The sequence below is a fragment of the Loxodonta africana genome, chromosome 14 (genome assembly GCF_030014295.1).
Source record: "Loxodonta africana isolate mLoxAfr1 chromosome 14, mLoxAfr1.hap2, whole genome shotgun sequence".
NCBI lineage: Eukaryota > Metazoa > Chordata > Mammalia > Proboscidea > Elephantidae > Loxodonta > Loxodonta africana.
The window spans coordinates 40,729,261-40,873,439 of NC_087355.1; the positions used below are offsets into that span (position 1 = coordinate 40,729,261).

The following is a 144,179-nucleotide window of genomic DNA, read 5'->3' on the forward strand; positions in this document are numbered from 1 at the left end:
GATTACAGCCGAGAAAGCCCTATAGAGCACGGTTCTACTCTGTCACACATGAGGCCCCGTGAGCTGGGAGTCAACTCTAGGGCAGCTAGCTAACAACAACAAAAGGGTTATGAGGTGTAGAGTCCATTTTAAGGTGATGACGGAATATAAGATTTTTTTTTTTCTGATTGGGAATGAAAAGAATTTTTAAACTTAGCTCCAAAGTAACATAAGGAAAGTTTCTAATTAAAGACATTAAAATACTGACCAGTTATGTAAGATCATTCATTTACGATTTCTTAAATTGTAGTCATTCTTTTGCATGTGTCCTAATAAGTGTAATGATAGTGAAAATAGGGATTTCATTCCAAATCCAATCATTTCTACTCTTCTCCAAGACCAAATGAATTCCTCTGTTTCATGTTACATTTTCAAATCTAATTTAGGTGCTAAATACTGGAGAGTCTACTCTTCCTTTCCATTTCTATCTGTATCAAACTGGCTCAGGGTCTCCTGTACTACTGCACCCAGACACCAGGATCTGTAGCTTGAACTACTTTTATTGCTACACTCAACTCTATAGCTCACTTGGCAATGAACCCTAACAAACCCCCCAACAATGAGTCAATCCTACAATCAGCCTTCTATAGTGAGCCTCCTGGATAAAATCTGCCTATCTTTGAAAATACGGAGCCGATGCAAATTCATAAACTCTAATGTCAGTTGAAATACAGAACATGATTCGTCAGCCCTTTTACTCGCTTTGATTTTTAAATCCATATCCTATTAGCCAAGGAGCTGTTTCACAACTTTGCCAAACTCCTCAAATCTATTCATTTCCTGCCCTCCTTCAAAGAACATGGCATCATATCTTACTGAGGAAGTTGATGCGAGAACTTTCTTACGAATTCTGATCCTATGCTGTGCCTACCTCCATTGTAAGATAAACTCTTTTTCATTTTAAATATATACTTACACTTCATTCTTATGGTCTTATCTCTGCTTTCAGGGTATGATGTGACCCTTCAATTCAAGACCAATCCCTCCTTTTGTGCTTAACATAAATCCATCTCCTTTATTTCCCCTAGGGTTTTACTTCATCAGTTAACCCTCTTTTCTATACATCTTCAACTTCTCTCTTTGGTTCCTTACCCTTAGCCTTAAGAACATTTTGAAGACTGTCCTGTCCTCCAAAAATTCCCTTAAACCTAACAACAACTTCTAACTAATGTTAAGCTAAAGCATAAATTTAAATGAGTTAGGTTTTAATTTTCTCAAGATTACATAATGAGTAACTAACAAAGGTAGCTAAGCTTCCTCTTATGTATGTTGTTAGCTAGCTTTGAGTTGGCCTCCAGCTCATGGCAACCCCTTGCACAATGGAAAGAAACGCTGCCTGGTCCTATGCCATCCCTAAGACTGGTTTCATATCTGACCATTGTGATCCATAGAGTTTTCACTGGCTGATTTTCAGAAGTAGATTGCCAGGCCTTTCTTTCTAGTCCATCTTAGGCTGGAAGCTCTGCTGAAACCTGTTTAGCATCATAGTAGCACACAAGCCTCCACTGACAGACAGATGGCCTCTTATATACTCGTGGAATTACATAAGAAATGTTGTTATCAGGTGCCCTTGAGTTGGTTCTGGCTAGTAGTAACCCTGTGTAAAACAGAATGAACCCTTGCCCAGTACTGCACCATCCTCACAATCTATGTGTTTGAGCCCATTTTTGCAGCTGCTGTGTCAGTCCATCTCATTGAGGGTTTTCCTCTTTTTCGCTGACCCTCTACCAAGCATACTTTCCTTCCCCAGGGACTGGTGCCTCCTGATAACATGACCAAAGTACATGAGATGAAGTCTCACCATCCTCCTTCTAAGGAGTATTCTGGCTATACTTCTTTTGAGACAGATTTACTCATTCTTCTGGCAGTCCATGATATATTCAATACTTTTTGCTAACACCATAATTCAAATGCATCAATTCTTCTTCCATCTTCCTTATTTACTGCCCAGCTTCTGCATGCATATGAGGTTATTAGAAATACCATGGCTTGGGTCAGGCACACTTTAGTCTTCAAAGTGACAGCTTTGCTTTTTAACACTTTAATACCTTGCAGTATTATTGTTTGGATTAAATGAGATACTTACATGATACATAAAACCAAACCAAACGCTTTGCTGTTGAGTCGATTCCAACTCATAGCAGCCCTATAGGACAAAGCAGAACTGCCTCATAGGTTTTCCAACGAGTGCCTGGTGGATTTGAACTGCCAACCTTTTGGTCAGCAGCCAAGCTCTTAACCACTGGGCCACCAGGGCTCTGCAGGATACATGGTAGATGTTAAACCAATACCAGTTTCCTTTCCTTCCTCTCTAGTTCCTTGAGGGCAGGGGCTTTGTCTAAGTCATTTTTGTGTCCCTACTGTCTGAATCACTTTTGTATCTCTGTGGTGCAATGAGTTGCTCTTCTATGGCCTTTCTAGCCTTGGTCTTGTAACTCCCATGAAATGATTGGCTGGGATTATCCAAATAAAATGTGGAAAACTCTTGCAGGATTATGCAAATGAAGTGACTATGGCCTACCAAGGGGATTGGTCAGTTATGCCATCCTGCTAGGCTTTAAAAGGCTAATCCCACAGAGGTTCACTGGGACCTCACTACCATCAAGAAAAAGAATCTGGAGCAGAGCGTGTCCTTCGGACCAAGGGTCCGGGGTCCCTGCACTGAGAACCTCCTAGACCCAGAAGAAAAAATGAATACCGAAGATGGTGAGAGACAGCAGCTACGAGCCTGCTCAGCCCAAGAAGCCAGAACTGTGTGCCTTTCGCAGGAAGCTTCCTGCTGGAGCTAAAAGAGTTGTAACACATGCCCGTGCAGGGCAAGAAGCACGAGTGTGCCCAGTGCAGGGGTTTCACACCTCTCCCCTTGAGCAGCAAGGGCCTGGATATCGTGTCAGCAAGAGAGCCCTGGGTAGCATGGCTGGAGCCTGGAGCAGAGGCTTAGAAGGGCCCAGTGGCAGAGGCTAGAGAGATCCTGTGCAGGGGTCTTCTAGCTGACAGAGAAGCCCAATGAGGCCCAGAGACAGAGCAGAAATCATGGGAGCTGTGGGGGCCCTCTCTGAGCAGTGTGGTAGCAGGTGGAGGCAGCTGTGATGTTACCATAACATCTGACCTGAACCCCGGCACCCCTGCCCAGTGACATAAGAACAAACATAGGCCATCTAAGATAAAACTACTGGTCTCTACTCATATGGAGCAAAAGAGAATGAAAGTAATCAAAGGCTCAAAGAAGAAACTAGTCCGTGGGACTAATAGCCCACATGAACTGGAGACTTAACTGGAGACCAGAAGAACTAGATGGTGCCCAGCTACCACTACCCACTGTTCTGACCATGGACTCCATAGAAGGTCCCAGACAGGATGGGAGAAAAATGTAGAACAAAACCCAAATTCCTGAAAAAGCCCAGACTTAATGTACCGATAGAAACTAGAGGAACCCCTGAGAAATTACCCTAAGATAACTTTTGAACTTAAATTTTAAGCAATTTCTGTAGGTCACCTTTCAGCCAAATAATAGATTGGCTTATAAAATAAACAATATCATCCATGAGTAATGTGTTCCCTTGAACAACTAACTATATGAGACCAGACTGTAAACCCTTACCCAAAAGCAAAGATGAGAAGGGAAGGAAGGGAAAGGAAGCTAAATCAACAGAAACAGAACAAACAGAATGGAAATAATGAGAATGCTGGCACATTAAAAAAATCATAAGCAATGGCACAGAACAATTTGTATAAAAATTGTTAAAGGGGAACCTAATGTGCTGTGTAAACTTTCACCTAAAACACAATAAAATATGATTAAAAATGAAAGAATGGACATGGGTAATTTGGGGCAGGGTAAATGGTTCACCTTTGGGAATATGTTGTTATTGTTTACTGTTCGCTTTCTGTAAATAATAATAAAGGTTTTCACTTTGCCAACACGGTATAAGTGTCTCGGATGTCCAGCTCCATCACAGATGAACACAGCACCCACGGAAGGGTTGATGCCAGTGGGTGTAAGTGCCTCAGTCTTAGCAATGTAATGGCTGCCTGAAAGTTTAAGGCACACAGCCTGTCTGCATGTGCAATGCAGATAGACAGCCATGTACAATCTCCAATATTTACCACAACGATAAACACATGGCAGTCATATAATAAGTGTTTGTTGAACTTAGCTACTCTTTGAACATCTTTGGCACCTCTTTGCAACCTTTGCTTGTATTGGAGTTGTGAAGGTGGTATGAGGTATGGGGGGATGAGAAGCATGGAGGGCTGCTGCATGCTTGTGGCTCTGAAGATTACCTGAGAGCCAAGAATGGTGAGTTCTCTTTTTGTGACCCTACCCTAATTCATTATTTTCCTGGAATAAATTATTGAACTTCTATGTATGTCGTAATTGTTTTATCTTTATATGGGTATAACACTATACATAAGGCCAATACGGGCATAATTAGTAGAATCTATTGAAGCGTTGGCATAGTGCTTAAGTGCTACGGCTGCTTACCAAGAGGTTGGCAGTTTGAATTCGCCAGGTACTCCTTGGAAACTCCATGGTGCAGTTCCACTCTGTCCCATAGGGTTGCTATGAGTCAGAATTGACTCAATGGCAGTGGGTTTGGGTTTGGGTATTGAAGCATCAGGTTTAACTTGAATCGAATTGTTTGGCCATAGTTTATTAAAAAAAAAAAAAATGGAACATAAAAGAATGTAAGACCCCCAAATTCCAAAGTGTAAGACTTGACTTTATGAAATTAGAACAAATTAGACTATGTAATGCGGGCATGAGTTAGTTAGCCTCCCTTCCAGGAGGCATTCAAGAAGCTAATTAATGTTTGCAAAGCACTTTGAAAATCTAAAGTTTAATAATCATCTAAGATGTGTAAATTAGATGAAGTATTCAAACACCAGAAGTATATAAGAGCTAATATTCTAAGGAAAGACATATCTGTCAGTTATGCTATCTTAACAGCATTTCACAATGACCTCCTTAGTACCACACCAGGCGGCCTATAATAACACTGCCAAATCTAGTTTATTTGTAAAAGCACAGATTTTTAGAACTACAAGTGATCTTAGAGATAATTTACACCAGCGTGCTAATTTTATGGATGAGGAAAATAAAGTTGATAAAAGGTTTTTTTTTTGCCCAGTAGCAGAAATCAACTTTGTAGCACAAAAGTATATAATCAGGCCTTCTCCTTCTCAATGTAGCTGTCTTTGGATCCATTCAGCCTCAGGGTGGACACAGTTCCTAGAGTACTACTCTTTAGCATAAATCATTTAGCATAAACCCTGTGACTTGCAGCCTGAGAAGTGAACTCCAGATCAAACACCAGACTGTCTCAGACTCAAACCTGAACCTTTAAGGATGTTGCTGACCATCTTTCTAGTAGTAAGCAGGACTCCCTGCTTTAGGTTTGGCCTTATTTCTCTTCTTCAGCAGAGAGATGGAAACCAGTCTGGAAGCTCCACTGAAACCTGTTCAGAGTCATAGCAGGACGCAAGCCTCCACTGACAGAGTGGTGGTTGTCTTTGCTAGGACTCTTAACTGGGTCTCCTGCATAGAGGGAAGAATTCTACCACTGAACTATTGCTGTCCTAGTAGGGAGTTGAATACTCAAGGGGACTATTCTTGAGAAAATGACATCAAAGGTGATCCCTGATGATAGGGGTAAGAGGCAGCCACATTAGGATGGTGGTGGTGGGGAGGAGGTGTGAGCATCCGTCATTGGTCATTGCAGTGTAGGTGTCTGCCAAATGCTGAGAGAAGAGGTGTTTGGTATTTTGTGGGTGGCAGAGTGACCTTGGTTTTGCCTATGCTTAGGTAAAATTATGAAGTAGCCTTGCTTTGTTTCATTTTATCATGGTCTCAGAGTAAACTGGTCTGGGGTTGGTATTCTATGAGACGGTTTATGTCTAATAAGAGACAAACAAAACAAACAAACAAAAAACCCCAAACTCTTTGCTGTTCAGTCAATTGTGACTCATATCTATCTATAGAACAGAGTAGAACTTCCCCATAGGATGTCCAAGGAGTGGCTGGTGGATTTGAAAGACTGACCTTTTGGTTAGCAGCCATAGCTCTTAGCCGCTGTGCCATCAGGGCTCCAATAGGAGAATAACATTGCCTAACTGTGAGTGCTAAGGAGCCCTGGTGGCCCAGGGGTTAGGTGCTTGGCTGCTGAAAGGTAGGCACCTCAAACCCACCAGCTGCTCTTCAGGAGGAAGATGTGGTGATCTGCTTCTGTAAAGATTACAGCCTTGGAAACTCTGTGGGGCAGTTCTCCTCTGTCCTATAGGGTTGCTATGAGTCAGAATCAACTGGATGGCAACGGATAACTGTGAGTGCCAGGCCAGGTCCTGAATGTCAGGGACTGCTATCCTTTGGAAGTGCCAGGCACATAGTAAACTCTTAATGTCACCTGCTATCAGCACTGAGTTTGGGGCTTCACATGCTTCCTCTTTTCAACTTCACAATAATCCTGAGGTAGGTATGATTATTCACATTCTATAAATGATGAAAGAAATGTGACCTGAGCTGATGAGCATGCCAATAGATGTATAATACTGAGATGGGCAATGCAATATGAAGGGCCTGCATTTGCCCAACCAAACCAACCAACCAACCAACCAACCAACCAACCAACCAACCAACCAACCAACCAACCAACCAACCAACCAACAGCTGTGTGTTGACTCCAGCTCATGGAGACTCCATGTACGTCAGAGTAGAGCTGTGCTCCATAGGGTTTTCACTGGCTGATTTTTCATCAGAAGATCCCCAGGCCTTTCTTCTGAGGTGCCTGTGCATGGACTCAAACCTCCAACCTTTCAGTTTGCAGCCCAGTCACTTAACCATTTGCACCACCCAACAGCATTGCTGTTAAGGTGTGTATTCATTCCTTTGAAAGAAAAAACCAAACCCATGGCTGTTGTGTCAATTACCACTCACAGCGACCCTATAGGACAGAGCAGAACTGCCCCATAGGCTTTCCAAGCCTATAATCTTTACACGAGGCCGACTTCCACGTCTGTCTTCTGCGGATTGGCTAGCGGAATCTTTTGGCTTTAACCACTGCGAAGCACAAAGGATGGCTGGAGCCACGATGCATCTGGGAGATAGGGGGCACTGTTTCCTGCGAAAAGACTCAGCCACCCGAAATCTGCAGCTTTTACTCAATTTCAGCTACTTTGCCTGAAGAAAAGTGAGGCTGTGTTTTAAACCTGTTGTGAGGGAAAAAGACCCCAGACTCAAATTTAATCAAAAGAGATTTTTATTAAGCCAGGACAGACAATCATTCGAATGAGGGAGACCGTCAACATGTACAGAGAAAGAGGCAGGCGGTCATGGGGTCATGATGTGTATTACGTACTACAGAGGACAAAGAAAATCATCCCAAGATCATGACTGGTAGGTGGGACTACAGAAGTAGAGAAGGGACCATGACTTGGATACTTACATAATTACGGGCTAAAAAGACTACAGGATTGGTTCTGGGGTTTTGATTACCTTGCTGCGTGGTGGCTGGGGTCGACTCATGATCATGGGATTCTGAGTCATAGTCACAAGGTGGTTATAAGACAATACCAGGATTCAAGCCTTTCATTTAAATCAGGTAACATGCGTCATGGACCATTTCCTTCTTTGTTTTACTTAGGTACACTTACTTATTAATCGGAAGAGAAATCTGTTGTGCCAATTTTTCTATCACATAACTAGGGCAAAGGGAAATTGGACCTATCCTAGCTTTCCTTACTATGGCCAAGCCCTAAAAGATTTAGGTCTCCAGTCTCCAAATCAAACCCAATACATTATTATTCTGATAATATGTAGTTCATCGCCACACTAGCCACGAATTTAACACATATTTAAGGAATGAATATAAATAACAGGGCAGTGTGTGTATTTCGCGCGTTCATGTAATCCATAAACCCCTTTATACGGTTCGTTCTGCTACACAAGGACACTGAAACCGCCTTACAAAAAACTCCGGAAAGACAGAGGGGAAAGAGAGCACGAGTAAGCACGGGCGAGGCTGCAGGAGGCAGTGTCCTCAGGCTCGAGCCCAGGGCTCGCGGAGCTCGGGCGTCGCCGCTCCAGGGCCTCCCGCATCGCCCTCCCTCCAGCCCAGACAGCGGCGCTATTTGTTAATGCAGACCCGCCCCCCGCTCCCGGCGAGTTTCCGGCCTAAGTTCAGAAGGCTCAACATGGCGCTGCTGAAGCGGGCTCGTTTTTCTTGGGGTGTCCCGCTGCCTTGCAGTCTCGATCCTCGGCGGGTAAGGCGGCACCGGAGGGGCCAAAGGCGAGGGTGCCGCCGGTGCTGGTCTCTGGATTGGCGGCCGAGGCGCGGGGCCAGGGACCTAGGCCAGGGGTCCCAGGACGTGACAAAAGATGGTTCTGGGCTCCGGGGTGGGAGGACCTGAGGTTCCGGGGAGCAAGGAGAGAGGACAGGGGGTCCTAGGGCTCGGGGGAGCAAGGAGCGGGAGCCCAGAGGTGGCTGAGTCACAGCCTGGGGTTAAACCAGGGGCCATGGAGTCGCAGGCTGGGGAGAGGAGGGGGAAAAGACACATTGCACTGTGAGAGGAAGCCCTGGGGTGTGTGTAGGAAGTGGAGAGGGCACTTGGTTTTCCACGTTTTCACGTTCCTGGAAGTTTCAAAGTTGTGTCTAAATAGGGTGAAGAGGTCTGAAGGCAGCAGACAGGCCTATAGAATGAATAACACCAGTGAGGAATGTATACTGCAGAACAATCAACTATAGGAGACCTAACGGCAGCATTTGCCCAAAAGCAAAGTTCAGGAGGAAGGTTTAAAAAAAGAAAAAAAACACTACAGCCATCCAAATCATTCCAACTAATAGCGACCCTATAGGACAGAGTAGAAATGCCCTATAGGGTTTCCAAGACTGTGAATCTTTCGGGAAACAGACTGCCACATCTTTCTCCAGAGGAGCAGCTCTTGGGTTCGAACTGCGTACCTCTTGGTTAGCAGCAGGAAGGTAGGGGGAGAAAAGCTGGGCGAATGGACACAGGGAACCGGAGAGGAAAGGGGCAGAGTGCTGGCACATTCAGGGCTTGCCACCAGTGTCACAGAACAGGCTGTATAGATTGTTGATTGGAAAGCCGATTTACTCTGTAAACTTTAACCTAAACCACAATAAAAAGTTCAAAAAAGAAAATAAATAGAGGTATGGTAGAATACGGCGCACACCGGGCGGCAGAGTGGGAGCGGGCTCCAACAGGAACATCGGCTTTATCTGCAGTCCTCATTTTTTTGTGAGTAAAATCGATTCATGAGTTTGTTGTGTAATTAAACACTACAACTAATACAGATAAATTCACATAAAAAGAAAAAAGCAGTCTCTAAATTCCCTTTCAAGAGGCAGTGTTGGGGGAGGTACACCTGAGCACTGGCTGCCACCTCTAGCTCCACTTCCGCGTAATTTTGTTGTTTGGTTTTGTTCTGTCAGCAGCTCTCCATTGGACCCATAATCGAAATTAAGTGTGCAAGTTAAGGCAGCTCAGGAGGAGGTCAAGAGAAAGAAGATGGAAAAGAAGTGACTGTATCTAAGACAGCATCCCCCCACCACTAAATTTAAAAGATCTTTTCTTCATAAATATAAATTAAACTAAAGCAAAATTTCTTTAGCCAGTTGAAAAATTAATCTGCCAACTGTAGAAAACTTTTCAGTTTCATAGAATGGGCAGCCATGAGTTTTTTTTGTTGTTGAAAAAGATGAGCAGTAGTTCCAAATGTGAAGTAAGGAACTGGTAAGTCTGAAGTTAAGAGGACTTGTGTGTGTGTGTGTGTGTGTGTGATTTGTTCATGGCTAGGGTTTTGTGGATATTATTTTCTTTCTCTAAAGATGAGGTGGTTATCATTGTAAAAGAAGACTGTATTTTCTGATCCCTTCTCAAAGAACTTTCTCATGTGAATCCTACAACAGCTCTGTGAGGTAGAAAAGTCTTCAGAGCTTTTTTTTTTTAACAAATCATTAGCATTATAGTAATAAGATCGCACAGGTCTTATTCCAGCTCTTCTGGCACCATTAGCCAATACATTTGAGAGGGAGAAAATGAACTCATTTAAAAATTAATTGTAATCTGACCATGTTGAAATGCCCCTGCTTAAGAAAAATGAAAGTTCAGAGGGTTGGGGTTTGGGGGGCAAGAGTCACCTGTTAGTATGGTTTGTCCCCTTCCTGGCACGTGGAGGCTGGGATTTGAATTCCTGGGAGAAGAAAAGTCTTCACATTTGTCAAGTGGGAGGTTGTTCCAGGGAACATCATGTTTTTGTGGACAAGTACAAGTTGTTACAATTAATATTTGTAATTTGAATATTTTTACTACCAAGAACAAAGAGAAATGTTATAAAACCTGTTTATGAAGTACTGTATTAAACTGTGTTGTTAGCTGGTAGACCTCAACAAATATTTGAGTACTGGCTCTGTGCCTGGCTCGGTGCTGTGTATGCCCTTGGGATGCAAAGGTTAAAAAAATACAAACTTTGCTCTCGTAGTAACCTGAGTCGCTTTCAGTTCTATTGAGAATATCCAGTCATTCTGTTTATCAGATGTCTTAGTCATTTAGTGCTGTTATAACAGAAATACTACAAGTGGATGGCTTAAACGAAGAGAAATTTATTTTCTTACAATTTAGTAGGCTAGAAGTCCAAATTCAGGGCATCAGCTCCAGAGGAAGGCTTTCTCTCTTTGTCAGCTCTGGAGGAATATCCTTGTTATCCACAGAGTGGCTGGTGGATTGGAACCACTGACCTTTTGGTTAGCAGCCCAGTGCTTAACTACTACGCCACCAGGGCTCTTTTAAACGGAGATGAAGACCATGTTAATTCTGTCTGGAGTGTTAGGGGAGGCATCAGAGCTCTTGGAGCTTAATGATGAATGTTGTGTTGTGGCAGGGATCAATTCGTGTAAAGACAGGGAGGTAGAAAACAATTTGTGCTTGGGGATCCCTGAGTACTTTTTTTTCCTGAGTGTAAGTTTCAAGGCAGGAAGCCAAGAGAGAGAAGGCTGGAGAGATTGGCAAGAACCAAGCCCTGAAGACTTGGTGTTCTCTGTGAAGCTAATGAATCCAGACTTTGTGTAGACACCAGGAGCCATCAAAGAATCTTAAGGAGAGAAGGTTTTCAGTGCTTAGAAGAGCAGTGTCACAGATGGGCTAGGGTGAGGAGAGACTGGAGGCAGAAGACTAGTTAAGGGATGACACCGAGTAGGCCCTTGGAAGTCAGGCAGTGGATGTAGAGGAAAGATACATGGGATTGAAGATGAGCTGGGCATATCAGGTGAAGAGAAGGAGGAGACAAGGGAGTTGCTGCAGGGGCCACAGGGCCTAGATGGATGGGTGGCCTCAGAGATCATGCACACAAATAAAGAAATTTCAAAACCAACTCCCTCCTGAAACTATGAAGCTAACTTTGTAATATTAAAAAACAGTCTGAAAAAAAAAAAAAAAAAACAGTCTGGACTTCAGCTTATTCCCCCCCCAAAAAAAAAAATTGTCCCCAAAGGTTATGATAAACAAACACATGAAACCAAAAAACCAAACCCGTTGCTGTCGAGTCGATTCTGACTCATAGCGACCTTATAGGACAGAATAGAACTGCCCCGTAGTGTTTCCAAGGAGCAGCTGGTGGATTTGAACTACCGACCTTTTGGTTAGCAGCCGTAGCTCTCAACCACTATGCCACTAGGGTTTCCAAACACATGAAAGAGGAGGGTAATTCCAAAGTTAACCAGGATTTTCTATAGACATCTATTGGTTTTAGTAGACATTCTGTTGATATTTGGCAATCTTTAGTTTTTAAAGAAAATTCCAGGTGGAAAATTATCAGCAACCTCAACAGTCCTATGTTCTCTTCCTAAGGTGATGACTCACTTTGAGATCAGAAACGCATGGGTCAATATAAGTAGGTTGAGAATAAAGGGACACCTGCATTTTGATCGCTTCCAGCCTGGGGACACCCCCGCGCTGCACTGAGTCATAAAAAGCAGTGGTAGAACCGTAGGCTTTAGTAATTGTTGAGATGATGAAATTACATTGCTATCCTTCACCTTTAGCCCCAATTTATCATCTCTGCCTCAAAATTGTATTTCCAACTGCAAATCACTGCCTGAATATTCCACAGACTTCCCAGGTGTGCCATTTCTAATATAGAACTCGTTTTCTTCCATCCTCCAACTTGAGCCTTCTCATGTCACCTCAGCCACCTTAGTTGCGGCATCACTTTGCCTGCAAACATTTAAACTAGAGAACTCTGTCATTGTCAGCTCCTCCTCCTCTCACTCATTACTTCCAGCTGGCTGGCTCTGAGCTCAGGGTAATCTACATGCTAAATGTCTGGAATGGGCTGTCTCTATTTCTGGCTGTCCTCTGTATCTTGCACCTAGCCTAATGCCTCCTGTGTGAGTGGTCTCCATCCTTCCTTCTAACTCACAGGTAAATCTTCATCTTTCCAAAACACAAAGGCAATGCAAAAATAAGAGCAATGTTGAGGTGAAGGTAAGAGAGGCAGAAGAAACTCTCTCAGGTAAATGGCTTTTATCTTTTCAGTAAAGCAGGTCCTTTTTATCTGCCTTTAGTGAAATAGGTCAAAGTGTGATGGAATTGGGCTTGAAGCAGGAATAATTGGACCAGGCAGTATTAGGGACGATGGTAATTTAGTACATCCTCATTTTCTGGGACTGTCTCACCTGCAAGTAATTTTATTTGCTAAATTTTTATCACTTTTGATGATAGCAACTTGGTCTAAGCCAGCATTATCTATCGCCTGACCTTCTACAAAAGCGTCCCAACTAGTCTCGCTGTTTCCAACCTTGCCCTCTACAGTATTCTCAACATAGCAGCCAGAACTGTCGTCTAAAACCTTAAGGCAGATTATGGCAACCCTCTGCTCAAAACCTTGCAGTTGTTTCCCACCCAGCTCAGAGTAAAAGCTTAAGTTCACACAGTGGCTGATTCAGTCCCTTTATCTTATTGACCTCATTCCCTGCCACTCCTTCCTCCTACCACTGCCACACTGGCCTCCTGACTTTTCTCAGACACACAGGCATGCTCCCTCCCCAAGGCCTGTGCTCTTACTCCTCCCTCTGCCTGGAACAACCCTTGACTCCTTCCCTTACTTCTTTTAGTCTTGGCTCAAGTGTTACCTTCCCAGTGAAGCCTTTGCTGATCATGCAATTAAAAAGAACAACTTTTTACCCTTCTGAGGGCAGTGGTTGCTCAGTGGCAGAATTCTCGCCTTCCATACAGGAGACCTGGATTCAATTCCTGGCCGATGCACCTCAAGCACAGCCATCGCCCGTGTGTCACTGGAGGTTTGCATACTGCTGTGATGCTAAACAGGTTTCAGTGGAGCTTTCAGACTAAGGCAGTCTAGGAAGAACAGCCTGGCTATCTACGTCTAAAAATGAGGACCTTGTGGATCACAACAGTTTGATCTTGTTGTTCATGGGGTCATCATGAGTCACGGGCTGGCTCAGTGGCAGCTAACAACAGTCTTTCTTCTATGCAGTGTTTTTCCCATAGCATATATCAACTTTTAATATACTATATATCCATTGCCGTCAAGTCAATTCCAACTCATAGTGACCCTGTAGGACATAGTAGAACTGCCCCATAGGGTTTCCAAGGCTTTCGTCTTTATGGAAGCAGACTGCCACATCTTTCTCCTTGGAATGGCTGGTGGGTTTGAACCTCTGACCTTTTGGTTAGCAGCAGAGCGCTTAACCACTATGCCAAGGCTCTTACTATACTGTATATTTCACTTATATCTACTCCGAAGGTAGAATACTGTATCTTTTTTGTTCACTGCTATATTCTGAGTATCTAAAAAAGTGCCTGGGACTACAGAAGCCCAATAAAAACTCCGGAAAAAATAAACTAATAAATGAACTCTATGCTTAATTATAATATTATGTTTATACCTAACACTGTTACATATGAACAAATCTCCAAGTCAAAATGAAACCTTTGCAAGAGCAGGGGTTCTGATTTTGGGTTCATAAAAGATGGTCATAATTAGTTTTGATTAATGTGACAGAGAATAAGAGATAGCTCCAAGGAGAGGCAAGCAGGAGTGAAGGCACCAGCTAGAATTTCAAATTGTATGCTCATTGATTTCTCTGATTGCCCCCTTTTCATTGTATAGTGTTGGTGAAGCATCTGTTTTGTCAGACAGATAAGACCGTTAATAAAATTGGAAAATACAGCACAGAGCAACTACTTTTTCAAGGACTCATGTTCAGCCCCATAAGATGTATCATTACTCAAAAATGTAATTTCTTTCTTGCTACTGGCAGCTGCATGATTTAGCCAGGCCACTGGAGCTTGGAGTCCAGCTAAGCACTGGCTTTTCTGTTTGCTCAAACTTACCTTCAAGTTGCTGTGGCAACGAGATCTGTGCTGTGCAGAAGATTAGAATATCAGCAGCCTCTGCAGTGCTCTGCTTTAAGTTAAGGGATGGGTGGAAGTGCTCAAGGGATCCACACAGGCACAGAGCATGGGCTTGACCCTGCTGTGACAGGCCATGCATGTAGATTGAGCTTAGATACTTCAATTCTTTTAAAATTGGCAGGATCGCTATTGGCGTCTGGGGTGGGGCAGTTCTTCACTGTGTAGAACTAACCTTTTCTGGACTGGATCATCCAGTTGAGCAATCTGCCTAGCTGCCCTGGGTATCTCCGGATGCCTCCAGTTGAGAACTGCTTATACCATGCTCTAGTGGCAGTGGTCTGGGTGTTGAAAATAATATATATGTGGACAGACACGTGCCTTCTAGCACCTGGACAAAACAAATTGGGAAGTAGTTCTTGATGGCTATGTGCAGGGGCATTGTGAAGTACTTTGGGAATGCAATGATGTGCAATTTTCCAAAGTTTTCCCTTTGAAAATCTCATTGTTTACTGAGCTGACATTTTATACCACAGTTATGCCCAATTGCAAATCCCTTCTCATGTGAATTTGAGTCAGAATTTGATCTAAAAAAAAAAAAAAGTAATTTTGACCTAAATCAACAGGCACTTAGAAATCTTAAAAAATAGATATGATAATATTTCATTATCTTTATAAACATAGCTTACACTTAAGTGTTGAATATAGAGTACTTATACTTCAAATTTCCTGGTATCTATGCTTCTAAAATAAGGCATAGATTTTTATCATGAAACTGATTCTGTGCTAGTTGTCTTTTTTTGTTATAACATTGTTTTCCTCTATACTCTTCCTTTATTATATATTTGCATATATGATTCGATTTTGTGTTAACTATTTTTATTTATTTATTTATTGTGCTTTAGGTGAAAGTTTACAAATCAAATCAGTCTCTCATACACACCCTGCCATGCATTCCCAGCTGCTCTCCCCTTAATGAGACAGCACATTCCTCCTCTCCACCCTGTATTCCCTGTGTCCATTCAGTCAGCTCTTGTCCCCCTCTTCCTTCTCATCTCACCACCAAACAGGAGTCGCCCACAGTCTCCTGTGTCTCCTTGAGCCACGCATTTCATTCCTCACCAGCATCATTGTCTATCTTAGAGTCCAGGCAGTCCCTGTCTGTAGAGTTGGTTTCGGGAATGGTTGCAATCTTGGGCAATCAGAGGGTCGGGGGACCATGATTGTCAGGGTCCTTCAGGTCTCAGTCAGACCATTAAGTCTGGTCTTTTTTACGAGAATTTAAGATCCACATCCCACTGTTCTCCTGCTCCATCAGGGATTCTCTGTTGTGTTCCCTGTCAAGGCAGTGATTATGTTAACTATTCTTAATGAAATAATAATTCATGGACATGTTGAATATTTAAGAAGTATGAAGGAATATGCAGTGACAACGTGCTAAGTCCCTCTTCTACCGCATCGCCTTCCCCAGAGTTTATTATTATTATTAACATTTCTTGTGGCTCCTTCAAGCAATTTTTGTGCATATGTCAACACTTGTATGAAGATATCGTCATTGGAAGAACAAATGGGAACATAATGTTATTTCTCTACCTTGGATGTTTCACTCAACACATAATGCCTCACGTTGTTGGCATTTAATGAATATTTGTTGAGTAACTGAATTAACAGTATAACTTGGGCAAAGTTTGTATTCAGTGTATAGGTTCTAGCTCATTCTTTTAATAGATAGACAGAACTTTGTTGTATGGATGTGCCCTAATCGACTGGGTATGTCTCATGGAAGATTATATAGACTATTTCTAGTCTTTTCTGTTACAAGCAATGCTGTAATGAATATATTTTGCTTTTCTGGGTATCTTGCATTTCCATATGAATTTTAGGATCAGCTTGTCAGTTTCTGCAAAAAAGGCAGCTGGGATTTTCATAGGGATCACATTAGATCTGTAGATAAATTTGGGGAGTATTGTCATTTTAACAGTATCCAATCCATGAACACAGGATGTCTTTCCATTTATTTAGGTCTTTAGTTTCTTTTTTTTTTTTAATTGTGCTTTAAGTGAAAGTTTACAATTCAAGTCAGTTTCTCATACAAAAACTTATACACGCATTGTTATGTGACCCTAGTTGCTCTCCCTGTAATGTGATAGCACACTCTCCCTCTCTGCTCTGTATTTCCTGTGTCCATTCAGCCAGCTCCTGTCCCCCTCTGCCTTCTTATCTCACCTCCAGACAGGTGCTGCCCTAGGTCTTTAATTTCTTTCAACAATGTTTAGTGATTTTCAGTATACAAGTCTAGGACTTCTTTCGTTGAATTTATTCCTAAGTATTTATTATTTGATTCTACTATAAATGGAATTTCCTTAATTTCATTTTTGTAATTAGTATCTTTGAACATAGCTTATAAGAGTGACTTTAATAAGCTATTTCCTATGTTATGTATGTCTTAGTCATCTAGTGCTGCTATAACAGAAATACCACAAGTGAATGGGTTTAACAAAGAGAAGTTTATTCTCTCACAGCCTATGAGGCTAGAAGTCCGAATTCAGGGTGCCAGCTCCAGGGGAAGGATTTCTGTCTCTGTTGTCTCTGGGGAAAGGTCCTTGTCATCAATCTTGCCCGGTCGAGGAGCTTCTCAGTGCAAGTACTCCGTGTCCAAAGGATGTGCTTTGCTCGCAGTGTTGCTTTCTTGATGGTATGAAGTCCCTATGTCTTTCTTCTTGCTTCTCTCTTTTATATCTCAAAAGAGATTGATTTAAGATATAGCCTAATCTTGTGGATTGAGTACTGCCTCATTAACATAACTGCTTATAATCCCACCTTATTAACATCGTAGAGATAGGATTTACAACATACATGAAGATCACGTCAGATGACAAAATGCTGCACAATCACAGAATACTGGGAATCATGGCACAGCCAAGTTGACACATGTTTTTGGGGGACATGATTCAATCCATGACAATGTATTAACAAAATTTTTATATTTACCTATCTGGTAATAGAAAAATCACACTCCCCATTGTTTCAATATGCTTTTATTTAATTATAAGTATGGTTATATATATTTTGTCAATCATATATTCCTTGTACCATGGACCATATGCTTAAGCCCTTTACCCATTTTTTTTTTTTTCTGGTGACAAATGACTCATTAATACTTATACCTCAGTAGGGTATTGGTCTCTTTTAGTTTTTTCCCCCTTTGGCTTATAAACTAGCTTGGAAGAGTCTACAATTTAGGGTTGTTAGAAATGACTAACTTTTTAAACAAGTGGCAAAGAGCTGGATTTTTATTGTGTGTCTCTGGAAGGCTCTATATGTCTGCATCCATGTCCTTTCCAGTAGAATTGGGACCTGGCCAACTAGTGTTGTATCTAATACAACAAGCATTTGTTGAATGTCTGATTGGTGCCAGAAACTCTATTATTGTGGTAATAAGATACTGTTCCTGCTTTTCTGGGTGCTCACAGTCTAGTGTGGGAGCCAAGGAGCATGGTGGATGGAGGGATTCATTCTGTTTTTATCTGTTAAAAAGTGTCAACAGAGCTGTGACTGTTTTGTTGGCTTTGAAGGTTGATTCTGCTAGGTTGAGAAAGAAGAGGGGTCAATTCAGGCTGAAGAGAAAGCATGGGCAAGGATCAGAAGGTCAAAGTGCATGTCAGTTTCGGGAATGTTGAGTTTGAGAGAGTAGTTAGAAGTGGTAGGAAGTGGGGCTAGGAAGGCAGTTTGAGGCCATATTATACAAAAGCTTGAATGCCTTGCTAAAGAGTTTCAATTTTTTTTTTTTTTAATTGTGCTTTAGGTGAAAGTTTATTGAGCAAATTAGTTTTTCATTAAACAGTTAATACATTGTTTTGTGACATTGGTTGCCAACTCCGTGATGTGTCAAAACTCTCCACTTCTCTGCCTTGGGTTCCCTTTTTGCATTTGTCCAGTTTTCCTGTCCCTTCCTGCCTTCTTGTCTTTGCTTTTGGGCTGGTGTGCCCAGTGGTCTTCTGTACATGAATTGAACTATGAAGCACACTCCTCACATAGGTTATTGTTGGCCTTACAGACCTAACTAATCTGTGACCAAAGGGTAAACCTTAAGAGTAACTTTGTACTGAGTTAAAAGGGTGTCAAAGGGCCATACTTTCAGGGTTTCTCCAGTCTCTGTCAGACCTGCAAACCTGGTCGTTTTTTTTTTCTTTTTGTATATTGGAATTCCATTGTACACTTTTCTCCTTCTCTGTCTGGGATCCCTGACAGAGCAGTCAGTGTGGTAACCGAGTACCATTTAGTTGTTCTGGTCTCAGTCTGGTGAGGTTATAGTAGTTGCCGTCTATTAGTCCTTTGGACTACTCTTCCCCTTGTATCTTTGGTGTTTTTCATTCTCCTTTGTTTCAGCCAAGACATGACCACTACGTATATCTTAGATGGCTGCTTGCAGGATTTTAAGACCCCAGACGCTACTCACCAGAGTCAGATGTAGAACATTTTCTTTGTCGACTGTGTTACGCCAATGGAGCTAAACGTTCCCCAAGACCATGGTCACCAGTCCTCAGCCTAGTAGCTTGGTCTCTCAGGGTGTTTGGATGTATCTGTGAAGCTTCTGTGACTTTGCTCTGGTCAAGTTGTGCTGACTTCCCCAGTATCGTGCACTGCCTTACCCTTCGTGAAAGTTACCACTTATCTACTATCTAGTTTGTATTTTTCCCTCCCCACCCCTCCCCTTCCTTTTAACCATCAAAGATTGTTTCTTTCTGTGTGAAAACATTTTCATGTGTTTTTATAATAGTGGTCTTATACAGAATTTGTCTTTTCGTGATTGACTTCTTTCGCTCAGCATAATGCCCTCCAGATTCATCCATTTTGTGAAATGTTTCACAGGTTTATCATTGTTCTTTATAGTTGCGGAGTATTCCATTGTGTGTATGTACCATAGCTTGTTTATCTATTCTTCTGTTGATAGACACTCATGTTGTTTTCATCTTTTTGCTATTGTGAATAATGCTGCAGTGAACATGGGTATGCATATGTCTACTCATGTGACTGCTTTTATGTCTACACATGTGACTGCTTTTATTTCTCTAGGATATATTCCTAGGACTGGGATTGCTGGATCATATGGTTTTTCTATTTCCAGCTTTTTAAGAAAGCCCCATATTATTTTTCAAAATGGCTGTATCATTTTGCATTCCCACTGGCAGTGCATAGTATTCCAATCTCCCTGCAACCTCTCCAACGTTTGTTATGTTCTGTTTTTTTGATCTGTGCCAGTATAATGTTGGGGTTAGATGGTATCTGTAGTTCTGATTTGCATTTCTCTAATAGCTAGTGATTGAGAGCATTTCCTCATGTGTCTGTTAGCCACCTTCTTTGATGAAGTGTGTTTTCATATCCTTTGCCCATTTTTAATAGGATTATTTGTCTTTTTATTGTAGAGGTGTTGTATTTTCCTATAGGTTTTAGAGGTTATACCTTTGTTAAACATGTCATAGCCAAAATTTTTTTTCTAGTCTGTATTTTCTCTTTTTATTCTTTTAGTGGAGTCTTTTGATGAGCATAAGTAGTTTAATTTTTAGAAGATTATCTTCTGGTATTTGTGTATTGTTAATTATGGTTTGTATCCTGTTTATGCTGTATATTAGAGCCTCTAGTGTTGACTCTATTTTTTCTTCCATGATCTTTATAGTTTTTGGTTTTATATTCAGGTGTTTGATCATTTTTGAATTAATTTTTGTGTGTGGTATGAGGTATGGGTCCTGTTTCATTTTTTTTTACAGATGGATATCCAGTTTTGCCAGCACCATTTGTGAAAAGACTGTCTTTTCCCCATTTAATGGACTTTGGGCTGAATTTCGACTTTCTGACTTTGGAAGGCATCAGTGGTTTTGAGGGATAGGATATATATATATTTTTTTATTTTATTGTGAATTAGGTAAGAGTTTACAGCACAAGTTAACTTCTCATACAAAAATTTGTACGCATATTGTTATGTGACCTGTTGCAATCCCTGTAATGTGACAGCACAATCCCCCTTTCCACCCCACATTTACCTTGTCCATTCATCCAACGTCTATCCCTTTCTGCCTTCTCATCCCACCTCAGAACAGGAGCTGCCCATTTAGTCTTATGTATCTACTTGAACTAAGAAGCACACTCTTCATGGGTATTATTTTATCTTTTATAGTCCAGTCTATGTCTGAAGAGTTGGTTTTGGGAATGTTGGTTTTGGGAATGGTTATAGTTACGGGTTAACAGAGAGCCTGGGGACCATGTCTTCTGGGCCTCGAGGGATAGGATTTTAATGTGGAGGCCTAATCAATAGTAATAATGACAGTGTAGTGATAGCTAAGCCAAGCGCTAGTTAGATATCAACTTAGCCTTACAACTTCCATGTGAGGCTCTATTATTATTTGATTTTTACAGATTTGAAACTGAATTTTCTTAAAGTGCTTAGCATGTTGTTGTTGTTCTTGTTGTTAGGTGCCGTTGAGTTGGCTGCGACTCAAAGCGACCACATGTACAATAGAACGAAACACTGCCCAGTCCTGAGCCATCCTTACAATTGTTGTTATGCTTGAGCTCATTGTTGCAGCCATTGTGTCACTCCACCTTGTTGAGGGTCTTCCTCGTTTCTGCTGACCCTGTACTCTGCCAAACATGATGTCCTTCTCCAGGGACTGATCTCTCCTGACAACATGTCCAAAGTATGTAAGACACAGTCTCGCCATCCTTGCTTCTAAGGAGCATTCTGGCTGTACTTCTTCTAAGACAGATTTGTTCATTCTTTTGGCAGTCCATGGTGTATTCAATATTCTTCACCAACACCACAATTCAAAGGCGTCAATTTTTCTTTGGTCTTCCTTATTCATTGTCCAGCTTTCACATGCATGCGATGCGATTGAAAATACCATGGCTCGGGTCAGGCGCACCTTAGTCTTCAAGGTGACATCTTTGCTTTTCAACACTTTAAAGAGGTCCTTTGCACCAGATTTGCCCAATACAATGTGTCTTTTGATTTCTTGACTGCTGCTTCCATGGCTGTTGATTGTGGATCCAAGTAAAATGAAATCCTTGACCACTTCAATCTTTTCTCCATTTATCATGATGTTGCTCATTGGTCCAGTTGTGAGGATTTTTGTTTGCTTTATGTTGAGGTGTAATCCATACTGAAGGCTGTGGTCTTTGATCTTCATTAGTAAGTGTTTCAAGTCCTCTTCACTTTCAGCAAGCAAGGTTGTGTCATCTGCATAACGCAGGTTGTTAATGAATCTTCCTCCAATCCTGATGCCCCATTCTTTTTCATATAATCCAGCTTCTCGGATTATTTGCTCAGCATACAGATTCAATAGGCATGGTGAAAGAATACAACCCTGACACACACCTTTCCTGACTTTAAAACAGTCAGTATCCCCTTGTTCTGTCCGAACAACTGCCTCTTGATCTATGTAAAGGTTCCTCGTGAGCACAGTTAAAGTGTTCTGGATTTCCCATTCTTCGCAGTGTTATCCATAGTTTATTATGATCCACACAGTTGAATGCCTTTGCATAGTCAATAAAACACAGGTAAACATCCTTCTGGTTTTCTCTGCTTTCAGCCAGGATCCAACTAACATCAGCAATGACATCCCTGATTCCATGTCCTCTTCTGAAACTGGCCTGAATTTTTGGCAGTTCCCTGTCGATATACTGCTACAGCCGTTTTTGAATGATCTTCAGCAAAATTTTGCTTGCACATGATATTAATGATACTGTTTTATAATTTCCACGTTCTGTTGGATCACCTTTCTTGGGAATGGGCATAAATATGGATCTCTTCCAGTCAGTTGGCCAGGAAGCTGTCTTCCACATTTCTTGGCATAGATGAGTGAGCACCTCCAGCGCTGCCTCTGTTTGTTGAAACATCTCAATTGATATTCCCTCAATTCCTGGAGCTTTGTTTTTCGCCAATGCCTTCAGAGCAGCTTGGACTCCTTCCTTCAGTACCATCGGTTCCTGATCATATGCCACCTCTTGAAATGGTTGAACATCGACTAATTCTTTTTGGTATAATGACTCTGTGTATTCCTTCCATCTTCTTTTAATGCTTCCTGCATCATTTAATATTTTCCCTGTAGAATCCTTCACTATTGCAACTCGAGGCTTCAATTTCTTCTTTAGTTCTTTTAGCCTGAGAAACGCCGAGAGCGTTCTTCCCTTTTGGTTTTCTATCTCCAGCTCTTTGCACGTGTCATTAGCTAGTGAAAACCTTATGAATAGCAGTGGAACATTGTCTGATATAGTGCTGGAAGATGAGCCTCCCAGGTTGGAAGGCACTCAAAAGATGACTGGGGAAGAGAGCTGCCTCCTCAAAGTAGAGTTGACCTTAATGACATGGATGGAGTAAAGCTTTTGGGACCTTCATTTGCTGATGTGGCATGACTCAAAAATGAGAAGAAACAGCTGCAAACATCCATTAATAATCGGAACCTGAAATGTACGAAGTATGAATCTAGGAAAATTGGAAATCATCAAAAATGAAATGGGACACATAAACATTGATATCCTAGGCATTAGTGAGCTGAAATGGACTGGTATTGGCCATTTTGAATTGGACAATCATATAATCAACTATACTGGGAATGACAACTCCAAGGGGAATAGTGTTGCATTCATCGTCAAAAAGAAAATTTCAAGATGTGTCCTGAAGTACAACGCTGTCAGTGACAGGATAATATCCATACGCCTACAAGGAAGACCAGTTAATACAACTCTTATTCAAATTTATGCACCAACCACTAGGGCCAAAGATGAAGAAATAGAAGATTTTTATCTGCTGTTGCAGTCTGAAATTGATCGAACATGCAATCAAGATGCATTGATAATTACTGGTGATTGGAATGCGAAAGTTGGAAACAAAGAAGGATTCCAACCAGTGCCGTTGAGTTGGAAAATATGGCCTTGGTGATTGAAACAATGCCGGAGATCGAATGATAGGATTTTGCAAGACCAACGACTTCTTCATTGCATATACCTTCTTTCACCAACGTAAACGGCGACTATATACATGGACCTCACTGGATAGAACACACAGAAATCAAATTGACTATATCTGTGGAAAGAGACTATGGAAAAGCTCAATATCATCAGTCAGAACAAGGCCAGGGCCCAACTGTGGAACAGACCATCAATTGCTCATAAGCAAGTTCAAGCTGAAACTGAAGAAAATCAGAGCAAGTCCACGAGAGCCCAAATATGACCTTGAGTATATCCCACTTGAATTAGAGACCATCTGAAGAATAGATTTGGTGCATTGATCACTAGTGGCCGAAGACCAGACGAGTTGTGGAATGGCATCAAGGGCATCATAAATGAAGAAAGCAAGAAGTCACTGAAAAGACAGGAAAGAAAGACAAGACCAAGATGGATGTCAGAGGAGACTATGAAACTTGCTCTCGAACGGTGAGCAGCTAAAGGAAAAGGAAGAATTGATGAAGTAAAAGAACTGAACAGATTTCAAAGGGCGTCTCGAGAAGACAAAGTATTATAATGACGTGTACTTAGCATATGAAGAAGTTATTTTTACAGAAAATTTTTTCCATGAAACTTCAGAAACTCATCTATTATGCAAAAAAAAAAAAAAAAGGCCTTTTTCTTTTTTTTTTTTTTTAAATTGGTTTCTTGTGTTTTGTTTATGTAGGGGTCACACATTCCAATGCCCTGTGAATGAAATGCCACCTGGTGAAAGCACTCATTTTGCCTGTGTGGGTGACAGCTGGGCAGAGCTCAGGCTTTGTCTTAGGGACAGTGAAGACTCTTCTCAGCATAGACCATGTCCCATGTAGGAATGCAGACTCTGTGTTGGTAGAGCTTCTGATTTTTATGTGAATTCTCCCAATTTCTAAATGTTGACTTAAGTTTTTTAAAATATTAGTCAGACCTAACATATTTGACCAAGATCATCAACCTACCTCTACTTAGATGTTTTCTCTAGACATTTTAGACTGGCTGAAATACTTAAATAATATAGGTATAAATCCCATCGATACACTGTCACTTTAGGGAAGGGACGAGTCACGTCTCTTTCAGAATTGCCATTTTGAGGATTAGAAGTATAATCACTTCTCATTAGTTTAGATGCTGTAATTCAAGAGTACATGAAAGAGGAAGATATTGTTTATATGATGTGGAAGAATGATAAGTATGAAGAGGGAAAAAGATACCTTTTTGGGGGGGAGGTATTTAGAGCTTCTGACACACAAAATGGGGCAGTTCTACTCTGTCCTATAGGGTCGCTATGAGTCGGAATCGACTTGACGGCACTGGGTTTTTGGGTAACACACAAAAAGGAATCTACATTGCCAAAATTGGAAGACTTTAAAATTTTAAGGATTTTAGGTCCCTAAAGATCTCCATTTTAGGTCCCTAAAGATCAAAAGATGCATTGCATTGGGCGAATCTGCTGCAAAGGACCTCTTTAAAGGGTCAAAGAGCAAAGATGTCACCCTGAAGCCTAAGGTGCGCCTGACCCAAGCCATTGTATTTTCAATCTCATCATATGCATGTGAAAGCTAGACAATGAATAAGGAAGACCAAAGAAGAAATGACGTCTTTGAATTGTGGTGTTGGCGAAGAATATTGAATATCCCATGGACTGCCAAAAGAATGAACAAATCTGTCTTAGAAGGACAGCAAGAATACTCCTTAGAGGCAAGGATGGCAAGGCTGCGTCTTACATACTTTGGACATGTTGTCAGGAGGGATCAATCCCTGGCAGAGTACAGGGTCAGCGGAAAAGAGGAAGACCCTCAACGAGGTGGGTTGGTACAGTGGCTGCAACAATGAGCTCAAGCATAACAACGATTGACAGGATGGCTCAGGACCGGGCAGTGTTTTGTTCTGTTATGCATAGGGTCGCTATGAGTCGGAACCCACTCAATGGTCCCTAACAACAATAACAGCAAAGATCTCCAGAGAAAACAATCCTAATATGAAAGGTATAATTTCCATTTTCAAAAAACAAGCCATTTTTAGAAAAACCACAAAGCAAGGTTTGAAAATCTTTAAAAGCCTGTATTGTGTCTGCTTTTTATGATTCAGAAAGAAATGGCCAAATTGCTATTTTAGTTTATTTAGGATGCTTGTTTGTAGAAATAGGGGATAGAATACAGTATAATCCTGTGAGATCTCTTCATCTCTAAAGGTCTAAATGTTGAAATGAACAACTTGGTTTTAGGCAAGCAGATGGCTTGAATTTAATATTCAATAGTGTGCACACTTTGAATAATCAGAGGGTGATATGAATTACAACGGCACATCAATTTCCTCACTTGTGGTCTGGTGGGGAAGGGAAGTTGTAAAATCAGTATTGATCAGATCAAATAAGGTAGAACATATGAGACTGTAATGTAATAAGCTGCTACATTATTGACGTTTATTAAGAATTGTTATTAGCAAGTGTGACATTTTATTTTGTTTCCTCTACACGCTAGGAGGTAGAGAAAATGTTTAACATTAAAAAAAAAAGTTTGTATAGAAATTTCTTGCTTAATTTTCCTATTTTTATAAAGCACCACATCAACTTCTCTATACAAATTAACACTAAATAGATAAAAATTCATGTTAGAGCTTTTGGCAATTTACTAGAATACAGTTTTTCCGTTATTATGAGGTAATGATGAACTTACCAGCCTACTTGCAAAAACCCCCTGCTTCATCATCTCCACGTTCTGGAGGCGTTGGCGGCCTTAAGTAAAACTGCCATTTATGTAGATAGAGATTATTGTACGTTGCTTCCGTTGTGCTTTGGTGAAAGGATTAAAAAAAACAAAACAAAATAAAACTTTGTCATCATGAAGCTAAAAGAAATGTAATGACCAGCATAGAACATTACCAGATTTGCAAATTCATCTCCACCAATATTTTTATATGTGCTCAACATTTTGTTTTTCAGTAACATTTGTTTTCCCGGTTATACAAGCAAATCTTAACTTATTGGACACATTTTGAAAATGCTGAAAAATAAACAAAAAGCAAAGAATTATCCTTAATCCTATCAACTAGAGATAATAAGTAAAGTAGTGGATGGACTCTGGGGTCAGACAGATCTTGAATTTGAGTCAAGTTTTTACTAATTATTTGGCTTTATGTAATGTTTTTGTGCCTCAGTTTTCTCATCTATAAAATGGGGATAATAATAGAATTTACCTTATAGGGTTGTTGTGAGGTAATGCATTGGAAGTGGTTAGTAGTACTTGGCACATGGTAAATATAGAATACACTACTTAATGTTGTTATTTTCTTTCAGCCTTTGTTCTAATCATACATTTTTAATAGTTATGATCATACCGTATATTTCTTGTCTCACTTAACACTACATCATAAGTGTTTCTTGTGCTATGTCCAGGTGATAAGTAGCCTTACCCTAAATCATTGACCACATTTCTAATTATTTCCTTAGGATAAATTTCTAGATATCCCTCTTCGAACGGATGCCAGCCCATTTAGCTTCCAGGCATAATCTGGCAGGAAGTGATAAATTCTAGATTTTTAATCTTGCGACCATGCCCTGATGAGGAATGTCACATACTTCACTGGTATCAGTTAAGTACTCAGCTACTAACTGAAAGGTTAGTGGTTTGAATCCATCCAGAGGTGCCTCGGAAGAAAAGCCTGGCAATCTACATCCAAAATAATCATAGCCATTGAAAACCCTATAGAGCACAGTTCTACTCTGAAACACATGGTGTCACCATGACTCAGAATAGACTCGATGGCAGCTGGTTTGGTTTGGTTTTTTAGGAGTTCAATGAATCCAGAGAGACAGTATGCAAGGTAGTTACGAGGGATGGTATTGTTCAGCCTATGTTTGAATCTTGGTTCTGCAACTTGGGCAATGTATTTAACCTTTCTGGGCCCCTTCTAAGGAGCCCTGGTGGCACAGTGGTTAAGTACTTGGCTGCTAACCAGAAGGCTGGCGATTCAAACCCACCAGCAGCTTCGCTGAAGAAAGATGCACAGTCTGCTTCCATAAACATTACAGCCTTGGAAACCCTATGAGCAGTTCTACTGTGTCCTATAGCATCGCTATGAGTCATAATCGACTTGATGGCGATGGGTTTTTTTCAGGGCCCCTTCTATACAATGGGGTAAAAATAGTACCTATTTCATGGGGTGGTTGCGAAGATTAGATATTTTGATGTTTAATCCTGGCACATGGTAAGCACTTAATGTTAGCTCTTACGGTTTTGTTTTTTATGTTCACGTTTAAAGTTTGTTTTCATAATTAAATATGAGAATTGCAGTGACTTTTCACAAGACGTATAGAAGTGTAAGCTGTAAAACATAATGTAAGATAGGGCAATACAAATAATTTTTAGTTCAGAATAGTTTGATTTTTTTCCTATTTTAAATGTGACAGAAACATTTAATTTGTTATAAATTTATTGGGCAGAAAACAACATGGAAGAGGTATTTGATTTAATAAATCCTTATAAACAACTTTTTATAATTTATTTATCTTCAGTGACTCAAAGGTGGAATGTTATTTTTATCCAGATTACTGGGAAAAGACAGAAATGCTTTATTTATCTTTTTTAAAGTTAACTTAAGGCAAAACACCTGCAAATAATAATGCTAACATTTATAGAGTGCTTACTGTGTGCTACACACTACTCAAGATATTTTTCTTATATTAGTTCGTTTAATCCTCACAACATCCAATGAAAAGGTTCTATTGTTCCCATTTTATAGATGAAGAAATGGAGATACAGAGAGGTTAAATAACTTGCTGAAGGGTATACAACTAGGGAGAAGATTCCATCCTATGTAGTCTGACCTGAAAGCCCATGCTTTTAACCGTTCCACTCTGTTACTTAACATTTAGTTAGAAAGAGAGTAATAACTGATTAAATATAATACCAGTATGTTTACAGTGAGTTTGTAGTAATCTAAAAATTTATTATATTATGGAGCTTTTTTTTTTAAATTGTGCTTTAAGTGAAAGTCTACAATTCAAGTCAGTTTCTCATACAAAAACTTGTACACACATTGTTATGTGACCCTAGTTGCTTTCGCTACCCTGTGACAGGATACTCTTCCTCTCTCCACCCTGTATTTCCTGTGTCCATTCAGCCAGCTCCTGTCCCCTTCTGCCTTCTAATCTCGCCTCCGGACAGGAGCTGCCTATTTAGTCTCATGTATCTACTTGAGCCAAGAAGCACACTCTTTACCAGTATCATTTTATGTCTACTTGAGCCAAGAAGCACACTCTTTACCAGTATCATTATAGTCCAGTCTAATCTTTGTCTAAAGAGTTAGCTTCAGGAGTGGTTTTAGTTCCGGGCTAACAGAGAGTCTGGGGGTCCCTCCAGTCTTAGTCAGACTATTAAGTCTGGTCTTTTTACTAGAATTTGAGTTCTGCACCTGACTTTTCTCACACTCCATCAGAGACCGTTGTGTTCCCTGTCAAGGTGGTCATTGGTGGTAGCTGGGCACCATCTATCTAGTTCTTCTGGTCTCAGGCTGATGGAGTCTCTGGTTTATGTAACCCTTTCTGTCTCTTGGGCTCATATTTTCTTTATGTCTTTGGTGTTCTTCATTTGCCTCTGCTCCAGGTGGGTTGGGACAAATTGATGCATCTTAGATGGCTGTATGGTAGCTTTTAAGACCCCAGATGCCACTCACCAAAGTGGGGTACAGAATATTTTCTTAATACACTTTGTTATACCAATTGACCTAGACATCTCCTGAACCTGTGGTCCCCAGACCCCCGCCCCTGCTACCCAGAGTAAGGTTTTAAAAACTTAATTCTTTTGTGGAAATACATATGTCCAACATTTCATTTTTTTTTTTTTTTCATTTAGTTTTTCAGTTATGGAACAAAAATACTATATCAAAACACTGAAGCTTCAAGGTCTGAATTCTTCCCACCCCTTCGAAAAGCGATGCTGCCACCTAACAGTTTTCAAGGAAAGGTGGCGTTCATCACTGGGGGAGGGACTGGCCTTGGTAAAGGAATGACAACTGTTCTGTCCAGCCTCGGTGCCCAGTGTGTCATCGCTAGCCGGTAAGTCTTCTCAGCAAGTTGCAAGCGAGTCCTTTGAAGAAACAGTTCTGCTGCCACAGTATTGAAAGCAGTTTGCCAAAGTGGTTTGATTTGCATCTTAATCTTATGTACAATATCCTTGTGGATGTTAGTTGCCTCGGAGTTGATTCCTACTCGTGGTGACCTTTTGTGTGCAGACTGGAACTACTACTCCGTAGGGTTTTTAAGGCCGTGACCTTTCAGAAGCAGATTGCCAGGCATGTCCTCTGAGGTGCCTCTGGGTAGCTTCACATCGCCAACCTTACAGATTAGTAATTGAGCACTTAACCGTTTGCGCTACCCAGGGACTTAAAATACCCTTGGATGACTTAAATAAATTTCTTTGGAAAAAGTCGGATATAATTTGAGATGATAGAAATGATGATGATTATGGAACTGATGATATGTGTATTTTCCAAATTCAGGGATAGAATATTTTTTCTGTGCATGAAGATGAAGTTCAAAAGTACTACACTCTGCTTTGTTTTCAGTGGGAGTGACTATGATTACTGTTTGAATAGATAATTAACCTTGAGGAGAATGGATATAATCCTTCCATTTTTCTATAAGATGAACAGATATTTCAGAGCATCTTTTTTTTTTTTTTTTTTTTTTTGTGATGAATGTAGAAAGACTAAGACATGTGGGAGGAGTTTCTTCTTATTTTGGCATATTCTGGTACTCTACGCTGATGTAAGGAGCCCTGGATGGTGGAATGGTTAAGTGCTTGGCTGCTAACTGAAATGTTAGTTGTTTGAGCCCACCCAGTGGCTGTACAGGAGAAAGACCTGGTTATCTGCTTCTGTAAAGATTGCAGCCAGGAAAATCCTATGAGACAGTTCCACTCTGTCACATGGGGTTGCTATAAATCGGAATCAACTAGGCAGTGCCCAGCAACAACAACAACATGCCATTGTAAGCCTGGAACTTTGGAGACTGGTAAAAAAAAATCCAATTTTGAATGGTGTAAAATTTTTAGGTAGGCCAAATAGGACAGTCACTATGTCACTCACAAAGGGCCACAAGAATTTTTTTCAGTTGTTTTTCTTTAATGCAAATTGGCTAGAACATTTTTTTTTAATGTTATAATGTTTTTAAGAATTTTAAAATACTGTTTTCAATGTACTACTACATAGTTTGTACTCATGGTTTATTTTTCATGTTTCTCTCAAGGACATGTGACTATGAATGCATACAGGTTGTCCAGACCCACAGATTTGGTCTAAAACTTACTAACATTATGCCATCATGTATTTTCCTTCAAAAGCTGGTTTGAGCCAAGGAACAATTACAAATGATTGCGATTAAGGAAATGATTTAACATCTATGGTAGATAATACTAAGGTAACTGATTTAAAATTGAGGAATTCAATAACAGCATCAGATATATAAAAATTATTTGACTTTAACCTTTGGAAATTGAATTCATTCCTATTAATTTGTCTGTAGATAAAACTTTTGTATGTCCTCAAGAACACTTCTCCGTATTTATGCTGTAGATTTTCAGTGTTCTCTTATTTTTGGAGTTAAAAAGAAAAAAAAATATGGAATCTAAAGTCATTTTCAAAACTCCTGCAAAGTACCGTGTGTCTCTTTCTAGGAATATTGATGTTCTGAAAGCTACCGCAGAAGAAATTTCTTCTCAAACTGGAAATAAGGTACATTAAAACAGATAATTTAAATTTAGGAGTTATAGGATGTTTAAATAATTTACTTGTGTTTTTGGTTTAGGAAATCTGACAAATGTAAGATTCCTTTTTCTCTTTGTTATTTTGCAGGTTCATGCAATTCAGTGTGATGTGAGGGATCCCGGTATGGTTCAGAACACGGTGTCAGAGCTGATCAAAGTCGCAGGACATCCTGATGTAAGTGTGATGGTGATGAGGCCAAAGTATGAGGCATATGATGTTGAGAACACCCACCAGGATGTACTAAGGAAATAAAATACTAATGTGAGAAAGTGCTGTGTTGAGAAGCCCCTATTTTCTGTCGCTAAGAAATTGTACTTTCAGATGCCAACTCTGCTTGAAGCAGGATACAGATTAGGTGGAATGTTATGCCACTTCCTGTCAGGAGTGCTTAAAAAATGCATTTGCAATCATATAGAACAAACTTGATTTCACTTTATTTAACAAGATTATGAAATAACAAGAACAGTTACTGAAGGACACAATATCCAGTGTAGATGATTCATACCCTTTGCTTTTCCAAATAACTTTTGATTATTTCAGTCAGTGGAGAACAACACAAACAAGGAAAACTACAGGAAACTCTGAACTTCTCCTTGTAAGATGTCAGATATGTGTGGGTATTTTGCTGTTGTTTGGTTCACATATTAGAAAGCGTTTCCTCTAATAGCCTCAAAGAGAACACTTTTCTATGTTGAAGATATTTTCAAACGGACCAATAATATGGAATCTGCTATAGAACTAAGCAGAATCTTTACCGATAATGAAGAAAGGGGTTACCAGCCACCCAGTTTTGTTGGAGCAAGTTAAGCCAAAATGACTGCTGGTGAACCAGTTGCCTTTGAGTCGATTCTGTCTCCTGGTGACCCCCTGTGTGTCAGAGTAGAACTGTCCAATGTTGATTTTTGGGAAGTAGATTGCTAGACCTTTCTTTTGAGACACCTCTTAGTGGATTCGAACCACCTGCCTTTCCGTGTGAACCATTTGCACTATCCAGGAAGTGCAAACCAAAATAACACCAGAAATTAAAAGGTATTGCTTGAGATTCCTTGAAATAAAGTGTAGTCATGTGGTTGTTGTTTGTTGGTGTTAGTTGCATTGAGTCGTTCCCGACTCAGGGTGACCTGGTGTGTGTAGGGTAGAACTGCTCCACAGAATTTTCCAGGCTGTGATCTTTCAGAAGGAGATCACCAGGCCTGTCTCATGGTGTTGTTTCTTAGTTGACTGTGAACTTCAGCTTTGTTGTATTATTTGGATTAATAAATTTCAGAAATAACAGCCCTTGAGAGAAAATGTTCTTCTTCATCCGGTAATTTCTGTAACTTGCCTTAGGTCGTGATAAACAATGCAGCAGCGAATTTTATTTCTCCCACCGAAAGGCTCTCTCCTAATGCTTGGAAGACCATAACTGACATCGTTCTAAATGGCACTGCCTTTGTGACGCTAGAAATTGGAAAGCAACTAATTAAAGCACAGAAGAGTAAGTTTATTTATCGGTCACACATGTATTAGGCCCCTACTGTGCATGCCTTGTGCTAAGTTCTAGAATATCTACAATAGTCAATGAGACAGCACCTGTACTTAGATAACTCTCAATCTAATGGAGAAAAAAGATACCTAAATAATTGCTGTACATTGTAATACAGTCTATGCAAAATATATGTTTCGAGTGCCATAGAAACCTGAAGAGAGGAATGACTAACTCTGGTTAGGGTTGGTGAGCAGGATGAAGAAGAAGATGCAATTTCAGCTGGATTGTCAAAGATCTGCATGCGGAGAAGGGAGAGGGGAAGGTAGTGTGAATGTCCATCAATGGGGGCCCGGTGGAAGGGAGAAGGGAAGAGTTTAGGGAATGATGAGAAATTTGATGTGATTAGAGATGAGGAGGGAGAGTGGTGGGAAATAATTTGCGGAAGGTGGGTTGGAGTCTAATCGGAGAAGTTCTCAATGCCAAGAGAAGGAATTTGATGTTAATGTTGAAGGAAATGGGGAGCTATGTTTTTTATGAATTTTCCCTAGAAGGCGTTTCATGAAGAATGTGATTTGATTGGAAAGATTACCGGGAACAGTATGGGGGATGGAGAAGATTAGAGAGACCCATTCAGGAAGGTTTAATTTTTCTTTTGGCACGTAGATAAGATGGTAAGAGGGATAAATTAGGAAATATTTAAAAGATAAGATCATCAGGATCTACTAATTAAATAAGAGAGTTCTTGTTGTTAGCTGCCATAAACCCCATACACAACAGGGTCTGACCATTGTGGTCCATAGGGTTTTCATTGATTCATTTTCAGAAGTATGCCAGGCCTTTCTTCCTAGCCTACATTTTTTTTTTTCTACATTAGTTTGGAAGCTCCGCTGAAACCCGTTCAGTATCGTAGCAACATGAAAGCCTCCACGGACAGATGGGTGGTGGCTGTGCATGAGATGCACTGGCCAGGAATCGAACCTGGGTCTCCTGCATGGATGGAGAGAATTCTACCACTGAACCACCAACGTTCTCAAGAGAGTTTTTAGCTGGGTGGTTTGGGTGGTGGTTATTACTGAGTTTGAGAACACTGCAGGGAGCACAGATTTAGAGGGAAGTTACTGGGAGAACACTTTAGTACTATGAACAAACTTCTTTATAAACGTTCATGCATATATAAATAGAGAATATATGTGTAATATTTGTATGTGTGTATATAGTGGTTATGTGCTACAGCTGCTAACCAAAGGGTCGGCAGTTTGAATCTACCAGGCACTCCTTGGAAACTCTATGGGGCAGTTCTACTCTGTCCTATAGGGTCGCTATGAGTCGGAATTGACTCGACAGCACTGGGTGGGTTATATACATACATGCCAAGAACCTTTGTATATTTATTCATTTAATAGACACTTACTGATGACTTTTATGTACTAGCCCTTTGCTGCCTGCCAGGGCACAGAGGTGGCCAGGACTCTGTCCTGGAATAAGTTAGGGTTGGGACTTGAGAGATGAGGGTATTTTCTCAGAGAGAGTGGAGAGTATTCTCAGCAAGGATAAGGAGAAACAGTTCTTGCGCTTCTCAAAGAATGTCCTTTGAGGTTGAGGGGAGGGAAGGAAGGCATGGAGCCACCCAGGTTTCTTCCTTTTGTCGCAAAGCCCCTGCCTCACTAGGTTCAATTTCTTCTTCTGTACAGCGTGGATAGTCCTCAAAGCAGCTTGAGAAAGAATGTGGGTGCAGGCAGAGGGGTGCTAGAGAGGCACTAGCTTTTTTTGCACTAAGAGCTTCTATCCTTTTTCCATGCAAATTGAAATCCCAGCTACAGCAAAGTGGGTGTTATTTAAATTTGGAATTTTTTTTTAAATTTAATTTTTTTCAGAAGGGGTGGATGATTGGAAAGAGAGACAGGAAAGAGTGTGGGTTGACTCCTCTTTCTTCCCCTGCTCTGTCTGGGGAAAACAAGGCCTTGATCTCTCCATCTCTCCTCCCTTTCTCTGCTTCAGTTTGACTCTCTCTCCCCATCTTTTAGCCATCTCTCTGTTTCTTTCTCTGTCTCTCTGTCAGCGCTTCCCTTTTGGTTCTTTATTTCTCTCTTCATCTGGGTTTCTTTCATCACTGTGGCTTTCTTTGCCTCCTTGCCTTATTTATTTCTTCCCCTGCCCACCTCTGTGACCCTTGATTTCTACATTTCCCTTCTTTTGTCATAATTGTCTTTCATTCTAACATAGGCTTTGATCTATTTTTATTCATCATACTGGATTAAAATTCTATGGGCTTCGTTAAAAATGTATTAGATAAGTCTTTAAAAGATGGAAGCCAGTTTTTATTCTTCCAAAATTCCTGTCAGTTATTGATGATGTAACCTGACAGAGTTTTAAGGACTTGGACCACTAGGGTAAGAGAGTACTGGTACCAGATCTATTCTGGTATTAGGTCAACAGTCAGGGAATTCAGGAGCTCATGATCTTTAAAGTACGTCAAAGTGTATAAGCCTGGAAGTCAGTTCAGAGGGCAACAATCCTGGTAATCTGTGGTCAGAAGTACGTTCCATTACCAAAAACAAACTGTTGCCATAGAGTTGATTCCGACTTATAGCAACCCTATAAGACAGAGTAGAACTGCCCCATAGAGTTTCCAAGGAGCACCTGGTGGATTTGAACTGCCGACCTTTTGGTTAGCAGCCATAGCACTTAACCACTACATCCACCAGGGTTTCCAGAAGTATGTTAGGTGGTCTAATATCTTAAAAGTCAATAAAAATAAGATATCTGGGAAGTCAGACTAGAGAAGGTAACAGCACCAGCAACCGAGAGATAGAAGCTCGCTTGTCAGGGGCAGGATTGGTGACAATGTGCCTTTAGGGAGTGGGCAGCAGACGTCGGAAGATCAAGAGAATTGTAGTAGCTTAGCAGAGGCAGAGAGACTAGAATTAGAGGAATGTTGTTAAAATATGTTTTTAACAGCATTAATGCAAAACTAATAATTATGAACAAATAAAAGATTTAGGGAATTTCTAAAGACTTTAGCCCAGTGTTGTCTTTTAGCTACAAAGGTCAATAAATAATGGTTGATCCTTATTGGAAAGGACATTGACAATATCATCGCTAAGTTCATTCTTCACTAGAAAATCACATATAAATGTAAAAATATAAAAATAATATGGAAAAGAGTACCTAATTTTATTAAGAGAGTGAGAGAATTTGCAATGAAGAAATATTAAAAGAGAGGTTAATTTAGGGTTTTATTAAGAATTTAGTCACAAAGGTGTGGATAGGGTAAATACGGATTTTTTCCATCAAATCCTGGATTGTTAGAAATACTAGTTACTTCCGGAAACTAATAAGAGGTAATTTTAGGATATATAATAATAAGTATTTTGTTGAAGTAGCATTGATAATATTTTGTACCTCTGTACAAAAAAAAATACCTGCTGCTGAGTCGATTCTGACTCATAGCAGCCCCACAGGACACAGTGGAGCTGTACCATAGTTTCCAAGTAGCAGCTGGTGGATTTGAACTGCCGTTTTGGCTAGTTTCCTGATCTCTTAACCACTGCGCCACTATGGCTCTGTACCCCTGCAGGACTCTGGTAGTGTAGTGGTTAAGAGATGGGCTGCTAACCAAAAGGTCAGCAGTTCAAATCCACCAGCCACACCAGTTCTAACCTGTCCTCTAGGTCACTATGAGTTGGAATTGACTCGATGGCAATGGGTTTGTACCCCGTTGGACTTGATATTTTACTGAGCACTTTTGCATACCAGTGTGGAATCACTATGAAACTCAAGAAACAGATACAAATAAGCTGAAATACAGACAGATTCAAGAAAAGATTAAATCAGTGAGTAATATAGCTCTAATACGTTATCCTTATTTGTTAAAATTGAACTAAAATTTGTATGCAGTGAAATGCCTAGATCTTATATGTACAAATTGGTAAGTTTTAATAAATGTATATGCTTACATAACTATTACCCTAATTAAGACACAGTTCATTTCCATAGCCTCCAAAAGTTCCCTCTTGCCACCTTCAAATCAGTTCTCACCATCTGTTTAAACGCTTAGCCCATTTTTTATTGGTTTATTTGACTTATTACTATTGATATATAGAAATTCCTTATATAATCTGGACTGATTACTTTGTCAGATATATGTATTAATATTTCCTTCCAGTATGTGACTTTTTCATTTTTTTAATAGTGTCTTTTGATGAGCAGAAGAAATTTAAGTTTAGATGACTCTGCCAAACTATTTTCCAGACAGGTTCAGCCATATTACTTTGGCAGCAATTTACAAGTTGCAGTTGTTCCAGACCTTTGCCAAAACTTGCCATTATCAATCTGTTTCAAATTTTAGTCATTTTTTGCATAGTGGTTTTTCATTTGTGGTTTTATTTTACATTTCCCTAAAGACTAATGATGTTGAGCATCTTTTCATGTGCTTATTCATTATTTGTACATATTCTTTGATGAGTGCCTATGCAAATCTTTTGTCCATTTTTAAACTGGATTGTTTGTATTCTTGGTATTAAATTGAAAGAGTTTTAAAAGAAATACATTCTGAATACAAGTCCCTTATCAATTATATGTTTTGAAAATATTTTCTGTCCATCTTTTTTTGTATTAGCAGTGTCTTCTGAAAAGAAAAGGTTTTTAATTTTGATGTGCCCAACTTAAGTAATTCTGCATGCGTTTTGAGTTCTGTGTGAGAAATCTTTGCCTAGCCCAAGGCCACAAATAATTTCTCTCATTTTTTTTTTTCTTTAAGTTTTATAATTTTAGTCCTACATTTAGGTCAGTGATCCATTTTGAGTTAATGTTTGTATATGATATGAGGTTTTGGGCTACTTTCCACTTCCTACTAATGCCTGACCTGAGCTTTTTTGCATGTGGCTATCCATTCATTCCCCACTAAATTACCTTGGTACTTTTGTCAAAAGTTGAACTAAGTAAAATAGTTCATACTGTTTTTGCTGCTAAGTTAAAATAAATGATCAGAAAACACAAGGTGTTTAACTATCCTGCTGTTCTCCAAGATTACATAGCATGTCAACTGTAAACATAAAAAATATATTTCAAAGTATTCTTATTTCCAGACCCATAGATACTGTATCTGGCCAGTTACTCTTCCCTCATTGTCCATAATCTCACTCTCTCAGCCTGTCCAGGCTCACGTCCTTCCAGAATAGTCCCTTGTTTGGTTGTTCCTGTACATATCTTCTAACTAGAATCATCCTTTCCCTATCCAAGCTGTACAGAATACTCATGCCCAGCTCTAGTCCCGTTCCCCTATGAAGCAGTCTGTGATGCACAGTTTAGCATTTCAGTCATGCTCCATGTTGTTATGATTTTAAGCTTGTAAGTCTCCTTTTCCTATCCATCAGGATTGGAAATGCTCTCACCTCTCAGAATACACTCTTTCCTCACCTCTGCACCACCATTCCCTAAGCCAACACTAAGCACAAAGACGGTGCTTTGTTTTCAGAAGGAAGCGTATTTTTAAGTCCCACAAAAAGAAGATGAGTTGAGGAAATCGTTAACGCTCCTTTCGATAATGCCTTTTAGCTTTACCGTTATGGGGAAAGATCGTGATGAGTCATTTGACATGATCAACTGGAATGGAAACACATGCACCGTCTTTCAGAACCAGGAAGAGTAGATGGGAAGAAGAATAAGGCTTTTCATATGTGTCAGTAGCATGAGTTCAAGTTGTATACTGTTTAGATTTTAAAGTCTGTAAGAACCATATCGGTACATTTCTTTGTATATGTCCAATGCTTCCTTTGAACAGTGGGTACATTTAAAGAATATCTAAAAACATATTTGTAGTAATCAGACTTTATTAGGGCACTTTAGAACCAAAAATCCCAAACCAGTTGCTGTCAGGTTGACTGTGACTCATGGTGACCCCATGCATGTCAGACCAGAACTGTGCTCCACAGAGTTTTTAATAGCTGATTTTCTGGAACTAGATCCCAGGCCTTTCTTCTGAGGCACCTCTGGGTGAACTCAAACTTCAAACCTTTCTTCAGTATCCTTTTAAAATCACTTAAAAATTTTTTTTTGCTATAGTGATCTTGCTAGTTTGATGAAACATTTTACTGCATCTATTACTTTTGTGTTTTGTTTAGATAAGGTAAAGGGAAGGTGATTTAGGAATTTTGAAAATAATTTTTTTTTTTTTTCTTTTTAACTGTGTAATTGGAAATTTCCTGGAGAAGGAGTTTTACATAGTTAAGAGTATATACTCCAAAGCCAAACTGGCCTGGTTCCAATCCTGGTTACACCACTTATTAGTCATGTAAACTTGGGCAAGTTGCCATCTGTGCCTCAGTCACTTCTGTAAAATGGGGATAATAATAATACCTCTATCCTAGGGTTGCTGCGATGATTAAATGAGGCAGTGTCTGTAAAGCGTTAAGAATAGTACCTAGTCCAGACGAGTGTTCAGTCAGTGTCAGCTGTTAAAGAAAATGTTAGGCTTCTCCAATATAAGTGTATTTTTACTGCTTCTTTTACAAGGAGACCGTCAAGTATCTGAAATTTAGACTATGACTCAAAATAGATTAAAAAAACTAGAGCCCTGATACCACTTATTGTAGTTAAACCTGCAAGTTTCAGGTTACATGAGGGATGCATTTATATTAAAGGTTTGAATGAGAAGTGTCTTTACTTAGTAGATAATACTCTTTTAAAAAGATAGTTACTCTGGTTTTTTTTTACATTAGTCTTCTTTATTTATTTTACTTTACAATTTTTTTTTATTGTACTTTAGATGAAGGTTTACTGAACAAACTAGCTTCTCATCACACAATTAGTACATGTACTGTTTTGTAACATTGGTTGCCAATCCCACAACATGTCCATACACTCCCTTTCTCGTCCTTGGGTTCCCTATTGCCAGCTTTCGTGTCCCCCCCTGCCTTCTAGTCCTTGCCCCTGTGCTGGTATGCCCCTTTAATCTTGTTTCCTATTATGGGCCTGTCTAATCTTTGGCTGAAGGGTGAACTTCAGGAGTGACTTCTTTGCTGAGATAAAAGGGTGTCTGGGGGTCATACTCTTGGGGTTTCTCCAGTCTCTGTCAGGCCAGTGATTCTGGCCTTTTTTTTTTTTTTGTGAGTTAGAATTTTGTTCTACATTTTTCTCCTGTTCTGTCCCGGACCTTCTATTATGATCCCTGTCAGAGCAGTCAGTGGTGTTAGCCAGGTACCATCCAGTTGTGCTGGACTCAGACTGGTGGAGGCCGTGGTAGTTATGGTCCATTAGTGACAGCAGCAGTTTTTTTAATTGAAAAAAGATTTTAAAGCTTCCTAGTCTTTTTTTGAAATTGGAACATAATCTTGTACATAGTTTATCTTTTTTAATAGACAGTGTTTCTTTGTTACTGTTTTTTAAATTTTGAAAGAATGAAGGATGGTTATCATAATATTTATTTCATTTATTGCTCCTTTTGTCCATGGTCTTGACCTTACGAAATGACATAGATTAATTTCTGTTGTCTGCACTGGGCTGTTAGAAACTTGCCATTTCCAATCCTCTTCTGTGGATAATTATTCTAGTTGAAATAATTGACCTTCCTTCAAAAAGAAGAATATATCTCTGACTAACCCTTTTTTTTTTTTTTTTTTTAACCCTGGGATTCTGGGAATTCTGTACTTTGAGTTTTTAGTACCACTGGGTTTTCATATTTTGAAGTTCAATTGCTAATTGTTTTGCTATGCAGCATGCATCCTATTGGAACAGTTCAATTTAAAATTTTTACCCCCCTTTCACAGGCACTAAAAGCAGCAATATATTATTCTAAGGAGTGGGCTACTCAAATCTGCTAGGCTGAGAAAATAAGACGTATAAGGAGAAAGAGAGGAGGGCAGTAGCTTCCATTTTTAGTATCTACGCTCTACAATAATGGCTTAACTCCTCCTCTCCTACATTACAAGAAACATTGCCGTTGAATCTTAATCAGAAGATAGTACACTTGGTATTGGGACATTTGCTTAGTGTAAGTAATTGCCACTTTTTAAAGTAGCTTTTGTAATTTTGCTGTAAGAATGATGCAGTTGACATCTGCTGCCAGTGTGCTGTAATGGATACACTGATGTTCCACATCTCTCTTCTTTTACAGAGTAAGATTTTGAAAGCTAAGTGATTTTCAGAAATTTGAAAGGCTGAGTTTGTTATAAAAAGGGAGTTACATGAATGACTAACATAACCATTCTTATTTCTCATATCCTCAAAATGGTACTCCTGCCCCCTTCTCCCGCCCCCGCCTGGTGCAAGATGTGCTGAGTTTTGTTTCTACTCTGGAAAATGCGGAGGGAAAGAGAAATTAAATATGCAAAGAGAAAAACTTATTTGAATATTCTCCAAATTATTTCCCTTTTAGTTCTTCACGTTTAAATTTCCTGAAGTATGCAGTATTTTGTAAAGTATATAAATATATTTTGATCCATTTGCAAATATCAGATGTAGAATACTGTCTTATCCAGTGTGGATAAATAAAAACTAGAAAGTGACTGATTTCTCAGGAGCCAAAGGTTACACTTTTACACTTTAATTCATTCAGTCAGTTTATTAAGAACCTACTATGTGCCAGGCATTGTAGATCATGGTATGTATAGTGTCACTTTTTAGTTTAGCTTTATAAACTCAATTGTTTTTGAAAGATATTTAAGAAAATAAGAAAACATGTTTTATATTTATCTATGTTTACTGTTTCTGACATCATTCCTTCTGAAAACCTGAGTTTTTATTTAGTATCATTTTTCTTTAGCCTGGAGAACTTCCTTCAACATGTCTTTTTTTTTTTAATTAATTGTGAAAAATATATATAGCAAAACATTTGCTAATGAAACATTTTTTTACACGTGCAGTTTGGCGACATTGATTACGTTCATCATGTCCTTTAACATTTCTTGTAATGCAGGTTTACTGGCAAGAAATTCTCTCAACTTTTGTCAGGAAAATATCACTCTCAGTTTTGAAGGCTCTGTTCACTGAGCGTGGAATTCAGGGTTGACAGGTTTTCTCTTTCAGCACTTTAATGATGTCATTCCATTGTCTTCTAGCTTGCAAATTGTTTCTGATGAGAACTTACTGAATTTTTTTATGTTTTGTTCCCCATGTATATTATTTTTCCTTCTGACTGCTATTAAGATTTTCTCTTTATCACTGGTTTTGAGCAATTCAACTATGATATGCCTTGGTGTGGTTTTCTTTGTGTTTATACTCCTTGAAATTTGTTTAACTCCATGGATCTTTAGGTTATTGTTTTAACCAAATTTAGAAAAATTTCAGCCTTTATTTCTCTAAGAAATTTTTCTGTCCTCTTCTTTCTGGGGCTCCAGTTATACATGTTTCAGAACACTTGATACTATTTTGCATTGCTGAGATTTCCATCTTTGTCTTCAGCTTTTTTTCTCTGTCTTTCGTTTTGGATAGTTTTTAATAAAAAACACAGCAATAAAGCTGTGTCTAAGTTCATGAATTTTTTTTCCTACAGATAAGCCCATTCATTTAATATTTTATTTTAGATATTATTTTTTCAGCTTGAGAAGTTTTATTTAGTTCTCATTTTATATTTTCCCTTTCTCTCCTTATTATATTCATGTGTTCCTTGAAATCTTTGAACATATTTATAATAGCATTTTTAAGGTTTTTGTCTGCAGATTCTGTCTTCTCTGTCATTTTGGGGACTCTATTAACTGATTTTTCTGGTTATGTTTCTGTTTCATGTGTGGCAATTTTTTTATTGCAAACCTTGAATGTTAGGTTGTTAAATGTCTTTAATTTTTTTTTTTCTTTGAAGTGTGTTGAGTTTTATTTTTTTCAAGCACTTAAGTTACTTGTGCATCAGCTTGATCATTTCAAGGCTCACTTTTAAGTTTTATTTGAGTAAATCTGGAGTAGCTTTTACTTTGGGGCTACTTTAGACCTCCTACTAATGCTTGGCCTTCCTGAACTCTACTGAAAGCACTGGGTGTTCAGCAAAGCTGCCTGAAACTCAGATTTCTTTCAGTTCTGTGTGAGCTCTGGTAGTTGTTCAGCTTACAGATACCCAGCAGTTTTCTTTGTCTGACTTCATGGAATTTGACCCTAACATGCACAGCCTGGTATTTGGTCAAAGACTCAAGTGGACTCTGTGCCAATTTATGGAGTTCACATACTTTCCTTCTTGGAGGACCCACAAATTGCAGTTTCCTCACCCTCCCCAAACTCTGATCTGTGTCTTCTCAACTCAGTGAGAAAACCAAGTGTTCCTTTGGTTCTCTTTTCTTGTGCCACAGTCTATATATAGCACCTCCAGGCAACAATCTGGAGTGATCTTAGGGCTTATTTCGTCATGAAATTCCTTCTCTTAGGGATCACTGTTCTTTGCTCTCTGTTGTATCGAAAAAACCCAAATATATTGTTGTCAAGTAGATTCTGACTCATAGCGACCCTATAGGACAGAGTGGAACTGCTCCGTAGGGTTCCCAAGGAGTGGCTGGCGGATTTGAACTGCTGACCTTTTGGTTAGCAGCCAAACTCTTAACCACTATGCCACCAGGGCTCCCTCTGTTGTACAGCATCTGGAAATAGTTGTGTCTTGTTCTTTACAGCAGGAACGCAAGCACATCATGGCTGGAGATAGAAGTTCCTATTTATTTAGTTTTGATTCTAATCTATTCTTATTTAAATGAATGGTTAGTTAATGAAAATCCTGCCCAGCTAATTTATACAAGGTGTTATAGTATCATAGGAGCCCTGGTGGTGCAGTAGTTAAGCACTCACCTGCTAACCGAAAGATCAGCAGTTCGACCCCATCAGCCACTTTGTGGGAAAATATGTGACAGTCTACTTCCATAAAGATTACAGTCTTGGAAACCCTGTGGGGCAGTTCTGCTCTGTCCTGTAGAGTCACTAGGAGTCAAAATTGACTCTGTGGTAACAGGTTATAGTGTCATACCCCTGAGATTTGGGCTATGCTATTGACTCACCTAGTATAGACTTCCAACCTGTGGGTTGGGTCATTGTGAATGACAGCAAGATTAGTAGCAAGATATAGCAGTTTTATTAGATTAAAATTTCCTCTTAATTTAGGACTAGTCAAGTTTTCAAAAATGCGTGTTTTTGTTATACCTTCGTGAATCAGATCCCATTCTCGTGAGCCATTTTTTCCTGATGAGTATTGATACAGCTGTATTATAAATCAACTCTATCCTTTTAAAATTTCAGGAGCAGCATTTCTTGCTATTACAACCATCTATGCTGAGACCGGAACAGGTTTTGTAGTACCAAGTGCTTCTGCCAAAGCGGGTATAGAAGCCATGTGCAAGTGAGTAGCCCTCCATCAGTCCTGCTGCTGATGATGCAAAATTGGCTGTGATAGCTGATGGAACCAAGGTCCTGCTTTCTTGTCTCTGCCGAGAGAAAAGTGAAATAAAGACTAATGCAGGTGCACCAGGAAATATTCTGTCTCCTCGATGAGTTCTATTTGTCTATAGCAGCACTGTCCACAACTTTCTGAAGTGATAGAAATGTCCTATAAATCTGTGCTCTCCAAGAGCCACATGCAGCCATTGGACCCTTGAAACGTGACCACTGTGACTGAGACACTGAGTTTTAAATTTTATTTAATTTTAAATTCGGGTAGTCATATGTAGTTTTTTTTTTTTTTGAAGGTCAGATGATAATACAATGCAGAAGTATAGCTTTTTCTATTTTTTTCTCTACCTTGTATCGTTATTTGTGCTACCTCTGACCTCTTGTAAACAGCGTGTTATGCTTTTTTTTGTACGCATTGTACGAGATTAATAGGACTAACACAGATCAGTGACCACTTGCCAGGTCTAGTGGCCTTTTCTTAGCAGTGCATGATTGCCTTTTGAATCTCTTGCCCACTGGCCTTTTCCATTGTCTTTGCCATGATACAGATTTTCATCATTGCTTGCCTGGCTTATTGTGATAAAACTGTGTTCCTCTGCTATCAGTCTCTCCCTTCTTTATTTTTATTCACATTCCCACCAGAATTATCCTTCTAAAAGTATATATCTGATTATGATACTCTCTAGCTAAAAACCTTGGATTATTTTCCGTTATTCTCTGGAATCAAAGCCAAAACATCAATATGATGTTCTAAACAGGCCTGTTGCTGCCTTTCTTTTTAGTCATTTGTTTACATTAATCCATTTAATAGATAAACATTTGTTAAGTGTATTATATGTGCCTAGCACTGTACTAGGTACCAGGGATATAAGAGTGAAGTAAATAGAGCAGTCCTCAGCCTCACCAGGGCTCAAGGTCGTATACCTTTCTGTCCATTAATCCTGTGCCTTAATTCCCATCGAACTACTCCGTATGTCCTTAACATGCCACATAATTTCATCTCTCTATTCCTGGTTGGTGCCCTGGTGGCACAGTGGTTAAAAGCTACAGTGAGCTGTGGCTGCTACCAAAAGGCCGGTAGTTCGAATCCATCAGCCGCTCCTGTAGGATCACTATGAGTTGGAATCGACTCGACAGCAGTGGGTTATTCCTGGGTTATGCTAGTGTTAGAATTTGCTTGTGATATTTTGCCCACCCTCAAGGCTCTCATCATATCACGTCTTCTTGGATGTTTTTTCTCATTTCATGAGACATAATTAATCATTCCTTACTCTGTGCACCCTTAAAGATTTGCTTAATTCAATCCAGTGAGAATGCAAGCACACTAATAAATGAATGTCATCCAATGTTGAAGATTCTAAATTGAACACAGCGTACCATTATAGCAGGGACACAGAGAAGGGCATGATAGAATTCTGTGGAACATATCATTAAAGCAAGCTCATGCACCTGACTTCTCCGTTAGAATGTCTCATTTATCTTTGTGTCCCCATTGCTCAGTGGGATCTGGTACAGAGCTGGTGCTCAATGTGTGTTGAATTGCAGTATTGTTAAATAAAAGATTTTGTCTAGTACTTTTAACATTTAAATGAATAACACACATTTGCTTGAGATAGAAAGAAGTGTTATATTGAAAAGTTGAATCTTAGTCTGAATAGAGATAATTACTTGTTTTGAAGGTGAGATATAAATTGGAGATAAGGGATTAGAACTTGATTATTTGGCCCCATTTGTACAATATCAATCTTTGTTTGGTGGGATGCTTGACTCTTGTTAGAGTTTTAAGTTTCATGTCCCTTAAGGACTATGATCCTGCACAGCTCTTTGTACCTCTGCATTGCACGTTGCACATAGTAGGTGCTCGATAAACGTATGTCTGCCTCTCCAGCCTGAACTCCCATCAGCTCTCTTCTCCTACTTTATGGTGCACAGTCACACTGAATAAGCTCTTGTAGATTCCCAAATACTGCCTGTTGTTTGTGCCTTTGTCCTTTATTCTTTACTCATACTGGCCCGTATGCCTAGGCTGTTCTCCTGTCTCTATCCCACCCTGTGTAACCCCCCATCCCCCTCTAGCAAACTTCTAATCCTTCTTTAAATGTCAGCTCAAATATCACCTCCTCAAGAAAGCCTTCTCTTATTCCTAGTAGACTTAGCTGCTTCTTCCTTCAAGCAGCTGTGGCACACATCTCACAATTCCCGGTATAGTAACTAGTTTATTAAACAACCAAGTTGACCTCTTTTGAGAGCAGGGACTGACTTTATTTGAGAGTGATCAACACTTACAGAGTGTTGGCATGTATTAAGTACATAAAAAACATGACTGAAAAGAGCAGCAATAATGGCTAACACATATTGAGTATATTGTGGTAGCATTTAAACATGCAGACTGTATGAGATGCATTCTTTATTGTATTATAGTTCTTCAGATTACAAAATGGTTTAAGAAGAGCTAGTAGACCATGCTAGCATTGCAACAAATTCATCCGGTGTACCTCCAGGCAGTTTTTCTTAGTAGGGGGCTCAGTTTTTTCACAGGATAATGTGAACTTCACTTATCTCAGTGATTTGGTTAAGACAAGAGGTTAATACTTCCCTGGCAATTCACAGTAGAAGCACTGTAAGTATATGCTTGGGGTAAGTATGGTGATGAATTCTGTCAAAAACATCACTCAGAGAAGCAATTTTTTATGAAGGCGTTGCCTTAAAGAGTTGCAGCCTACCCATTTCTCTAAAATGCATGCCAGAATTATGTCAGGTTCACAGATAGTACCTGGACTCCAAAAGACCTCTTTAAAGTTCTGAAAAGGAAAACCGTCACTTTGATGACTAAGATGCACCTGACACAAGCCAGTTTTCAGTTGCCTCACATGCATATGAAAGCTGGACAATGAAGAAAGAAGACAGAAGAAAAATTGTTGCATTTGAATTTTGATGTTGGCAAAGAATATTGAATATATCGTCTGGGTTGCCAGAAGAACAAACAAGTCAGTCTTAGAAGAAATACAACTAGAATGCTTCTTAGAAACCAGGATAGCGACATTTCATCTTGCTTACTTTGGACACGTTATCAGGAAAGACTAGTCGGTAGAGAACGACATCATGTTTGGTAAAGTAGAGGTTCAGTGAAAAAAAGGAAAACCCTCAATGAGATGAATTGACACAATAGCCTCAACAGTGGGCTGAAACATATAAAAGATCATGGTGATGGTGCAAGACCAGGCACTGTTTTGCTGTTTTGTTCTGCTATAACATAAGGTCTCCATCATTTGGAGCTGAGTTGATGACAACTAACAACAACATCATTCTTACCCCCTACTTACCCTTTAGAATTGCTTTTACCGAATTGGCCATGTTAATGGATATCTTACAGTTGTATAAAATGTGTCCCATTTATCTATTGTAAGAATACAGTATCTTAACCACATTACTGTATTATACGATTTCTCTCTTAAAAGTCTTCTAGAAAGAAATATTTTTCTGACTTTTGTATCAGAAACAGTTGTGCTTTTCCTGAGTAATTAGTTTACTTATTTTTTTATGGACATTGTGAATTGTGTAACTGATTAGTCTTCCCTTTTTTGCATAAGATCGTGGGAAGGATACAAATTTGTGATCCACCTGTTGTAATTATATGGAGCTTCACAGTACATTTAGTATTAGGTTTATTAGTGGCTTTGTTATATTTCCTTAGCCTCGTTTCTTTTTCTCTCTCTTACTTTCAAATTTGCATTATATGCTTTCTTTTAAGCTACTTCAAGTCATTTTTTGGAACTAGATGAAGAATATGTAGATATATATATACATGCCAATATAAATTCCTAAGATAAGTTTAGATAATAAAAGTTAAAAATACCAATCAAGGACTCAGACATTCCAATGATCTTGAAGATGGCCCAGGACTTGGCAACATTTTGTTCTGTTATACATAAGGGTGCCCTGAGCCGGAGCCAACGCAATGGAAACTAGCAACAAAAACACCATCAGGCATTTAAGACAGGTTGATTCAAGGCTCCATGTTTATATTTTGCATCCGTGTGTTTAACAAGATTTTATTAGATTCCTCTTTCCTTTCAAGCTCAGCTCAACAATTGCATTAAAGTCTAGTTTAACATGGATGTGGTTAATATTTTAAATCTCTGCAATCTGTCTCTTTAGTTAAAGCGCTTCTGATGTTGCAGACCTTTAATCCAACGAGCAAGGCTATAAGTAAAGTTATATCGGATTTTACAAATGCAGGACTGAAAACATGGGCGGAGGGGCATGAATCTCTCACCTTTTATGTTAATTAATAAATACTCTAAAAATGTATGATATTGGGTTTTGTGGTCCTAAAATGTAAATGGCAGGTCGTATAGCATAGTGGTTAAGGGGACAAATGCTGAATCTAGACCCCTTGAGTTTAACTCTGTATCCACATGACCCTGAACAAATGATTTAACCTCTGTGCACCTCCCTGTCTTTATATGTAACAGGGAATAATAATAGTACCTACATGTTGGAGTTGTAGTCTCTGGCATGTAGTAAGTACACAGTGACTGTAAGTATTTTTAACGTATGGTATAATATTTTTGAATCTGTTTTCTTTACCTTTTAGATCTCTTGCGTCTGAATGGGGTATATATGGAATGCGATTCAACGTAATTCAACCGGGGACTATAAAAACCAAAGTAAGTTTTACCTAGCTTATTATCACATTGTGAATGATTAAAAAACCAAACCAAACCCACTGCCATCGAGTCGATTCTGACTCATAGTGACTGTATAGGACAGAGTAGAACTGCCCCATAGAGTCTCCAAGGAGCACCTGGAGGATTCAAACTGCTGACCTCTTGGTTAGCAGCCCTAGCACTTTAACCACCACGCCACCAGGGTTTCTGTGAAGATTAAAGAATGCGATATTAATAGATGTATTCTGATTGTTTTATGAGGGACTTTTCTGGAATATCTGGGTTTGGAGCCCTGGTGGTGGGGAAGAGGGTTTTATCATTATTTCATATAAGAAACAAAGTTGTAGGCAGGACTGTGGCAGCCATGCAACTTCTTTTTTTTTTTTTTTATTAAACTTTCGATAAAGGTTTACAGAACAAACTAGTTTCTCATCAAACAGTTAGTACACACATTGTTCCATGACACTGGTTAACAACCCCACAGCATGTCAACACTCTCCCTTCTCAACCCTGGGTTCCCTATTACCCGCGCAACTTCCTACTAAGGTCAATTTCAGCATCTTAATTTTCTGGGATCCTTAATGCCATCAGTGTTGACATTTTGTCCAATTTGCTTCAATGATCTGTTATTGTCTTGTATTTCTTAATTTTGATCGTACTTTAAAGACTTTGACTGGCAGTCTTTTTTTTAAATCATGGAAATGTAATTCTATTTTTAGCTTAAGAGATATTCTGGAAATTTATACAGGTTTGGTCTTGTTATAGGTGGGTTTTCTTTAGCTCACGTCTGTGCCTTTTCACTTTCAAACACGCAATTATGCATGTCATCTAACTCCCACATCTCGCGATTAAAAACCCTTCTGATGGTGGCATGTGTTTCCCTCTAATAGGTAATCTTTATGGATACTCATTGCAACTCATAATTATCACCAACACTCTTGGAGGTATTGCTCAGCATGTCCACAGGTTCTCTGTTCTCTCACATTGCCCCCAAACAACTTTATTCTCATGCTTCTTTTGTTTTCATGTAAAGCAAGAATTTATAATCCAAACTGGGATCAGCTTTGAAGGCCCAGGTCAAGTTAGATAACTAAGGAACATTTGGGTTTTGGGTATTAAATATTACCTGGCATATTATATATTAACAGGGAAATGGCTGTATTAGTTTATTTAGCAGTTTAGAGGGGTGGAAAATGGAAAGAAAAATTACTCGAATGAGTGAAATTTGCTTGAATATCTTATTTGTCTGATACGTCAATAGTATAACCAATTAGAGTCTAATAAAATTAGTGAAAAATAACTGACAAACATGTATTCATGATTTAGGGTGGCACTGTGCTAAAACTATCTGAAAAGAAGTCCATAGTCATAGACGCTTCTTTCTAGGACCTTAATATCTCGGAGGGAGTCCCTGGGTGGTTCTAATGGTAAACGCACTCAGCTGCTAACCATGGGTTTGGGGGTTTGAGTCTACCCAGAGGTGGTGACTCAGAAGAAAGTCCTGCTGATTTACTTCTAAAAAATCAGCTACTGAAAACCCTGTGGAGCACAGTTCTACTCTGACTCACATGGGGTTTTCATGAGTTGAAATCAACTTGATGGCAGTTGGTTTTCTGGTGACATCTAGGAAGGATCACTTAACTAGTGTGCTCAAAGATACTGAGAAAGATAGAAAAACATTTGAGACAAAGTGCTTGTCATCAAGGAGCTTATGGCCTAGTAGTAGAGATATGACTTGTACACAAATAACTAATAAGTGGTTTTAGTGAAATTAAAAACAAAAAACAGAAGCACAGAGGCTCTCTAGCAACTACTGATACAATCAAGATTGGGGGCGGTTGTTACCCTTTGTCTCTGTTGCTTTATACTTGTTCAGGGAGAATGGGAAGTCTCATGAGGGGCCTCCTGAGTGCTTGCTCTATCTCAATTCTGTGTTCCTGAGAAAAATTGTCACCTAGACTTCAAGGCACTACTATAGAAAAGGCCAATCACTTTTATTAATCAGTATACATCCATTCTTCATCTGGGTTTGTTCCTTCACATCATGAAGATGAAAATTGTGTGGTAAATTTTAGGTATGGTTTTTCTGTCTCTAGGAGTTACTTGAATTTGATATTTTACATGTTTTCTTCCTTTCCCATTATTTTTGGAGAAAGGAGAAGGAAAAGAACCCTCTCCTAAATTTTCCTTTTTAGTCATTTTTTTTGGTTTACTAAATGAATTAACAACAGCACCACTACCTCCACCACCTTGAACATGTATGTATTTCAGAGTACTTTCACATGACTTTTTTTGTTTGATGACTACAACAATTTTGTGAGCTCAGACAGATATCTTCATTTTATGGATGAAGAAACTAAGATAAAAATGTAACATTTTTTCCAGCTTTTTTTTTTTTAAGTCAAAGTTAGGTAAAATGACTTCTTTTGGGCTAAAGCAAATGGAAGAATTTGGGAAAATTCTGTTACTTACAAGGCCTAAAGTATGAACAGACTACCATGGTATTATTTCAGTTTTCGTAAATTCATTTCTTAAGTAAGAGAGGGGTTGCATTAAAAAAATACAAACTTACTCTTTTTTCTCATTTTCTTAATTTCTAAGGGTGCCTTTAGCCGTCTTGACCCAACTGGAGCCTTCGAGAAAAAAGTGATTGACAACATTCCCTGTGGTCGGCTAGGAACTCCGGAGGAAATGGCAAACCTTGCTGCTTTCCTTTGTAGTGATTATGCTTCTTGGATAAATGGAGCAGTAAGCATTGTTGTTTTTCTTGACTTTTTGAGGGGCGCAGGCTGGGGGCCAGGGACATATTGTTGAACTAGTCCTGACAATGCTGAATGAAAGTATAATTTAAAATATTTATTTAACTGTAAATAATATAAAAATATTATATATATTGTTTAGCCTGTGAAATTAATTCATTGACAAATTAATTTTATTGCGTGCAGATTGCCACGGTAGACATGCCTTTAAGTTGGTCTTAAAGATTGGGTAGAATGAGAGTGTGTGGAGATGGTGGAAAGAATTCTAAACAAAAGTAAATCAATTTAGGTTTAATCATCAGTTTTGTCTTTTAAATTTGGGCTTTGATTGAAAGTGCAAGGAGATATCCCATCGTTAGGATGGGAGAATGGCAAATGGTTTATTTCAGAGTCTTTAATATATATATGTATATTTTCAGGTTATTAGATTCGATGGTGGAGAGGCAGCGCTTATTTCTGGGCAACAGAACCATCTGAGGGCGGTAACACCATTTTGTGTATATAACATAATGTTGGCAGCCAGGATACTAAGCTTTAAAAACATGTGAGAACCACATTAAATAGACTTTTTTTGTGTGTGTGTGTTAGGTCACCAAGGAGCAGTGGGACACAATAGAAGGACTGATCAGGAAGACAAAAGGATCGTAGGACCACCCTGGTGTTCATTCTCGGTTTGAAAAGAAGTCGGTGAATAGAAACGATCCAAACGGTCTCTAATCTTTTAAGTTTTTTCAAGTCTAATAAATTGTCAATTAACAAACATATATTGAGTGTGCATTATGTGCCAGGCCCAGTCGTAGACATTGTGTATTCAGAGATAAAGATGGGATATTGTCCCTTTAAGGAATTTGAAAAAGAGAGAGGATGGATGAGGGTTTTGATAGAGGTAAAAATGTTTGGAAGCATAGATAAGGGAAGAGATATTTGGGAAAATCAGGAGAAATTTCATGGAAGAAGTAGCATTTGAGTTACGTATTAAACCATGCTTATGGTTGTGGGACCAAAAAGAAATAAATCAGTGAATCTCCACTAAATTTATGGACTCTCCCTTTCCAGTTTATTTCTTTTTCATTGAGCTTGTGAGTGATCTTTGGCTAGCTCAATATTAATATCAATATTAATTCAAACATAAAATATTTACCAGTACCTATTTTGTAGCTAGGTATTTTATTTGGTACTGAGGATAAAAAATAATAATCTCTTGGCTTTGCCCTCTTAAAACTCATTATCTAGCAGGATAGACAGACCTATAGATAATTATTTATGATACAGTGCGATAAATATTACCTTAGTGGTGTTGAGTGTAGAAGAGGAAGTAATTCATTCTGTCTCTAGAGTTAGGGAAAGTGATTCCTGGGCGATAGCATTTCATCTCCGCATTAAAAACATAGAGAAGAGGAATATAGCTTATAAGATATTTTTATGTATAATTTAATTCCATTTCATATTTGCTCTTACTAATTCATCGTGCTGAGAATCAAATCATAAGAAAACCAAACTCTCAAGTGTACATAACTTTAATTTTGAGCCTATATTAAAAAAAAAAAACAAAAAGCCTGATTTGCTTTTGTCAAAATCACTCATCACATGCTCACTGGACTATCTCTATTATCCAAATTATCAAGAGAGGTGACTGGCTTCCATCTTACCTCCTCTGAGCTGACCTTCAAGGGAATACAGTTTTCTTATTTGAATTTATGTACTATAAGCCCCATAGGGAAACCCTTATTTATGTTGACAGGTAATTGTGTATATAAATAACATTTATTACATTTAATTGTACACATAAATGGGTAAAGTTAAATTTTTGGAATAAGTAACCTTGTCATTTCCAATTATACTGGCTTTCATTGGACATTTTATGTTATATCCACATTATCTTAGTGCAGGTACCCAGTCTCCGTTTTACCTGTTAACACCAGCCCTCACTTCCTCTCACTCAGCTATGCCTTTTTTTTTTTAGTTATTAATATCTCATGGCATAAAGAAAAAATGCCTGTAGTTGTATGACCCTGGACAAGTGCCATCCTTTCAGGGTTATAGTATCTGGCTCGCCTGATTTTTATGAGGATTAGGTAGGCCCTGGGTGGCACAAACAGTTAACACACTGGGCTGCTAACTGAAAGATCGGAGGTTTGCTTCCACCCAGAGGTACCTTGAAAGAAAGGCCTGAAAAATCAACCACTGAAAACTCTATGGAGCACAGTTCTACTCCGACACACATGAGGTCACCGTGAGTTGGAGTCATCGGCAGCTATCAATAACAAAATAAGCAAGATGAAACAAGGAAACACTTCATAAAATGGAAAACATACAAATGAAAGATGGAGCCCTCCTGTCTTTTTTCTACTCCTTCATTTTTAGGACATGGCTATCGAGGAAAAACGTGAGAATACAAAAGAACAGGAAAAAAACAATGAACTAACCCCCCAAAGACCACTTCTGTTAACAGTTCGATATATTTCAACTTTCGATTTTGTTATTTTTAGTGAGTTGTATGCATAATTTGCATAACAAGTACTACTGCCGTGAAGCTCTGAAGCTCACTTCCCACAGCAACTGTTTTCAACTATTTTTCTTCTGGTATTAATGCTTCTGTTTTTAAAAACAACATACTTATTTTGCTGTTTCTTTGATTATATTCAATTTGAGAAGCTTTGTTGACTTCCTTCCATGAATGATAAAGGTTTAGCTCTTCTGTTCCATTTGTATTCTCACTCTCCACCTCCCACCAAACCTACGTGGACAATATACACTCTTTTTTTTTTTTTTTAAGTCTACCAGTATATTTCTATTTTTAGTTAAATTAATACACAATATTTACATTTTGATAACTTCATAAATATTATTTTTTCCTGATGTTTTCTCAACCTCTCCACTCCCAGTTTTTTAATCATAAAAAAAACAGTCGAGATTATATTAGAAATCAGATCCTGTTTTTTATAAATATGATTTTTAGTATTCCATTATTTATATGCATCCTAACTTATTTAAATCTTTATTCTAGGCATTAAAAAAAAAAAAAAAGGCATTAGACTGTTTTTATTTCTCAGTGTTATAAATAAAACTGATGAACAATGTTCAGAAAACATTTTTAGTATTTGTTATCTTTTCCTCATGATAAATTTATGGACGTTGTATTGTTAATCAAAGGCAATGAGGCTTGGTATACATTTCCAAATTGTTGTTCAAAAGAATTGTATGGGTTTAAACTCCCGTGAGCAGTGTGTGGCAGTGCCAATTTCAACAAGTACCTGCTAACACAGGGTGTTCTCATTTAAAAACTATTTATCAACTGTATAAGTAACAAATGATGACTTTTCCAACAATGTTTATTTGATTATTAGTTAGATTGAATTTGCAATTTTCCTGCTTGTCTTTTTACATACTGGTGTCTTAATGGGATATTAAAAAAAAAAAAAAAGGATTGGTAAGTTTAAATATAATTTTTTTTCCTGTTAATCATTGTTTAGAGTTTGTTTCCTTACTGTATGTTTTTATGAATGATGTATGAGGAAGCAAAGCATGCAATCATGGCAAAAAGGATCAAAAAAGAGAAATTATGGGGATAACAACGGATAGAAAAATCATCCGGAGTCTGAGAGATAAACAAGCATTATTGACAGATAATCGCTATACTTTATGACAAACCACCTTTGGGCTGTAACCACATTAATGTTTTACCTTAAGAATTATTATGCTGTTACTCTACTTGTTGTTATTAGGTGCTGTTGAGTTGGTTCCTAATCGTAGCCACCCTGTGTACAACAGAATGAAACACCGCCGGCCCCGTGCCAGCCTCACAATCATTGTTATGTTTGAGCCCATTATTGCAGCCACTGTGTCAGTCCATCTCTGTTTAGTACCTCCTTTAAGTCCTGCATTTCTTGCACTAATGGAAGAGTTAATACTCAGTTAAATTAAGGTAAGGGTTATTGGTAACAGTGTCACAATTAATATGTAAAAATGCAACACCTCCAGGAAATGTCTTAGGTGTGGAGCAGCAGCTGTTTCCTTATTCTTGTGGCAAACGAAAGCAGCAAGAATTTAAATGACTTTAAGTAGCAGAATTTTAGAGCCGGGAAAGCCTTAAGCCAGTAGAACTCTTTTCCAGCAGGCTTTCAATGGCTGATTTTTAGAAGTAAATCACCAGGCCTTCTGCAGTACCTTTGGGTGGACTTGAACGTCCAAACTTTCAGTTACCAGCCAAGCATGTTAACCATTTATACCACCCAGGAAATCTGGAAAAGCCTTAGAAGACACTAATTCTCAACCCCTTTATTTTATAGATGAGGAAATGGAGGGCCAAGGAAGATAAGATGACTTGCCCAAGGTCACACAGCTAGTCAAGCTTAGAACTAGAGTTTACGTGTCTCTGGATTGGATGGATTTCTTGGGATCATAACTTAAACAGAGACAATAGCAGGACCTTTATGAGGTACAGTTATATTTCAAAGGCCTTCAAGGGGAAAAAAAAAAAGTCCATTAATTTTTAAGCTTTAATTAAGTATGACATTAAAAGTGCACACATAATAATCACTAAATGAACTCACCCATGTAACCATCACCCAGGCCAAGAAACAGAATAGCACCAGGAATCTAGAAGCTCCCCCTATACTCCCCATCACAACTCCTTCCCTCCTTCCTAAAACTAACCACTGTCTTCACCTCTGACCCCATAGTTTTTGCTGCTTTCGAAATTTATGTAAATAGTCACACAACGTGTATCCTACTTCTGGCTCCCCCCCCCCCCCCGGGTAACAACTGTTTATGCATTCTCATTTCTATATTTTATTTGACTGTGTGAATATAATTCTGCTATTGGTGGACATTTAGGTTGTTTCTAGTGACTATGACAGATACAATGCTGATGTGAACATTTTTGTTCTTTTGTTGAAGATATATACACATTTCTCTGTTAGGCTGATAATATTAAGAAGTGAAATTGCTAGGCTATAAGGTGTGCATGTATTTAAATTTATTAGATATTGCCAAATGGCTTTCCCAAGCGTTTACAATTTAACCTCCCACCAAGCAGTATGTGTTTCCTTTGTGCCACTTCTTCACTAGTACCCAGCACTCTTTGCTGTGTGCCATCATCGGGCATTCTAAATGTCTTTAATTTTAGCTTTTCTGATGAGCGTATGGTAGTTATCTCTTTTGTTTTTATTTACATTTCTCCTTATTACTAATAAATTAGTTACATTTTATATTTGTCAGACTTTTAGAAATCCTTCATTTGTGAAATACCTCTTCAACTTTCTTACATTTTTTTTTACTGGGTTATAGTTTTTAAATGGATTTTAGCAGTAATATTTATGTATTTTGGATGCATGCCTTATCCGTTGCAAGCTAGGCTGGATTTTTCAATTTCTTATGAACAGAAGTTCTTCATTTTAAGAACCAAGTTTTAAAATACTTTTTTCCATTTATCATTGATTGTTAAGAGATCTTTCCGTACATGAGGGTCGTGAAGATATGCTCCTGCATTACTGTCTACATACATTCGTATTTAGATCAGTAGAGCCCAGGAATGAACTGTGTGGTATGGTGTGAGGTGGGTGTTGTACTAGTCACCTTACATTTGCCCCTTTCAGACTAATTTTCTACTCTTTTCCCTGTGTCCTGCCCTGGGAGGCAGACCCAGCACTTATATGTAAATGTGTCTGATTTAGCTGAGTTATAGGCCTGGCACTAGATTCATGACCATTATTACTGTCAGCCCTGTAGGAAGCCTCTTGAGAAACACTCCCATCACACTTCCTTTTTTGTTTTCCTTTCTTCTTCCATGCTGTCATTGTATGAGTGCCAAACCTGATGTAGAGTTTGTGCATATATTGTAGTGAACAGCTATTTTTCTACAGACAAAAGGTAGGAAAATTCTGTAGGTTCCTCCTATTCCTTTGGAGGTCTTCCTTGAAGAAATATTTGGACAAAAAATTCCAATATCTAGACTTTTGTAAAATTCCTTTGTAAATCTTAATGTCAGAGGCACCCCTTAATCCAATGAGGAATTCAGTAATTCACTGAGTCAGGTTTGCATTTATTTAGGTTTCTTAGACTATAATTTGAGCATCTTACCTGTCCACCTGGATTAATCACAGAATACATGTCAGCTGACATTTTGTAGAAAAAACGAGAATACAAGAGATGAAGGTTATTTTCCTCTTTATTTATTCTTAGTTAAATTCAGCCTAAGGTCAGTGCTTCCATTTACACACTAGAGGCAAAGCCTATCTACCACTAACTTACATTATTTGGTTCATTTTACTTTTTGGCAGGTCTCCTTTCCTGTTCATTCTTGGGGGAAAGAGATAACTCAAAAAAATTTCTTTGAATTGAGAAAATCAATGTTGAATTTATAGAATGGGAGCATTCAAGCTGATTCCAGAATCATCATCAACTCTTTGGCAGTAACTTTGTAGATTTCACTCGGACACATCTCTCATGGCTCCCTACTTCAGAATCTGAGAGCACCACCATTACATGTCAGCTATAACCAGTATAGAATATTCTACCTACAAATACATGAAATTGTGACTTAGTGTGGGTCAGAAGAATGTTTTAGCCTTCCTTGCTAGATAAGATAAATGATTACATTAGCATTTCTCTTCAGATAAAATTTTCAACTCATTTGAAACTATTTGCAGAGAGAAATAGATTATTTTGAATGCTGATCTCAATATGAAATATAGAATCCACAAAAGTACTGATGATATAACATTCAACAATCAGGATGCTATGAATTGTACATTAAAATTCAATTATGTAGTAAAAAATAGAATTGTTATAGCTAGAAAAAAATATTTTCAGAGGCAGCAGATACCCTGGGTGGAAATGAATAGTACTACATAGAAAGAAAATCCAGGAAGTTTGCAAATTAGACACCAGGAAACTCGGTATTTTAAATTTAATCAGAGAATACACAGAATATGATGTAAAAACTGCAGTTTGCTAGAATAATTTTAATCAGCAACACGTGAAAACAGTTTAGAAAATGGATTAAGGTCATCACTTCTGACAGTTAGCTTATTGGAAATACAGATGTAGAATCAGACAGATTTAAGTATCAAGCCTGATGCTGCCCTTCCTGACCACCACATCAACTTGAACCAATAGCTTGGTATAAATTCAAGCAGGAGACATGTTGTTGATTAATAAACTAAATCTTTTCTAGTGAAACTATTAACTTCATAGAGCCACAATGAACTATTTATTGATATTTCAGTGAATATTTTAGATGTAAAAGCACATTCCTCCTAATAATTGGAAACCGCTTAAGGATATTTTGTGGGACAGTCCTCAAATTGTCTGAAATAAGAATGCTTGGCCTGCTATGTATAATTCTCCTATTCAATGATAAGTGTGCATTTACACATCAAAGCCTAGAATTTTAGGAATTAATCCTGGTGAGTTTTTTTTAGGAAAGTCTTGTCCAGCTATATTTCTGAAAGCAAGAATATGTTAGATAATTATGTTTTAATTGGGTATATTGACTGGCTTAAGCACAGGCATTCTCCTTATCAGTCGTATAGTTACAAAAACTGTACATTACAAACAGTATAGAAACAAGCTGAAAAGAATGTGCCACACATCCTGGATAATTATCTATATGCAGTTAAATTTACAGATATAAAAGAAAATACAGCCTACTCCCTTATAATGCACAGTTATTTTTTAGATACAATGTACCGCTAGTAAGTGGTGGTGGTCACCCGACTAGTTGTCACCAGCACAGAGGATAAGAGCAAGGTCTGTTCGGTACAGCTTCCCTCCATCCGACAAAGCCATTATGCTCTTCTTGTATGTTGGGATATTATTAATATCTAGTTCCTGTATAGAGATAGACAGCATTGTAATCCAGTTAAATATGGAATTCAGTTCATCACTGTCAAGCTATAAAATGTGGGATGAAAACTGCTTATCACATCAATCCATTAAGAAAAGCTGGATTAAATTCTTATACAAATGTAGAATAATCATAAGATTCTTTTTTAATCTATTCGTGACAGTGACACTAGTTTAGGCTGTAGCAAATTGCTTTAAGAATTGAGATCTACTTTTGCTCCTCCGCTAATATGTCAGTAGATTTCCAGAATGGACGTTGCAGTTAACTCTGGACGGATCTGTAGAATTTGCTGAAGCACTGTCACAGTAACCGCCCCCCCCCCCCAAAAAAACCCAAACCTGTTGCCGTCAAGTCGATTCCGACTCATAGTGGCCCTGTAAGACAGTAGAACCACCCTATAGGGATTCCAAGCATCTGGTGGGTTTGAACTGCCAAACTTTTGGTCAGCAGCCATAGCTCTTAACCACTACACCACCAGGGTTTACACAGTAACCAAGTTACCTGTTTATTCTTCTCACACAGATCCTTCAGTAAAGCGTCTAATTCATTTTCATCTATGTATCCATTTCCATCCTGGGGGCAGAGAAATAAACCATACAATCAACACCATCCATAGTTATGGAACATGATGTAAAACGGAAATAATTGAAATCCTCAGAAAGCTTCCCCACTGAATATTTAGCAGATATTTTAACCTCTCGGGCCTTCAAAATAGTTGTTGTTGTTTGCTGTCCAGTTAATCCTGACTCATAGCAACCCCTTGTGTGCTCCATAGGCTTTTCAAGGATTTTCAAGGCTGTGACCTTTTGGAAGCAGATCGCCAGGCCTGGCTTCCGAGGTGCCTCTGGGTGGGTTCAAACCATCAAGTTTTGAACTAGTTGAGCGCTTAGCTGTTTCCACCACCCACGGACTTTAAATTTTTTACTGCTCTGAAATTCCAAAATAGATATGAGTTGTCTCTCCTTCAACACTTGTATTTGTAAGGTACATTTAACTTTTCAGCGTACTTCCACATTTAATACTTTACTCTGTGTTCACAGTATTGCCTCCTGTTGAGGTAAGTAATCATAAATATGTTCATATGACAGTGAGATTATCTGTGAGGTTCAGAGAGCAGATACATTGTGCTGGGGGATTTGAATCAAGTTTGTCTGATTTGGACTATACCATGAAACATTTCTTATGGAAAAGAATGAACTGGTAATATAATTTTAATATCCCGTGTTTCTTTTAACCTTGTGAATATTTCCTTAGTGAACATTTTCCAAATTTTTCTAAAGATTCAAATTGTAGATAAGAACAAAATTTTACCTGATCATATAACTCAAAAGCCTTATTGAATTCTTTCCCACACATTTTGATTCCCTAAAACACAGAAAAGGTTAAAATGCTATTATTATATTTAGTGTGCTTCCCTTAGTAAATCTACCATGTTCTAAGTTTTTAAGAAAAATAGCATTTATGGCAAAGAAACAGTTAAATACCTGAAACTTAAGAAGAAAATTCTCCTGCACTGGTAGTAACCTTTTGAGAGAAAAACATTATAGTTATACATTAGTCTTTTCACAAGGTCAGCTTATTGTAATGACGTTTGCATAGATCCTAAACTCACCTGGCCATCTCAGTTAATTCCAGCTTCCCATCATTATTTGAATCAAATAATTTCAGCTGAAAGACAGAAATTATTATTCTAGCCATTGCAGAATGATTACCAAGTACTTTTATAGATAGCAAACGTCTAGAAACTAGCATTTTTTTGGTTAACTTCCAATCTATAATTTGTGTCAATTGTCAAAGTCTATCACAATCATATAGAATAGTCAAAAATAACAGTGGCCTTAGCTAGGCTTCTAGAAGATCATCATTTATTATTTTTGTAACTCTATATGTGTGTCCAGAGTAAGAGTATATGGTACCCCCAGAAGCTCTCGAAACAATGGTTTGAAAAGAAATATTTGATGTCTTTCCCCTCCTTCAGAACATACGAGAGTACAAACAGAAGCAATAGGCACCTGACATGGATAAATCTTTACTGACTAGAACTTTTCAGCAGTTTTGAATTGCTTTCTTTTCCATTGCGTACTAGATTTTTTTTTTTACCTTCCTTTACACTTACATATACTTCGTGCACCAAGACACACTCAGACACAACGCACTGATACTCACATTTGAGAAGCAGTCACATTTTTAGAAAGTAGTAACTATTGCTATGTTATATATATATAAGTACTACATATAAAATAAATATGAATATTAAATATGTGAAAACATAGCATGTTTTTGTTTTTAGTGAAAGGACTGCGATCAGGGTCATGCTGGAAATAGGTTCACTGAGGCTTCTTTAGCAATAAAAGGATGCATATTCTGTGGTTTGAGATATCTGAAGAATTTTTTTGAAGGAGGCAGATATCTTCAGGGTCCTGTACTGACACAACATTTTATAATCCGTTGAACATAAATTCTAATATTGTCACACTATTTTCCAACATACTGTATAACTAGATCACAGAGTTTAGAGCCCATAGGGAAATATTTCCCCAAATATATATTTAAATTTTAATTAGTTCTTGATTAATTTTCTTCATGGATTTGAACTGGTTTATGACATTTAATCAGATATGCCAGGCCAATCCAACAGGGGGAAAACTCCCATCTGAGTGGTTTTTAAAAGCCTGCTTCAAATTTCTACCAGAAAAGGAGTCTTTACCTTAAATAGACGTCCCTTAAAATTGGAACAAAACAGAAAATTGATAAATGCAGGTTACTGTCCTTTACCTAAAAGTTACTCAGGGTTTAGATCTACCCATTGCAATCCATAGCAAGAAAGTCTCTCACCTTGTATGCTAACGCTATGAACAATAGCAATGTAATGAGGAATTAAAAGTGGCATTTCCTCACAATGAAAAGCTTTTTTATTGTTTTGAGACTAAATATTATTTCCACTTAATAATGAATATCATTGTATACTGAATAATGCAATAGTAAAGTTCTAGTGATTTTTTTGTTTTTCCTAAATAAAAGTAGGCTAAGAGGCCTCACTTACATCAAGTATAATCGAACTCTTTTATAAAATTGTTTCTCAAGGTAACTAAAAAGTCTAACTCCTTCATCAGTCTAATATACCACAGCGGCTTTTATGATACCTGGCTATGTTTTATTGGGTTATTTATTTAAATTCATAGGGTAAGAATTCATTGTACCTTCACAGTAGATATGTAGAAATATGCATTTATACATATTTGTATAAATATATGTATCCATTTGGATTATTTAAAACTTTGCCTTAATTTAAAAAAATAGACAAAACGATGCGAAAGTATTGTCCCATAAAATCGATCACTTTTGGCAAGGACTTTTTCTGGTACTCCTAATCCTGTAATCAATCAAAATGAGCAAACTTCACCTAACTGATGTGAATTAATTTCATGGATACTGAATTATTTCATCTAGAACCTCATTAATTTATTTGCTTATTCTCCACACATTAACTGCCTATATGTAAACTAGTTTTCTTGATTCTATTATCAATATCTACAACTGGTCTTGGTTATACTACTTACCATGTAAACAGGCTGGGTATATTTAGATTTCCTCACTGATAGCACTAACTCAATGAATAAAGTAGCTAGAAAGTCTCTTTTAACTCTGACAAAATCTGTGATTTCCTAAGCCATGATGAATACAGATTCAGAATCTCTATAATAAATGATTTTTAAAGATATAATTACACTGGCTTTTTAAGAAAAACAAGGTATCTTTTGATAGATAAAATTTACATAGCTCCAGGAGAAATACACGCTCTTTTGTCGAGCCTTAGAGCTCGTTCCTGCAGCACTCGGTGTCACATTTGGCTGGGATAAGCATCCTTAAGTATTTCATTTTTCAAATGAACTGGTACCTATGTATATGTGATGCCCACACCAGGGGTTATTACATCCTGTGTAGCCACAGGAGTTAACAAGAACAGAGTAGTATTTCATAATCTTTTGGCTAGTCTTTTTCAAGATCAGTCTTACCATGAGGTCTGTATACTCGGCTAATTTTGTATCATCAACAGTCTTGTTTGCTTTTTCTAGCAAGTCCTTTAGAAAGTTCTGTTAAGACAAAGAGCACTCAGATAAGTTTTGTCAATAATGTACAGTCTGCTTCCATTTCAGCATGCCTTGAAATGGAACATCGCAGGAACACAAAGAGAGACTCTTTTTTGAGGTAGAAGGGGTGAGGAGAGGATCTTAAAAGTGGGACTAAGCCATGCAGTCCTCTTGACATTCCAGCCATCAAACTGCCTTAGGCAGGTACAGATATTTACCTTTTATTGAGACCCGATCTGTCAATATCTGTCCTATATTTTATGGTTTCAATTAAAGGAGTATCTGGATTGCACATTGTTTAGGAATCTGAATAAAACCCTTTTGAATCAGTCAGCCCAATGGATGCACTTCTATGTAAAGAAATCTTGATGGGTGACTCTGCTACATGAAATATGAAGGCCATCCCTTTATATACCTTCATAATGTGTGTAAAAAAATATCGGTAAACCAGATGGAGAGCTACCTCTAATTTCAAATGTATTTTCTGCCCTCACAAGATGTATTTGCACATTGGTTGATAGCCAGTATAAAGCTCATTTCACAAGAGGGCTAGTTAGTTAGTTTTTAGGCTCAACCAGTCTGAAGCACCTTAGTGAGAATGCTTCAGGAGACTTTAAATGAAAACAGGGTGGCCAAGGATGATGCTATCTAATTCTTGAAGGAAATGTGAATCATATTAAAATAGAGATTAATGTGGGAAGAATGAAAAAAGATGATTATTAGTTTGACAGCTGGAGTGAAGGAGTGAGTTTAATTTTTTTTTATCAGAGAAATAAATTGAAAGCTTTAAAAAGGTTTGCCGTATAAAGGACAGTGCAAGTACTTAAGTTTATAATAGTCTTTGGTTTTCTCTAGTGATGCTCGTTTGAAACTCTGTTATTGTTTAGAAAATGAAGTTATGCAGTTATGGAAAACTGAGTAGATACCATACCCAGATACTATTGAAGAATTGGCTTCCTTTGGCTTTGCCTCAAATGTACCAGTTCTGTTGAGTTGAGCTGACTTCACTCTTTTCAATGAAGGAAACCTTTTTCTTAGTTTGATAAGTTTATTTTCACTTCAAACATTCCACTTCAAATCCAAAGTGAAGCATGGAAATTTCAAAGGAATCTTCTGGGAGTGAATTTTATTTTTGAGCCTTATGAGGCTGTTGTCAGAGATTAATTGGGTTAAAAAGCCTCATCGGAGACTAAAATGGTGGTCACAAAAATAGCCTGGGAGAAACCTCAGGACTCTGAGATTCAAAGTCGTGTCTGAGAGCAAGAGATGTTTTACTCTATTATACATCTTAAAATTAACTTTCTTGAAAGATCCATTAAAAAAGAATGCCAACTTATCTTTAAAATTCTCTAGGGAGGAGGACTTCTATTCAGAATCTCTTTCTGAGGATAAAATTTAGAACAAAGAAGGAGACCTTTAGAATATTTTGAGGTCAGTATTGGAAATGAGCTTAGGTTTTTATTATGAACTTGAAAAGACTAAAAAAACAAAAATTGGGTCCAATGGAATAAAAACACAATAGTTTCACTGTCACTCTTTCAGGTTGCGGAGGTGCAAGTTTGTGAAAGACATTATTTTGAGTAATTTCACATTTAGAATGCTTATATTTTAAAAAGGCTGCCGTTGAGTGTATTTTAGCAATTTTTAATGGTATAAATGTCCCAATTCCTTCTCTAAAATTCTGTAGGACTCCAACCATGTTGAACCATGTCTAGGAAACTATGTTTGATATTTATATTTCCCCACATAACAGCAAAAGAGGTGCTCTTGATGAATGAAGCTCGAATGCATTGGTGTTTAGGGGAAAAAAACACAACGTTATTAGCATATCAGGTGACCTAGGTCCAAATCTAGGTTCTTTTCCTAGGCAGCCATGGAATCTTGAAAAATTATCTATCTCGTTGAACTTCTGTTTCTCTGTATAATGGAACTGCTTGGCAAGTTTTTTTTGTGAAGATTCAATGTTAAAATGGCATTTCAAGCACTGAGTAATATGGCTGTCACACAGACAGTGCCCAATAAATATTCACTCTGTATTCTGAAGATAGAGAAAATAGGGCCTGAAGAGGTGAGAGAACCATGAGTTCATATTTCTGAAAAACTAGTAAATTACTGAGCTCACTAATAATTTATGGTGCCACATGTTTTACAAAACCTTTCACGTACAACATCTTACCTAAACTTCCCAGTAAACCTGAAAGGAAGGTATTGTTACTTCCGTTTTAAAGGAAAAAAATTAGGCTAGCTGATACAGGGATTTGCCCAGAGGTAAAACTTGATTTCAGGTCCTTTTACCTTTTCCTTCATCTCCTACTCCTCCCTCAGCACGTCCTCGGTAATCTGTGAGATATGAGTTGGAAATTCATTTCCTAAGTGGCAGTTTCTCAGAAGTTTGAGTATATTAGGATTTTGTCATTATCCCTGCTGTTGCACAGAATGTCTAGGGGCTTTGAAGGCAGACAAGCCTGGGTTTAAAAAATCACAGCCCTGTGTCTTACTTCTGTGTGGCCTTCGGTATATCACTTAACTTTTTTCAACCTTTTTTCCTCATTGAGGTAATACTAATTCCATAGAACTAATATGTAGATTAAAAAGATAATTTGTGTAAAGTACGTGGCTTAAATGGATATTCTTTCACTTTTTTCTTTGTCTTTCTTTTGAAAGGAAAATACTTATGTGTTTACCTCATAGACTATAATTTCAAATTTCAATGAAAAGGGATAACTCATTGGACTGAATATATAATTGTATCTACCAACATCTATCTAGAGCGTTGGTGGTGAAGCTGTTAAGAGCTCGGGCTGCTAACGAAAAGGTCACAGTTCAAATCCACCAGCCACTCCTTGGAAACCCTATGGGACAGTTCTATTCTGTCCTATAGGTCACTATGAGTCGGAATCGACTCGATGGTACACAGCTGTACAGTAACAACACACCTATCTGTCTGTCTGTCCATCTGCCTTTCTATCCATCTTAGAGAACAATTTATGTACATCATGGAAAATGCTAATTTACTGCATTGCTGAACAGAACTTCGAGAAGTACTCGAAGTCTCTTTTTTGATCTGGTACTTCATTAATGATGTGCAAGAGTGGGTGAAATTATGCCATTGCTCAACATTAGTTTCTTTTGTGGGAGGTTTTGAAAAAAGATATGAAGCCTTTAACAGTTCATATTTATATGTGAAAGGAGAAAAAAAAAAACAGCACAAGTTTTTATTTGCTTACCTTAAGCTCCTCGGTTTCTATGAAGCCACTGTGATCAGTATCATATTTTCTCCATGTCTGTAAGCAATTTTTGATAAGGAAAACCAACGTATTAAAAAAAAAAAGCCAACAATTTTCGTGTTTTAAGCAGCTTTCTGAGGGCCTCACTCAGTGACAGAGCTTTCTCATACCTTCATGAATTCCTCACAGGACTTGAGCTGCTGGCATCGAAAGAGCAGCAGGAAGTTTTCCTCAGTGGGTAATACATGAGCCAACTGGAAAAGATTTAAAAGGAGAAAGGTTGTTGACAGCAAATCTCTGGTTTCGCCTGCTGCTGAGTTTTTCTTTAACATGTTCTCTAGGAGCAGTTTCATTGCCTAGAGAATTAGGAGAGGAAGAATTTTAGTGTTGACTTTCTTTTTCTAGTAATTTGTTACTAGAAAGTGACATCATGTTTTTGAATGCCTGAGTGCTCAGCTCCCCCGTCAGTGAGATGGCTGTGGCACGTGTGCGCAGAGAGGGCCAGTCTGACACTTCTGGTCTGCTTACACACAGCAGATTTATCCATTTGCTTGACCCCTTCATCTGTTTGTTGTCTCTGATCAGGTCTCCCTGCAAGACAGCATACTTTGGAGCCATGAATTCCATGTGAGGTGGTAAGAAACTGTGAGAAACAGGAACGTAGGGGAAAGGAAGAAAGAAAACGAAGTGCATTCCCAGGTCTTAGGAGATGCAACAGAAGATAAACCAAACACAATTGTAAGATAGTAGAAAGAAAGGCAGAGAAGACAATTTACGATGAACAGTGGGAAATTTAACAGTAATAGGGAAAACCAGTTCTCGAAGAGTTCGCTTCCCCTAAAAGGACGTCCACAGTTTGAATCCAGGGCTTGGGTTTATTTTTTGATCTCTATTTCCCTGGCTCTCTGACATTTCCTCTTAGATCTCATTTTACACTTTTTTCTTTTTTTTTTTTGAGAAAAAATGTCTCTGGATCCCATTTTAAGACTAATATAATCTATCTATTGCAGTGTGGGGAGGTAGGGAGCTGGATTGATGGCCCCACCTCAGACGTGGGCTCTATTTCTGGCTCAGCTGCTAATTAGCTGTGATCCCCAGCAACTCCCTCAGCCATTTCTGGACTCCAGTACCCTACCCTCATCACTAAAATAAGGAGTTGAAATATTCAGACACCAATGTTTCTGAAATGCATTGGGTTCAAAACTCCTTTGAGAATCTGCTGAAATCAATCCATCTTCACCATTAAGGAATGTATGTACACACTGTATTGCATCTGATTTCCAGATACTGATGAATTCTCTGAGGCTCAGGCATGAACCCTTATCCCTGGGTTTTAGGTCAAGAACCTATGATTTTGATCAACCCTAAACCCAGTACAGGTCTAAAAGTTCTACCAAATTGTGGGAAAGAATCTTTCTCTTAATTTTTTGGAGGAAGTAGGGTAGGAATTTCATTCTTTGGTGTCCATTAAACACATTTAAGACTTAAGATAAAATGTATCATTCTCCCTTACCTGCAAGCAATCTCGTCTTCCTTATGCCTTTATAATATGTTCTTTAACTTATCTTGCTTTTAGATCTTTGAAACAATGTCTCAAATCAGAACCATTCAGTTTATAGGTGGTCCATGTGGGGGTGAGACTAGGCAAAGGGCCTAACATCTTATTAGGGTGTTTAGTATGATCCACTCAGAAAGCATTTTCTTATTTATCTTGAAATAAATATCACTAGTGTGGGTAGACGGTAATATACCCAAGAGGAGAAAATAGGGATTTAGAGTTTGCTAGTAATATTTTTTGTGTAATCAGCCTTTGATCTTTAAATAATTTACATCACTGCATCGTGTGTGTGTATGTGTTATCTGTGTTTCTTATCAAACTCAGGGTACACTTCTGTGACCTTTGAATTATTGAATCATAAAATTCTATAGCTCAGAAATAATTAAATTCAATGTAGTTCAGAGCCCAAGTTTTATAGGTGTGCAGGCTGAGATCTGAAGAGTTTGAGTGATTTGACTTCGCTAGTGGCTGACTTCAGTGATTACTATTTGCTGATTCTTAGTGAATTAAATCACCAACATGCTTATTGAAGAGAGTAATTGAATAGATTGTTTACTTCTTCACTCTTGGCCTGCCGATAATACATTTATTGGTAACTTTTACATGCTACAGCAAGATAGTATGGATATGATAGACTACATTTCCATGCATTGCAAGCAAGAGTTCCATCTTATAAAGACTCCTTTTCTCCTCACACTGTCAATGGGCTGTTTGTGGAAAGAAGCTATAAAAGATTTTCATTATTAAAATAATCAGATAGGTTTCTACTTGTTGCTAAGGAGAGGAAGGAAAGATGGAGGGAGGATGGTGGTGGGTGTGTTGGGCCTGGAGGGGTCTCTGGTAGAGGCAGAAGCAACCATCCTCCTGAAACTTTTTTGTAGACCCCCACTCTGACTATAGTAATACTTTCCGGAAATAGTTCAGGGGAATGTTTCTTTGAGGATTTCAAAGGAGGAAAAGAGGGAAGAATGAGTGACTCAAGAAGGGCGAGGATGTTAAAAAGAAAGAAAAAAAGGGGGTGGGGAGCAAAGAGGGAAGAAAAAGAAAGCACATATCTCAAAGAGGGAAAAAATATATACAGTATGTCAGAGGAAGACATTTCACAGAGTAGATTGAACTGGATGGTAAGGGTACATGTTGGATGGTTCTGCGTAACAGAGTGCTGGCCATGTTCTATCAGGATTGTATAGTAGCATAAGCATTTGTTTAAGGAACGGGAAATAACCAATACCAATGCTTCCTTTATTTATTCATATGTAACTTGCCAGATACCACCTTAAGTTTTTGGAAGGGCTCTCCCCATAGACCATCCATTGCAGGAGGGCAGAGAACGTTCCTTGTCTGCATCCTCTGAATGTCCGGTGTGCTGCCCAGCATAGTACGTGCCTGACTTGAATACTTGCAGATTGGTTAATAATTTTCCTTCATTAAAAATACCTACTAAGCCTGGTTTTTAATGAGTAATTTTTTACTTTCTACATTGTTTGAACTTTTGTAATCGATGTGTGGCTTGTGCAAAAAAAGGTCATTTTTCTTTAAAAAATCCTACTTATTCAAATTCACTGTTAATGAAAACATAAAAAAAAAAATCAATAAAAGAACGAGCTAGTAAGAAATGGCCAAATGTAATGTTAGGTGAATTTTAATTATCTTTGTCTCACAAATTAAAGTTCATGTCACTCACAAGAAGTTCAGAGGTCCATGAAATGGACAAATATAGGGATGGTACAATTGCTCTTCATGTCTAGTATAAATGTATGTTTCTTTGCCCATAATATTAGGGTGCCACCTGGCATTACTCTTAACAAAAAATACAGATTATATCTGCATGCAACATATTTAATCTGCTTTGATTTCATTAAACTGTTAATGTTAAACTGAGCACAGAACCATTTATTTTAAAGATATTAGAAATCAGTCTTAAACATGCAAAAGATTATTAAAAAACAAACTAAGCATTAAGAAAAGCAATGAACTCATACGGATAGAATGCAGCTATAGCGAATGTAAAGAAATCATCTATTTTAAGGTCACATTGTGGTGATCCCGTGTTGTCTGTAGATCCATCCGTCGATGCCTAAGGATTAACATTCAAATTTCAGAGCTGAACATAATAACCCTCCAGCTACAAAGCCTAATACTACGTAAACAAAGTGCCAAAGACCTTTCACAGAAAGTGTTAAGTAGAGCTGCTTTATTCTCAGATTTGCTAAGTAGCTGCTGTTCATAGAAGTATCGAGCACAGGCTGTTCCAAGATTATTGATAATTTCTTAATCCTTGGGCTGCCTTCCTGCTCTTTTATAAACCCCCAAAACTTTTTGATAGATTGGAGAAAAGAGAGAATATCAAGGGAATGAGTGGAAGGCAGATAGGTGTGGTCACAAGGAGATTTCTTCTCAGTTTCACGTTTGAGAACTGGTTGCTTGTCACTGGGAGTGGGAAAGCAAAACTTTCTACTTGGCTGTCTCCCCTACTAATCTTTTATGCAACTTGAGAAATGGGTCTGTATCTTATTTACTGTTTCTTTGCCCAGCACCTGTAAATATTTTACTGAACCAATGAATGAAGACAATTGTCCAATTTATCCAATGTTCAACATAGGCTGCAAAGAAGTAGAAGTAAATTTCCTTAGGAGATACAGTAAAACCTGCAAAAGCCAGAATCTGTGTAAGGCAGAAACCTATCAGAGAAGGAAAACTCAAATATTTTCCACTAAAACGAGTGACAGAAAAGTGGTAAGACTGCATCCTGTCAAAGGTGGAAAACTTACAAGACTCAGAAAAACAAGACAGTCCCGTTGAGTTCCCGCCCTCACAGGTTTCACTAGAATTAAAAAAAGCTATTACTGAGCTGTGGATAGAAGTTGGGGTGGACACTGTGATGTGCCACCCAGAGCTCCCTTCTGGTGCTGGGCATGTTGCTGTCAAACAACCCTCAGCCGTCAGCCCCCTTTGGGGATTGTATGGGCTGAGGAGAGCTGTGTGCCCAAGGAGGCTGCGTCCATGACTGATCCACAGGGGGATATAAAAGCCCAACTCTCTTGCTCAAAACTTGGGGCATCTCTGAAGGGTCATCTCAGCTTCAGGGCTCACTGTAGGGTCAGCTGAGGCTTCTGTTGAGACTGTACCATAGCTCAACTTCTCCCTCTGTCCAGTCCTGCCCTCTTCCTTTACCTTCCACAGGTATTGATCCCAAGAGCACCTCCTGATAAACCTCCTGGTGCTAACTGTTAACTTAGAATTTGCTTCCCAGGAAACTCAATGGGTGACAAGTGGCTTAACATCTTTCTTCTATTACTAGTCATAACATGGAACCCTTGACTTATGTTTTGGAATAGGTTGAAATCCCTTACTATGGCTCACTTGGCTGAGATTCAGAACCTACTAAATATAAGACAGTGTGCTGAATACTGAGGATTCACAGTCACTGCTAGTTAAGAACCTCACTGGGAGGCAGACGAGTAAGCAGATGGTTTCAAAGATAGAATGATTAGGCTAAGTCCTAGGTGCAAGGAGAGTATACATGAAGGTCAACTTTACTAGAGACATGGATGACTGGAATAGCCATCTATGTCTCTAGTAAAAGAGTGGACGTGAGCCATAATTCCTATGATGGTACACATAAACCTCCTTCAACATATTTTAGCAAAGTATTCACTTTTTTAAAATAAAAAATCAGAATTTTTCCCATCCTATTTTTAGGAAAATGTGAGTTCAGGGAATTTGTTGTTGTTGTGTGCTGTGAATTCAATTCTGACTGACAGTGACCCTATCTAACAGAGTAGAACTGCCCCATAGGGTTTCCTGGGCTGTAATCTATATGAGAGCTGATAACCAGGTCTTTCCTCCCACAGAGCCACTAGTAGGTTCGAATCATTGACCTTCCAGTTATATAGAAGGCAAATAATCTTCTCCTATAAATTTAAGACTAATTGAATTTAATAACTTGAATTTGACAAATTATATAAGAAGTGGGAAAAGTCTTGCCATTCAGAAGAATGGTATAAATTTTCCAATGTGTTATTTTTATTTTTAATAATAATAGCAAGTACATTTATTGAGTTTTTACAGTGTGCCTGGGGTTCACCTATTTGCTTGTCAGTGTTATCTCATTTGATCTTGATACTCATAACAACCTTGTGAAGGTAATGTATTGTCATTCCTGTTCACAGCCGATAAAACAGGCTCAGAGGTAAATGGCCTCTTATCACAGAGCTTGTAGTGTGAGCCAGATTTGAAGTCAAATATCCTGCCTTTCATGTTTTTGGGACTCTCATCCCTTACCTCCATCACCCTTCAATAAAATCTTCCATTGAAAAAGTTTCCCTAATAAATCTTTACAAAATCTCTCTCCAGGGCAAAGTCTTCAATCAGATATCATTGTCAGACATCTTCCCAAATTCTGAGGTGGAAAAGTAGTCCGCAGGGAAAAATGACACATACCATGGCTAAACTCATATTCTCAAACATACTGTGGAAGAAGGAGGGAAAGGCTTGTGAAATGCCTGCTTCCCTGGGAGGGTTGTTACAGTTTTAGGATTAAAATAGATTTTAGATCTATTTTTTTCAGTGGATGCACTGACCTGGACAAATCCAAACAATGATACTGGGTGAGGGGGTGGTAGGTTCCCACACATAGCCTAAAGGATCAGGTGGAGGCTTACAGATTCGACATCCAGCTGAGGGAAATATCTATACTAATGTGAGCATCAGGGAAGAAAATTCTCTTACCTGTTATATCATTCAGTTTTCATCTTTAATTATTTTAATCGGCCTTCTCTGATGTGGAGCATAAGTCTGAATACATTTAGAAGCTTTTTGACTGTCATGGTATTTGTTAAATTATCTCAAAATTTCAGTGCTCCTATTTTGAGTCCATATTAACGATCTCTTTATTACAGAATTGGATTTGTGTGAATTTTTAAGTCCCTTTAAAGACATGAAATTATAAAGTTCCTAAGAAAGCACATCTGTATATTACCCTTCCCTTTGCATATTTCTCGGTGGCCAGTGTTGGAACATGTCAGTCACCTTCATTAACCACCATATTTTCCAATCTTTCAAACAATGTATTTCAATCACAGCCAGATTGTTTTGGGCTGTTCCATCAGGAAAGCAGACTGCATGACCATCACTGGGTCGACTTTCACTGGGTTTGGTTGAGCCCATGAGCACTTGTCCTAAGTGGGCCTAGCATATAAACCAATCCAATCTCTCTTTTCCCTTCGAAACCAAAGTTATGGTGTGGTTGACATGAGGAGGTAGATCATTACAAATTTTGGAAAACAGAGTTTTCTGTCACTTCACAGCTGCTTGGGGGCTGTGTGCTTGTGTCTAATGTTATATATAGGGTTTCTCAGAAGTGAGCATATATCAGTTTGGAAAAGCAAAGATAAACTTACTTTATCCCAACCAGTGACACTCAACGTCAAGTGTAAGTTCAGGCATTTTCTCTTCTCCATTTCTTCGTTTTCTACACCTGTTCTGTAACATTCTTCTTCTTTTTTTTTTCCTCCACTACTTTTCAGAAATCTTTGCTAGCTCTCTTCACTCCTATTTAACTGCCTTAGTTCTACTCTGTCCTATAGGGTCGCTATGAGTTGGAATCAACTAGATGTCAACTTTTTTTGGGGTGGGGGGGCGGTGTTTAGACTGAACCAACTTGCATCTGAACTACTGCAGCGATCTCCTCCTTATTCTTCAGCTCTCCAGTTCTCTCCTCTCCAGCTGATCCCCATGTTTATCCCTCTATGGGCTGATAACAGACGTTAATGAAAAGAGCTCTGTAATCAGACTCAGATCTCGGTTTATATATAGATTTTGCCACTCCCTGTTAGTGGACCTGCGACAAATCGTTCGACCATTCTGGCTTTCGGTTTCTTCGTCTTTAAAGTGAGGTCTTCTGGCTAATTCTTCTTAAGTGTTCTGTCTAGCAGAAACTTCCAGTTCCTGGAACACTAAAACCCTCCCATCGATTCTCATGTGCCTCACACCTCTCCCTCCAAACTCTTTCTATTTCAGCAGATCTGAAAAGTCCTGCCCAAATTGTCTCAAGTGTTTTTGGCCAAATAACTTCTATGGGCTTTGTGCATCCTTATTCAAGCAGACTAAACTAAACCCTTGGCATAAGTAGTCAAACAACTGAAGCTTGAAAATCTTTTCTTTTAATGTGGAACATGCACATCTTATTTCTTATTTACAAAAATAAAGGCAGAGTAGTTTAGAAGAACATGACTGGCTTCCGACTGTCCCAACATTTCTTTATTTATTTTCTCTGACCTTAGGCAAATCGAGGCCTCAGTTTCCTCATCTATAAAATAGATGCTCATTTAGTATTTACATTTATTTTATTGTTCTGAGGATCAAATGAGATAATGTATTTGGAAAACTTTTTAAATTATGTAACACGGTACAAAAGTAAATTATTTTCTTATTGTGATAAAGTCCCTCGATTCTTCAATTCGACTTTCATTAATTTCTTCATCCTCTCCTCTTACCTGTCGTTCTCTAGCTTTCTTCACATAGAAAACCTTTCTTTCCTATGACAGATTTTCTTTTCAAACTTCTCGGGAAGTTTCTTTCATCAGGCCTTCAAGAGAAGGCATTTGTTAAGCAAATTCTGGCCTCTCATTCAAATTAGACCTCAAATCATTTTATAAATAAACGTTCATGAAATATTGTACTATATCAAATGTAGTAAAACCTGGATTCAAACAGGCCTATCAATCTTGTCCTTTAAGAAGGTAAAATCCATGTGAATCAGATCTCTGCTTTTTATATTGTCGCACAACCTACGATTGTTGGAGAAATGAAGTAGGATTAAGTAACCAAGTTCACTGGAATCTTTCAAGTTGAAATACATTAAATGTAGGATGACAGCCATCTTCCTCTATTAGAATTATAAAGTATGCAAAACTCTGAAATAGCCACATCTATAATTTCACTGAGTTTAGATTTTCCAACTCGTTTTGAATAGTTAGACTTACCTTATATCATTTATGGTCATTTTAAAGTTATTTTCTTTAATGATTTCATAGCTTGATTAGTTAGCATCTATGTTAATCTGTAAGTCCCATTGCTATTAATTTATCCATTTATATAGTAATGAACTAGCATAGGCAAAGGGGAAAGTGTATACTCCAGGGAAGAAATTTAATTACAAGGATAATAATAGTACGTCTTTCCGTAGCTCTATTTGTAGTAAAAAAAAAAAAAAGTAGCTGCTTAAAAATAAGTGTAGTTCACAGTGGCATCACAGGTGTCCTATAAGACTGATTATTTGAAAATCAGGTTAGTTCTCTGAATTAAAGGTAAATTGTGATGAGATGTTATTGACAGCAAGAATACTTCACAATCTAATACACTGAGAACACTCTATTAAGAACATAATTATGCCTGTGATTTGGCATATTTTAAAATATGACCCTATTAATTTTTCTGCACAAAGCTTTCCCCTCATTTTCTCTCGTAAGTGATAGAGATAAAGTAGTTGAAGTACCAGAGTTTGAAAAAGGAGAAGTAAGGGAATCAAGAGTTTGTTCCCAAATCTGAGAATGCAGTAGGAGAAAGGAGGCATAATCAGTGTTGCTTCCATGAATCACAAACAAAAGGAAGTTGTTCTCCCTACGAAAAGTCAATGTCAAAAGATAAGATCTGACACCCACCGTTTTTACTTTGCATGACTCAGAAGAAATCTGTGCCTATAACAGATCATAAAACATTCCCTCACTTTAGTGAAGTTCTTGTGTTTTCAGTAAGGCCAACTGCCAATCTAAAATAGAATTTTTGAAACCAGAGCTCGGTTTTTGCCATGACGTTGTCATAGGAATTGTATATATTTTGTACATATTTTAGTTTCTATTTAACAGAAAGCTGTGTTATTAACTGATAAGAAATACCAATTAACCATGTGCTTGGTTGGGTGTTTTACTTAAATAAGGCTGGGTAATGCAATGGGATGAACGCTAATCCAGAAATTGAGAACTTGGGCTTCTAACTGCACCCGTGACAGCAAACAGCTGCATCACCAGAAGCAAACCATTTCACTTCTCTGGATCTCAGTTTTTTAACGCACTAAATTTAGACTATGGACTAGGCAAACTCTTAGGTCCCTTTTATTTCTAAACATTTTTTATTTTATATTTCTGAACAGAAGGTAACATGCTATTTAGAGAAAACAAGCCTCTCTGAATGGTCCTTGTCCTATCATGTTTGAGCTGGTACAACTACCGAATGAAGCTCGCTTATCAAAATTATATTTCAGAAAAATGTGTAAGTTTCTTACCTCTACAATTCCTATTTTTCCGTCATCTCTTTGCCCATATTGATCCACAAAAGTCTTCATTTCAGGTGATAACTCCTAAAATGATATAAAAATAGGTAAGAAGCTTATAAAACAAAACAAGAAATACCCAATTATGCTTTTGAAGGTATTAATAAGTTATGGAAAAAAAATCTGGAATTGGAACCATTCAGAATTATACACACCGAAGAACTATTCTCATGAAAATTAAGGACATAACTGCTACACAGTAGTTATGATTTCAAAGAGTTGTGGTTATCATTTTTAAATCAATCACTATTATTTAAACTTCTATTATTAGTTTTGAAAATGTGCTGTCTTTTGAAAATGTAGTCAGAATTATTCTATTCATAACCTTTAGTAAATTTAAATATAATGATCACTGTTAATATACTTTAAACATTGCTTTCTTCAATAAAGATTCTTTTATATTGCTGCGCTATCTTTTCCAATGATGTTTTCCTGATACTACTGTAATATTTCATCCATGGAAGGTAATACTATGTGTTTTCAGTTTGGACCGGTGAAAAGTACACATGTTGAAGAGTGACTCTGTAAGCAAAGAATGTATTTAGCATTGAAGAGGCATTAATTGATTAAGCTAAAAAAATTAAATATCAGAAAGATATGTCAGATAACAACTTGACCCATTTGCATTTTCATCAGAGTCAGACGGTATCAATGACCTTCTTTTAGTCCACTGATCATACATGCTTAAGATCTTTGTTACCAAGAGTAATTTAGTGAGCAGTTTTCAAGTTTTGCATTGTTGCCTTTTTTCTGAGATGATGTTCTCCCTCTCATGTATTTTAGTAAAATAAGACGTGTTTAGGAGTGACAAAGTTAATACTTTCTTCTCATTTGGCTTGTTTTTTCATCTCTTCCATTGCTTATATAATCCCTTCACATACTGACAGATCAGAGAGCTACGAATTGTCAACTAGTGATCTGAACATAGAACTAATATTCAGGAAGTTAAATTTTTACCCTTGGGTCTCCATGTTGCATTATCTGAAACCTATTATTTAAAATAGGTCAGCCCTTACTAATGTCCTACTCTACGTCCTTGGGAAAGTAAATTAAGGTCTCAGTTTTCATCATTAGTAAGAAGATGATATTATCTACTACATAGACTTACTCTAGGGATAGATAGGTTGATATAATTTAAGGGCTATGTTGAGCCTAAATATCATTACTACTGGTACTATAAAATCCTTTTTGTTGCAATGTAAATGTCTTTAGGAGAATTAAGGTAACAAATAGTAACAAAGCTTTTTAATTATAATGTATATTTAAAAAAAACTCATCTACTATTGATAAATTGTAATTTGCATTTATTAAATTGCATTACAGGAAAATTCTAAGAAAACAAGTTCCCTCCCCAGTGGCACTGTCCATTCCTATTTTTTTTACACATACCTCAAAGTAACAGAAAACCAAGCATTTATTCTTAAATCTGGAGGATTGTGTAATACCACTAGTATAACCAATAGACTTGACATTTAGTTTGTGAAATTCTGTGTGAAAATTATGTGCAAATCTATGTCTCCAACAAAACCATGTAAAAGATGTAATAATAAATGAAGCTTTATCAAAAATAAATGCAAATTTAAAGACTAAGTGTCACGCTTAGTGTAAATGGTAGTTTTTGAAAATCTATTGGGTTGTTGAGTTTCATTAATGTTATATTCACTTATATTTGAGTGAAAAATATGAAATTTCACATTATTAATATGAGGAGCCAAATAAATTTTCCATTGATACAGTGAAATTTCTTATCATATAGCAGGAAATGTTAAGAACTCTGTTTTATAGATTCAACCTTTGGGTTAAAAAAAAAATAGAAGGAATACATAAAAGTAGGTTTAATGCAATGGTTTTGGTAGTATAGTGAAAGACGTCTGCTGGATGAATCTCTCAATCCAGATATTGATTTAGATTTTAACTATTCCACGCCTGTATACATAATCCAGAGAAATAATCAGAAATTAAAGTTTTAACCAACTTGATGTAACTCTTTACCTGTGTACAAGTTTGGTATTATTGGGTTATAATCTAAAAATTGGAGTTTCAAATATTCCAAAATTGAGCCTAGACAACAGAAAACAGTAATTAAGCTCTAAACTCTTTAAAACTCCAATCTACAGACATTATTTACAAAAAGGTATAAATGTTAAAATGAGAGAAGAAAAAAATCTGCAAAATTCTGTTTTAAGTATTTAAATTCCTAAGATGGAAAAAATCTCAATATTAAAATTACTTCTAGAAGAATTAAAGTATAATCATTTAGCAGCTGGAAGCATGTTCCCAGGTTTTAATTCTAAATTTTATGGGAAATGAGACTTTTTCAACAAAATTCTTTAAACATATTTTTAAATGAAGAAGAGAATTGCTTTGTTTTATTGCCCAAAGAGACAATGAATTACAATGATAGTATTGCATGAGTTTATTTACATGGTACTATTTTTATGTGTAGTGGGAGAAGGATGTTGAGAGAGTAAGAAATAGAATATAAACACTTTCTATTTTACTTGATCCTACTGGAGTAGATTTTTAGGTTTACAGTGTATAATATTAAATCTGAATAAAGCAATCCCTAGAGAACTGTTTGGTTTTATATCAATTCGGTCAATGATTTTAGCAACTGATAGTTTAGTAATGTGTTATAATACATTTAGAGCCCTCTGGGATCCCTTCGAAAATGTTGTACAGAGATGCATATTATACAATTTTCAACTTAGATACAACAAAAAGGTAATTCTATTAGCAAATTATATATATATAACTCAATGCTAAAATTGATGCCGTATTAAAGAATCTCATGCACACACATTTTCCTTTTAAGAGATATATATTCACTCCTCTTCTGTAATGTAAAATCTCTAACCAGAGTCAGAAAGCTGAAAGCCATTAGCACTTAACCAGCCCAAACCCGACTTTGCCTTCTGAAAGACAGCCTTACATAAAAAAAAAAAAAAAACAACCCAGTAATCAGTAGAATTCTTAACCTATTTTCCTCTACACAACTTTTTCACCTATGTTTAAAGTTGATCATATTTTACTTGTATGCTGACAACATCTTTCCTTAACAGGTAAATTTATTCCCAAAGGAAGCCATTCATAATTAATAAGAATAATCATTTGCTTAACTAACTAATGATATAAATCACAAATATAGCTTATATTGCTTCCCATCAGAATATCATTTTGCTTTTAAAAAATATATGAAATTTAAAAAATTTTACTTCTTATATCTCTAACTTCTGGGTTTCTCTCCTTCCACAGAATTGAAAACCTTTTCTTGCTAAATTCTTGTTCATTATTATGTTGCAAGTTGTCTAACTAATCTTCAGTGAGAAGGGCTAAGACAGGACATTTGCTCATTTCATCGACATCACAGAAATAATAATTGTCAAGACAACAGAGCTCCATAACGCGCAGATTTGTTTCCTGACCACCAAGGGGCAGAAATGTATTTCTACCCCCTCACTTCTCACACAAAAGAGAAGTTAAAAATTATCTAATAAACTCAGTGGCAGAAGTGATGACCTGCTAAAGGATCTCACACACCCACACTTTCCTTTTAAGAGCTATTTAAGAAAGTACAAGTATAGAACACAGATTTTAAAAGCTCTGGTTTCAGAGTGTAAGGTATTTCCCTTTAGGAAATCTCTCTCCCCCTCTTTCCCTCCCTCTCTTTCCCCGTACCAATTTAGAAGGACGCTCTTTCTCCCCTATCTCAGTCGATAAAAGTTTACATTCCCCGACAGCCACTTGGCTCGCTGGCTTTTTATGAAAACGGAAGAATGCTTATTATTTTATGATCGGAGGTCTTTTTCCTCTTTCCCAAACTTGAACCTACCAATCCAGCCTTCTTCCGCGCCTGCTGCAGCTCCTGGATCAAGTTCTGCAGTTCCTTTCCTTCCAGGTAACCACTTCCTGCAAAGACAAAGAGGCACCCAGGTGTCATACATCTCATTCCGAGTTTCTTCCCTGTTCGCTTTCCAGGACAACTGTTTTCCTGGCGATTCGAGGGGCTCTGTCTTGCCCAGACATTCGTGAAAGTCGGTATTAACCTGCAAAGGTACAGATGCGGCAACGCTCCCCTGTCAAGGTGTAGAACTATAGATCCACTGAGGGCAAAGGAAGACGTTGGGGTTCTGAACGCAGCCAGGGAAACTCTGGGGGGCAGGTGCCCCCATTCCTGGCTTTTGTGCTCCATCTGTCCCCATTTACCTTTACCATTTCTAGAAACAAAAGTTAAAGGTTTTGGGATTACACAGAGGCGATACAAACTTTTAGTTTGATGGTTTGGCGGATAGCCGGGAGATAAAATTGGGAGGAGGGGGTAAGAAACGAAGAGGAAAAAAAAAAAAAAAGGGAGAGGGATCGGATAAAGGGATCAAGAAAGGGGAAAGGGTAGGAAACGGATCTTGAAACAGTTAAAAAGATAAGATAATCACCGTCAGCGTCGAAATGAAGCCAGATCTCGAAAAACTGTGAGGCAGAGATCAGGGGTGATTGCAGGTGGGATTCTGCCATTGTACAGCGGGGTGTGTGTCTGCGTGTGCGAGTGAGTCCGCGCGAGTGTGGAGTGAGCGAGAACCTGAGTGTGTGTGTGAGGCTGGGCTGCCAAGGAAGACTTGGGCGCGAGAGCCGCTGGGCGCTGTCCTTGGTGCTGCTCAGCTCAGGCGTTCCTCCGGAGTTGTCTCTCCACACTCGGCACCCAGTTCTCCGTATTTATCCCGACGGCCCCCAGCCGGGCCACGCCTCCTCCTGCCTCCCATTCCTCACTCCCCGCCTCTTGCTCGCACCAGCCTTCCTCCCCTCCCTTCTGGTTTTCTCCTTTCCTCCCGGGAAAGCTAGCCAGAATAGGAGTTTTGTAGTGCAGGAAGCAGCAGGTGGTGCGAGACCCTTTTCCCAAAGAGTGAATGCTGAAAACAGGGGCTCTTTTCCCCTCAGATACTCCTAGTAAAGAAAGAATCTTATTCCTAAATATTATCGTAAAATAACGTATCTGGAAAGATTCTGCATGTCAGATGGAAGAGGAAAGTTAATGATGGGAAGAACCATATATGTGATGATTGTGTGTGTGTGTGTGTGTGTGTGTGTGTGTGTTTAGAAAGAGAGAGAGAGTTCTCCAGGACTCTGGTATTTGAACAAAGTCAGGTGAAAGCTTGGCAAAGATTCTATTAATTTGGTTAATCTTAGTAATGGGTTTATTGATATTGATAACCATCTTTTTTGTGCTTGTGAATGTCATTATGTTGGTGTTCCTTAAGTGGTTTATATGAACTAGTCTTTACAACATAAGAAGGCAAGATTATTAAAATGGGATGATAGAATTAAATTATAAAACCTTAAAATGTTAAAGAAGGAGGCAGTCTTGAAGACTAATTTCTAAACCTCCTTTGAATTCAGAAAGAGTGAACAAACTAAAGCAAAGAGAAACCAAGGATGTGGTCCAAGTTCACACCTAGGTGAGTTAGTGACCCAGCCATTGCCCCATTCAGTGGTCTCGACACACACACCTCATAACTTCTCCTTCTTTCTATGGCAAGTAATCTCTTTTTGGAAATTTTTCAGAAACTGGATGTCACCTACAGAGTTAGAAAAACTATCTCCCATGGGTCGGAATTGACCCAACGGCAGTGGGTTTGGTTTTGGTTTTAAGCAAATATATACGTTGTGTATTTTTATATAATACACGATATATCTTAGATTATTATTTGCATACATACTATTAAAGTATTTGGTTTTGAATCTTTTGAAACCTTGAGGTCTACTAATATTCGAGGCCCAAATATTACAATGGTACAAAAGCAAAATGTAAGAATAAGAGAAAATCCAAATACAGCCAATATAGATTTAAAGTGAATTCATCAACATCTTTTTTTTTTTTTTTTAACATGTGTAATTGAGTTTGAGAGCTCTTAAATGCATGTTTCTGAGACTATGGATCTACACAGCAGTGGAATTATGGATGTCTCTGTGGGTATTCTTTCCAGGGATCCATCATTTCAAAGTTGGACTATTTCAATCATTTTCTCAATGGTGTCCCCACTTCCATAGTACTTTGTAGTATATAAAGTACTTCACTTCACTTATCTCATCTGATTCTCATATATTATCTCTGAGGTTGGTACACAGAGCATTACTATTATTTTTATTTTATGCAAGAGGTAAACTAGGAGTTGAGATGTTGAAGAGCTTCGTAGTCCTTGATTAAATAGGCATTCATTATATGTCCATTCATCCAATAGTTATTAGCACCTGATATGTCAAGCACATCAGAAATAAAAGAAATTGTGCCTGCCTTCTTGAAACTTAAACTTATGAGGACACAGTCACCTGAATACATATGACAGTATATACGATTATTGAAATAATGGAAGTATGCACAAGATATTATGTGTGCATAAACCTATTAATTTTTTTGCATTTGTGGGAGTCGAAGCTTGAGTTAGCTAAATTACCTTTCCATAAAGAAAACTTTCTTTTAATAGTGGGTGGACATTTTTGGTTATAAGGAGAAAGAACCATGGTTTATGTTGTGCAAACCCAGTACAACTCTTGGAAAATTAATTCTTAAAAAATGATTCTGTTCACTACTGTATTAGTAGTAGCATCTTTCTATAAAAAACATAGCGTGTGAACTTGGAGGCGAATGGTACGAGATGAACTCTGAAGAGAGAGAGAGAGAGATCAATGACTACGGAAATTATCGTATTTGAAGAAGCACTTTGACCCTTTCTATTCTGTAAACTTTGAGTAGTCTAAGACAAGAGAAAAATTTCATAATATACTGAATGGGAAATGAAGGAACATGGGCTGAACAAACCAATGAAAAAGAACATTTCTATTCTTTTTAATAATGACAAGTACTTTCCTTCTTCAGAAAAATGGACAAATTCCTAAATAGTTTCATTACAAGTTTTTTTAATTTCAGAAATTCATTGAAATTCCAAAAACATTACATGACAATTTTAAAAAGTTTTAAAAAATGTATTAAAAAAAAAACAATCTTCATTTCACTTCCCTAAAGCAATGGTAATGTCAGAATTTCTGTGTAGAAATGTTTAGGGATGCTGACCTTATTGGATGGGTGGTACGGGGTTGGCGGGGAGGCTAGCGGGCTATCTTGGAGCTGTGTGGAAATAGTAATCACACTTTTTTTTTAACCTCTTTTTATGTTTCTGTGTAACGGCTTTTGAGGGAACGAATGTAGATTATGGAGAGCTAAAGCCCCCTATCAAGTCACGTCTTTGTGCTGCCACCACCGTAAAGTTATCAGTGTTAAAAACTCCGTATTTATACAGATACACAAATACACATGTATGGTCTTTTCGTTGTTAGCTGGTTTAAAAAAAGGGATTATATTCTGTACATTGTTCTGTAGTTTTTTTATTGTTAATTCAAGGCTATGTCTCCAATATTAACATCAACATCTAATTCATACTTTTTTACAGTTGAATGATACTATATTTTACCCATTAAACATAATTATAGACATTTTATTTCTAGTTTGTTTACTGTTACAATTTGTAATAAATACTGCCATACAGTTAGATAAAAAAAAAATTAGATACATGTGTTTTTTAAATCACAAGACCGTGTTCCCAAAGTAGTATTGCTAGCTAAAAAAAAAGCATATTTTAAATTTTAATACATATTTCCTGATTATTTTATCAATTTTGTAGCACTTTATACCCAAATGAACTAATGTTCAATGAACTAATACCCAAATGCCTAAGACTGCCTTATCTTCCAGTAGCGTTTTTAACTTCCTGTCATTCTAATGGATTAAAAAATGAGTTATCATTTTTCCTTTCATTTGCATTCACTATCAACTTTTGAAAAAATTTTACTCTTTGGTTTTTGAAGATAGAAATTTTTATTCCTTAGTTTTTTTAATAATGGAAACATAATTTCATAAAAATAGAAACATAATTTCATAAAAAAATTTTTTTAATTTCATAAAAATGTTTTTCTTTAAAATTTTTATTTGTCCATTGTCCCCGATTGCCACCTTAAAGCAATATCTCTTCTCAGATTTATATTTTGGAGATATCTCGATTAATTTCTATTTTATAGTTCCAGCAAAGAAGTAGGTGTTCCAGATCTGTTGATTTTGACGTGACTTGAGAAATACTTTTCCCTCCTGCCCCCAAGTCCTTTAGTTCATTAACTAAGGTAGAAAAGATATTATTTCTCAAGTGCATGGAAATTTTTTCATTTCTAGGATTTTGGGAGAATTGCAATTGCTTTTAACAAAGGGAAAGATTTTTCCATAAGATTGGCGTTTCTAAAAACAGTATTGCAAACAAAGCATTTTTATGACTTGCTTTATAAGCCTCATTACCCAACGTTAAGGTGAGTGGGTTTGTGATCCAACATTGTCATAAAAGTAGAAGTAATTGATGTGCAAAAAAAAAAAAAAAAAAATCTCTGGAGTAATTAAACTGCCTTTTCCATTTCATGTTACTGAATTACCACATCTCCATTCAGATTCAGGCTACTGCAGTTCCAATTCACTATGCAAATTGAAGACTCAGAACTTTGCAGGTTTAATGAATCCTTACTTAACTTTCATTAAGAAAACTCTCAGAAATCTTTTGCTGTGGGTCCAACTGCCTGCATGATATAATGAATCAGTCTCTTTGCATTCTAATCCCTCATAAAGGAATCCTGAAAAAAACAAAATCAAACCCTTTGCTGTTGAGAAGATTCTGACTCATGGAGATCCCATATGTTACAGGGTAGAACTGTTCCATGGGATTTTCTTGGCTGAGATCTTTTTTTTTTTTTTTTAAATTGTACTTTAGATGAAGGTTTACAAAACAAACTAGTTTCTCATCAAACAGTTAGTACACACGTTGTTCTATGGCATTGGTTAACACCCCCATGACATGTCAACACTCTCCTTTCTCAACCCTGGATTCCCTATTACCAGCTTTCCTGTTTCCTCCTGCCTTCTAGTCCCTGCCCCAGGGCTGCTGTACCCCTTTAGTCTTGTTTTGTTCCATGGGCCTGTTCAATCTTTGGCTGAAGGGTGAACCACAGGAGCGACTTAATTACTGAGCTGAAAGGGTGTCTGGGGGCCATACTCTCAGGATTTCTCTAGTCTCTGTCAGGGCAGCAAGTGTGGTCTTTCTTTTTGAGTTAGACTTTCGTTCTACATTTTTCTCCAGCTCTGTCCAGGACCGTCTATTGTGATCTCTGTCAGAGCAGTCAGTGATGGTAGCTGGGTACCATCTCATTTTTCTGGACTCAGTCTGGTGGAGGCTGTGGTGGATGTGATCTGTTCCTCCTTTGGACTAGTCTTTCCCTTTTATGTTTAGTTTTCTTCATTATTCCTTGCTCCCGAAGGTGTGAGACCAATGGGATATTCTAGATGGCCACTCACAGGCTTTTAAGACCCCCAGACACTATACACCAACATGGAATGTAGAACATATTCTTTATAAACTATTTTATGCCAATTGAGCTAGATGTTCCCTGAGACAACGGTTGTGAGGAGGGGTGTCCAGGGGATTCATGCACGGAGGTGGTTGGTGTTATGGCCAATGTGATCCCTCCCAACTCTTCAGTTCTGTAACTCTGTTGCTCTGATGTTTTTGTGATCAGTAGTATGAAGTCGCAAAATATATTTCTAGCAAGGGAGTACAGATTGTGATTTTCTTGGTGACTGAATGACCTATTTAGGATAATTCTGAAGTCCTTGGCCTCATTAACCTCATTATCCATCCTCCTGGATTACACAAACAAGAAAATACTGTTAATATTTTCATTTACGTTAACCATATTTCACTCTTTCAAAGACATAGAGTCTTTTGATTGATGAAGAAAGGAATGTAAAAATGAGACAAATTTTGTCAAGTTTTTTTTTTAAAGAGTAGATATCTAAAGTCCACAGACTTCTGCAATCAATACAAATTTTTATCAGTTCTAAACTCTATATTTTCTCACATTTTAATGTCTCTGAAACTATGATGGATTGTTACAATTAAACCTGTTGCCGTCGAGTCAATTCCAACTCATAGCGACCATATAGGACTGAGTAGAACTGCCCCATAGGGTTCTGAAGGAGCACCTGGTGGATTTGAACTGCCGAATTTTTGGTTAGCAGCCATAGCTCTTAACCACCACACCATCGGAGTTTCCAGATTTTTGCAGTTAATGTCCTACAATTGACAAATTGTCCGTTTTTGTTATATAAAATAACCCTGCATCTTAAATCAGTGATATTTTAAATTTGATACAATTTAATTCCCTCAAAAAATCTTCAGTGGGTACCCAATTACATGAAGAATAGAAAACTAAAATTCCTTAGCCTAAAATCCAAGGACCTACACAGTGTATTTTCAGACTTATTTCTAATATAATTCCCATAACATTCAACTCTCAGTCATGAAAAAAAAACCCTGCATATTTTAAGTATGTCTTTACTCATGTTATTGTCTTTTTCAACGAAGTTGCCTTTCCCCATTCATCTGCATGTCCTTGTTGGAGTGCTACCTACCCATCAGCAGCCTCATACAGGTATAGATCTTGCCAGGTTGTCTTCTTTTAGTGACTCACAAAGAGACAGTACTTCTCTGTAGAGCAACTTTGTGTAGCTCACAGTTTTCTATCTTCTCTGCCTGGTCTCTCGGCTGGACAAAGCAATTATTTATAAAGTGATTTTAAAGGGTCAGATAAAAGGAACTATATTCAGAAACTGTATTTGACTAATAGCATGCAGGAAATTCATCACATCTTGATTTTAATCTGAATTAATACCTGACTAGAAGAAATCCATTATCTGTTAATATCTATGAATTTATAATTATACTTCTTTTTCCGGTTGACTTTTATAACATTTAAAAAAGTATGAAAGAGACTTTTATGTCTGGTACAAAGCTCTCATCAATACATCTAATGAGTTAAAAATCAAGGCTTTTAAAAAATGTAGTAGGAAATTGAAAATGGATTACTAGTTAATCAATAAAATGAATATGTACAGTTCAAGAATTCCAAAGTCTTAACAAATTCTGGTGTCTGACTTCTTCTAGACTCACCTTGGCCTTTTGTATTCTATGGCCGTGTGTACTGAGTGCTTTGTCTCCAGGGCATTTGCACCAGTGCATGCATTTTTTTTTTTTTTTTTTTTTTATGCCTATTCTGCCTTTGCTACTTCAGGCTGGGCTAACTCCTGATCACCATTTGGGACTACAATTCAACATCATTTTTTCCAAGAAGGCATTTTCTGATTTTTTTTGTGTGTGTGTGTGTGTGTGTGTGTGGGGTTATATAACCCTGTTACATATCCATAGAACACGTTAGGTAATTCCCCTAGCATAACACCATCACTCTTGCTTTTTATCTCTCTTCCCAACTAGACTTTAAATTCTATGAGGAATGAGACAACGTCTACCTTTTCCTTCGTTGTTTCTTAAGTGCCAGGCACGAAGTGCATGATCAATAAATAATTTTTAAAAATGAGTTTAAAATACAGGGAAAAATGTAGTTAGAGCCAAGGATTTTAAAAGGAGAGCTGAACCTTGAATAGGCTGCCTATTGCTTATATTCTACCTATCTGAGAACTAAATTCAAATAGGTAGGGAGGATAGATGAGCATAAGGGTACGCAGGGAGAGAGGATAATGTCAAAAAAAAAAAAAAAGCGTAATTTATTCAAAGCAAAGGTAAAAATTTATTATAGCAAATAGTTGTATGGCAGTATGGCTGAAAATGCTTGGGGATATTAAATCCACAGAACTCATAACCAAATTTGAACTCACAATATTGCAACCCTCACTCTATCTACCCAATGTATTCCATTTCTGTATCTCACATTTTGGTAAATGGCTGCTCAGTTTCTCAAGCCATCGACATAGAAGTCTTTCTGGACAATTCAACCACATTCAACCGGTTTACTAAAAAGTAATTCTAAAGTCTTCTCCTTTAACCCTATGGTCTCTGTTTAGCACAGCCCCTTCGCTTCATTCAGTTCCTGTACTATTGCAGTAGCCTCTTAGCTGGTGGTTCCCTGTCTCCACTGACTTAGGAAATAAAGATTGACATTATAGTCTATGCATATAAGGAATGTGACGCAGCTGGAGCAACAAGGACACATCAACTGGGGCCCAAGCTATAAAAACAAAAGCTAAGACAATCTTGGAAAACATCTTTTGGGAAACTTTTCACATGAACAAGATACTTAGATGGCGCATGTATGACCCACCTGTTTTCCACTCATTTTTTCCCCTTAACCACAGAAAACCCTTAGCATTTAGTAAATAGTAAGATTTGTTAGACCGATGACCCTCCTGACTGTCTTTACTGAAACTTGTATCAATGATTATTAAGAAAAACAACTTAAAATGTAGAATCACTGTGATTTAGCAGTTTTTAGCCAATCTGTGAAAAGGTGAAGGTTTTCATGATTTTCCTATTTGTAAATGTCTGTATATAGTGATGATTCTGTAACTTTCCTCAGACTCGGGTAGATATAGCTCTGGCAGCACGCTCGTCCTTTTCCCACTTTTGTCTCTTGGAATATATGCTGAAAAAAATCTTTCTTCTTTACTATAACTTTGTGGTGATTTTACCCTAGAACACCACTCTGGATCCCTTCTCTAATGCTGCTTCTTCTTTTTTTGAGGTATAATTGCCATACAACAAAATGCACATATTTAAAGTGTACAATTTGATAAGTTTGACAAATGACTCTTGTGAGACCACTACCACAGTCAATATAGTGAAAATATCAACCACCCCAAGATTTTCCTCAGATTTCTCCTTACCCCCCCCATTCCTCCCCACACCCTCTTCCCTATTTTCAGGCAACTAGTGATCTGTTTGCTATCCTATAAATTAATTTGCATTTTCTAGGGCCTTATGTTACCTGATTAGGGTCCCTGCCCTGGAGCAGTCGAGCCAATGAAACATACTCCAAGTCAGAAAGAGTGAGAAAGTTTATTAAGGAGATGCATACATCACCGGGGACCCAGCAGCAACACAGGCTGTCTCTGTGGAGTCCCAAAGAGCAATTTTACATTAGAGCTTATATAGAATCTTACAAGGGTTACAGGTGTCTTCGCGGTCCCCTGCCAGACATTTCTTTATTAGGCTAAAGACATACATAGCTGATACTTGGGCTCCAACTTTCCTGTGGGGGTTGTATGCCACAGGTAGGCCACCAGAACAAAAGATTATTTGCATCAGTTTAAAACAAAGAACAAAGTCATTAACATTTGGTCAAAACAGAGTCATTAACAGAGGTATGTGAGGAGGCAGGCAGAGGAAGAACAATTTATAGGTTTATCATGGCCTTAGTTTTTTTTTTTTTTTTTTAGTTATGTTAAGCTCTCAGTTGCCCATTTTGAAAAAGGAGAAAACATGCTGGGTGGTATTGGGGTCACGCTTATATAAATGAGATCATACACTATGCACTCTTTTTGTCTGAGTTCTTTCATTAAATATAATTATTTTGAGATTTACTCACATTATATATATCAATAGTTCATTTCTTTTTATTGCTAATATTCCATTACATGGATATACCACAATTTATCTATTCGCCTGGTATGAGACCCTCACAGTTTGTCCCAAATTTCTAAATAGCCAGGAGATGATTAGAAATAGGGGACTAATTGCTAATAGCTATTTCTCTATGGATATCACATCCTTCCAATAAGAATCTGCACACATTACAACATCCTAATTAGAGCATTAGCGGAGCCCTGGTGGGACAGTGGTTAAGAGCTTGCTGTTAACCAAAAGGTTGTCAGTTCAACTCCACCAGCCCCTCCTTGGAGACCTCTGGGGCAAGTTCTACTCTGTCCTATAGGGCTGCTATGAGTTGGAATCACTCAAAGGTAATGTGTTTTTGTTTTTTTCTTGGGGGGGGGGCGGTGGGGAGTTAGAGCATTAGCAACATAGAAAGTAGCTTTTATTACTTACAAGAAGCAGAAAGCACATCAGAACTAAGTGGATCCATTTTTTGAGCATCCCCCCAACTAGAGAAGGCTGTCTGGGTGGAAGTGACGACTCTTCCCCGTGCTCCCCACTCTGTGTGGTATGTGAGGAACTTCAAAAAGGGAGCCTACCTTCTGCTGGTCCACTCTGAGCCAGGTAGGCATAGCTTGGTGGGCTGGGAAACTTTGTGACACTTGCTGCCTACTAGCCCCATCGCCGGGGGACCCCGCGGTCCCCTTCCCAGCCCAGCCATTTTTATACCCCAAAGTCCTCGTGACACACTATACAAACATCAGGCTTCAGAGGATGGGGTACGTTGATGTCTCCTCGCTTCCCGAGGCCTATTGCCAAGGTGATGAATTGGGTGGCTCTCAACTTATTTGCGTGTATTAAAGCATTGCCTGGCTATTTAGAAAAAAAAAGGGCGCCTTAATTGCTCAGAAACCACGGACAAAAGTCCAAACTTAGTTCTTTGTCCCGCACCTGGAGATGTTCATTTGATCAGCTTGTAGATTTTGGCCATTAGAAATAGAGCTTCTGTGGACATCCAGGCACAAGTCTTTGTTTAGGCATACGCTTTCATTTTTCTTGGGAAAACATCTAAGAGCGGAATGGCTGAATCATATGGGAGGTGCATGTTTAACTTCTTAAGAAACTGCCGAACTGTTTTCCGAAATGGTTGTACCACTTTACATTCCCACCAGAACTGTATGAGATTTTCATTTCCTTTACATTCTCTCCAAAACTTGGTATAGTCAGTCTTTTTAATCTTAGGTATTATGTATGTAGTGGTTTCTCATTATGGTTTTGTTTCCCTAATGATGTTGAGCATCTTTACACGTGCTTATTTGCCATCTGTATGTTTTCTTTGGTGAAGTGTCTGTTCAAATCTTTGCTAAATTGGGGTGTTTGTCCTCTTTTTACTGAGTTTTGGTTTTTTTTTTAAAACATACATTCTGGATAAATCCTTTATTAAATATATGGTTTGTAAATATAGTGAAACCTGTGAGAGCCAGAACTTGATGAAACGTCCTTGTTTTTCTGAGTCTCCCAAGTTTTCCACCTTTGACCGGGTGCAATCTTGGCACTTTTCTATCCTTCTCTGACACGTTTCCTCTTTACGCGGTTCTGGCTTTCACAGGTTTTACTGTGTTTTCTCTCAGTCTGTGGCTTGACTTTTTATTCTCTTAATACTACCTTCTGAAGTTTTAAATTTTGATGAAGTCAACTTTATCAATTTTTTATTTTATGAATCATGCTTTTGGTATTGTATCTAAGAAATCAGTGTCTAACACAGTTATAAAAAAATTTTTCACTTATGCTATCTTGTGGAAGTTCTGTACTTTTAGGTTTTATGTTTAGATCTATGATCCATTTTGAGTTAATTTTTGTATGCAGTATAAGGTATATGTTAGTCATTTTTTTGCATATGGATATCCAATTATTGAAAAGACTATACAGACTATACTTTCTTCACAGTTTTTATAGTTCTTCTTCTTTTTTTTTTTTTTTTTTTAACATTTTAAAACTATTGCTCCACTATCTTCTTTCTTACTTTGTTTTTGGTGAGAAAGCTGCTTTATCTTTGTTTCTCTGCACATAAAGTCTCTCTCTCTTTTTTTCTGGCTGCTTTAAAAATTTCTCATTGTGGCTTCTGAGCAGTTTGATTATGTTGTACCTTGGTGTGGTTTGATTTCTGTTTCTTATGCTTAGATTTTGTCTATAGTCTTAGATGTGTAGGTTTGTTTTTATCATAAGATTTGGAAAATTTTTGCTCATTTTTAAAAAAAAAATTATTTTTTTGTCTTTTTGGGAACTCCAGTTACATGCTTAAATCTGTCAACATCAGTTGACTGATGCTCTTTTCAGTTTTTTAAAAACTTTTTTTTTCTCTGTATATTTCCTTTTGGATAATTTCTGCAAGTTCACTAATCTTTTCTTCTGCAGTGACTAATCTGATATTAACCTCATCCACTGCACTTTTGAAATATTGTAGTTTTCATCTCTATGTCAATTTGGGTCATTTTTTTATCTTCAATGTCTCTTATGTTTTTGAGCTTGTGGAATACAGTTACAATACTGTTTAATGTTCTTGTATCCTAATTCTTACATTTGTGTTAGTTCTTGATCAGTTTGAATGATTAATTTACCTCCTCAGTGTGGGTGGTATTTCCATGGCTCTTTGAATGCTTCCTGATAATTCATTTATTGGATTCCAGACATTGTATATTTTACCTTGTTGAATGCTCAATATTTTTTATTCCTATATATATGCTTGAGCATTGTTGTGGGACACAGTTAATATAGTTGAAAAAATTTGAACCTTCCAGATCTTGCTTTAAAATTTATTAGGTGAGTCCGGAGCACTGTTTAATCTTGGGTTAATTATTCCGCATAAATAAGATGAAACCATCCTGTGTATACAACAATGCCCCATGAATTATGAGGTTTTCCAGTCTGCCTTGTGGGAACAAGTACCATTCCCAGCCATGCATGAGTACTTCTTTCTTTCATCCTTTCTAGTGGTTTCTTCCCAACCATGGTCTTGGTTAGTTTTCTTATGCACATGTACTGGTCAGTACTTAGCCGGAGATTCTAGCGGATCCTCTGTAGGTCTCCAGAGTTCTCTCTGTAGCTTTCTCCAGTCTGGTAGGTTGTTTACCCTGTGAACTCGAGCTACCTTGGCTTCCTCAGACTCTTGGCATATTTTTTTTTTTACACAGTTTACCGTACCCCACTTAGTTTCCTCCTCCCTACATCATGGACTGGAAATCTTCTTAAGGCAGTAAGCCGGGGCAATCGTTGAATTCACCTCATTTGTTTCCTGTCTCTCAGGGATCCCTGTTGTTTTGTTGTGTGATGTATAATGTCTTGAAAACCATTGTTTCATGTGTTTTGTGCAGTTTTTCTTTTTTTTAACAAGTGTGTGTGTATTTATGTGTGTGTGAGGGGATAAATCTGGTTTTTGTTACTCCGTCTTGGCCAGAAGTAGAAATTCTCTAATTCTTTAAAATGCTGCTAGATTGCTCTTTCTAAAGGACAAATATGACTGTGTCATTTCTGTTCTGTGATTTCCTGTTGTATAACTTATGAATCCTGTGTAATTTCACTTTGCCCTCATTATACGTTCTCTGAATGTTCCCTTTTTATTTCCTAATTTTTCAACTGCACTGAATTGCTTGCTTTTCTCCAAGTACTCTATGCTTTGTGTATTTCTGTATGCCATTTCCTTTCCACCTATCTTCCAGGATTAAGAATTAGCATCTCTTAAGCTTTTCTTGACCTTTTCTTTTGTTGCTCAGAATTGAATATTTCTTTACTCGTATTTCGCCTGACCTTGTAATTAGTTTTATTATAAAATTTATTACACTGTTATAATTATTGGATTGTACATCTCTCTTGTTCATTAGTCTGTGAAGACAGGCAGAAGGTCTTCCTTATTTTTTATCTCCTTGTTGTCAAACACCACGCCTGGGATATAATGGATATTCAATAAATTGTTGAATAAATTAATAGAAAGTTGGAATACGGAGAGTGACATACCACATCATGTATGGAAGAATAAGCCTTTTATTGCAGTGGTTCTCAACCATAGCTACACATTGGAATTATAAGAATGTTTGAAGAAATTCTGATGACTAGGTAACAAGAATATTAAATTAGAGTATCAGAGACTGGGTCCCAGGAATGAGTATATTTTAAAGCTACCTAGGTGGTTCATATGCACGTCCAAAATTGAGAAAACCTACTTATTTAGGATATTTTTTCTTATGGATTTATTGAAGTATAACTTACATACCATGAAATTTACTATTGTAAATGTGTTGTTAGTTGCTGTTGAGTCGATTCTGACATTTTTCCAAGATTTATAGCTGCTTTTTGGGGGGAGAGAATTTATTGATTTCCTTATTCCTTCATACCAGAAGTCAACTCCCTCCATTAGAATTTTGAAAAAGAGGGAAACTTGAGCTTTCCCTTTGTTCTGGTCATTTGTTCAGTAGCTCTCACCAATATTTTGGAGTATCAACAACCTGCCATTGAGTAATCTCCAAATAGTTCACTTACTATTCAAGGGAAGCTTTTAAGCAGTCTTCTTAGTGGCTTCCTCCAATTACATGGATACACTTTAGCTCCTCCTGTATAAGAATTTGATGCTGTCATTGAATGCTGCTCTGTTTTATGAACATGATTTTGGACTACATGCTTATGGATATTTTGCCCTGGCTTCTTTTTTCCTGAAGAACCCTATGTGGAAGAAGAGCTTATATGTTGACAATAGGAGAGCTAATCTCTTACTGTCACTTGTTATATTGACAGAAAATCCACCTGTGTTCATTGTCCCTTATTTTTCAACTGTGATGACAAAGTCAGTAATGTAGGCATGAAGCAGGCCAATTAAAAACTTTCTGTACATGAGAAAGCAAAGAAATCAGAATTAGGATCCAAAAACTTCTAAAAATATCTTTATAGTTTTAATTTTCATTTGTCCAACATTTTATAATGGGAAAGGAGAAAGAGTAAATTCTGAATGCATTTATTTCTGGTTTGTTTAGTGGCTAAGAAGAAGTGGGTTGGAGTTGAATGTGTGGAAAGAGAGGGGAAAACACCTGTGAGTAGAATTCATGACACTGTGAAAAGTAAACAGATTTTTTTGAATGAGGAGTTTCAAAAAGATCAACATCTTTTAATGTTATTCTATCATTTCATCAAATTATAACAGATATCATTGATTAGGCACCACAGGGTAATAGAAAAAGAGTAGGTTTTGCATTTGGGAAGATCTGTTTAAAATCCTGATTCTACCGCTTGTTATTTTGTCACCTTGATTAAAAGTAGTTATAAAATCTGTAAAATGGTGATAATCGTATACACCTCATGGTGTTGCTAGGATTATAAAAGGAACAATACATAAAGTGCCCGATTAATGATTAATAAATGCAATCATTATTAGCATCTATTGAACATATTAAACTGCTCGATTTAGACTCAAGATTCTTATCTTAAAATGTATTTAAACCTGAACCATTATAATCTACTGGAGAAACCATTTCCATACCCGTTATGGTAGCAAAATTCCATGGGCATTTTATTGGGCATGATTATTGGGTGATTATTATTACTTTCCATGCATAGGTCATTAATCATTAACTAGAAGTACTGTGTTGAATGACCTTCTGACTTCTACATTGCACAGAATACCAGCATGAAGTGAGAGAAGTGACTTGTGAAGGTGAGAGCTATTGATCATGATGAGAGTCCTTTACTTTGATATACTTTGTGATTATTAAGGCTATATGCAGTCTCAGTGACTCTTTGGATATCACCTTCCAATCAGCCATGATACATATCAAGAAATTTCCTGGAAAAAATACTTTCATGGAAGATGAAAAAAGGAATATTTTAAGGCCCCACAACAATGAGGGTAAAAGGTGATAATCACTAACAAGCAAACAAAAACAAAACAAAAGCAAACAAAGAGACTCTATATTATACAAAATAAGTTTTATCCAAACACCTTTGTGACCATGTCTTGTGGAAATAAAACATGAAGAATGTTCTTAGGCCATCAGGGAAAATTCGAAAGTTGGAACTTTCTCTGTTTTCTTTTTTAGAATTAATGAAGCTTTGGTATACTCAAAGCTGGAATCAGACTGAGAGGTTTTGCATTATACTTTTATTCCTCTAAAAAAATTCAATTATATAAAAAAAAAAATTTTTTTTTCCTTAAAGCATCGTGTGTGTGTGTGTGTGTGTGTGTGTGTGTGTGTTTAGGGAGAACATTGATGAGCACTAAACAAATGCAAAGCAATTAGAATGTGCTTAGAGGTACTGCACCCAGCACTGTGGTGTTTGGTGCCATGAAAATGCGGATTAACAAAAGCATCAGTAATCACAATGTTAATGATAATGATCACTGTTTAAAAATTATTTGAAGATAAGGAGGCAGAGCCTTATCTGGAAAAGTGCACTATATATACATACATACATATATACATAAGCATATGTAAATAACTATCTTTCACTTTATGAAATAAACTAGTGCCAAGAAGTTGACTTTAGCATGATTTTTTCATAAAACATATCCTATTTTACAACCCGTACCATTTATAAAATTCAAATGTTTTTTGGTAGAAGATAATGAAACTGAGAAGCAAACACTGATCTGGAATTTGTTAATAAAGTTTTTATTCAACAACTATTTTTGAACAATTATATGCATCCTCTGGTGCAGTGGTTAGGTGCTTGGCTGCTAACTGAAAGGTCAGCAGTTTGAATCCACCGGCCATTCTATGGGAGAAAGATTTGGCAGTCTGCTTTCATAAAGATTACAGCCTTGGAAACCCTATGGGGCAACTCTACTCTGTCCTATAGTGTTGCTGTCTGTTGGAATTGACTCGATGGGAACAGGCTTTTTTTGGTTTCCACTGTATAGCAGCTGGGGATACAATATTAAATCAGACACTATTTCCAAGAGGTTATCCTTTACTTAGAGACCCAGAAAAATAAACAAGGAATTTCAACACAATGTGGTATGTGTTATGAGACTGTGCAGAGAGTTAATAGGAGAATGCAGAGGGTACCAAACCTGGTGAGCTGGGGCAGGAAAGGATTCCTGGAGGAGACGGTATCTAAGCCAAGGACTGAAGAACAAGGAAGAGTTATCTAGGCAAAAAATGGAGCTGGAGATTGATGTAGGAGTGCTAGTGATAACAGTTGGCATTGGGGGCTTAGTATAAAGGGCATTCTGCCTAGAATAAGATGGTAGTGGTTGTAAAGGGTGTTCTAGGCAGAAGAAACAGCATGTACAGAAGCAAAGAGGTATGTGGTGCTTGTGAAGCTGCGTGATTTAAGTATTGCCGAAGTGTCTAATGTGGGCAAATGGAGAGATGTTGGTGGTGAGAGATGAAGCTGGAGAGGTAGGCAGGGACTAGAATATGACTGACACTCTAGCCTACGGGTAAAAGAATAACTGTTTGGTGGTGTACCGGTAAACTGCTATCTGAATAAAAAGCTCTATTTCATAGTGTTTGCCCATTTCTGTGGTGTAAATACTTCCACCATGGCTGATTTCAGTCTACCAACAGTTTAACAGCTGGCTTACAGATTTTCTGAATATTTAACAGTTGGGCCAGTTCAAGCCAGCCCCAGCACAACAATACTAGAGACTAGATCATGATTGGTGATCTACTGTTGGGATGAAGCCTGTAGAGAAGGAGACAGTTGACTGGTTATTATATTGGTCGGTAGCTTCAATAATGTTTCTTTCATAGGTGGTAAGGAACTCCATCACCCTAACCACAATGAATACTCATATACTTTCAAAATCATCTGCTCATTTTAATATGTTGCAAAACAAAACTTTCAGTCCTGTGGGGGTACAGGATTTAGAATATTAGAATTGAAAAAGACTTTGGAAATTGTCTAGCTCAACCCTTTTGGAATTTAGGAAATTAAAGCTCAGATTACAGAACTAACAGTTGTAGAGCCAGGTGTATAGCCTATTTGTCTTTTCTAGCCTTTCTCAGCTCAGCCATTAGCCATTCTCAGCATTCCCCAAACACTACAATTTTTCTTATTCTTCTTGAACTCTTTATTCCAAACTACCAGTTAATAAAGGAGTCCTGGTGGTGCAATGGTTAAAGCTCTCAGCTGTTAAGCAAAATGCTGTCAGTTTGAACCCACCCAGTGTCTCCATGGGAGAAAGACTTGGCAGTCTGCTCCCATAAAGATTTCAGCTTAGAAAACCTTGTGGGGCAGTTATACTCATATGGGGTCACTATGAGTTGAAACAAAAAATAAAAATCCTCACAACTGGACCAATAAGCTACATAATGATAAACGGAGAAAAGTCTGAAGTTGTCAAGGATTTCATTTTACTTGGATCCACAATCAATACCTATGGAAACAGCAGTCAAGAAATCAAAGACACATTTCATTGGGCAAATCTGCTGCAAAGACCTCTTTAAAGTGCCGAAAAGCAAAGATGTCACCTTGAAGACTAAGGCGTGCCTGACTCAAGCCATGGTATTTTCAGTCACATCATACGCAAGCCAAAGTGGGGCAATGAATAAGGAAGACTGAAGAAGAATTGATGCCTTCGAGTTGTGGTCTTGGCAAAGAATATCGAATATACCATTGGAAACCCTGGTGGTATACTGGTTAAGGGCCATGGCTGTTAAGCAAAAAGGTCAGCAGTTTGAAGCCAGGTGCTCCTTGGAAACTGTATGGCGCAGTTCTACTCTGTCATATAGGGTCTCTATGAGTCAAAATCGACTCGATGGCAACAGCTTTGGTTTTGTTTTTATGGGCTGCCAAAAGAACGATCAAATCTGCCTTGGGAAAAATACAACCAGAATGTTCCTTAGAAGCAAGAATGGTGAAACTGCATCTTACATACTTTGGACATGTTGTCAGGAGAGATCAGTCCCTGGAGAAGGACATCCTGCTTGGTAAAGTACAGGGTCAGCGGAAAAGAGGAAGACCCTCAATGAGAAGGATTGGCATAGTGGCTGCAACAATGGGCTCAAGCATAATGATGATTGTGAACATGGCACAGGACCAGGCAGTGTTTCTTTCTGGGTACATAGGGTTGCTCTGAATTGGAACTGACTCAAGGGCACCTAACAACAACGAGTGAAAAATAACTTAATGGCATGTAACAACAACATAATACCAGTCACTAAATTTTAGTTCTTTACTCCTTTATTGAGTATTTATGGTTCTACTGAATTGCAAATCATGTTTTCTGACCTTAGACTTAGAGTTCAGTTATGTTAACATTTTAGGTTTTTTCAAGTTAATTCATTTTCCAAACTTTGAATTCTTTTTAAAAAATTGAATCTATTTATTTTTACCGCGTTTCAAATCATCTTTAAAGCAAATATAGATAGAAAAATAAATACACACACGTTCAGTTCAATTAGTAATTTTTTAGCATTGTTAAATTTTCTGCGTCAACTGTTAAACACTCGTGAAAGTGAAAGGAAAGTCTGCTGGTGAAAAATTCTGTGAGTTTTCCTGCATCTGAGAATATCTTGATTTCCCTTCATTCCTGAAGAGTATTTTCACTAGATATGGAATTCAGGATTGATAGTTAATTTCCTTCAGTATCTGAAAGACGTCGTTGTACCATTTTCTTCTGGTCTCCATAGTTTCTGATGAGAAATCCATTGTCATTCAAATTGTTTTTCACTATAGGTAAGCTGTCATTTCACTCTGACAGCTTTCAATATTTTTTATCCGTCTTTTTTTTTTTTAGTTTACAAAAATTTGAGTATGATGTGTCTTGGTGTGGATAACTTTGAGTTTATCTTGTTTGGGATTCGCTTAGCTTCTTGAATCTGGAAGTTTATGTTTTTTGCCAAATTAGGGAAATTTTCTGTCATTTATTTCAATACAGGCAGTCCTCTGGTTATGAATGTTCAACTTACTGACAACTTGAACTTAATAATGGACTTCCATAAAGCCTATTATGTTAAAAAATTGAGTTACTGTATTTTTATGCAAATACTGCACATCTTCTAGATTTGTTTGCCAATTGCTTCCTCCCCCGTGAGGTATTTTCATAAGTGTTGCTATGCCAATTTTTTTTTTTTATGTTACTGTAAACAAATTTAGGATAACACACATACCAAAATACCTTGCAGGGGCAGGGACGGGGGGAAGGAGGAGGTGGCAAACAAACATAGAAGGCACTTGTTATTTGCGTATGGTAAATACATACAATGGTTTGAAATAACAAACGCATGCACTACTTTGTGATGCTCATGAAAACATTGCACAGTTTGGAAGTGCTTCTTAAGTGTTTTATATGCATAGAAAGGTAAAACATACATTATATACTAAAACAAACATTTGACTAACTGATGCTAAATAAGAACTGTATGTACCTGTTCCAACTTACCTACAAATTTGACTTAAAGACAGACTTAGGAACATGTATCATTTGTAACTCTGGGATTGCCTATACTTTTTCAGCCCTGACTTCTTTTTTCTCTCCTTCTAAGACTCTAGTGGCATGAATATTAGATCTTTCGTTACAGCCTCACTGGTCTCTGAAGCTCCGTTAAACTCTTTTTTTAGTTTTTTTCTCTCTGTTGTTCAATTTGGTAATATCTATTGTTCTGTCTTCAATTTAACTATTTCTTTCCTCTTCCCTTTCTATTCTGCAGGTGAAACCATCTTTTTTTTTTTAATTCTAAAATTTCATTTGGTTTTTTTTTAAATATCTTTTGTTTTTCATTTGTTATAAAGTGTGTCTGTAATTACTCACTCATGTATTTTTATGATGGCTGCTTTAAAATCCTTGTCAGATAATTCTAACATCTGTGTCACCTCAGTGTTAATAACTGTTAGTTGTCTTTTCTCATTCAAGTTGAGATTTTTCTGCTTCTTAATATGTTGAATGATTTTTGACTGAGTTCTGGACATTTTGTGTATTATGTAATGTGATTGTAGATTTTCTTTAAATTGGGTGTAGCAGGCCCCCTTTGAGTGAAGGGGGAAGGTGAAACTTCACTGCTGTCACATAGGGGTAGAAGTCTAGGTTCTCCACTAAGCCTCCATTGAGTAGAGGTAGGGTGCCTTGTTATTCTTAGATGTGGCTGGGAATTCAGGCTTTCCATGTAGCTTTCACTGATACCACATGGGGTGGGTTCATGACTGTTAGAAAAAAAAAATTTTTTTTTTTTTTTAGGTGGGGATAAATGTCCTGGTTCCTCCCTTTCTCTGATACCACTGGTGCCAGGAGGGAGTGGTACCTTGTTACAGTTGGGTGAGGGTACTTTAGGCTTCTTATTTGGCCTTTGCTGGCAGAGATGGGATATGGCCATAGTATTTTCTGTGATATATGTGGTTATTATCTAAAAGTTTTCTGCCTAGGCTGCCTCTTTTTTGGTCCTTTGGCTAGAAAGAGGTTTTTGGGGGGGCTTTTTGTTTGTGTTTCTGCTTCTTTTGGTGTTTCTTGGTTGCCAGTTTCTCCAGCTCCTAAAATGACTTATACCATTTGCAGGTTTTCTTCTTGCCTTTCATTCAAATGCTAACTTAGGAGGCCCAATGGATAGAAAGTTTAGGGATTTTTAACTTCAAATTTTGAGAAAAACACTGATAATCAGAACTTTCCAGAAACGGAATCTTGGAAGGTAGTATATTCTTTATCAATGGCTGTTGAAGATAGAATTCAAGAATCATAAAGGGGGTTGGACCTGCTGACTTTTAAGCTCTCTTCCAGCTCTGAAGTTCTAAGATATTCTGAAACCAGCAGCTTCAGAAAGTCTTCCCCAGTGAAGAGGATTGAGGCATTGAGGCACCATAACCCCATAGCATGATCCTTCCAATGTAGTGTTTTCTTTTCTCCTCAGTCCCTCTAAGAATAGAAGTGAGAGGATAGAGGGGGCTGTGAAGAGGAGAGCATTCATCATAGACGTAGAAAGTACATATTTAAGTAGCTTACAAGATCTCAAGAGACTGGACTATGTTTTCAGCATGTTTACATATTGTGTTCAGTGTGCTGAGAACTCCATGATTAATTATAAATAAAAATATTTCTAACTTTTAACTTAAATATTTTTAATATATCCTGGATTATACACAGGAAAAAAAAAAAGAGTGGCCTTTTATGTAAAATAAATGGGTATGTTAATTTATGACTAAAGTATTTGGAGTTCTTTAAGCATATTTGGACCTCGACTAATGAAATATATTTTTCGCTCGTCTGTATAACTACATAATCCCATTATGCGCTTGTTGATATCCCAGAGGTCATAATTATCCCTTGAGAAAATACTCATTTTAGTAACATTTTGGAGCTAGAGGGATCCTTAATAAGCACTGCTAGCCTGGAAGTGAATACTGGAAATTCTGAATTATATAATTCCAAATGCTTTTATTATGGAGCCAGGTCAATTGCATGTGATCCAAAAGCATCTGAATAAAGTGCTGTATGAGGGAAAACAAACAAACAAACAAAACAAGAACAAAAATAGTAACTGAAGTACACAGCCTGAAAAGGTTAACTAAGTCATCACTTGACCCTTATAAACTTGAAATATTGCCGTAGGGGATGATAAGGAAACTAGTTAGCATAGTTAGAACGCGCTAGTGCAAACTTGTTACTTAACTGTGGAATTTCCCCAAATAAATTTATTTACTGTATCATTGCCTACACATATTTTCAGCTAGCCATTTTGGGGGCCTCCAACAACACTAAAAAAGACATAAAATTTAGCATTTGTTTCCCAAGTGTCATTTCCATGAACATTGGTGGGCGTGAAGTGTAAACAGAAAGGAAAAAATTATTTTCCTTTGCATTTATCACAGATCACAAGATGAGAAAAATCGTAAATGAAATATGTTTTCTGACTTTCAAAGATTTGCTAAGCATTATCCCTGGAGGGACTTTTGTCTGTTAATGACCAGAAGATTAAAGTTTTCAATATTCGATTATATTCAACCTCTGAACTTTAATATAATTTTTAGTAGTAATGTGTTACCAAGGCAAAGATTAAGTGACCAGAAGTCATAGCCTGCTTAGGAATTTGTTAGTTAATAAAAGTGTCCTAATAATATAAAACTTAAGATTTAGTGAGAGAAGAGTGATATGTGATGAGAATTAGAATGAACAGGATATATCTATGTAATATGTATATACGCACACATTATAAACTATATAAACTACGTGCTCTTTTCTACTAAATAGAGGCATATATCCATACGTATATATAATCTATGTATGTATATATACTTGTACATGTGTATACATATATAATTTTATATGTAAAACTTTGACCCAAAGTTCTTTTTTGTTAATTTCTCACTTTTGTAGTGAAAGTACTATTATCTTACCTTCTTCATCTCCTTCTCCTCCTCCTCCTCCTTCTCCTTCTTCTATTTCATTCTTATGTGTTAAAATACCTTTATTTTTCTTCTTCTAAAGTTTGGCCATAAAATATATTCATGGTTTTAGATCTTATCTATATGAAATATTATTCCATTTTTATTCCTGTGGATTTTACTCTCTTAAAATGTTTTTATAAGGTGAATCCTTTGATAGTAGCCTCAATTATCTTTATTCCAAGTAGCAAATGAATTCAAATTTAAATTAGATGACTCTTGATTGCTAATGCTTCCAGGAACCCATTCATCAAAATAGAGACAAAATCAACCCTTTTTTGAGGAGCTTGGCTTAGCTTTAAAAGTTGATTTCAAAACTTGATATTGTACAAATTTGAAACTTGTATTTCTTTCACATATTTTAAAATCCGGAGCTCAAAGTCGTTCTTCTTCAGTACAAATTCTCAAATCCAAGCAAACTCTTCTCTGGCTGTATAATGAAGCATCTGAAGAATAAAGGCTCTTAGACTGCTAGGAAAGGAGTAACATTTATGTAACTGATCATGGAAAAGAAAAAAGGGTGAAAACAGAACGTAGCTTCAGTATTTTCTAGAGTGGTACACCATCGTGCTTTGAGTTTTCCTCAAGTCTCCAACCAATGTTTCCAAAACCATGTTTTGTTTAATCTTTTTTTTTGGTCAGCAGTAACAGTGAAAAATGTGTTTTCCACGATGGAAGAATTTAGGTCTGACTCATGAATTCTGATTTTGGTAATTCCCTGAATAAATGGTATGGGCTTGAGTGATCATTTCATCTCTCTGTGTCTCTAGTTTCCTTCGCTGTAAACTGAAAAGGTGGAAGTAGTCTGTCTTTCAATGTGTTAGTATAGACTAAGGCTTTTTAGATTTATAGTAGTTGATGGTCCTTGAAAAGTAACTGAATCATTTCAGAAAGTAGAAGTCTATTCTCTACTTAAAGCCCATCTTTGTTCCTTTTTGACCTTTCTCCATCCTTATTCCAGCATTTAATGACCTTTGTTTAAAATGAGTTTTTCTTTGTAAATACAACTTAAGCTTTTCCTCCTGTTCTTACTTTACTTGGGTGGGAGGGCGGGGGAAACACAGATTTGATTTTTTCTTTTTCTTCAGAAAAATCAGCTTCTCATCTCATAGCTTAGAATACATTAAACAGTTGAAAGTGTTACTAATACTCTGTGATATTTTACTCTCATAGTAGAGCAAAGGACGTTTATGTACATAATTCAAGCAAAACAATTGTCAAGATAAAGTCTATTTAGAAGAATACCATTTTGATTTTTAATCATGTTTGTTTATATACACACCAATCTACCAAATGTGGTAATTTTCAATGAGCCTAATCATTGTTACAGCAAATTGGCTAGGGAGTTTCTCTGGGTTGTGATTTCTTATTTATGGGAAAAAGTACAGATATTTAATCCATTGCCTAGTGGGAACTAGGCAGAGTACCGCACCTAATAGGAAGCTAGAATAATATATGGTATGATGCTTTTATTCAAGGATTTCAAACAAACCAATGCAAGAGAGCAAATACTCCGGGAAATGGAAAAATTGTTCTTGATGAGAAGATGCAGTAATTTCGTTTCACCACTAAGGTATTAGCAGTGCCCTGAAAGAAGCAATTTCTTGGAATACCAGAAGAGTTTTTAAACCCAGGAGAGAATCAGGTAGGTTAAGCTAGTTATTTTACCTTGTCATCTGTCTTCCATCAAATTATGTAGGGCAAGATAACAGCTATTTTTATTTTCCTTGAAAATCCTTGAGAGGGAGAGATTTTTTTTCAGGATATCATAATTTCTTCCAAATATCTAACTTTGTTCAATTTTCCCTTTGCTATCCCCTTTGCAAAAATGTTGTTTTTGTTAGTGGCTGTATTAGTTAGCCAGTGCTACCATAACAGAAATAACACAAGGGGATGGCTTTAACAGAGGGAAATTTATTCTCTCACTGTCTAGGAGCTAGAAGCCCAAATTCAGGGCACCAGCTCCAGGGGAAGACTTTCTTTCTCTGTTGGCTCTGGGGAAGGTCTTTGTCATCAATCTTCCCCTGGTCTAGGAGCTTCTCAGAGCAGGGATCCCAGGGCCAAATGATGCACTTCCCTCCTGGTTCTTCATTCTTGGTGGTAGGAGGTCCAGCTCCTCTCTGCTTGACTCTCTTTTATATCTCAAAAGAGATTGACTCAACATACAACTTAATCCTGTAGATAGGAGTCTTGCCTCATTAACATAACTGCCTCTAATCCTGCCTCATTAACATCACAGGGGTAGGATTTACAGCACACAGGAAAACCACATCAGATGACAAAATGGTGGACAATCACCCAATATTGGGAATCATGGCCTAGCCAAATTGACACATATTTTTGGAGGATACAATTCAATCCGTAACAGTTGCCTTCAAGTCAATTCCAACTCATGGCAACCCTATGTGTGCAGAGTAGAACTGTTCCATAGACTGTTCAAGGCTGTGAAATTTTGGAAGCAGATTGCCAGGCCTGTCTTCCAAAGTGCTGCTGGGTGGGTTCAAACTCTCAGCCTTTACAACTAGTAGTCAGAGGCTTAATAATTTGTGCCACCCAGGGACTCCTTAGGAAAAATAGACATAGGTATAATATGCCAAGTATCTAGCATCCTTTTCTGCTGAGGACACTGAGCATAAAATAAGCAAAGTGATATTCCCCCGGCTACTCTGTATGTACGTGAATCAACTACCTGATACCGGAAATGCAAGGTTTCATTCTCTTAAATAGTTAGTGATTTTTATGTCGTTATTGCTTTATGGAAACCCTGGTGGCCTAGTGGTTAAGTGCTACGACTGCTAACCTAAAGGTCGGCAGTTCAAATCCACCAGGCACTCCTTGGAAACTCTATGGGGCAGCTCTACTCTGTCCTATAGGGTCGCTGTGAGTCAGAATCGACTCGATGGCAATCGGTTTTGTTTTTAGTTTTTTTGTTGCTTTATAGAATTTTAAAGATTATTAGTCAAGAAGATGAAAGTGGTAGGCTAATGTTTCTGGATCTTAGATTCCAGTCTGAGCTCTGATGTCTGTTAACTAGGGAACCTTGGGTTCCACCTACTTGTACCAGTTCCTTTTAAAAAATGTAAATAGAGTGACTCATATCTAACATTCAAATAGATTTAGAGATGAAATGAATTCATATTGCTGAAAAGGTCCAGAGAGAATAAATAGCTACAAAGAAATATACACTGTGCTGACTGGTAAGAGCTTGTGGAGCAGAGTGAGGAAAAAGGAAAAGCTCTGGTTTGGATTTAGAGGCTTGGGTCTAAAACTTGAATTCAACATTTATCACGTTTATGACTTTGGACAAATTATTCCATTTCTTTGAGCCCTGTTCTCTCATTTGTAATATAGGGCAAGTAGGACTTATCTTTGCCAGAAATTCAAGCTGGATTCAGAAGAAGAGGTGGAATAAGGAATATCATTGCTGATGTCTGATTTTTCCTGGCTGAAAGCAGAGAATACCAGAAAGAAGTTTACCTGTGTTTTACTGATTATGCAAAGGCACTCAACTGTGTGGATCATGACAAATTGTGGATAACATTGCAAATAATCAGAATGCCAGAATACTTAATTATTCTCATGAAGAACTTGTACATAGACAAAGAGGCAGTTGTTCAAACAGAACGAGGAAAGATGTGCATCAGTGTTGTATCCTTTCACCATACTTATTCAATCTGTACACTGAGCAGATAATCCAAGAAGCTGGACTATGTGAAGAATAATGTGGCATCAGAATTGGTGGAAGAATCATTAACAACCTGCGATATGCAGATGACACAACCTTGCTTGCTGAAAGCAAAGAGGACTTGAAGCACTTATTGATGAAGATCAAAGACTATGGCCTTCAGAATGGAATATACCTCAACATAAAGAAAACAAAAATCCATACAGTTGGACCAATAAGCGATATCATGATAAACAGAGAAAAGATTGAAGTTGTCAAGGATTTCATTTTATTGGAACTCACAATCAACACCCATGGAGCAGCATTCCAGAAATCGAAGAATGTATTGCATTTGGCAAATCTGCTGCAAAAGACCTCTTTAAAGTGTTAAAAAGCAAAGATGTCACCTTGAGGATTAAGGTGAGCCTGACCTAAACGATAGTAATTTCAATCTCCTCATTATGCATGGGGAAGCTGAACAATGAATAAGGAAGACTGAAGAAGAATTAATGCTTTTGAATTATGGTGTGGGCGAAGAATATTGAATATTCTGTGGACTGCCATAAGAACAAACAAATCTGTCTTGGAAGAAGTACAGCCAGAATACTTCTTAGAAGTGAGGATGGAGAGACTTGTCTCACGTACTTTGGACATGTTGTCAGGAGGAACCAGTCCCTGGAGAAGGGCATCATGCTTGGTAAAGCAGTGGGTCAGCAAAAAAGAGGAAGCCCCTCAACGAGATGGATTGGCACAGTGACGGCAACAATAGCCTCAAATCCAGCAATAATCTTGAGGACCTTGCATGACTGGGCAGTGTTTCATTCTGTTGTAGATGATAGGTTCTCTATGAGTTAGAAACAACTTGACAGCACGTAAGAAAAACAACAACAACATGACTTATCTAATCTGTCAAAAGGTTTTAATGAGAAGGTGCACATGCCCCTCTTGGGTGACCTCTTGCTTCTCCTCCTACCTTTCTCATCATAAGTGACTAGCCCAACATTTATTGTATGCTTCTGCTCCTCCTTAACACCTCTCAATATACCCAAGGTTTAGGTTTTTTAACAAATAACTTTGTCCTGAAATGCTTAGACTCAGCTAACCAATGCCAAAGAAATTTGACAGTGAAAATTTACTCAAGTACTGGGTTTCTTTGGCTTTCAAAATCAAATAGCTGTTTGACTGACTTTTCATGAAATTGGCTACTTTTCCCGCTATTTAACAAGTAATAGTTAATGAGTAGACATAAACCAAAACAAACCAAGCTTGTTGCCGTCAAATCAATTCTGACTCATAGGGACCATATAGGACAAAGTAGAACTGCCCCATAGAGATTCCAAGGAGATAATTTTTACAGAAGCTATCACATGTTTTTCCCACAGAGTGGCTGGAGGGTTGGAACCACCAACCTTTGGGTTAGCAGCCAAGCAGTTAACAACAGCACCACCAGGGCTCCTGGGTAGACATAGGTATTGGGAATATCGCTTATAAAAATTAAGCTATAACTTAGGGTTTCATCCACGTATTAGTTTACTAAAGTGAGGGAAATCATCAGCCAAGGATTTACTTATGAAACTAAATTGTTTATTGTGCAAAATAAATTCAAACTCAGAGTCTCATATTTTCTAAATAAAATTATTCCACTCAATATTTTACTCTTAGAGAACCTGTTGTAAATAAACTGTTTTAAATAAATACTCTTTGTATTTCATACACAAATCCTTTATATTAACCTGAAACTTGAGATTGATTTAAACGATAATTATATAACTATGAATCTTCAAAGGCTGTACACATTATTTATGCAGCAGAGAGTGCTGTTTTTCTAACCTATCGCATTTGAGGAAATAAATATATGTTTGGAATATAAAAAGCTTTTACACTACCAGACAGGGAATAAGGTATTTAGTGCTTCTGTTCTACCTCCTAGTTCTTTGCATAGTGCCTGAGGTCTTAAAATCGTGCAAGTAGCCCTATTCAAGGCATGGAAATTAGTCTCTAGACTTGACCTTGGTGTCTATTCACCTGGGGCAACAGAAGAAGGAGAGTCAGGAATAGGAAGAGGATATGGGATGTGTCACTAATTGTCTCCAGGAACAACTGCCTCCTTTGCCACAAGACCAGAAAAACTAGATGGTGCCCAGCTACCATTACTGAACATTTTGATTAAAGACTGTATAGAAGAATCCTGATCAAATGGTGGAAAATGCAGAGCAGAATATAAAATTCTCATGGATTCCAGACATTCTGGATAAGCCCCTGAAACTATTGCCCAGAGATAATCTTTAAACTTTAAACCAAAAATATCCCCTGAAGTCTTCTTGAAACCAAATAATAGTTTAGCTGAACTAGTAAAAAATGTGCTCCTTGAGCATTACGCTCTTTTAAGAACTATCTGTATGGGATCAAAGTGACAAAGCAACTCAAAAGATTAGATAGGAACCTTAGAGGGCAGTGTTATTGGGGGAGGAACAACTTGAAAAATGAAGGTGAAAATGGTGCGCAGCCCGAAGAATGTGGTCAATGTCATTGAATTATATATGTAGAAGTGGTTGAGCTGGTGTATGCTTTGCTATGTATATTCTCAACAACTGCAACAAAATAATAATAATAAAAAAGATTCACTTGTTTGGTTGATTTCATAGAGTTACATTAAAAAGGAGGGCTACAATGATAATTCCAATACCACTGTATCTAGGCTAACATACACTGTACTAGAAGTAATTTCTTTGCATATGAAAAAAATATTCTGCATGCTTTTTTGTGGTGTTAGTAAAATTTCAAAATGTTAGAGTATGTTCAGAATGTTAGTTTGTTTGAGCAGACTAACGAAGAAAATACATTCATTTGGTATAAGCATGTTCTTTCCATTAAAGCTAATGGATATTTTGAAAGAAGAAGCATATCTGAACTCTTCTGATCAATCTAATGAAAACACTGATTCCTTTAATCTTATAAATGACCTCCTTGTGTAGCTAGGAATTATAAATAAGCAATTTATATGCTATGCCCAAACAGGTTGAAAAGCCTAACATTAAAATTAGTCATTCTCTTATCTACAAAATATTAAATCACTGATTTTATTTTCTGCTGATCTTTGTTCAGTTTAACCTTGAATAATGAAATTAAAAGTAACTTTATTTTTTTTTCTGTTGTAAGCAGTCTCTTTGTTAAAAATTTCAAACGCCTTGAAGCTATAGATGTCATTTTTTTGTAGGAGAAACTGTTTTTCAAATCATTAAAATAGACTTTTTTTTTTTTTTTTTGATTCAGTATCAAAATGTGCTTTGTTGTTCTTAGATGCCCTCAAGTCGCTTCTGATGCGTAGGGATCCTCTCTCCAACAGAATGAAACACAGCCCATTCCTATACGGTCCTCACAATTATTGCTAGGTTTGAGGCCATCTTTGCAGTCACTGTGTCAACCTACCTTGTTGAGGGTCTTCCTCTTTTGCACTGATTCTCTACTTTACCAAGCATGATGTCCTTTTCCAGGGACTGGTTCCTCCTGAGGAAACCCTGGTAGTGTAGTGGATACGTACTATGGCTGCTAACCAAAAGTCAGCAGTTCAAATCTGCCAGGTGCTGCTTGGAAACTCTGTGGGGCAGTTCTACTGTGTCCTATAGGGTTGTTATGAGTCAGAATCAACTCAGTGGCAATGGGTTTGGTTTTTGGTTTGAGTTCCTCCTGATAAGATGTCCAAAGTATGTGAGATGAAGTCTCACCATCCTCTCTTCTAAGGAGCATTCTGGCTGCACTTCTTCCAAGACAGATTTGTTGGTTCTTCACCAACACTATAATTCAAAGGTATCAATTCTTCTTTGATCTTCCTTATTCATTGCCTAGCTTTCCCATGCATATGAGGCTATTGAAAACACTACAGCTTGGGTCAGGCTCACCTTAGTCCTTAAAGCGACATCTTTGCTTTTTAACACTTCAAAGAAGTCTTTTGCAGCAGATTTGCCAAATGCAATTCATCCTGTGATTTCTTGACTGCTTCTTCAGTGGGTGTTGATTGTGGATTGAAATAAAATGAAATCCTTGACAACTTCAATCTTTTCTCTGTTTATAATGATGTTGCTTATTGGTCCAGTTGTGAGTATTTTTGTTTTCTTTATATTGAGGTTTATCAATACCAAAGGCTATAGTCTTTGATCTTTATCAGTAAGTGCTTCAAGTTCTCTTCACTTTCAGCAAGCAAGGTTGTGTCATCTGTACATCACAAGTTGTCAATAAGTCTTCCTCCAATCCTGATGCTGTGTTCTTCTTCATATAGTCCAGCTTCTCAGATTATCTGCTCAGCATATAGACTAAATAAGTATGGTGAAATGGTACAACCCTGACACACACCTTTCCTGATTTTAAACTATGCAGTATCCCCTTGTTCTGTTTGAACGACTGCCTCTTGGTTTATGTACAGGTTCCACATGAGTACAAGTAAGCGTTCTGGAATTCCAGTTCTTTGCAATGTTTGTTACAATCCACACAACTGAAGGCCCTTGGATAGACAATAAAACACAGGTAAACATCATTCTGGTATTTTCTGCTGTCAGCCTAGATCCGTCTGACATTAGCAATGGTATCTCTCATTCCACATGATCTTCTGAATCTAACTTGAATTTCTGGCAGTTCCCTGTCCATGTGCTGCTGCAACCATTTTTGAACTATCTCATCAAAATTTTACTTGTGTGTGACATTAATGATATTGTTCGATAATTTCTGCATGCTGTTGGGTCACTTTTCTTTGGAATGGGCAGAACTGTGGATCTCTTCCAGTCAGTTGTCCAGAAAACTGTCTTCCAAATTTCTTGGCATAGGCAAGTCAGTGCTTCCAGTGTCTGTTGAAAGATCAGTGCTTCATCAGTTTGTTGAAACATCTCAGTTGATATCCGATAAATTCCTGGAGTCTCATTTTTTACCAATGCCCTTAAGTGCAGCTTGAACTTCTTCATTTGATACCATCTGTTCTTGATATTAAGCTACCTCTTGAAATGTTTGAACGTTAACTAATTATTTTTGGTGTAGTGACTTTATATATTCCTTCTGTCTTCCTTTGATGCCTCCTTTGTGTTTCAGCATTTTACCCATAGAATCTTTCAATATTGCACCTCAAGGCTTGAGTTTTTTCTTCAGCTCTTTCAGTTTGAAAAATACCAAGAATGTTCTTCCCTTTTGATTTTCTAATTGCAGGTCTCTGCACATTTCATTGTAATACTTTACTTTGTCTTCTCCAACCACCCTTCGAAATCTTTTGTTTAGCTCTTTTACTTCGTCATTTCTTCCATTTGCTTTATCTACTCTACGTTCAAGAGCAAGTTTCTGAGTCTCTTCTGACATCCATTTCGGTCTTTTCTGTCTTAACTACCTTTTGCTTTGTTCATGTATGATGTACTTGATGTCATCCCACAACTCATCTCGTCTTTGGTTGTTAGAGTCAATGTATCAAATCTATTCTTGAGAGAGAGTCTGTAAGTTCAGGTGGGATATACTCAAGGACATACTTTGGCTTTCAAGGACTTGTCTTAATTTTCTTCAGCTTCAACTTGAACTCACATATGAACAATTGATGGTCTGTTCCACAGTGGGTCCCTGGCCTTGTTCTAACTGATGATATTGAACTTCTCCATTGTCTCTTTCTACAGATATAGTCAATTTGATTTCTCTGTGTTCCCTCTGGTTAGGTCCACATGCATAGTCACTATTTATGTTGTTGAAAAAATGTATTTTCAATGAACAGCTTGTTGGTCTTGCAAAATTCTACCATGCAATCTCTGACATTTCTATTACCAAGGCCATAGTTTCCAACTACTGATCCTTCTTTGTTTCCAACTTTGGAATTTCAATCACAAATAACAATGCACCTTGATTATATGTTTGATCAATTTCAGACTCAGAAGTTGGTAAAAACCTTTAATTTATTCATCTTTGCCATGACTGATTAGTGCATAAATTTGAATAATAGCCGTATTAGCTGATCTTCCTTGTAGGCATATGGATATTACCCTATCACTGACAGCGTAATACTTCAAGATAGATCTTGAAATGTTCTTTTTGACAATGAATGCTGTGCTATTCTTCAATTTGTCATTCCCAGCATAGTAGACCATATGATTATCTGATTCAAAATGGCTACTACCAGTCCATTTTAGCTCACTAATGCATAGAATGGAAACCTTGGTGGCGTAGTGCTTAAGTGCTACAGCTGCTAACCAAAAGGTTGGCAGTTTGAATCCACCAGATGCTCCTTGGAAACTCTATGGGACAGCTCTACAGTGTACTATAGGGTTGCTCTGAGTTGGAATCAACTTGACAGCAGTGGGTTAATGCCTAGGGATATTGATCTTTAAGCATTTCATTTCTGATAACTCCCAATTTTTCTAGATTCATACATCTTATAGTCCACCTTCTGATTATTAACAGGTGTTTGCAGCTGTTTCTTCTTATTTTGAGTCATGCCACATCAGCCAACGAAGGTCCTGAAAACTTTACTCCAACCGGGTCATATAAATCAAGTCTACTTGAGGAGGCAGCTCTTCCCCAGTTGTATTTTAGTGCTTTCCAACTTGAGGGACTCATCTTCTGACATTATATCAGACAATATTCTGCTACTATTCATAAGGTTTTCAGTGGTTAATTTCTTTTAGTAGATCTCCAAGTCCTTCTTTGTAATCTGTCTTAATCTGGAAACTCCACACTAAAACCTGTCCCCCATGGGTGACCCTAATGGTGTTTGAAATATTGGTGGCATAGCTTATAGCACCACAGCAAGATGCAAGCCATTGTATTGTGACAAACTGTCAGATCAGTGATGGAAATGTGCTTTGATTTAAAACATTGCAGCTTTGTTTGTAAACTTAAAAAAATTCCTATTTTACTGCTGCACATTGATGATATGAATATAAACGTTCATTCCAGTTATTCCATTGGAAGGACAGTTAGGCATGAAAATGCAAGTCAAAATCTAAAAGTATTAAAATTGGGTCTTTCTTATTCATTTTTGTTTCAAAATGGAAGATATTTTCCTGGTAATACAAACCAGTGTAAACTTAAAAGATAGAGAATTCGGAAGTTCTCCCGTAATGTCACTTCATAAACATGTTCTGTGTTAATGTTTTGGTGTACATCCTTCTATCCTTTAAAAATTATACATATGTATGTATGTTTTTTTATGTATATATAATTATAATACTAAAAGTAATATCTTTATCTGACTTGAAAGTATTTTGTGGGCCCCTTTCCATGTTAATTCCCAAGAGTTGGCTGATCCTTTTGAGAATTTACTTAATGTTTCCATTGTCTTTGGTACTATAAACAATATTTCAATTAACATCCTTGTACATATACTTTTGTCCTTTTATTTCTTCAGATACATTCCCAGAAATTAAATTGCTGAATTAAATAGTACAGAAGTTTGAAACATATTAATGGCTGGCTCTCCTGAAAGATACTTTCAGTATATATTTCTATCAAAAATACATCACTTGTATAAATTGATCTCAACCCACCTGGAGCAAGGAAGAATGAAGAACACCAAAACACAAGGTAATTATGAGCCTAAGAGACAGAAAGGACCACATAAACCAGAGGCTACATCAGCCTGAGACCAGAATAACTAGATGGTGCCTGGCCACAACCAATGACTGCCCTGACGGGAGCTCAACAGAGAAACCCTGAGGGAGCAGGAGAGCCGTGGGATGCAGACCCCAAATTCTTTTAAAAAGGCCAGACCTAATGGTGAGACTGGGATTGGAGGAACCCTGGAGGCCATGGTCCCCAGACCTCCTATTAGCCCAGGACAGGAACCATTCCCAAAGCCAACTCTTCAGACAGGGATTGGGCTGGAATAGGGGATGGAAAATGATATTGGTGAAGAATGAGCTTCTTGAATCAAGTGGACACATGAGACTATGTTGGCATTTCCTGTCTGGAGGAGAGATGAGAGGGCAGAGGGGGCCAGAAGCTACCCGAATGGACACTAGTAGAGAGAGTGGAGGGAAGAACTGTGCTGTCTCATTGGAGGGAGAGCAATTAGGAGTGTATGGCAAGGTGTATGTAAATTTTTGTATGCGACTGACCTCATTTGTAAACTTTCACTTAAAGCACAATAAAAATTAATTAAAAAAAAAATTACTCTGTTTTCTCACATCCTGCTTGCATTATGCAATTTAAAACTCTAAAAATAAAAAAAAACTCCAGTCTGATAGGTTGAGAGGCAATAGATTTGTATTATTTCCATTTGAATTTTTAATATTAATAAGTAAGAATACAAATTTTCATATTGTTATTTTTTTTTTATGATGCAAGTTTCTTGTTCTTAATCTTTGCTTATTATTCTATTAAGCCCATTGCTGTTGATTTCCTTCTTACTCATAGAGACCCTATAGGACAGAGTAGAACTGCCTGGTAGTGTTTGGTGGTGTAGTGGTTGAGTTTGGCTGCTAACAAAATGGTCAACAGTTGGAACCCACCAGACACTCACTGGAAACCCTGTGGGGTAGTTCTACTCTGTCCTCTAGGGTCACTATGGGTAGGAGTGACTCAAAGGCAATGGGTTTGGTTTTTTAGTAATGCTTGTGGAAGGAGACTGCCACAGCTTTCTCCTGCTGTGTGGTTGGTGGGTTCAAACCACCAACCTTTTGCTTAGCAGCTGAGCGCTTATCCACTGCATCACCAGGGGTCCTTATTTTCCTATTAGGGTCCTATATATTATGACTATCTACCACCCACCCGTTGCCATCCAGTCGATTCTGACTCATAGCGACCCTATAGGACAGAGTAGAACCGCCCCACAGAGTATCCAAGGAGCGCCTAATGGATTTGTACTGCAGACCTTTTGGTTAGCAGCCCTAGCTCTTAACCACTACACCACCAGGGTTTCCTTTGTGAAGATAATATTAAAACAATATTGAAGTATATAATATGAGGTACTAACTGGTGATCTGCTTCTGTAAAAAATACAGCCAAGAAAACCCTATGGGGGCAGTTCTACTCTGTCACATGGGGCCCTATGAGTCGAAAATGACTTGATGATACCTAACAACAGCAACGATATTATGAATATTAATGGTTGGTCTATTGCGATGTTTTTCCACTAACTTACCTAATTTAATTTAATTCGTAAGGTCTTTTGCCTTATGAAAAATTTAAATTAGTATATACTTACAGCTCTTTACAGTTTGTGGATTTTTCATCACATAAGAAAGATCTATTTGCCTTTTCTGTTAAATATTAAAATAATATTCTCCTTTATTGTAACAGTTTACATTAAAAAGCATTCAAATCATCATACATCTAGATTTTGTGTGAGGCAGGGGCCTAACAATTTTTTTCACAAATATTTCAGATAAATAGGAGCAGCTAGTGGATTCCAGCTGATGACCTTTTGGTCGGCAGCCATAGCTCTTAACCACTATGCCACCAGGACTGCAAATATTTAGCCAGTTGTTCCAAAATTATTCATTATATTTATTCATCTTTTCTCTCACTGTTTGAAATGCCACATTTATGATATAAAAGTTTTCATATATTTATGGATATGAATTTTATTTTGTCTTTTTAATCTTTTTGTCTATTTCCGTACCAGTAACATATTGTTTTAATTACTGTGGATTTTTATACATTTTGCTGTCTATCAGGGCAAATCCCCCTCATTTTTTGGTTTAAAAAATGTCTTGGTCATCCTCATGCGCTTTATTCTTTCTCTGAAATTAATAATCAGTTTGACAAATTCCATCCCTGCCTAGTTCTTTAGGGAATTTGATGAGAAGTGCATTAAATTTGTTGATTACATTAGAGAAAATGGTCATCTTTACAACGTTGAGTCCTCCCATCTGAGATTCTGGCATCTCTTTCACTCTATTTAGAAAGTGAAATAAGGTTGTATAGCTTTCTTCACAGGGGTTGTACATAATTCTTCTTAGGTTTATCTTCAGGAATAATGTAATTGTTATTTTAATAGGATTGTGAATAGAAGTATTCCTTTCACACATCTAAATAATTATTGCTATTTTTTAGGACTTACTGAGCTTTGTATATTAATATTGTAATTTAGTCACCTACCGTCACTCTGTTATTGTTCTTAAAGGTTTTTGCTTGGTTCTATTGCCTTTTTTTTTTGGTAGATAATTATACCATTTGCAAATCATGGTAATTTGCTTGTTTTCTTTCCAATGTGTACCCCTCTTTTTTTTCTTGCCTCATTATATTGACTAGAAACTTCAAAGCAATGTCAAGTAATGGAAGTGACAGCAAACATCCTTGTTTTATCTCTGACTCTAACAGAAAAGTCTCTAATTTTTTCACCATTAACAGTGATAATTTTTTTTTTTCTGTTCTGGATGACATTAAGGAAGTTCTCTTGTATTCATAAATAGAAATAGATAAATTACGTTTAATGTCTTTTTCTGTCTACTATAAAAATAAGTATGTGGTTTTAATTTATTGACTTAACTATATAGTGAACTATAGAGCTGAATTTCCTAAGTTGACTTACCCTTGCTTTCCTGGAATGAAGCCAACTTGGTCATGCTTTATAGTATGCTTTTGATATAATGTTGAATTTGATTCACTAATATTTTATTTAGGATTTTGGCATTATACTTCCAAATGAAATTTCTTTAGTTAGAGTGTGTGGGTGGGTGCACACCCACTTGCGGGTGTGCCAACTATTAGTTTTTAGAATTAGCTTCATAAAATTAACAGCAAAAACTTCTTATTCTCTGTAATAGTTAAATAACATAGAAGTTACATTTTCTTTGAATTTGTCTGGGAAACCATTGGTCTAATGCTGCATGGAAAGATATATCTTTGATAATATTCTCATCTATATGATTCACAGGATTTTCATTGGCTGATTTTTAGACTTAGATCGCTGGGTCTTTCTTCCTAGCCTGTCTTAGTCTGTAAACTCCACTGAAACCTGTGCAGCATCATAGCAACACACAAGCTCCACCGACAGACAGGTGGTGGCTGTGCTTGAGGTGCAGTGGCTGAGAATCAAATCTGGTTCTTCTACAGAGAATCCTATCACGGAACCACCCCTGCCCCATTCATCATGAGGTAGGAATTATTAAGATTTGATAGATGAAGAAATGGAGGCTCAGAGATCTTACATGCCTTGTTCTTTGTCGTGCAGTTAATTAGGGGCAGAACTTGACCCATATTTTTTCCCAATACTCTGCTCTCTTTTCTAATGAATTTATTGAACATCCATAATTCTTTACTGCATATTTAATGAGTACCTAGCCAAATAATTATTAATGGCCTACTTGAAAGTTATTTTTTAAATAGGGTTAGGTTATCTTAGATCTTAATCAGAAATTACTGATCAAATTCTTTCTTTGATTTCAGCTCCTAGCACAATAATATGTTTAAACTAATTGGGGCTAGTTATGTTTTTAGAATGATTATTAAAACTGTAAGCTAAATCCTTAGAAAAATTCATACCCAGACAAAATTTTATACACAATTTTAGGGGCTTAATGAAATGTCCCAGAAGCCTGCTCATGTACCCCAGGAAAAATGTCTTGTTGTAGAAGGAAGGGATTATAATGTCTGAGCAGTTTTTTTGTTTTTTTTTTAATGATACTGTGTTTACCTTGAAGGAACCCTGCTGGTGTAGTGGTTAAGTGCTCAGCTGCTAATGTAAAGGGCAGTGGTTTGAATTCACCAGTCTCTCCACAGGAGAAAAATGTGGCAGTTTACTTTTGTATAGATTACAACCTTGGAAACCCTATGGTGCCGTTCTACTCTGTCCTATAGGGTCACTATGAGCTGGAATCAACTCGAGGGCAATGGGTTTGGTTGTTTTTATGCTTAGCTTGACACTAAACAAATGGTATTTCATGGTGTGAAAGGCTCTCTCTGAATTTATGAAAAGTTATTCTTGGACTCTTGTAGTTAAAGAGAAATGTGACTTTCCAAGATTTATTTTTTATATACTCACTAATGTGCTATGTCTGTCTGAGACAGTTAATATTTATAAATAATATATATTAACACTGTATTTTTTTGGTTTTTTATCCTTTAGTTCTTCAATGTGAATTACATGGCCTTTCCGTAAGGTTTTCTCTTCTGGAACACCAGGTCCTAGATGTTCCCATGTTGCATTACAGTTGAGTTTGTTGTCATCACAGCTAGTTTACTATGACTCGATAATTTGCTAGTTTGGCATTCCAGTTAGAGAAGAACATTAGGTGGCCAAATCCTTGCACATCAATTTTTCATGGAATGCAAAAGTCTGATATTCTCTGTGCATGTACCAGATCTTGTAAAACTTACTGAGCAGGAGTTATAATGAAAACTCTCCTCAAGCTGCTTTTGGCTGCCTGTGATGAAAAAATTGTTGTTTTTAAAGGGGCAGGACAGTTTGCTGATCTTTATTCTGTCCATTTGTGAGGTAGTTTATTAGGCCGTAATTGAAACACCATTCTTTATTAAAATTCCTTTAACACGTTGAACTATTTCAGTGTCTACTGATGATGGTTTATTAACATAATGTAGGTAAGTTGTTGGATGAATCCATTGTTTCACTATTTCTTTGATTGCCAACTAGTGCTTTTGATGGGTAATGACTATGCATAATTGATTTGCTTAAGAATTTATGAGTTCAGGCTTCTCCAGCCAGATTTGTGGCCAGTCAAATGTAGGGCGGTTGGACAAGAGTTTGGCTTCACATGACATGAAGACTTGACTCACCACAGAGACTAAGAAGGCATGGACTGAATGCAGCCCCAACTTGTTTTCTTTGGACTGCATGACATTTTGAACACATTTTGAATTAGTTGTCAACATGCAAATAGTGGACAAGTTTCCAGAAAATCCCATGTTTTTACCTGCCATTGAAAATTCAGATGATCTGGTATCAACAGGCCTAAATTGTGGAGCTAAGTATCAGCAGCAGAGTTAACTGCAGCTTCCTTTTTGCCTCCCTGATAGACAGACTGAATTTCAGTTCCCAAATACTATTACATTTTTATTATTATTTTTCTAATTGTAGAGAATGATTTCTTATACTTGTGTCTTTATCAAAAGAGGGAAAATAAATGATAAGCTGAGAGAGTAGCATATGGGAAAGAACATATTTCTTTCCAAAAGTGAAGGTTGTTCTGATGTGTTTAATATGCAAAATGTGTTTTCATCCAAAAAATATAACTTAAAATACCATAATATAAGCAACTATAATAAGAAATGTGACTGATATATGGAATGCTTATTTGATGAGAAAATTATAATCTGATAAAAGGGTATTTTTTTTACCCAGGCTTGTTTTGAATAAAATAAAAATCTGAGTAATGCTGCTTTAAATTTTTGCATTGACACCTAAATAAATTGCCTTGACACAAATTTTTATAGATAGTGAGTTTATAAGAGTATATATTAAATACAAAAACAATTAAATGTCCTAATCAGAAACAATCATTTAAATTGACAAATTTAATTCCAACCAGAAACTTGAAATCAGTGTGGAAGAAATGGCTGAGAACCTAAAGGATAAGTTGGGGAAAGCAATTAAAATATTTGCGTTATGTTGTATTGGAGCTGATGAAAACCCAAATACAACAAATATGTATTTATATTTGTTGTCAATAAGAATTTTGATGAAACTGAAGAATTTTTGGACAGGAAGCCCATGAGAGGTACAACGTCAGGAAGTATACTGTCTATCGAGAAAAGTCTTGAAATGCTTAATGTAGACTCACCCAGAAACATTAGGTAGATTGCAGATGGCAGCTGCAGGGAGGTCTACGTTGACATAGACAAAAATCTTAGGTGGTAAAATTTGGAGGAACACATTGCAATTTGTCAGGAATGACTTTGTACCAGATAGTTAAAAATAAAATGAAGCATGTAACAGGTGGAATAAATGACTCTGCAAGTTGAAAAATGCTCCTGTGGCTTGAAATGTAGATAATCCAATGCTTTGCTTGATGTACTGAAAGCTCAATTCAGTAAGTAGTCTATCATACAATGCACAGTGTCCCTGGGTGGTGCAAACGGTTAATGAGCTCCACTACTAACCAAAAAGTTGGAGGTTTGATTTCACCCACAGGCTCCTGGGGATAGATCTGCTTCCAAAAATCAGCCATTTAAAACCCTATGGAGCATAGTTCTACTCTGACACACATGGGGTTGCCACGAGTTGGAATCAACTTGATGGCAACTTTTTTTTTTTTTCTCTCTCTGGTACTATGCAGAAGTTAGATGACTTGTGTCACTTTAGTTGTATTGAAGAGATTTTATTAAAAAGAGTTGTAAGAAATCGACTATTCATGTCATCTTGGAAAAATCCCTGCTTAACCATTTGTACCACCTAGGGGGTCCTAGGCACTTAAATAAATCCTTACGTCGGTGCTTCGATTTAGCAAATGACAAGAAGAAATCTGGCTTCGACCTCTAAATGCCTTCAAAAGAATGACTGGAAGCTGATGATCACTAACTTTCCTGAATGGGTGCTGCCTGATTACTGTATTACTATATTTGATATTCTCAAGGTTTTCACTGGCTAATTTTTTCATAAGGCCATCATTTGAACAGAACAAGGGAATACTGCGTGGTTTAAAATTAGGAAAGGTGTGTGTCAGGGTTGTAACTGTTCACCATATTTATTCAATCTGTATAAAAAAAGTTATGCTGAGCGAATAATCTGAGAAACTGGATTATATGAAAAAGAACGCTGCATCAGGATTGAAGGAAAACTCTTCAACAACCTGCAAGATGCAGATGACACAACCTTGCTTGTTGAAAGGGAACAGGACTTGAAGCATCTACCACTGATGAAGATCAAAGATTACAGCCTTCCGTATGGATTACACCTTGACATAAAGAAAACAAAAACACTCACAAATAGACCAATAAGCAACATCATGATAAATGGAGAAAAGATTGAAGTTGTCAAGGATTTCATGTTACTTGGATCCACAATCAATACCCATAGAAGCAGCAGTCAAGAAGTCAAATGATGTATTGCATTGGGAAAATCTGTTGCAAAAGACCTCTTTAAAAGTTAAAAAGCAAAGATGTAACTTTAAAGACTAAGGTCAGCCTGACCCCAAGCCATGGTGTTTTCAATTGCCTCATATGCATGAGAAAGTTGGACAATGAATAAAAAAGAAGGAAGAAGAAGTGATGTCTTTGAACTATGGTGTTGATGAAGAATATTGAATACACCGGGGACTGCCAGAAGAACAAACAAATCTGTCTTGGAGGAAGTATAGCCAGAATGCTCCTTAGAAGCAAGGATGGCAAGACTTCGGCTCGCAAACTTTGGGCATGTTATCAGGAGGGATCAGTTCCTGGTGAAGGGCATCATGCTTGGTAAAGTGAGGGTCAATGAAAAAGAGGAAAACCCTCAACGAGATGGACCGAAGCAGTGGCTGCAACAATGGGCTCAAGCATAACAATGATTGTGAGGATGGTGCAGGACTGGGTAATACTTAGTTCTATTGTACATAGGGTCGCTGTGAGTTGGAACTGACTCGACAGCACCTAACAACAATATTTGACATGATAATGGCCATCGGCTGGGTAATAGACTGTTTACTTCTTCATTCACCTTTACTCAGAATTGCTAAAATTGTTATTCTTCATTTCAAGATGCTGTACATTTTATGTAATTTGAAGCTAGAGCTGAATCAAATATAAATAAATGATATATTCTCTGCTAATGTTGCCATCGAGTTGATTTCAACACATAGTGACCCTATAGGAAGAGTAGAACTGCCTCAAAGGGTTTCCAAGGCTGTAAATCTTTATGGAAGCAGACTGCCACATCTTTCTCCCGTGGAGTGGCTGGTGGGTTAGAACCATCAACATTTAGGTTAGCAGCTGAGTGCTTAACCACTGTGCCATCAGGGTTTCTTCAGTTAATATTAGCATATTTAAATATGTGTTTTAGATAAACATTTACATATAAAAGTTTATGTCCTTTGTACTATAATGACAGCATCTCCTCTATTTGTCAATATTCTTTGTACTTAATTATTTAATTATTGATGTTGATTATGATTTTCTTCATTAGAATATAAACTCCACAAGGACAGGGAACTTTTTTTTTTTTCCTACAGATTCACTAGTGTATCCTAAACACCCAGTAGTTGTGTCTGGCATCTAGTAGGTACTCAATAAATATCTGTTGAAATACCATCTAAAGATAACTGAAAAAATCCAGTATTTGTGTAGTATGTGTTAGGCTAGGCTCAGTTGTGCTGTTGGTAACAAATAAATCCCAAATTTTTGTGGTTTAACACAGAAAATTTATTTCTTGCTTCTGCAACAAGTCATTGGGGTTGACAGAGGACTTTGCACCTGGGGTGATGGAAGCTCCGCAGTCTTTCTGCAGCACCATCTGAATTAGAAGCCTCCATTCAGACTTCGTGGAAGGGGAAGAGGGAGACTGGAGAATCATTCATAGGTTTTTCTCCATCATATATTTGGCCAGAAGTAGTTATATCTCTTCACCTAGGTACAAAGAGGCTAGGAAATACAGGGGAGCAAGTAAAATATTTGATGGGTGTTACTGTCTGTGTCACAACATGGTAAGTAAATCAGCAACTAGTTTTTACCTGCAGTTGCTATATGTGGCTCCTAGGACCCTTTTGGCACAAATTTCTAGATGAAAACTACTTTATCTCCTTGGTGGGCTGTAAAGCACGCTGCTAAGTCTAGTGCTGGGGACTCCTGGAAATTTACAGTTGTGTTACATCATTTAAAGTGATAATTTGGAGTCCTCTTTAAATAATGTTTGATTGACAGTACCACATGGGCAGATGGGCTCTGACATTAGGTAGTGAGTCCTGTTGAAGGATAGAAGGATAGGTTTTAAAAGTGGGTCCAGAAGTTAATTATAATGGGTGATCTCTTTTTCGAGGGAAATCCCTCTTTTTGTTTTGAAATAGGAACCTCAGAAATAGGTTTTATCAAGCTTGTTTCTAGTTTTGGATCATTTTTCTGGTTCTGCCACTGATGCTGGGGTTACTCTTCATACTGATGATGGTCTTGGGGCCCTGGTCCATCTTTTTTCAGAGGTCATCAGATAACATCCCTGGAACTGATTGATGTCTCTTACACTGACTTATTAAGAGATTTTCCCTGAAAGGGAAGTCTGGTGCCAGCCACTAAGATAATAACATTGTTCCTTCTTTACATGTTTACATGAAGGCATGCTGGTTACATGCCACTGAAATTGCTAAGTTCTGAGACACCTTCACGGTCTCTATTTCTGAGCGAAATCTATTGATTTGTGCAATTAGTTATTTTTAGTCTATTCTTTTCATAACGCTGTACAAACTTTACTAAATGACTCATAACAGAACTTTGCATGTAAGTTAGGAACAAAATCATTCACCTAATAAATGTTTATTGACAATCAACTCTGCACAAAGTGTGAGGATAACTGATAACTGTTGGATAAACAAAGATGAATGAGACACAGTGATTACCTTTAAGATGCTGAAATGCTGGCCAGAGAGATACATGTAAATGGAGAATTCTGGCACTTGGAGATTACTACTGTCATTTATGGACTAAGTGAGTAAGGCGAAGGAGAGATTTTCCTTCTGTATGTTTTCCAAGAAAGATTTCTCAGAAGAGGTGACATCCAAGCTGACTTTTGAAAGTAGATACTTTTTATTTGAAGGCAGAGAAAATTCTGAGGTGGAGGGAAGCACAGTGAAGTATAAGGAGAGAAGCTTGACTAAAATAGAGAAAACATGAAAGTGTCTGTGAACCTAGGAGGAACCAGTGGACTAGAATATTGGGTTCTTGTGAGAGCAAAAAACAAAAACAAAACCCAGTGCCATCGAGTCGATTCCAACTTATAATGATCCTATAGGATAGGGTAGAGCTGCCCCATAGGGTTTACAAGTCTTGTGGGGGAAGTGGTGTAAAATACATATAGAAATTTATGGTTGATACAATAATGGCCTCCAAGGAATCATGCCTCTCAATAGGCCCACCTTTTATAATCCCATCTCATATTGACTAGACTTGACCATGTGATGTAAATAGAGGCTTGATAAGAGCTTGTGCATGGGGCTTGACTGATTGGAGCTGTGAATTATCATGGCTGAAGAAGTCCAGGTTACTCTCCTTGAGGATGATGCTTCCCATGGAGACAGATAGAGAGAGAGAGAGAAAGACAGAGTGAGAGACCACTTGGAGAGAGATCCTATGAAAAGAGAGAGAGAGACCACGTGGAGTGACCCCATGGAAAGAAAAACCGTGTGAAGATAATAGTTATCTGGGACAAACCCAATCACAGATGACAAACCAGTTGAATATAGCCACGTGAGTGAATCCAGACAAGAACAGCAGAAGCACTGCCCAGCCAATCTATAGAATTATGAGAAATAATAAACATTGTAGTTTTAAACTCCCAATTTGGGTTGGTTTCTTATGGAGCAATAGAGAACACATTTATTCATTCATTCAACAGATATTTATTGAGTATCTACTATGTGTCTGACACTATGCTAGACTGAGAACACATTCTGCAGAACCTTGCATTGCTTACAAAGGAATCGTCTTCTCTCTGTCCTGGCTCCAGCCATTACAAATGCTATTGCTATTTTTTTTAATTCAGGACTTCATCATGTCTTGTTGTTGTTAGCTGCCATCAAGATGGCTCCCAACTCATGGTGACCCTATACACAATGGAAGAAAATACTGCCTTGTCTTGTGCCATCCCCATGATTGTTTGCAGATTGGACCTTTATGATCCATAGGGTTTTCACTGGCTGATTATAGGATGTAGATTGCCAAGCCTTTCTTCCTAGTCTGTCTTAGCATGAAAGCTCCAGTGAAACCTGTTCAGCATCATAGTAACATGCAAGCCTCCGGTCAAAGATGAGTGGTGACTGCGCGTGAGGTGTATTGGTTGGGAATTGAATCTGGGTCTCCTGATGGAAGGTGAGAATTGTAACACTGAACCATCATTGCATCTTATTTATTGTAATAACCTCCCAATTTTTCTCTCTCTTATTCCAGTCTTTTTATTCTAAAATACAAACCATATTATTCTCCTGTTTTAATCTCTTCAATGGGTTATCGAAACCTCCATGTCAAGTTTCACACTCTTTGTATGCATCATCTGACATCATTTATGCCCTTTTACATAATGTTCTATAACCTGTGGTTCCCCAAGTAAGCAATGCTTACTCAGGTATTGGAACTTTTGCACATGCTTCTGTCTTGGCCTGGAAACCTTTTGGCACTTGTTTGCCTGAAAAAATCTTATACATCCTTCAAGACACAGTCAAGTGTGTGTATTTTTCTTTGATACTTCCAGATGGAATTGATCACTCCCACACCTATTTTTTTTTTGTATATTATGCTTCTATAGTCCATTGTACATTACTCTAATATCATAGCACTTGTTGATCAACATTAATACCATCATTATGTTGATATGCTATTTTCTCTTCTAGATTATGAATTGGGTAATGGCATAGAGGATAGAAAATTTTGAGAAGCATGGTAGAAAAACTCCAGATTTCTTTGAAGAAGCTGTTGTTAGAAATCTGGACATCAAAGATGATTATGATGAGGGTTCAGAAGGAAATGAAGTACATGTTACTGGAAACTAGAGGAAAGGTGACCATTATGTAGTGACAGAAAACTTGGCTAAATTGTATTCTGCAGTTGTGTTCTGCAGTTGTGTGGAAAACAGAATTTGTAAGTGATGAACTTTGATATTTTCCTGAAGAGATTTCTAAGCAAAGTGTTGAATGTGTGGTCTGGTTTCTCCTTGCTGCTTATAGGAATAGAGATGGAGTTATCCAAGAAAAATTTGTGAGGAACTCTCTCCTCCAATGGTGTGACACCCCACAGCATACGGGGAGACCTACAACATTTTTGAGAATGTCACATCAGCAGAAACACTGCCAGCTTGTCCTGAAAGGGGTAGAAACAGGACTAAATGAAAGAATAAATTTCTGTTGTCTTAAACCATCTAGTTTTTGGTAATTTATTATAGCAGCATTAGGATGCTAACACCAAAAAAGCCAAACCTTTTGCTGTTGAGTCAATTCTGACTCATAGTGACCCTCTAGGACAGAGTAGAGCTGCCCTGTAGGGTTTCCAAAGAGTGGCTGGTGGTTTCAAACTGCTGACTTTTTGGTTAGCAGCCAAATTCTTAATCATTGCACCACTAGAACTCCTCAGGATGCTAACACAGTATTCTATAAATGCTTCTTGAGTAAATGTTCCTTGCCATAAAGCATAAATTTCTAAATGTTTTATGGCAAAGTATTTAAGAAAATTAATTCATGCATCAGTGTGGAAGAGGAAAGAAACAAAGGCAAATTTACTATGTAGGTGACTATTTCAGTGGCTCAGCTGCTAACTGAAAGGCTGGCAGTTAGAAGACAGTGACTCCACATGAGAAAGACCTGGCAATCTGCTTCCATAAAGATTACGTCCAAGAAAACCCTGTTGGGCAGTTCTACTCTGTCACATGGGGTTGCTATGAGGCAGAACCACCTCAATGGCACCCGAAAACAACAACAACTGGTGAGACATGAAGATTGCCTGAACTGAGGAGTGGAACTAGAGAGGAGGGGATCTACTTAAAAGATGTATCAGAGGTCGAATGGATATGATGTGATATAAACCTCTTAAATGTGGAGGAAGAGGAAGAGTGACCAAATGAAAAAGATTTGTGATGTCTAGCTAGGACAACTGGGTAGATGGTAACAATGTTAATCGAAATGAAAAACACTAGAAGAGAAGCCGATTTAGTGAAGAGGAGGAGAGAGTAAGAAGGAGAAGATAATCAACATATTGCCTGCCCAATTTTAAGAATTTGGCCTCTCAGTCTGATAAATTAACTGCTAATAATGAAGGTGATTATTTTAGTAGAAGCCTCTAAATCACCGTGGCACATGAAAACACCTGTCAAGACTAGACCTGCATGGACTAGTCCTCAGGTACTCAGATTAAAGAACATGGATCTGTAAATTATATGCTGAATAATCTTTGCATTTCTCCCAGGCAGAATTTGTTAAATGGCCAAATAAACAGTTGAGTTTTATGACACAGCCTAAAATTGAAAATTACTTAAGAAAAATATATACCTACATAGAAAGGAGTAGTCTCCAAAAACGATACTATAACTGAGGTAATTATTATACAGAAAAACAGTTGTCACCGATTTAATTGAGGATGATATTGGTAGCTTCTGCCACAACAATGGCATCATAGAAATGATTTTTTATTTTTGAGATTTTATTCATATGTCTTAAAATTGTGATTCTTCTTCAGGGAACATCTAGCTCAATTAGCATAACATAGTTTATAAAGAAAATGTTCTACATTCTACTTTGGTGAGTAGTGCCTGGGGTCTTAAAAGCCTGTGAGCAGCCATCTAAGACACTTCACTGGTCTCACCCCTTCGGAAGCCAGGAAGAATAAAGAAAACTAAAGACACAAGGGAAAGATTAGTCCAAAGGACTAATGGACCACAACTACCACGGCCTCCACCAGACTGAGTCCAGTACAACTAGCTGGTGCCCAGGCATCATCATGACTGCTCTAACAGGGGTCAAAATAGAGGATCCTAGACAGAGCTGGAGAAAAGTGTAGAACAAAGTTCTAAATCACAAAAAAGGACTAGACTTACTGGCCTGACAGAGACTGGAGAAACCCTGAGATCATGGCCCCAGGACACCCTTGTAGCTCAGTAATGAAGTCACTCCTGAGGTTCACTCTTCAGTCAAACATTAAACAGACCCATAAAACAAAACAAGATTAAATGGGCACACCAGCCCAGGGGCAAGGACTAGAAGGCAGGAGGGGACAAGAAAGCTGCTAAAAGGGAACTCAAGGTCAAGAAGGGATAGTGTTGACATTTCATGAGGTTGTTAGCCAATGTCATAAAACAATATGTGTACTAACTATTTAATGAGAAGCTAGTTTGTTCTGTAAAAATATTCACCTAAAGTACAATAAAAACAAAAAAAAGGGGGGAAAAATTTAAGTACCTGAAAAAAAATTTGTGATTCTTCTTCAATCGTTTATTGTCCAACAACTATTTTCCAGCAGCTAGGAAGCTAAATTGGTGAGCTTTTCCTTTAACTAGAAGCCTTAACCTTTCTGTCAAGACTTCAGTTCTGGGTTTCTTACATTGTCAGGGTAATAGATGAAAAACTTCAAATAACATATTGGCTATGATAACACTCTTCCATCATGAGAGTTCCTCTGGGCAAGTTGGCCTTCCTTTTTTTATTTTTTGTGGAGATAAATTTGGAGAAAAATGAATTCGATTGTCTACAAATTTGTTAGAAAAGAAAGTTGAGAAATGAAGTTATCTATTGTTTCTTTAGAGAATTCCTTAATATAAAGAAAAGACAAAAACAAATCAACCAGGGATTGTGAGATATTAAAAAATAACATGAAACCAATGATTCAAAGCTTTGAGTTTTGTGATAATTAGTGCAGCAAGGAAACCCTTGTACATCTTCCAAACAGAAATTAAATTAGGGAGAAAAGGATGGATAAAAATGAAAATTGAAGAGGCTGAAGATCAAAGTATGAAAGAGTCTGGTTTTACCAGGAGTCCCAAATGTACTGCTGTATGAACACAACATGGATCAGAGATAAACTCTAACGTAGTCTGAAACATCCCAAGAACCAATAATAGATTAGTAATTGCTATTTACTATTTCTCTCTCTCTCTTTTTTTGCTTAAAATATAAAAAGCCAAGTGACATAGGAATAGATTTATTCCCCCTAGCGTAGTCATCACTCTGGACAGAGAGACAGCTCACAGCATTCTTCTGATCCCTGCAATGGGTTTACACTACAGCGCAGTCTGGAGGCCAAGCAACTTAGCTCTCAGAGGATACCAAATATCATTGCCAAAATAAAGCACTTACACAGCACCACATGTAATCCTGGTGTAGCTAGAAGCCTGCGCTTTACCTAGGAGAATGCATCTGCCCCCATCCCCACTGCAGAGACGGCCCTTGGGATATTGTACACCACAATCTCCTTGTACCGTATGAGCAAGATGGAGCAGATCCTGTAACTGGAGCCTCAGCTGATGCCGTGGTAACTCGGGAACATATAACACGCACTCTCCTTGTAATTTGGGCAGCACTGTCTTGGAGGCTGCGTGATAAGTTAGGTGACAGTGAAACTGAGTCCTGTAGGAAATGCGTGTGCTGTGTCAGTTTGTTGTGAAGCTGAGTTTAGTTGCAAGGTGAGTAGCCCTACCTGTGCATTTGCGATTAGGGTAAATCAGGATAGAAATCTATTCCTTACGAGGGTTTCTTTTGTTGAGGGGAGCATGTCAGTGGATGTGATAGAAGTGGACACTATATTCAGAGCATGGCAAAGAGCATATTGCCCTTAACGTAGTCAGTGCATATTGACTATGTCATTTTTGAAATATTTTTATTTGATTTTAACCACTAATATAACTTCAAGTTTTTGCTGTTTTGTTTTTGTTTTAAATTCAGTTGACTAAGTTTAAAAAGTATATGTGTTTCAGAGTAGCCCTGAGCTGATCATTTTAATAGCTGGATGATGGATTCATTTTTCTATTCTTTCTGTATTTCTGAATGTTTAAAAACTTCTATTAATATATTAAAAATAAAATTTATTTTTCAACCAGATTTTTTTTTTTCCAATAGTCAATGGTTTTATGTTGGTATAACATCTATTTGCAAATTTGAAAGTGCAACTTTCATGTGTAATGAAATTTCTGGGTGAGTAAACACTTTTCATTGCATTTCCTGCCTATCTACATGTCAACACATATCACTGATTTGACCCTTTAGTTAATTCAGTCTTTAATATATTTAAGGAAGAAAGGAGATCTCATTTAAAGAATGCGTGGTTCTGACCTAAATATTTAAGAACAATTGATGGGTAAGATATAGTTCCTGCTAAAAACTTCTGTGCATCAAAGGACATGATCGAGAAAGTAAAAAGACAGCCTACAAAAGTTTGAGAAAATATTTGGTAATAACCAGACTATATACAGAACTAAACTCAACAACAAAAAGACAAACAATACAATGAAAAAATGGGCAAAGGAATAGATATTTCTTCAAAGAAAATATACAAATATCCAACAAGCAAAAGAAAAGATGCCCAATGCCATTAATCATTAGGGAAAATGCAAATCAAAACCTCAATGAGACACCACTTCACACCTACTAGGTTGGAAAATCAGAAAAGAATAAGTGCTGGCAAGGATGTGGAGAAGTTAGACCCCTTGTGCACTGCTGTTGGGAATGTAAAATGGTGCATCCACTGTAGAAAACAGTCTGGCAGTTCCTCAAATGGATAAACATAGAGTGACCATATTGTTGTTATTGTGTGCTGTTCAGTCAATTCTGGTTCAGAGCAACTCCATGCGACAGAGCGGAACTCCCCATAGGGTTTCCTAGACTGGAATCTTTACAGGAGCAGATCACCAGGCCATTGTTCTGAGGAGCCACTGGGTGGGTTTGAACTGCTGACCTTTTAATCAAAAGCTGACTGCTTAACTGTTGTGCCATCAGGGCTCCTTAGAGTAACCATAAAAACAAAACAAACAAAACCCTTTGCCGTGGAGTCAATTCCAACTCCTAGTGATCCTATAGGAAAGAGTAGAACGGCCCCATAGGGTTTCTAAGGAGTGGCTGATGGATTTGAACTGCTGACCTTTTGGTTAGCAGCAGTAGCTCTTAACCACTGTGCCACCAGGGCTGAAATTCCAAATGAAATAAAGTAAAAATGAAATGAAAATATATGTGCATACAGAAACTAGTACATGAATGTTTATAGCAGCATTATAATAACCAAAAGTTGGAAACAATCCAAGTATCCATCAACAGATGAATGGATAAACAAAATGTGGTATATATATGTATATACAATGAAATTTACTCAACCATAAAAGAAATGAAATTCTAATACATGTGACAACATGGATGAGCCTTGAAAATATTATGCTAAGTGAAATAAGCCAGTCACAAAAGGACAAATGTTGTGTAATTTCACTTAAATGAAATATCTGGAAGAGGCAAATTCATAGAGACAAAAAGTAGATTACAGGTTACAAGGATTTGGGAGAAGGGAAGAATAGGGAATCATTGCTTAATAGGTACGGAATTTCTGTTCGGGGTGATGAAAAAGCTTTGGGAATAGATAGTGGTAATGGTTGTATTATGTTATGAATGTAATTAATGCCACTAAATTATTAAAATTAAACAAAGTAATGAAAGTTCGAGAAACTGTCACAGCAAAGAGGAGCCTAAGAAGACATGACAACTAAATGTAATGTGGTATCCTGGAACAAAAAGAAGAACATTGGACAAAAATTAAGGAAATCTGAATAAAGTACGGACTGTAGTAAATAATAGTGCATTGATATTGGTTCATTAATTGCAACAAATGTACCATACTAATATAATATGTTAATAATAGGGAAAACTGGATGTGGGATATATGGGAACCTTCTACTATCTTCACAATTTTCTAAAAATCTAAAAATATTGTAAAAGAAACAATTTTAAAAAAAGGGGATCTTATTACCTCACTTTTAACAAGAAGTCTAGAGTAGATCAAGAATAGGGCTTTTAAAATTTATTTTAAATTATTCTATTAAACACTCAGACTCTATCCTTCCCATCATCCACCCTCAGCTTCTTAGTTTTTACCCTCAAACACATAAAAGTCTTGCACCCTCATAATCACAGGATGGTTGCCACAGCTCCAAGCATCATCAACCAAAAAAAACCCAAACTTCTTGTTATTGAGTCAGTTCTGATTTTGACTCATAGAGACCCTATAGGATAGAGTACAACTGCCCTGTAGAGTTTTCAAGGAGCTGCTGGTGGATTCAAACAGCCAACCTTTTGGTTAGCAGCCCAGCTCTTTACCACTTGGCCACCAGGGCTCCATATACACCAAAAACACCAAACCTGCTGCCATTAAGTTGATTCCAACTCATAGTGACCCCACAGGTTTCTATGGGTTTCCAAGACTGCAAATCTCTAAGAAGCAGACTGCCGCATCTTTCTCCCATGGAGCTGCTGGTGATTTCGAACTGCCAACCTTTTGGTTAGCAGTCTATTGCTTTTACCACTCCACCATCAGGGATCCTTTTGTGTATATATACATATACATGTATATATACATATATATATACGTATATACACATACATACATATATATATCTACACACATATACTTATATATGTATATATACACACACAAAAGGTTCCTTGATGGGGTGTGTGTGAGTGTGTGTGTATGCATGTATGTATAAGTATAGGTACAGGTACAGGTACAGGTACAGGTATAGGTATAAAAAACCAAAAAAGCCAAACCCGTTGCTGTTGAGTCAATTCTGACTCATAGGAACCCTATGGGACAGAGTGGAACAGCGCCATAAAGTTTCCAAGGAGTGCCTAGTGGATTCAAACTGCTGACCTTTTGCTTAGCAGCTGTAGCACTTAACCACTGTGCCAAAAGGAATATATACTTTCAAGGAGTTTACAGCCTATTTCTGAAGACAGACATGTGCTGCAAATCAGACTGCGAAGAATATTTTGGCAAATATAGTGCTGTGAGGGTTAATTCTATCAGTCCTAGAATTAGCATGTGCCAGTTTGCTTAAATCTCTGCATGGCACAGGCCCTTAATTAGTGAGAGTATTGCTCTGTAGCTATGGATCTAAGAAGTTTTGAGGTGGTTTGTATCATCATTTATTGATAACAGTGAGATTGGTGACTTGCTCCTGGCCTCAGAGAGACCCTGGAGAGATCTGCTGTTGAGGTTGATTATGCAGCAGGAATATGTTTCTGTGACCTACAAAATACAGAAACGTCTAGCGCTGAGTCCAGCTGGTTCTGAGGTGTTCCCTGCCATGTTGGTGGTTCCTGAGTTGAAAGAGGAAGCGCATTCTGCCAGGACCCTTACGGAGGGAGGGTATTTTAGTCATTTAGTGCTGCTATAACAGAAATACCACAAGTGGATGGCTTTAACAAAGAGAAGTTTATTCTCTCACAGTCCAGTAGGCTACAAGTCCAAATTCAGGGCACCGGCTCCAGGGGAAGGCTTTACCTCTCTGTGGCTCTGGAGGAACGACTTGTCATCAGCCCTCCCTTGGTCTGGGAGCATCTCAGCACAGGAACCTCAGGTCCAAAGGACAAGCTCTGCTCCTCACACTGCTTTCTTGGCGGTATGAGATCTCCACTCTGCTTGCTTCCCTTTTCTTTTATCTTTTGTAAAAAGTCCTTTTACACTGGATCAGGGATGTGACCTGGTAAGGGTGTTACAATCTCACCCTAAATCTCTTTAACATAATATTACAATCACAAAATGGAGGAAAACCAGAGAATACTGGGAATCATGGCCTAACCAAGTTCATGCACACATCCATGACAGAGGGCAATAGGATTTTGCCCTTGGTTTCACCAGACTCCCTGCTCTGAGACACCCTTTGACTGTGATGCATGTTCTTACTTTAATACTGTTGATATATTTATCTTTTTTTTGTAATAGATTCTTGTACAACTTCCACCATTAGTGCAAAGGTCCAGTGAAGGTGGAGCTAATGGGAAAGAAAGTGATTGCGTGTGTGTATACTTTATAGATGCTTCACATACAAGGTAGGGTCTAGAGAAATAAATGTTTTTTGTCTGTTTTTTGAGGAAGATAGTGGAGATAGGAAGGCATAACAGGCCAAAGAAATAGATTGGGCAAAGGCATGGCACATTCCAGGAATAAGTCAGGGTAAACTGTCTAAGATCTTGAGTTCAAGCCTGGAGGTACAGTGCTGGGAGTCACTACCTATGGGAGTCGGTGATATTTTCCTAAGAGTATGATAGGAGATTAGAGTTGAAAACAAAGTCTCATGTATGACCTAAATTTATTCCTTAGCAGAGGAAATAGACTTTCAGAAACCAAGGAAGGAGGGAGTTCATCAAAATATTAAATATAGTAGAGAGTTCAAGAAGAATGAATACTGTGAAGAGATTTTTGAATTTTTTAAACCAGAAGTTTAAAGGTAACTGTCTAAGAGAGGTTTCAATTCAGGAAGCAGTGAGAATAAAAATTTTGTGGTAAAAGGGAAAGGGAGAAATGAAGTTAGAGCTTTAGTGTTTGACAAAATAACTGGCCTAGCCAAGCTGACAAATGAAAATAACCATCACACCATCCATCACATAAGAAATCCATAACTCTGAGACCACTATGTTGTGAGGTGTCTCAAGCTAGCCATGTGGAAATGCTGCATGGGAAGGGAGAGAGGAGAGTAGAGAAGAGGAAAGGGGAGGGGAGGGGTAGGGAAGAGAGAAGAGAAGAGCAGAAGGGAAGGGAGGGGAGGGCAGGGGAGGAGAGGAGAGTGAGAGAGAGAGAGATATAGATATCTGACCAACACTCAGATGTTCCAGGCATATCAGCTAGGGTGGCCCAATTGAGCTTTCAGCCTAGCCACCATCTGACTGTAACTACATGGCCAATTCAACAGGAAACGCCTTTCTATGCTGAGACAACTCACAGAACCATGATATTAAAAAAAAAAAAGTTGTTTTAAGCCACTGAATTTATGTGTAATATGTTGAGCAACCATAGATAATCAGACAATTGCAGTAATGACAATTGAAATAATTTGTTTATGCCTAAATGATTGTTGCTTGCAATGAACTTTCGTGTTGACCAAAATGACGGACTCTACAAATTATTTTACTATTAAAGGGTTGTCAGTATTTTAAAATTTTGAAATGACATTTAATTGTGCTCTCTGCTTATTAGAATGCATTCACACAATTTGGGGTTGAAATGACCTGCTGTTTCAGTTAAAATGATTGAATAAACTTACCATGACTCTATTGTAGAACTTGGAGACTCGCTTTTATTGGGAAGGTGTAAAGCAAATTCTATGGTTGGACTTGAGGAGTATATAATTGTTGTTTTCTTTTTAATGATTTTATTTCTGTTCATATACAGGTTGTTTTAAGTAATTACATGTTGTTATTCATGTCTGATTGTGCCAGAAAAGACCAATGGAAGTATTAACATTTTTCTAATTGTATGCGTGAAGGCTGTTGATTTGTGGCTATGGTTACTATATTAAGAATGTGTCTTAACTGGATACTAACTTCTTTATCCCATGCCTCATTGATAGAACTATACCTCTGTTGAAATGGAGACCCATTCTATTGATTTTTGTCTGCCTATTCCTAGCGTTCGCAAGAACATCTCAACAGTTATGTTCTTTACTTGGAAGTATTGATTTAGTATGTTCTTACCAGTGTTTTCTTCTTTCTGCCTTACTACTTCACACTGCCATCAGAAAAGAACCACTTATGTATTCTTTTGTTACCTGTGTGCCTGATGTGTCCTGAACAGGTAAATGGAATCATTTCTTTTATGGTGGTAAGATAAATTTATTGTATGGTGTTGTTTCTGGTGATTTGGTTGTTTTGTATGTACCATTTTTTATGGTATTTAAAAAAATGTATTAAATATCAACTCTAAAAAAAAATGGAAAACGTGATAAATAAGATTTTTCCTTTAAGTGATAAATGTTTCCAGTGCATACAAGCATAAAAATAATATGTAACAACAAAAAAAAAGTGTTTAACTTAAGTGGCTTGCAATAATCTCCCACATTTTTTTTTAATTGTACTTTAGATGAAGGTTTACAGAACAAACTAGCTTCTCATCAAATAGTACACATATTGTTTTATGACATTGGTTAACAACCCACAACATGTCAACACTCTCCCTTCTAGACGTCGGTTTTCCTATTACCAACTTTCCTGTCCCCTCTTGCCTTCTAGTCCTTGTCCCTGGGCAGGTGTGCCCATTTAATCTTGTTTTGTATTATGAACCTGTCTAATCTGTGGCTGAAGGGTGAACCTCAGGAGTGACTTCAATACTAAGCTAAAAACGTGTCCAGGGGCCATACTCTTGGGGTTTCTCCAGTCTCTGTCAGCCCCCAAGTCTGGTTTTTTTTTTTTTTTGTGAGTTAGAATTTTGTTCTACATTTTTCTCCAGCTCTGTCTGAGAACCTCTATTGTGATCCCTGCCAGAGCAGTTGGTGGTGGTAGCCTGGCACCATCTAGTTGTGCTGGACTCAGCCTGGTGGAAGCTGTAGTGTTTGTGGTCCATTAGTCATTTTGACTTTTTTTTTTCCCTTGTGTGTTTGGTTTTCTGCATTCTCCCTTGCTCCAGAAGATGTGAGACCACTGGAGTATCTTAGATGCCCCTCCTACTTTTAAATTATTCCAGACACTAGTTTAGTATGCAAACTAGAGATTATAGTCCAAGTAACAGATGCACAATGTAACTGTCAATTTGGGTAGGTTTCTGTTTACATAGTATGAACTGGATTTTATTTGTGGTCATATGTAATCAGAAACCTGAAAGATACTACATTTACTTAAAGACCTAAAGTGGTATTCTGTAGCTGAGCAAGTAACCAATCATCCAATGAGCAAGTCTCTTAAAAATTTTAAAGATTAAAAAAAAAAAGCAATTGACAGCCCTTAACTATTTTGTAGTGAGAAACACCCTTCATTTAAAACTGGAAATAGAAAGCCATGCAGGATACAGATGGATGAGCCTGGAAAGTGAACTCTGAGAGACTATTTTCAAATATATTTTGAAAACAATGGCATTGCTGTAGATCAGAGACTAAACTGGGTGTCAAATAACCTGTAGTGTATTACTGGCTTCTCTACTCATGCATCTATTTATAAAAAACCATTCACCTAGAAAGTCTTCTAAATTATTAACCTGGAATCCTCTTCATTAGATCCATCGGAGATAGATGGGATTTATTTATTTAAGTGAGGACAGTTGTAGAAAGGAGGGAAAGTCACTTTCCATAATTCCAGAATTGTAACATAACCAGGAAAAGTTAGCAAATTCTCCTGATTCAAACTCCGAGCATCAATCAATTTAGACTTAATGTTTAGGCAATATTTAATAAACACTTGGGAATCTATCAATGAAGACCCATAGTGAATAAGGCAATCCATTTGCTTTCTAAACAATCCTTTATTGTTTGCTGTGTGATTCCAGGAAGGAGACTTTTAGAGATGGCCAAGAGTCTCCATGTTCAACTTAGGCTTATGTACATTCAATTTTCTACGGGTCTATGACCGACACTTTCCTTTATCCCCCATGCAGTTTTATTAACTCCCACTTCTGGGATTGAGAAGGCACAGGGAAGCCTCGGTCTCTCTTGCTCCTTGCTCTCATAGCCTCAGGCCTTTGTCAGAAATTATTATCCCTCTTCTAAAAGGATAAGATTTTTTCGGTGGCTTTATCTTTTTGTGTTTACTCAGATTTCCAATAAAGGGAAACATTCTCGGGTGCTATGCTCTTATGCTGCTGCCAGCAGGTAATAGGAGCCAGGAGGCTATTCCATCCTCGAGGCACTCAATGGAATGCATATCTTGTAGTTGGCTGATACCAATCGATGAAGCTTTCGTTTCAGTGTGACGCAGTTGTTTCAGAATTCATCTTGAGTTTAATGTTCCTGGAACTTTATCCAAAAAACCAAATTGCCTCTGTAGTGAATTTGAGTACTATTTGTTACAGTGTCTAAGTGCTTAGATAGGCATATTAAAAACAACAAAAAACACAAACAAACAACAACATCAACAACAAAAAGAACCAGATGGACAACTAGATTGTTTTGGAAAATTGATTGGGAAAAATGCCTAGCTCTATTTCTACGTATTTGTTTAATGTAGTTGTCTTGTTTTGAGAGAGTTATATTTTCTCAGGCTCAAACAATCAGCAAAAAAACCCCTGAAGTATTTAATGGACTACAAACAACCTTAAGGTAGACATCAATGTTTCTGGTCAAGGACAACTCTAACTGATATGGAAATTGCATTTTGGATCTTCGCGTGTGTCATTGCGAGTAAGCAATATGAAAAAAATGAAATAGAAAATAAAAATCTTGATTGCAACATTTTAGAGTACTGATGAAAAATTCCTTAGCTTACATTATTGAAAAGAGTTAAAATTTATTTAAACAGTTTGGTCAGCCATTTCCATCTACCTTTATATATATTTTTTTATATTTAAAATATCTCAAAAGGTAGCTTGTAGTTTTGATATAGTCAGTGTAGACATCTAATCTCAGTGAGAAGGGACAAATTAAATAGCTTCCTTTTATGGTTTGTGCCCTGGTTCCTAAACTTTTGGCAGTTATATGACTCTGAGTAGCCCACAGGTCAGACTTTTAACAACTGAATTATTTACTCCAAATAACTGGCTAGAGTTGCTCATGGATTTTTCTCTCATTAGCGCCCGGTATTTGTGTCCTTGAAGAGAATCTTAAGAGCGAGGAGAACAAAGAAAGGACAGATGTCTTGAAGTGGACACTTGCTTTCTGTAATAGACTCTTTCTTAGTTTACTTTCTAAATGTGGATTGATTAGCAATACCTGCCCCCATCCCCCCACCTCCAAAACAAAACAAAACAAAACAACAACAACAAGAAAAAACACCCCAAGCCTGTTGCCCTCAAGTCAATTCTGACTTATAGTAACCCTATTGTAGAACTGCCCCATAGGGTTTCCAAAGAGTGGCTGGTGGATTCAAACTGCTGACCAGGGCTCCTTTCATGATGGCCAGGGTGGTAAAAAATGTATGCTGTAGAGTTGCCAGTGCAAAGGACTGTGATGTTATCCTTCTTAAAACAGCACTTTTGTCCTCTTCTCTTTTTTTTCACAGCTTCGGTGCCCTTTAGTGGCTTGTGGATGAAATGAAAATTTTGTAACCTGACATTGAGATAATGTGTTATAAATGAGTATATATAGCTTGGAAGTTTTCTTTGGTTTGACCTGGGGCAGTTGCTTAACTCTCAGTATCTCATTTTGCTCATCATTAAATTGGAAATTTTACCACTGTCATGAATTGAACTGTGTCCCACACAGATATATATCAACTTGGTTAGGCCATGAGTCCCAGTATTGTGTGGTTATCTTCCATTTCGTGATTGGTCTAATTTTCCTATGTGTTGTAAATCCTAATCTCTGCCTGTGGTTAATGAGGCAAGATTAGATTATGTTAAAGAGGATTAGGGTGGAACGTAACTTCCTTACTAAGGTCACATCCCTGATCCTATGTAAAAGGGAGTTTCCCTGGGTGTGGCCTGCATCACCTTTTATCTTACAAGAGATAAAAGGAAAGGGAAGCCAGCACAATACCACAATACCACAAGTGGCTGGCTTCAACAAAGAGAAATTTATTTTCTCACAGTCTAGTAGGCTAGAAGTCCAAATTCAGGGCATTAGCTCCAGGGAAAGGCTTTATCTCTCTGTTGGCTCCGGAGGACACTCTTGTCATTAATCTTCCCCTGGACTAGGAGCTTCTCCACATGGGAAAGCCAGGTCCAAAGGATGTGCTCTGCTCCCGGCACTGCTTTCTTGCTGGTATGAGGTCCCCACTCTCTGCTTGCTTCCCTTTCCTTTTATCTCTTGTAAGATAAAAAGTGATGCAGACCACATCTCAGGGAAACTCCCTTTACATTGGATCATGGATGTGACCTGAACAAAGTTGTTACTTCCCATCCTAATCTTCCTTAATTGCAGGCAGAGATTATGATTTATAACACATAGGGAAAATAAAAAAATGGAGGACAACCACACAATACTGGGAATCATGGCCTAAACAAGTTGACTCGTATTTTTGGGGGACACAATTCAATTCATGACAATGGGAAAAGAGAGCAGGAAAGGTCTTATTTGCTGGTATTATTGTAAAATGGTTTTCCATATCCCACCAGCAGGATATTTTTCCTGACTCTCTCTTTTGTGCTTTTTAAAGGGCTCTCACTGAGAACATTTGAGTTCATTTTCAGTGATGGGAGCAATATATTTTCCATCAGCCACTCTTGGTTTTCTTTGCCCTGAAAAATTCAGGAATATACGCTGAACTCAATGAAGGGGCTACTCTGCTTTCTCTGCTGTCCAAGCAGGGAGGGAGCCCATCTCTGCCTTTTAGAATTTCCAGGCAGGAGTCAAACGCCAGTCTACCCCACCTCCTGCAGACCCATACAACGCGCTCTCTGCGTACAACATGCTCTCTGAGTGCGTCTGTTGGAGCTCTTCTCAGTAAGCCTACAGTGAGGGGTCTGCACCCCCACACTCAACATACCAACAGCTGTCTAAAATTATCCTCTACACAAATACTCTCCACATCTCCACTCTCTGGACCCTGTTATGTCCTCTTTGTGGCTAAGGGGCCTTTAGAATTAAGAAGCAAGTTCTTGATGATTTTCTTGAAAATTTACATTTTGGTTGGATACCTTGTTTTAGATTTCTTTTTTATAGTATTTTGATGTCTCAGTGAAAACATTCAGTGTTGTTATTCCATACCTACCATTTACTACTCTTTAAATCTTCCACTTCAGTCAGTTTACTGTTTTTTCCTTAACTATGCCTTGTGATTTCCTTCTCCCTATCTTCGCTTAGACTCATTCCTCTGCCCTACTTCTCTGAATGTTTTCTATTTCTGCCTTGTTTCCTGCCCTCAAATTATTACCTTTCTTTGTCCAACCCATATTTTCTTGGGTAACTAATTTTAGAAAACTATGCTGGAGGGTTATACTTTGTAGATAACATTTGCATTTTAACCCAAAAATAGTGAATAATGTGGGAATTACAGGTGCCTTGAAAGAAACAGTGGAAGACATTTCAAACTCTTCAAACCACAATAGTAGTCAGCTGCCTCCTCAGCTTATGCCAAAGGCTGGCTTTGCCAATTTCCCACCTACGTGGGCCTGTGTCAAGAATAACTGTTCCTCCTCTGTAACCCTAGATATAATACCTCCAGAAGAACCTTGGTTAAGAGAAATGCTAGTTGGTCCTCTATATTAGTTGTTACATTTGTTGAAATTACCCCCATCTATCTGAATGTCACAATTTTTTTTGATCTGAATGTCATAATTTTACAGTTTAAATTGGGTCCAATGTTGAACAATATATGATCTATTGTTTGAGGAATGAGAGACAGAATTCAACCAATTAACCAAGTCTCCTTTTTTATTATCAAACAACAATAATTGTAAAAAGGAAACAGAATGAATGACAATTATGTACCTTTTAGCAAGAAAGTAAGAGAAAGAAAACTATGTATCTATGTTGTGGTAGTAAGAAAAGAGGGCTGCAATAAGTTGAAGTCAAAACATTTCTTTAATTTTGAAATAATTTGGTTAAAAAAAGATTTCATTTAAATTGATTTTTGTTGATATGTTATAAACAAAGAATCAAAGAACAGAGCTGATGCATAATAATTTTTGAGACTCTTCTGATGAAATATATTCAGACTCTTGAACATAAGTATAATTGTTCTTTATATACAAGGTTTGCACTTATTTTTTAAGGTATAGTTGGGTAGATGCAGAATCACTGAGAAATTAAATTCTACACTGGCTTTAGTACATTTTTAGAAATTCAACATTTGTGTATTGTCTGAATTTCAGTAATGTTGAAGAATTCAAGTTTATCAAATGAGTTTAGTAGAATTTGAATTATTTCTACTTAATAACAAATATTTTTGGAAAGTTATTACTGGTGTCTTGGACTAAAAAAAAGGAAAGAAAGGTAATTAATATTTATCAAATGCTTACTGTGAGATAGCCACTTTTCAGTTTCTATTTCCCTTGGCTTTCATTTCCCCCCCATTTTTTTTTTTTTGGTGACAAGATTCTCCCCTCCCCCAAGACTTCTTGATTGAATCCTAGTGGATCAGGTTAATCTGTTTCATAATTGTCATATTCTATACAAATAGTGTTTGCCTTCTATATTTGTTTGCCAACAATGTCCTCCCCCAAGAGATATTTTTGTGAGCACGCTATGCTGATTTTTTTACAAAAAAAAAAAAAATTTTTTTTTTTTTTGTAAGCAACATGTAAATAAAAATTGGCATAGCAGTGCTTATGAAAATACTTCAAGGGGGCAGAGAGTGGTTGGCAAACAAACCTAAAAGGTGTGCATTATTTACATAAAAATATGGTAAAAACTTATGTTGTTCCAAGATGTAATACTACAAACTAAGCACTAGCTACTGTCCAGAGCAAGAAAAAACAGCCCAGGCTTAAAATTAATTATTGTTATGTTAGCAAATTTATTGATAAAGATATTAATTTTAAATCTGAAAATGGGTCTGGATCACTGATATAAAATTTACAACAAATTTCAAGCACAGATATAAAATTAAAAAATTGTACATTTTAATTTACTTAGCTCAGATAGCAATAATTTGGGAATGGCAAAAAATACAAACACAATATATAATATTCTGTTTTTAGAAAAGGAAAATAAAAAAGAAAAAGAACAAGACCAGAATAAATTCCAGTGTATATCCACTGTATATCCACTGGTACGATGAGTTAACTAAGGAAGGCTGTAAAAGTTACTGGTAAGTCACTCAGTCATAGACTTGAGGAGAGAGAAGGGCTTTCAAGAGGTCAGATAATCTAGCTCTTTGCCCTACAGAAATGGGATATCTCAGCCTCTTTCTTGGAAATCTGGACCTCTTGGTACTCTTAAAGACTTACAAATGGGTTATCCTGTTTTTCAGGTCTACAACAATTTATTTAGTGCTTACTATGTGGCAAAGACTAAAATAGAAGGGGATCAAAGAAGCTATTTAAATATACTTCCTTACCTGAAAGCATTTACAATCTAGTGTGAAGACAAACATACAGACAGATAATCACAGTTCCACGATACTAATAGATAGGTCAAGTTTTGCAATAAGTCTTGAGATAAAGAGAGTTTTTTCTTTCAGTGTGACTTTTTATTCTGAGTTCTAGGTAAAAAAGTGAAAAAATTGTATCAAGTGGCAAGAAGGGAGAGAAGGTAGTACATGTGACTGATATGTCCAGAAAATGTCCATTTGGACATTTAAAAAAAGTTTTTAAAGAAACAAAACAAAATACAAAAAGATGGACCTAAATGGAGAGGGAAGTCACAAAGCAAAGGTAATTAGGTTAGAGAATAGCTAACCAGAGAAGAATAAAGAGGGTTCATTTCTTCTTACTGTTTTGTTTCTGTTTTTCTGGTATTCTTTATTCAAGTATAACATAAATACAGAAAAGTGCTCAAATCAGATTGCCTTAGTTACCTAGTGCTGCCATAACAAAAAAAGACAGCAGATTGATGGCTTTAAAGAACAGAAATTTATTTTCCTACAATCTTGGAGGCTGTTAAGTCCAAGTCGGGGTATCTGCTATAGGGGAGAGTCCTTCCT

The 144,179-nt window shown here is 37.6% G+C and overlaps 2 protein-coding genes across 3 annotated transcripts; one reads left to right on the top strand and one right to left on the bottom strand.

The window, feature by feature from the left end:
* The first annotated feature begins 7,639 nt into the window (after positions 1-7,639).
* DECR1 (2,4-dienoyl-CoA reductase 1) lies at positions 7,640-52,186 on the top strand. Of its 2 annotated transcripts, XM_064267890.1 has the most exons (10): positions 7,641-8,298; positions 29,259-29,461; positions 31,080-31,137; positions 31,258-31,344; positions 32,500-32,647; positions 43,844-43,943; positions 48,591-48,663; positions 51,265-51,411; positions 51,842-51,904; positions 52,011-52,186. In XM_064267890.1, exons 1-10 carry the CDS (start codon positions 8,173-8,175, stop codon positions 52,068-52,070), a joined length of 1,065 nt encoding a protein of 354 aa, XP_064123960.1. In that variant the 5' UTR covers positions 7,641-8,172; the 3' UTR covers positions 52,071-52,186. The 2 variants fall into 2 exon arrangements, with proteins under 2 accessions (XP_064123959.1, XP_064123960.1); XM_064267889.1 differs by having other exon boundaries at positions 7,640-8,298; positions 51,842-52,186.
* Positions 52,187-58,871: 6,685 nt separating this feature from the next.
* CALB1 (calbindin 1) lies at positions 58,872-81,242 on the bottom strand. Its single transcript, XM_003408382.4, has 11 exons — positions 80,913-81,242; positions 80,312-80,388; positions 76,432-76,506; positions 66,760-66,843; positions 66,590-66,646; positions 63,288-63,365; positions 60,884-60,939; positions 60,756-60,795; positions 60,583-60,636; positions 59,773-59,844; positions 58,872-59,255 (listed from the first exon to the last, which is right to left on the bottom strand). The coding sequence occupies exons 1-11, from the start codon at positions 80,989-80,991 to the stop codon at positions 59,142-59,144; spliced, it is 786 nt and encodes a 261-aa protein (XP_003408430.1). The 5' UTR covers positions 80,992-81,242; the 3' UTR covers positions 58,872-59,141.
* Between the last annotated feature and the right edge of the window lie 62,937 nt (positions 81,243-144,179).

Coding starts and splice junctions, on each gene's coding strand:
- CALB1 (XM_003408382.4), bottom strand. CDS start 80,991: ATGGCAGAATCCCACCTGCAATCACCCCTGATCTCTGCCTCACAGTTT. Junction 76,507..80,311: donor CGCGGAAGAAGGCTGGATTG/GTAGGTTCAAGT, acceptor ATATCATTTTAG/GAGTTATCACCTGAAATGAA. Junction 60,796..60,883: donor GAATTAACTGAGATGGCCAG/GTGAGTTTAGGA, acceptor TTCTCTCAAAAG/GTTACTACCAGTGCAGGAGA.
- DECR1 (XM_064267889.1), top strand. CDS start 8,173: ATGCAGACCCGCCCCCCGCTCCCGGCGAGTTTCCGGCCTAAGTTCAGA. Junction 29,462..31,079: donor CAGTGTGTCATCGCTAGCCG/GTAAGTCTTCTC, acceptor GTCTCTTTCTAG/GAATATTGATGTTCTGAAAG. Junction 43,944..48,590: donor GGTATAGAAGCCATGTGCAA/GTGAGTAGCCCT, acceptor TTTACCTTTTAG/ATCTCTTGCGTCTGAATGGG.